Raw genomic sequence first — 144,179 nt, 5'->3', positions numbered from 1 at the left:
AACAAACCAAGCCAACAAGCATGTGCTAGCTGGCGGCCTACCTTAGCAGCCTAGGCAGCCTTGCTGACGCCTAGCGCTAGGGCTGGGCCTGCCAGCCAGCTCACATACACGCACGCACAACCAGCAGGCCACGCACGCAATGCGGGCTGCTGCTGCTGCGTTGCTTGAGCTACGCAGCGCGTAGCTGCTGTGATGCTTGTGCTAAGCTACGCCCACCTAGCTGTTGCTTGCTTGTGGGCCGTTGTGTACAAGGCATTAGCATGCTAGCGCGCCAGCGATGCTGGCCATGCCGCACCAGCCAGCACTGCTAACTAACGATGCTAGCATGCATGTGCTGCTATTGCTAGCGAGCTCGCGCACTTGCTGCGACCATGTGCGGGGCCCAGCAAGCACTTGCGTGCTGTTGGCCTTGCGATGGTGCGGCTGGTGCTGCTAGCTCGCCTAGCACATGCGGTGAGCCATGCTGGCCTTGCGATACGCGCAAGGCATGCTCGGCCATGCTAGGCATGCTGAGCTTGCGGCCGAGCCTTGCCTTGTGCCAGTGGCCTTGGCTAGCTATATTGCCCTAGCCCTCGGATTGCTTGGGGCATTCCAAGGCTAGGGGTATATTTGTAACTTGTTGTTTTCTTGATTTCTCGTCTCGTCGATTCCTAGATTCGACAAGACTTATGACGCTCGGTTACGACTCTCTAAGCTCGGAATCCGACGTCTATGTTCGTAATACTTTATTGACTCATTTGATCCTTCGGATTAATTCGTCATTTCGGTTCGGCTACTCGATTGGTTGTGACCTGAAGGGTTCAGTCAAGATTAAGCTGTAATATTAATTATACATTAATATTACTGCTCGGAAGCGACCTTGAGCTGGGAATTCCGATCACTTGACCTCACTGAATAATTAGCTTTCTAATAATTCCAAACCCTCTATCGGAATAATACACTTGTTCGAAGGACACCATCCCTTTCACTCCATTACTTCCATTAAACAATTCATCAAAGTACCCCTTTCACCTGTCCTTGATGTCCTCCTCTTGTACTAGGACCATTTGGTTCTTATTTTTGACACACTTCACCATGCCAATATCCTTCCTTGTCTCTTATCTTCTCTTTGCCATCTTATAAATGATCTTTTCTCCTTCCTTGGAGACAAGTTTTTCATAAACCTCATGATAAGACTTCTCTTTTGCTTGGCGAACAACTGCCTTTTCCTTACTCTTATCCTCTTTATACGTTGCAAAGGTTTCATCACTTCTACATTTTCCCAAGGCTAGATAGCATTCCCTTTTTTGCTTAATTACTGCTTTCACCTCTTTATTCCACCACGAAGTATCTCTCTGTATCGAAGCCCTTCTCTTTGATTCCCCTAAGACCTCTTTGGCCACTCTTAGGAAACAGTTCTTCATTCATAACCAAGTCATGTCTGGATCCACCTCTCCATCCCAATCCACTTCCTTAATTACCTTTTCTGTAAAAACCTTAGCCTTTGCATCCCTTAGAGTCCACCATCTTATCATTGGCTCCTATTATCTTCCTTTTTTCTTTGCCTTCTCTTTCAAAAGGATAGTCGTTACCAAAAGCCGATGTTGGGTGACCACACTCTCTCCTGGGATGACCTTGCAGTTTAGGCAACTTTGTCTATCCGTGCTTCTTGTGAGCAGGAAATCTATTTGTGTTGCATTTGCTCCACTCCGAAAAGTTATCAAGTGTGAATCCCTCTTCTTAAACCAAGTATTAACCAAAATTAAATCATATGATTAGGAAAAATCCATAATAGCTTCACCACCTGCGTCCCTCTGCCCATACCCAAAGCCTCCATAGACACTCTCATGGCCATCTCGGCTCGCCCCAACGTGCCCATTTAAATCACCTCCAATATATAATTTCTCTGAGTGGTGGACACCCTATACCACCTCGTCTAAATCCTCCCAAATTTGTCGTTTCTCTTCTGCATCCAAACCAACTTGGGGAGCATAAGCACTAATAACATTCACAATCTCCTTACTACATAGCAACTTCACCCTACCTATCATTCTTCCGATAGACCTCGATTACCTCTTTCGATAACCTCTCATCGAGAATCACACCAACTCCGTTCCTAGCTCCACCATTCCTAGTTCCATGGCTCGTTTCTTATCCAACGTTCCACACCTTATACCCTAAAATCAAGCCTCGAGCTCCTTCTCCTGTCCACCTTGTCTCTTTGAGGTACATGATGTTTACGCATCTTCTCTTCATCACTTCTACCACTTCTTCCTAATCATAGAAGGAACGCCTGAAATTTTAGAATCACCCTTAGAGCATTCTAAAATTTCAGACGTTCAAGGGGGGAAATGCCTGAAATTTTAGGACATTTCCGGGGAGATTATAAAATTTCAGGTTTTCCTTCCATGGTACATTCTAAAATTTCAAGCGTTCATCTGGAATGACTGGAAAAAAAATAGTAAAACAAGTACCTGATCGCCAACCCCCTTACCTTTCCAATTTCTTGACATCGTCCCTGGTAACCGGTCGCAACCCTTGGTGGCGACGAAATTGTGGTGGCTTTGCTTGGTGGTGACGGAATTGTGGTGGTTTGCTTGGTGGTGGTGGTTTGATTGGTTGTGGTTGTGGATGAAATTCTTAAGGTGAAGAGAGAGAAAAGTAAAAGTGAAAGTAAGAGAGAGAAGATTAGGGAGTTTATATAAAAATACGGGTGTTACCCGGTAAATACCGGACGTGGTTTAGTACCCCCCAAAAAAAACTTTGTAACACCCTCAAATTCCTCTCTACGAATACAGTAGAATAATACGTATAAAACACTTTAGAGAGAAGCTTGGGCGTATTACCGCCACATGACAACGTAATGCTACTTTAAAAACCACTAACTTACTAAAATTGGCAGCAGAAAAATATTCTAACTTTATTATCAATCAAAAACCAATCATTGTTATTGAGTATTAAACATAAATAACGAAAGAAAGACTTAATCTATATGAATCAATCCCATATTCCCCAATGCGCACATAGACTCCACACCTGAAAACTTACTAATATGGCAAACAAATAGGGTGAACCAAAACAAAATAGAAAGTACGGGTTAACATAACATGTTAAGTATATTAAAGTGCAAGATAAGTAAACTTAGTTAATTAATATTAATATTTAATAACAGGGAATTTTAAAGAAAATTTAGACTGCTCCGTGGCACTTCTTATTTTTAATTTTTTAATTATTTTTTTGTAATTTATGATTTATCCTTCTGTTTCTTCTGCACGACGCTTTATATAATCAGTTTCTCTGTTTATGCTTCCCAAGCGACGTTATTCCCTTTCATTATCTCTATTTTAATCTATACCCTTTCTAAAACATGGCAACATGGTTACTGTAGCTTAGCTACAGTTATTGGGCACTGTTGAAAATGAATAGTGCTTACCCAATTTTTCGCTTGCATGTGATTACTGGACTTTTGTTATGGCTTACTTTCCTGTAGGCTGCCTTTACGACCTTTTTTTGCGGAGTCTTTGTTGTATCCATAATTGTTATTGGGCTATGGTTGGTTGGTAAGCGATCTATCTGACATTTGGTTTGTGTGGTTTGATTATAGCTGAGTTATATAATTTTTTTTCCTATTTTTTGATTTATTTAATTGTAATTTTTGATTTCAAAGATCTTAAATTTTCTATTGAATTGTTAAACTAACTTAGTTATTTTGATAGCATATTAGTTATTAGTTGATAAATTTTCTATTGAATTTATCCTTGTAATTTATTTTGTCTTAAAATTGTTTAACAGATTTGCCAATATTTAGTTAGCTTTATAATTGTTTAATAGTTTAGGCTGTATTTACAAGCGTCAATTGATTTAAAAATTGGTATTGCAATTTCAAAGATTGGATATGCAGGTGATTTAGCTTATGTGTATTTGGGTTATCTGACAAATTGGTTTGCTGGTTAATTTAATTGGAAGTTTGTGAACTTATTAATAAAGTTTTACCGGGGTTTAGGAACTACATTTATGTTTAATTTAGAGTAAATATAGATGATTAGTTTGTTATGATCACTGTCCTTTTGTGGCTGTTAAGTTAATTTTTTAGAAAATTATAAAAAAAAAAAAAAGTACAAAAGGAGTGTAGTTGTACTTCTACTTAATGTGTTGTATTATTTGTAGAGCTGTGACTTGGGTCAGCTGTCCTTTTATTATTTTTTTAGTGGGGGATCTTCATATATATGCGTGTAGAGCAAGAACAAATGTCTTGTTAATTATTTTGGGAGAAAACCATTCGGTTGATTGAATTTTTTGTAAGGTTTGTTCTATGTTGCATTTCTTTTATGTGGTGCTTTGGGGTTTAGTGTAGTTATTCTTGTTCTCTTACTGCTATATTTGCTCTTGATATTGAAGGTGTTTTACATTGGCCTTTGATTCTAGAGTAAGGAGCATCTGAGTTGATTCCAGTGGTTATTTTGTGTTTGTGCAGGGAATTTGGTAAGTTTATGAGTTGCTTTAGATTGTGCTATTAGTAGTTCATTTCACTACTATATGTTTTTTGCTAATGAATTGCTGGTATTTTTCGCTTATGTACAAGGTTAGGTGGTAATAGTAAATGTGTGTGCTGTTTGTTATAGTCTGATGTATTTTGATTTCAACTGTGATGCTGAAGTGGATTTAAATGTTGGTATTAAATATGTTTACCTATTGCTTGCTGATATGAACTATTTTGTTGTAGTCAATTGGAGAGCATATCAATTCATGTACTCTAAATCTGATACTTAAAGTTTGATTAGTAGTAATAGTTTAGTGTAGTTGATATTTCGTGGAAATGGTTCTATTCAGTGAAATGAATATTAACAAGCAATAGCCTGAATTATTATCAGGTTAGCTAAACTATTATGTATACCTTTCATGTTGACTTGAAGGTAGCTTTGGATTGTTAGTTCTGTGTGGCTTTTCACAAGGTTCGTTCTTCCAAGTTGAGCAATTTGTCTTTTCCTAAAGATCAAGGTGCTTATTAGAAGGACGACTCTTGTGAAAAGCTTCATAGCTTCTAATGAGGTCTACTTCCAATCTGACTTAAGATTATCAACTTTATGTGGGTTTTCACAATATTTGTTCTTTCAAGTTGAAACATTGACCTTGCTTGAAGATAAAGATTCTTGGGATTCTGAAGTTTAGAAATGATCTCAAAAGCTGTCTCCTTTTCAAAGAAAGTTTTTTGAAGGTCCGGAGACATAGTGGCCAGCATGATGCACTTGCCATCCCGATTGACACTTTTCCATCGGTTAAGGGCAGCCTGAGTGACCTCCTCATTGGGAGTGTCAGGCATTTCCTCATCAAGGACGTATTCCTTTTGCTCTTGCATAAGAACAATACGCAAGTTCCTTTGCCAATCAAAAAAAAAATTGGCGCACTCAACTTCTCCTTGTCAAGAATTGAGCGTAATGAAAACTGGTTGTTTGAGTTATTTGCAGACATGTTTCTACAATTGAAAAAATTTGAAATGAAAAACCATTCATAAACCAATAAGTTTGCAATTTAAAGCATATATGCAAATTTTCAATCTTATTGAGCATTTTATCCACGCATTAACATTTGTCCCTTTTAGGCGAGAATAAAATGATTCTAAGATCCCAAAAATCAAAAAGTGATTAAGCATGCTTTAGCTTGTCTTAACACTTAATGTTTTAAGGTAAGAAATCTAATTGCTAATAGCTCTAAGCTACTCTTGGTTTGATAAAACGTTGCATCTAATGCTTCCTTGACATTTTATCTCCATTAACACGACATCTAAGGACTCCTTACTGATATCGTTGAGTTTAACCAAGACAACTTGTATACCTAGTATACCTTTTGTTCCTAGGGAAGCGGTGATGCCTCGCTTTAGCGTAGCCCATCACCACGCGCATTAGTTCGGTAATTGTCATTCTTGGAATGACAACTTTTTCTCAATATTATAGGGACCTAGGGTTTCTATGTTGGTTGATTTAAGTGAACTTAATTAATCATCGCAACATTTGAAATCCTAAACATGCATCTATCATACAATTCAATCATATATAAACACAATATATATAAATCATAAGTATAAGATGCATTTGGCAACTAGCAGGACCCCTTGAGTCTTCAAATCTTCAAGGGTCTTCGATGCAACTTCTTGGCTTGTCTTCTTAGAAACGCCGTATTCGAGACATCTCCGCCAATCTATGCAACTACTAGCTACTACGACTAGGAATAATCTAAAATATTAAGGTACAAAAATAAGCAACGGTATGCAAACCGTATTTAGATTTACAAAAATACATAACGGATCGTAATCCGTATTTACTATCCTAGTCGGGCCCTACTAGTTGCCAATTTCACAAAACCTGTGAAACAATATACATTCCATTCACTATATGTGAATGACCCATGCATTTTACAACGATAAACAAGTAACAATGCTTTAACACGCGCGAACTAGTAACTAACTTAGGTGGTTAATCCAATTAACACGCCTAATTAAAACTAGTCGAAGTTGTTTAACATTTTATGTGATTAAGACGCAATTAGTTCAAGTAATTAACGAAGTTCCCACTAAATTCCGCATCCAACTTAATTAATCCAATTAATTAATCCGGTAAACCCATATTTTGCCAAATTATTTTGCAAGTGCCGGAGGAACCGAGGCCTAGCCTCGTTAAAATAATTAAATTAAATAATTAAAACGGCCCAATTAAGCAAAAATGATAGCCCACAACACACCCAAGTGCCTAGCATCAAAGCCACGGGACTAGGCTTGCTAGGCACCTAGGGTTGTGGCTGCCCGTGCTGGCATGCCTGCCTAGCAGAGCACACCACGCTTGCTTGCACCAGCAGCATCGCAGCAAGCTACGCATGCTTGCGTGCATGCTGGCGCTAGCAGCGTGTGCTGGGCTTGCTGGGGCTCGCATGCCTTGCTGCCCAGCAGCACTTGCGGGCACCTTCACACAGCACACGCATCATTCTCGCACAGCCCATAGCACCAAGTGTGCATCACACTCTCACAAACACCATACACTAGTGCAGCTACGAGGCAACGCAACCCATCACGCACCTTGGCAGCCACATGTGGGCTGTTTGAGCAGCCCGGCTAGCCTAAGGGCGTGTCTTGGGCAATTTTGCCTCGATTTGCGTGCACTTGCCTCGGGATTTTAATTCCCGATTTATGTGTAATAAAAATTAATTCTAAATTTATTTTAGAACCAATTTAGAGCAAAATGAAAATAAAACAAGTCCAACTTAATTAAATTCAATTTTTATAGTGCACAAGCCTAAATTATTTAAGAACCATTCTTTAAATCAATTTAAGTCCATCTTGATGCTACAAAATTGAAGGGCTATACTCATAATTAATTTAACCGTAGATAAATTAATAATGAGATTTGACAAAATTAAAGAAGTTGGAAAATTAAACCCTTTCATCCAATGAAAAATTTCCAACACTAACTTGTGTATAATCGAAAAATTACATCTTCCAATATGAAGATTAAATAAATTTCAATCACAAGTTTTGAACTTTTAGGACTTTAATCAACCCAAAAATGATTAAATCCAAAAATTAGTTCAACATGGAATTTAGCAATCAAAGTTCCAACCAAATAAACAGTTAAAGATTGGATCTTTAACATATTAGGGACTTCAAAATTACAAGTTCACCATAAACATTCACACTTGAAGCAATTTATTTGCAAAAATGTGAAAATATCAAGTTTATGTGAAAAATGAACTCACCAAATTAAGCACCAATTATGACTTCATAAACATGCCTAATAAGGTTTATAATTGCAGTAGACTAGTGATGCAACCATACATTTAATCTACCTTTAACATGCCATAATTAATCAAGGTTTAAAGATTTAAAATTTTTCGTCAAAAACGAAAAACCCCTCGAAAAACATGTTTTTGGGTGGATTTTGGCTTCTGGACAGCCCTCTAAGAGAATAAAAAACGATTTAGAACATCGATTTCACCCAAAAATCACTATTTTTGAGTCGAAATCTGGTTTGTTAGCCAAAATTAGTAAAAATATGACAATAAAACTAATTAAAACGAGCTTCTAATCTAATTAGAAAGCAAAACCAGAAGTTTAAATCCATTTTAAATCACCTCAATTAATTATTAGTTACAATAATTAAAATGAGCGCGGCTCCGATACCACTGTTGGGTTTCGTAGCGTCCATTGCTAGCGGAAGAGAAACTCGCCCGAGACCCGCTCACTAATTAAAGCAACTAAACATGCAATCACATAATTAACAACATAAAAGAGAGAAAGAGAAAAGACATTCTTACCCTTGACGCGTGCTTCGCTCGATTCACGAGCTCCTACTTCAAAGCTCGAACCACGCAAGTGCGACGGCCTCCTACGGCTCGCACCCTCAACCCGACCCGAGCGGTCTTAATCCCGAAGGTTAGTCGGGACTTGACCAAATAAAAATAGAGTATTACGAACTTAAAGGTTTTCTCACTAATGATGAGATGCCTTATTGAGTTCAACTCAAGTGATTTTTCCCAAACCCAAAACTTGGGTATTTATAGGGAAGGGAGCCTTGATCTCCTTTCTCCCATCAATGTGGGAGATTTGCATTTTCCTCTATTTTATTTTAATCAAAAACAAAATAAAAATGCAAGGCAATCAACAAGCTCCAAGTGTCACATGGAGGGAGAGAGCAGGTGAGGACCATTCAGGGGGGAGGGGACCTAATCCCCTCGCTCACCAAGCAATCCCTCAATTTTAGTCCCCACACAAAACCGGCACACCATCTCGCCACTTGGCTGGCTGGCAGCCTGCCAGCTGGCGTCTAGCACCAAGGCTGGGCAGCCCAGCCAACCAGCACGCAACACATGCGCAGCCAGCCAGCACATGTATGCATGCGCTGCTACGAGTGGCGAGTGCTTGGTGCTGCTCGCTAGCAAGCACGCACAGCTACACACACGCACACAGAGCACGCTATTGCGATGCGTGTGCCGTGTGAGTGTGCTGCTTGGTGCGAGGCTACGAAGAGCTGGCGCTAGGCCCTAGCATGCTAGCAAGCACGCATAGCATGCATACGCAAGGCACCATGCTTGCGATGCTTGCATGCTAAGCGCCGCCTAGCTGTGGCTATACGTGTGGCTGGGTGTGATGCCCACAACGCTAGCATGCATTCGGTTAGTGCCCTCGCCTAGCCTAGCACTCGCATGGCTAGGCCAATGCGAGGCTACGGCTTGGTTCGTACTTGTCGCTTATTGAATCTACGTCTCGTTGAATTCTAAATTTGACTCGACTTGAGACGCTCGGTTTCGACGTTCTAAGCTCGACATCCGACGTCTTTGTTCGTAATACTCTAATGACTCATCTAATCCGCCGGATTGATTCGTCCTCTCGTATCGGTTATTCGATAGGGGTGCGACCCGAAGGGTTCAGTCAAGATTAAGCCGTAATAATAATTATGCATTAATATTACTGATCGGAAGCGGCCTCCACCTAGGCATTCCGATCACTTGACCTTACTGAAGAATTAGCTTTCTAATAATTCCGAACCCTCTATCGAAATAATACACTTGTTGGAAGGACACCATTCCTTTCAATAAATTCACATGCATATAACATTTTCCAATGAATCTATAACAAGCCTCAAAGATAACACCAACAGCATAAAAAAATTTCTTCACTAACACCACAACTTATAATCTATGGCACAATTATTTCTGCTATTTTACCATCTATAAAAGGCAACATAAACCCCAAAACATATGCCACAACACACACATATATATTAAACTTCCACAATTTACATCAGCTCCCAATTATTTCGATTCCATTAAGTAAACAAAATAAACACTTTTGAATCTAAAAAAAATCTCCAAACACCATCTCACCACCAATGCCATTCAAAACCATGATTACAAAAGAATGTATACAAGTCATAATAGCAAAGAATCTAAAAGTCCAAATCAAGCTTCACCAAACTAAATCAAAGACAACAAACCGGAGAAAAAAAAGGAAAAAAAAGAAAAGAAAAAGAGATCTTAGGAAAGTACCACTCAGCTAAAAAATCGATACTAGCATTAAGTATCAGCTAGAAAGTTGATACTAGCCACCCCCACTACTAGCCATAATAAATACATAAACTACAAATGGCCAGTAGTATGACATGCTGCAATTAATTTAAATAAATGAGCTCGGATAGCAATAGTATTTGCACTTATAACCATCAAAGCTGCAACCACACCGTGCTCCACTACATCAAGCACCGCAAGAACTATGCCAATATAAATGATGCCGCAAGTAAGATAGAAAATTAACCTTTAAAGGCTCTATGTTGTTAAAAAGCTTACTTCAATCCACTTACTTCAATCCAAACACTTTTACAATTGCTATAGTTATCTTTTGCCATATGTACCTTTATAGAATTATGTTTCTTTTTAGAATTATTTAGAAATATTATAATATAATTGCAAATGCTTGTACTGTTCTGGTATCCAAATTGAACTACAATTCTCTTTATGCAATTTAGTAGCAGGCCAAGATCAACAATTGATGAGTCTATTTTACATATATTTTTATTCCCCATCCCACAGTCATATCTGTGCTTATTTGAGCTCTGCAGAGCTATTTTTATTACTAGTATACGTTTTCTAGTGTTTTTATAGAGTTGGTATTATTTTGTAGGAATTTACAGAATTGTGATAATTCCCGAGCTTATTAAACCACTACGAAGATATTATAATTTGATCGTATTTTGTGACCGTATATTTGAAGCCCAAGGCTGAGCTGGATAAATTTATTTTGGTGAAAAAGGGCTCAATTAGAGAAGAGGTGACGTAGGGAAAACTAGGTCGTTGACTAATCCTCCCTAAAACCAAACAATATTTATAATCACTTAACAAACCTAAATACAAGTATAGAGGTGAGTCAAGGGTCGAACCACTAGGAACGGTTATGTTCAAGTGCATCCAATCAATGCCTAAGCTAGGTCGAAGTCAAGAGTGAAGAAAGACTAAACAACTACCAAAACAAATAAGAATCAAACATATGAAACACTAGGGAACGGGGATCAACATGTAATCATGACAATTGCAACAACTTGGGAAGGTTAAGCCAATCAATGGTTGTGAAGACTAATGATAAGAGCTATTAATTGGAAACAAAGAGCTATCACCTAATCATCAAGCTAGGTTTCCTCTATGAATGATAAACTAGGAGAATCACAATCCAAACCAATCAACAATTGCAAATCCTAAATTAAGTGGTCATGTCATTAGGATCTACAATGCAATCTAGCATAGTTGTCAAGGCCTAATTAAACTAAGCACATGTAAACTTACATTAATCAATTTAATCTCGACAATCAATCAACAGAATTCCCAAATTAATCACAATCAATCAATCATACAAGTTTTACCCAAACCCTAGCAAGCAACTACTCACTACAATCCATCATCAAATCAAAGAAGCAAGTAAATGAAATCAAGAATCAACAAATATTGAAGAACAACTATACTAATCAAGAATCAATCATCAAAACCAAATCAAACAAACATGAAATTAAAGAAAGCAATAAAATGAGATATAGTAAGAAATGCTCATTGATGATTGAGAAGATCTTCAATACAATTGTCACTCTTGCATCTTTAATCTCTCAAAATCACCATTGAAATCACTCACTTTATCTCTCTAAAACTACTCCTAAAACTAAGCCTAAAACTAGAGAGAGAAACTCTCCTAAGAACTAGCTAATAAAAACTGGAAAAAGGTTCCTCTAAAACGAGAGGCTCGGCCCCCTTTTATAATTTTCCCAAAAGAAGAGGAAAATCGAATTAAAATAAGTCAAAACCCGCAGAGCCGCGCCCGCGGAAAACTAGATCTGGGAACAGGGCAGGAGGGCCGCGCCCGCGGTGGAAGGGCCTTGCGCGCGGTGCAGGCGCAGCTACATTCTGCCTCATTTTTGGATTTTTGTTGCTTGCTTGCGCGCCCATGCTAAGTTCTGAACTGCCGTGCCACGGCAGGAACCGCCACGACACGGCAAAGGCGACGGGACATGGCAAAGTCAACTGTGACACGGCAGGAACCACCGCGCCACGGCATAATCCGCCTTGCCACGGTAATAAGCCATTGCCGAGCTGCTGCGCTTGTTGCTTTGCATATATGCTGCTGCAGCTTGTTGCTTGGTGCGAAGGCTGCTCCTTGGTGCGAGGGGCTGGTCGGACAGGTAGGGATGCTTAGGCGAGCATCATAAGCATGCCTAAACTTGCTTTGCTTGCGTTTAGTTTCACGAACTTGGTTCCGTTGACTTCCTTGGTTATGTTTGAGCTTCCGCCTCGATATTTGAATCCCAGGAAACCCGACATAACTACAAAACAAGTCAAAGAAACGGAGAAGCAAGAAAATAGCCAAGAAATGCGTAAAAAGGATAACAAATTCATTAAAAACATGCAATCCTCTAAATTCACGCACAAACACGCAAAGCAAGCATTATTACCTAAAAACACGACACAAAAGGCTAAAAACGTGCATAAAACTACGAAGAAATCTACCCTATGAGTGCCATAAATGGCACTCATCAAATTCCCCCTAGCTAAACTTTTGCTCGTCCTCGAGCAAAACAAAATCAAACCCAAGGGAAAATGATGAAATTATTCAAGCTAAGAAAGAAGAGAAGAGATGGGAATATACACTAACTCACTTTCGTAGGAATCACAATCAATTTTAGCAACTAAAGACAAGCCATTTAAACCCCTAGATCGCCTTAAAGGACGAGTGATGCTCTCGTGAGGGTTTCCCAAGAGGTTGACCCACAACTCTCACAAACCGAACAAACAAGGCAAAGCATGAAAAAGAAATCAAAAGAAAAACAAATGCTCTTGTATCGACTTTTGCAAATGAACACGCACAAATGAATGCCAAACTTTCTAAATAAGTAAAGGGATGCACGTTTCAAGATATCCAAGGTTGATAGAAACATAAAATATGCTAAGCGTAGACATTATAGGACACAATACACCTTCATCCCAAACAATCTTACCGTGTTCTCCCAACTAGTTTCAAATCCACCTCTAGTGAGCATCTCAAGATTCCTCGAAGGAACCGGAAAAGAAGAGATTTTAGGGCTACTCGACATCTTGACTATGCAAACCACTCCATAAGCTTTACTCCCATCTCCCTCCACCGACTTGTGACACAACCACAAAGGTCAAAAGGTCTTTGAAGGGTTGTAACGTATGGGAAAAGAGGGTAAAGGTAGGCTAAAATTTGAAATTTGGTGGTATACCTAATTTGTGAAGCAAAGGGTGATCAATCCACTACACCTTAACAAGTTATCACCAAACAAAAACACCAACACCCCCAAGCTTATTCAAAGTAAAATCACAAACATATATACAAAAAGCGTAGACACGCTTCCCCCAAGCTTAAATAGAGCATTGTCCTCAATGCTCTAAACTAGGGAGATAACGACTACATCAAAATATTTTTGTGATTTTCATTTTTTTTTTCCCTTTTTTTTCCTTTTCAAAGTATTTGCTTTTTTTTTTTTACTTTATTGCTTTATCCTCGCCTCTTTTGACTATGGACGACTTTTTCAACTTTACATTTGCTTTGATTCACAAACTTATACTCAATACATGCTTGTTATACAAAATGAACTTATAACTTCAAACTTTTGCACTTATAATCACCAAACAAACTCATCACCACTAGCTTCACAAAAACCAAAGATGAAAAGAATAAAACAAATGGTAAGAAGTCTAGTAATATGGCTTAGAAAAGAAGGTATAAGGCTCAAATGGCTAGCAAGAAGGGCAAATGTAAACCCAAAACCAAAATGATAAAACTAAACCTAGAAAAGGAAAAATAACCACCCCAAAAAGATGCCTTTGTCCTTCCCAAATGGTTCGGTCGCAATCTCGGGAGATAAAAGTCAAGTTCTAGATAAAGCAAGCAATAGTCAAGGATCCATGTGCCACTCATGCAAAATAGGTAGATGGCTAGAAAAATGAAACCTCACATGGTTGTAGCAAAAACTCACTATTGGTTTCAAATTCACTGTAGGAAGCAACACCTTCTTACCACAAGCAAGTAGACTAGGGCTTCATGATCCTAAAGTTCTAAACACACTACCTTAGCATACTGTATCCTAGAATCAACCAAGCATATTCTCAAACCGTGCACACCACTACCACTTAGGAAGAAAAGCATTCAAGAATACAAGTCCAAAAGTATTATGTCCAAAGCAAGAAAAAAACAAAACACAATGCAAATTTGCCTTGACAGAAACAAAAAAATCCTTTTGGAGTATTTCAAAATAAAGAACATGGAATTGCATATACAAATGTGCATGGCATATATGAATCAAAATCCCACCAAACATGATAGAATACCGTCCCCCAAGCTTGAATGAGACAACATGCTCAAACATAAACCAAAGAATCCATGGGAGGGGAAAAGAAAGGAATCAATCCAACAAGCCAATATATGTTCAACAAGTCACCAACCATTAGAGAAAGATCAAGGAAAGATATTACCGGATGAAGGTAGGTGTAAATACGCGCAAATGACCCAACTTAACCTTTCAAAGCCAATTTCCACTAGAGTTGAATCTCATTGTCCATATGCTAGCAAAAGTGGAGTCAAACTTGCTTGATTCTTGATCTAAACCAATGCACCAAAGTATATCAAGTCATGTACCTAGCAAAGGCACACAAACTTTTCCATGAGAGAAAATCTATTCTAAAAAGGAAAGAAAATGAAACCAATAAAACACGGGTTACTTCTCGAGAAAGGCTTGCTTAAGGTCCAAGCTTGACCGCTCTAGTAAATAATATTGCAACGAACGTAAGAGCTTGTCAAATGCACTACTACATATCTCATAAGATAACAAGTAGGCAAATGAGGGGAAGAGAACATGCAACAAGGATAGTGCACGCAAATGAGGAGAGAAATGCCAAGAAAAAGAAGAAGACTTAAAAGCAATTCAACAAAATAAGAAGAAGAAGAAGAAAAAGAAAAGAAAAATTAAGGCAAACTCTCCTCAAAATGTTTTTAGGTGGCAAAATCACCCTTTCCCTCAATAATCGATGAGTGGGGAGCTTGAATATCACAAATAGAAGGAGGGTCCCCAAAAGGCTCTTTGACAAAAGAAGAGAGGAACATAGGATAGTAAGGATCATGGTTAAATTTTCTTGAAAAAGGGACATGAGAAGATGTTCTCACAGATGGTCTCATCTTCACCACCATTCCTCACATCACCAATAAGAGCATGGAAATCAATCATTGAATCCTTAAAATAAAGACACTCATGATCTTCATCTCCCTCAAAAATCCAATCTCCAAGAGAAACTACATCATCCTTTCCGTCACAACGATGAACAACAACTCCCTTAATATCCTCAAAGCCCAAAGTCTCAAAACCATGCATAAATGGATGCAAATTCATTTCAAAATCATCTCTCTCCCATGAAGCATTCTCAATGAAATCACTCAAAACGCTATGAGTTTTAATTTGACACTCAAAGAACACATTGGACATAACCTCAAATGAGTCTAAATACTCATGGATAGAAGAATCACAATCATGCACTTGAGATTCATTAAGATGGGAGAAAGGGCTGGGATTTTCAAAATCGACACTCTCTTCATTCTCAACTCCTTCACCATCACTCAAATGCTCACTAATGGGATCCTCACACACCCTAGGTTGCTCAAAATCATCATCATCATCATCCTCAACCCACACATTAGATTTGGAATTTTCACAAACAAGCATCAAAGATGACAATTGATTTTTTAACTCTTCTTTTCTTTTCAATTCTTCCTTAAAAAGCTCCTCACGCTCTCTAATCATCTCCATTTGGCTCCTCAAAGTTTCCATCATTTGTCTCTCAAAGGGCCTAAGATTAGGATTCATCTCTAACTCCCTCGAAGATTCATCAATTTGGTTATATGGGACTACAGACTCATCACAAGAGTTTGGAGAATGAAAAGGTAAAGAGGGTTGAAGATCAAGAGTAAAAGAAGAGTCACAACCAAGGGTAGGATCTTCAACATTATAAACATGAGCACTTTCATCAAATTGGGGAGAGGGGGCACAATCAAGCACATGAGATTCATCATTAAGGGATAAAGAACATCACTAGAAGGCACGGTAAATAATGAAGAATATTGAAACACACCATGCTCATCAACATTGGGATGCACTTCATCATCATGAACAAAGTGGGAAATAGAGTTGAAATCATTAATTCTAGGTTCAATCATGGGATCATAAGACAATTCATGGTAATTCATGCTAATATTAGAAGAATCAAGACGTTGCACGTCAATATTAGAAACATAAGTACCCCTATTATAGACATCCCAAGCAAACCAAACATAAAAATCCCAAGCATCATCAATTGACAATGCTCTAAATTCAGCGTTATGCACAACTTCATCCCTAGTTTGCTCATTCAAACCAAAATAACAAATCTCACAAGCCTCCCAAAGACTACAACAATTATAGTCCAAAAATCCCTCAAGTCTATTGTAATATTCACAAAAAGGCTCATTCTCATATTGAGGAAATGAGAGACATGCCATTTTTTAATTTTTTTTGTTTTTTTTCAAAACAAACAAAAATCAAATAAAAGAAAAATATATACAATAACCTAGACTCAAGCAATCAAAAACACTCAAACATTGACACCGTTCCCCAGCAACGACGCCATTTTGACGTAGGGAAAACTAGGTCGTTGACTAATCCTCCCTAAAGCCAAACAATATTTTTAATCACTTAACAAACCTAAATACAAGTATAGAGGTAAGTCAAGGGTCGAACCACTAGGAACGATTATGTTCAAGTGCTTCCAATCAATGCCTAAGCTAGGTCGAAGTCAAGAGTGAAGAAAGACTAAACAACTACCAAAACAAATAAGAATCAAACAAATGAAACACTAGGGAATGGGAATCAACATGTAATCATGACAATTGCGACAACTTGGGAAGGTTAAGCAAATCAATGGTTGTGAAGACTAATGATAAGAGCTATCAATTGGAATCAAAGAACTATCACCTAATCATCAAATTAGGTTTCCTCTATGAATGATAAACTAGGAGAATCACAATCCAAACCAATCAACAATTGCAAATCCTAAATTAAGTGGTCATGTCATTAGGATCTACAATGCAACCTAGCATATCCATAATTCTCAAGGCCTAATCAAACTAAGCACATGCAAACTTACATTAATCACTTTGATATCAACAATCAATCAACATAATTCCCAAATTAATCATAATCAATCAATCATACAAGTTTTACCCAAACCCTAGCAAGCAACTACTCACTACAATCCATCATCAAATCAAAGAAGCAAGTAAATGAAATCAAGAATCAACAAATATTGAAGAACAACTATACTAATCAAGAATCAATCATCAAAACCAAATTAAACAAACATGAAATTAAAGAAAGCAATAAAATGAGATAGAGTAAGAAATGCTCATTGATAATTGAGAAGATCTTCAATACAATTGTCACTCTTGCATCTTCAACCTCTCAAATCACCATTGAATTCACTCACTTTCTCTCTCTAATACTTCTCGTAAAACTAAGCCTTAAACTAGAGAGAGAAACTCTCCTAAGAACTAGAAAATGAAATCTAGAAAAAGGTTCCTCTAAAATGGGAGGCTCGACCCCCTTTTATAGTTTTCCCTAAAAAAGAGGAAAATCAAATTAAAATAAGTCGAAACTTGTAGAGTCGCGCCCGCGGAAAACTGGGTCTTGGAACAGGGCAGCAGGGTCGTACCCGCGCTCAGGTCGTGGTGTAGGCGCGGCTGCATTCTACCTCATTTCTGGATTTTTGCTGCTTGCTTGCGCGCCCGCGCCAAGTTCTGAACTGTCGTGCCATGGCATGAACCGTCGCGACACGGCAAAGGCGATCGTGACACGGTAGAGTCAACCGTGACACGGCAGAAACCACCGTGCCACGGGAGAATCCGCTTTGCCACGGTAATAAGCCATTGCCGAGTTGCTACGCTTGTCTCTTTGCATATATGCTGCTGCAGCTTGTTGCTTGGTGCAAAGGCTGCTGCTTGGTGCGAGGGGCTGGTCGGGCAGGTAGGGATGCTTGGGCGAGCATCATAAGCGTGCCTAAACTTGCTTAGCTTGTGTTTAGCTTCATGAACTTGGTTCTGTTGACTTCCTTGGTTATTTTTGAGCTTCCTCCTTGATATTTGAATCCCAAGAAACCCGACACACCTACAAAACAAGTCAAAGAAACGGAGAAGCGAGAAAATAGCCAAGAAATGCGTAAAAAGGATAACAAATTCATTAAAAACATGCAATCCTCTAAACTCACACACAAACATGCAAAGCAAGCATTATTACCTAAAAACACAACATAAAAGGCTAAAAACGTGCATAAAACTACGAACAAATCTACCCTACGAGTGCCATAAATGAGACTCATCAAGAGGAAGGTCCAAATTATTGTTACGAATCAATGGACCAAGCTAATAAGAGAACTTGAACTCAAATGATGAAGGCCCAGGAGAAAACCCAAGGATCAACAGCCCAGCTAGCTATTCTCTGACCGGGCCCGATCGGGCGGCCTAATGCCTGATCGGGCGAGAATAAATTTGTGGGCTCCTGATTTGTTTATGTCGGCTAATAGTTGCAGGCTATTAATACTCATTGTTTTATCATGCTTTAAGAGTTAGGAGATTATACTTTGTAGTATCTAAGGAATAATTTTGGAGTTGACTTTAGTAATAGTTTTTACGGAGCTTTTCTTTATATTCCTTAGTTTTAGTCTTTTCTTTTTAGTTTTAATTAGGCTTTTGTTTGATTTATGTTTTTCCAGTTTTGAGTTTTGATATTTATGCTTTTCCATAATCATACTTTTATTATGCTTTTGTCTTTTGTTATTTTCAATACTAAGTTTTACGTTTTCCTTGTTTTCTTGTCTTTAGTTTTGTTTTATTATTATTGATTTCTTATTAGTTTTATTATTATTGTTTTTAATATGCTTATTTTAATTGCTTTGACTAGTTTAAATTTAATTATGTGTGAGTAGTTTAATTTTAGGGTTTTTGGGGATCCATGAATAATATGAGGGGATGATTTAATATTATTGATTGTTAATGTTTTGGGTTAACTTCCTATTGATTGTTATAATAATATGCAATTAGATTTGCGCAGGTTTAATTGTATGAGTTACGCAATATTGATTCGAGACTCGACATATGAGAATTTAATATTAAGGTCTAGTTTCAATAGGTAGAATTAATTTATAAATGGTTAAGATTCGAGAGGTGCGATTTAATACCGCTAGATTAATTCTGTGATTATAATACGTAGCGAAAACCCTTTATAATCTGGTTAATTTATGCATTGATAATTGATTGTTCTCTTTTATCCTGAAATATTATTTATTGGTGAACCTATGACCCTAGACCTTTGTTTATTTGATATTCTCTTAGTCTTGTTTAGTTTATTAGGTCCCTTAGATTAATTTATATAAAATCATATTTGTTACTTGATAATTTAGATATAATAGTTTATTATTATAAATAAAATATCATTGTTTTCCTGTGGATTCGACCCTACTTCCCTATCTATTTTAGTTAGTGGTTTTAGGATTTACTTTTGATTAGGTGATATGACTTTAGCCTGTAAACTATTTCAAAAATTGCATCTCTAAAATTCATTTTAACAACAATGCAATTTATACTGAAAGTTAACCATTACGACACCCCTACTCCCCTCTTACATTTAGTATTAGTAAATAATCAAATATATTTTGCTATTAATGGTTTACAGATGCCATATGAAAAGAAACAGCACAAACATAAATAAGTTCATTTGAACTTCACTCTACATGCATGTTGATAAGTCAAATAAAAAACAAAATTGAAAAAGGTTCAAATCTTAATTGGACTACTTACAACTCAAGTCCCGGTTCAATAAATAGCTACTATTGTTAAAACAACAAAGTGATCACATGACCCAATTCCAGCACATTATTCTCACAAGCTAAGTGAGCTTTTTAGTTACCAGAAATTATATCCTTAAATGCATATCCTAGTTCAAGATAATCCAAGTGAACATAATATCCTTAACTTCCATAACATTATATATCCTTAACTTCCAAAACATTATACGCACAAATGAGCTTTTCAGATATGAAAAATTATATTCTTGAACCAAGAAGCATTTTGTGACACCCGATTTTAAAACCTAAAGAGGTATCAAAGTGGTTGGTTCCCAAGCCTACAGGCTACAGTAACAGAAGAATATCAATTCCACATTGCCCATTATCAAGAGTAAACTCATATCCCTCCGTATGAACATCACACAAACTACAACCATCAATCGCCTCTCTAAAATTCTCCATTTGCCATAAAGCTCTATCCCTTCCCCCTTTCTTCTCCAAGTCAAAGTAAACTCATATCCTATCAACATAAAAGAATTTCATCTCCCCAAGTCAAAGTCAAGAGTAAACTCATATCCCTCCGCATGAACATAAAAGAATTTAATTAAAGACTCCAATACACACCCCTTCCCCATCCCTTTGAATAGCAAGTTCACCCAAGAGCTTCCATGACAAATGTCGGTTACACAATTTAAGCCACCCGTAGAACCCAGTAAGTTGTGTGTCTATTTCTTTCCTACACCTCATGTTATGGAGTTATAAGTTGCACTTGCTTAGTAAGGAACTCCTATACAGCTACAATCTATAGAAAAAAATCCACAATACTTATACACCTATTCATTCTCACGTTAAAGGATTAGTCTTTGATAATTTACTCCCTTTTTACTCCAACTAAATCTAATGTAAATAATAGCCAAGGAAATAAATCAACCAAACCACTAACAATATTCTGAACAAAATCAATTGACACTGGAAAAAATCTTCCATCACAAGCCAAATAGTACCAAAGCAAATAGAAAAAGTTGGAAATTATTTAAGATTCTTAATACAAAAAAACAAACCTTTGAATAGTACCAAAGAAAACCTACACAAAACCCATACTTGTGTAAGAATGTCTATAAAAGAAGCAACCCGAAACTCTCAAACTACAACCTTCTCTACGTCTAAATATTTTTTTTGAAAAAAAAAAAACCAAAAACAAAAACCAAATTAAAGCTCAAGAAAGAAGAATCTCATAAGCAAAAAACCAACAAAACCTTCATTATCATGACCTTCAAAATAGCCTACACCATTATAACATTCAAAATAATACCTTCAACAACTTTTAAAAAAAGCTTCTATACAAATGAACAACTATAAAGAAAGAAATTCCATGAACAAGCAATTAGTAAGCCATTTCCTAAACCATGCATCTGCAACTTCAATGATACAATTGATGCTAGAAGGCAACATCAACGATCCAGCTGATGCTACCCTAACCCCGTTACTATATATTAATAAGTAACGGGAGATTTGCCGTATAACAGTAACAAATTCCCGGCAAATGCTATACTTAATTTAACAACAAATTAAGGTACACATTCGGGAAATAATTGTTAAACGGAAAATAAACAATACTGCAAGATTTAGGATTAATCTCGAGAGTTGAATTTGTTCTCTTGGTTTACTTAAATCTCAAATAAATCTACAGTATTGTTTTCAACTGAATGAAGAGTAATATTCGAATAGAAATTTCACTAACGAAATTTCTATGTTGAACTCCATCCAATCCAACATTAAACAACCTACTTTTATAGTCAATATAATAGAAGAATTGTAGCTATTTATAATTCTTATTGTAAATTACTATAAATTAGAGAAATTGTGTCAAGCTTTTATTTCTTCCTTTAATCTAAGTAAATGTATGTATTTCATATTTTTACATGATGGCCTCATGGTTTTTAGTTTTCAACGTGGAAGACGAAGTTTTTTTCAGCTCTCTTTAGTGGCACTCTGGTTTCACTAATTTGACTTCAGTTGCCTAATTATCATTAAATGGGCTAACCAACTACAAAATGGCTCACTTTTTTACTACATTACACAAAATACTATCCTACCCCTGAATTAATTGATTTCCTCCTCTTTTCATAATGGCCACTGCAGTTCTACTGTTTGCTCGACATTGATCAAGGAAAAAATCCCAAACCCTTTCCTCTTCCTTCAACCTCCGCCAGATCATACACTGAAACAAATTGATTAAAAATTTGTAAGGATCAAACACATTTGCGTGACGATTTTTTAGCGAAATTGTTGAGCAATTGTTATCGATTAACGGCTTGGAATAGTTCGATTTTTGGTGAATTTTTTGGGACGAAATTCAGGTTTTGTTGTTGAAATTCTGACGAAATTCGCACAATCGTGGACCTTCTAGCGGTTGCTAAAGTGGTATACAGACCTTAAGTAAGGTATGTTCTTTAACCTTAAGTTTGTTCATGTTGTTCTTATACTTGCAGAAGTTACATGCTCTGTTTTTGTTTGTCTAAGTACATGTTGAACAAAGATGAAATCTTTATGCTTGCTAGTACGTGTTTGATGTTAAAATATATGCGTGTGGTTGTTATGTTGCAGAATGGATCAGTCTATGCTAAAATTTGCCTATATGGGTAATGTAATTGAAGTATTTGTTGAAGATATTGACAAGGTCATGTGGATAGATTTGATCATTGAGTGTGAGGAAGGGTTTAGGAAAAAGAATTATGACTTCCCTAAATTCCCTAGCTTTCACTACTGCTATAACATGAAAGATGTTAAGATTACTTCTGATAGTGATTTAATGTCAATGCTAGATAGATTAAGGGATAGGGAAGAGGTTACTATTTGGATCGGTTGTGTTGACAAACCTATTGACTGTGTAATTGCTGCTAGAAAGCTTGCTGAATCACTTATAAAAAATCCTAGCCCACCTAAGAAAAATGCACCAGTTGATGAACAAGGTGGGAATGAAGAGTGTCTTGATGGTGAGGAGTACTGGAATGATATTAGGATAGAGATGAAATTAGAGCACAATGCAGCAGTTGATAATATAGAGGAGTATGAACATGAGAGTCAACAAAAGAGGAAAAAAAAGAGTGCACCTAAAACTGTAAAACCTAAGAAACTACCTCTCAAGAGAAAGCTTCAACTAGCCAGTGATAAAGAAACCATGGCCCACATCAAAATTTTCTCAAATTCACCTGTATTTCATCAAAAATCAGATTCTCAGGCAATACCCTCAATGTTGAAATGTAACTCTGCTCTTGCCCTTCACAAAATCGAACTATTCCAAGCCGTTAATCGATAACAATTGCTCAACAATTTCGCCAAAAAATCGTCACGCAATGTGTTTGATCCTTACAAATTTTTAATCAATTTGTTTCAGTGTATGATTTGGTGGAGGTTGAAGGGAGAGGAAAGGGTTTGGGATTTTTTTCTTGATGAATGTCGAGCAAACAGTACAATTGCAGTGGCCATTAATAAAAAGAGGAGGGAATTAATTAATTCAGGGGTATGTTAGTCTTTTTGTGTAATGTAGTTAAAAAAATGAGCCATTTAGTAGTTGGTTAGCCCATTTAATGATAATTAGGCCACTGAAGTCAAATTAGTGAAACCAGAGTGCCACTAAAGAGAGCTGAAAAAAACTTCGTCTTCCACGTAGAAAACCGAAAACCATGGGGGATCCTGTAGAATTTCCAAAAAAATTTTGAACCTCTTTCATTATTATTTCCCATGAAATATTGAACTACAATGTGCACATGTTGAGTGGGGCAATCATCAAATCATAGAATCATCATATGATGAACTGCTACCATAGAAGTCGTATACTTGATTTTTTATGATCATTTGCCATAGTATCATCAGTGAAGTCTAATCCAACCTTTGAATTTTTTTACTTTGTTTATTTTATCTTAGCTTCCTTTAAGACTATAGTGACTATATAAGCTACACATAAACAAAATAGATAAAATTTGTGGAGTAAGTAGAATGAAATTATAAATTAATACTCACTTTCACTTAGCAAATGGCTATTGTTTTCACCTATAAGAAGTGCATGGTGCAAGAAGTTGCAAGGGTGAGTGTAACTTTAGATTTGTAAATGGCTGCCTGAAATTAATCCTTCTTCTATACATTCAAGGAAGTAAAGAGCTTTAAAGAGAACGCTAAATCAAACAATAGATACCCTTCAAAAAAATCAAAATGAAGACAAGATAAAAACATTTTTGTTCTGCTTTAGGGCATTTGAAAGGATTTAATCAATATTATTTTGAAAATCATCAACATAAAATACATTAATAAACCCTAATTAACAAGTTATGGAAACCTTGCTTAAACTAATTCACACCATAATAATAGACTTTTCTCTTATTCTTTGTTACTGTGATTACATCTAAGCTTCAACAAACTTGCAACACTTTATGTCCGATCAAACTAACACCAAGCTGATGTCAAATACTATTGGAGCTCCATCTTGATACTTAACCAAAGCAGGATCATCAAGTTGAATTTTATATTCACTAATCAATGCTCTAACATTCCTAAAAGTACATTGAGTGATTGTCTTGTTATGTGACACAAGCTTCACCTGAGCTTTGAACTATGTACAACCAATTTGAAGAATGACATCAACTCTCTTTCCAAATCTAGCAAAATGCTCTTTGGCAAAAGGTAAAGGGACATTATGCAATACAAAAAGTCAATTGGTTAGCATAGAACAAAAATGAATACCTTATAAATTATCAAATACTATCACAAAACATACAATAATTCCTTGTTGAAGATAAGCTTCAAAAAAAAAATGACTTCACCACAACTAGCCACAAGATCATTAATACGAGCATTTATTTCAAGTATCCTCCGTGAAGAACCCTGTAAAGTTGATTTACGCTTACGTTGTCTGTGAGCCACACTACATTAACTCACATACCTTACTTCTTTCACCATCTCATCTCTATTAACAGGAAGAATGCTAATAGAAAATTAGCTATCCCCTAAATATGTAAACATGAGCTGATTTCCAATATTTAAATTATTGTCTTCTACAAATCAGACCACCCAACATCAATATATATCTTCCAGCCATTATCAACTTCTTCATGCACCAAGCCATTATCTTTCAGCCACCACCACTTAAAAAAAGTTGAATATTGAAAAAACCATCCTCCAAGATTTCTTTGAAATAGTCAGGTATTCGCTGTCAATGTGCCATGAAAAAAATGTAGGTTAAAAATCAAAGAGATCTATATAAATTTCAAAAATAACCATTAACGATTATAGAAAATTCAATACCAGTTTATTCTGATGCCTGCTTTCGTACTGAACAGTAAATGATGCTTGGAAATTAGCCATGAAAAGTTCCTTCCATTTGCATTTAACTTTAAAACAATTACCTTACTTAAAAAAAAAACAAACACAAGGACTAAACTTAGCAAGAGTATACTTAGATGGCTACCTCACAGGCAAGTTGTACATAGATCTGATACACCATAATAGAACACACAACATATATCCCACTATTACAGTAGTGTAAAAACCAGCAGAAGTAATTAAGTACCTAAAACAGGATTCAGTTACACAATTTTCACAACCTCTTCATCATAAAACAGTTAAAACTCACATTAATGTTTTCACTTAGTGCTTTTGCCTTAAATAAGCAAGGTAGCTACTCCATCTGTAACAACTTTGTCACTTATCACTACACAAACTACAGTACAGGTCAATTTAACATGCTAAATAGTCAAATTTAACTAACTAATTAAAATAAAGTCTTGCAAATTAGTCAGCCATATCTATTAATTAAATTCAATATCTTCAACTTTGTTCCTTAAATACAGTTAAATTCCTCCCACTTAATATATGAAATGTCAAAATTACACAAACAATTTTGCATTAAACTCCCTAATTACACACAGTCTTCTTCTTTTCTTTACAACATTCCTAACACCTAGGTTTTCTTTAGATATAGATGAACAAAGACGAATTTTTATAAACATATACATTGTCAAACACCCATTTAAAATAAGCACTAATTCTAAGCTAAACGTCCAAGCTGTAAACAATTAATAGAGATCAAACAAAGTTTTACATAGACTCAATATTAGTATAAATCTTATCCAAATAATACTTAAAATCTTTAAATTATCCACCGATTCGTTTTCAATATAATCCTTCGAATATTCCAACACCTTTTAGTACCAATATATATACAGGAAAATAGCATTCTAATGCTACAAGTTTTGTGACCAAAGTATATGTAAGAAACAAAAGTCAATTACTTAAGAAATTATGTAACCAGAATATATGCAAGATTCTCCACCACCACTTACAAACATGTTATAGGAAAAATTCAGAATAAATATCACCAACATATTCAGCCTGCGATACTCATTTGTAACATTTGAATTGCACAAATTTGCTAATTAGAACAAGCAAGGTAAGAAATTTAGAATAACAAATTTATTATAATTACAAAGTTGGCATCTCAGCCAATCTTCTGTGCATTCCCAGCCAATGTCTTTTCTCAACTCTCCTCTCTCTCCCACACTAGCCTCTTTACTACCACATTCACTTCTTTCTTGTCAGTTACTTTAATAAACTTCATTTTCACCTCTCTTCAAGTTCTTAACCATAGTACCCATCTCATTTTTTTCCCTTGGTATTCTAATACCTTTAAAGGTCCCAATAGACTGATAATCAATTTTACGTCACCCAACATCATCATCACTGTCTCAACCAAACCTCTGACTTGTCTCAAACAACACAACAACAAAAATTCACACTTTGTATTAGTATATAACAAGTCACCATAAGTTAACCTCTCAGCATACTTCAATTTGATAAAGGCTTTCTACACCAAATATTAGAAGACTTGAATAACTAACTTACCCAACTCCTCAATAACTATTGCACTATGATTATTTGACCCTTTTCTAAGATAAATTAATGGCAAAGATCCTAGGATTCTTCCCTTATATTACATTAAACCAAAGCATATACATTATATTTAGTAGAACATTTGCTATTTAGAAGAATGTTGCCTGGAAAGGAGAATAATATTGGATGCCTTATCTTAAGGCAATGTCAAAGTTGTATAATATTGCATAATGCTATTTTCGAAACATTGAAAAACAAAATATAACATTCATTCATATACCAATAATACCATCACACAATTCGTATATTGAAATCATTCATCTTCACCAAAAATTATACTAACAATTCACTTTAATCTTTATAAGATGGCAAAGTTAATCATGCCTTACAAACTTACTAACTTCAAGCCAATTCCATAATCACACTAACAACATTCAGCCCACATTGACAAAACATATTGGCTTAGATAATACTAACTAATAATAAATTACTTACACTAATTCAGAAAATACTTCTTCTAACCCGATTTAAAACCATATACAGCAAAATCTTCATTAGAAACTTCAGGCGACCTTTAATGATACGGATACCCATTGCTAAAAGAGCTGAAATCATTTTCGCTTAGTTCAGCACCTTCAACTTCCTCCTCCTCATCATCTTCGACCTCATCCTGCTCCTAACCACCTTCACCTTTAACTTGCAAACCCTCTTGAACACGTTCAGCTTGCTCCTGCTCCTCAGCAAATTCAGCTACCTGCTCCTCAAGAACTTGAACCCTTGCTCATCATCAGCTTCACCTTCCTCCTCCTCAAACTATGTTCCATATAAACTTCACCTCCTTCACCCTCGCCAACATGACTGACAAGCTCACATTAGGGCGCGCTTTAAGGCATATAAATGGGTGATTTTGGATGTATTTAGGCCCGTTTTGGTCGTTTATTGCCTTGTTACACTCGTTTCCTTCTTATTACGTGCTTCACGGGTTTCGGTCTGTTTTTGGTGTGTTAACAGGTATAGTTGACCAAGTTATGTCGAGTCCCGAACCATTGGTGCGTAATCAGGCTATTATCGATCCTAGTCCACCAAGCTAAGGCTTTGCTGCGGTTCTCAAGGCCTTGAAAGGCAAGTTAAGTAGCAGGCAAGGCAGAACATTTCACAAATATGACACCTGTTCACTATTTTGCTCACAACTTTCGGTATACAAATGGTAATGGAGTGATTCCAATTGCATTGGAAAGTAGACTTGAAGAGCTTTCCAACGATATATTGCACGCCTCAAACGGAGCTCTGGATAAGAAGTTGTGACTGTTTTAAGAAGACCAAAGTGCTTGCAACCTTCCTGCCTATGCTGCACGGCCGTGCCAGATTCAGCACGGCCGTGCCAGGCATTAGCACGGCCGTGCCAGATTCAGCACGGCCGTGCCAGGCATTAGCACGGCCGTGCTAAGCCAATTTCCATGCCCGTGCCAGTGCCAGATTCATCACGACCGTGCCAGATTCAGCACGGCCGTGCCAGGCATTAGCACGGCCGTGCCAGATTCAGCACGGCCGTGCCAAGCATTAGCACGGCCGTGCCAAATTCAGCACGGTCGTGCCATAATTGAAGATATTGCGGATCAGCTACTGCCATGCTTGCACGGCCGTGCCACTTCCAGCACGGCCGTGCCGATTCACGAAGGGCAGCCTGCGATTTACTTTCCGATTTAAAACATATATATATAGCCCGATTGTAAGGGTTAAGAGACAGTTTTAGAGATAGTTTTGAGAGCCTTTGTAGAGAGTTATTGGAGAACGTTCTTAGTATTAGAGATTCATTAGTTTTCTTAGAGATATTTCTAGAGATTTTAGTTTTCTTGGATTGATTTGAAGCAAGATTTGCGAAGATTCTTTGTATTATTCATTGACGACGGATATCAAAGTTCTGAACTTTTCCATTGATTCGCATCAATACAATTGGTATTATTCATTCTTGTTTATTAATCAAGCTTTATTATTCCTTAATCAGAATTCATGTTTATATCTATTATGCTTTTGGAATTCATTATTGCTTTGATTATGAATATGTGTGAGTAGTCTCCTAGCTAGGGTTTCGGGATGAAACCCGGCCTAGGTAATCTATGTAATTGAGGATTGATTTTGATAAACGGATTGTGATTAAATTGATTATATGCGATTGCATGTTAATTCATTATAATAGGAGTAGCTAACCTAGAATCTTGAATTTGATTGCATGATATCCTTGATTTGAACAAGAGATTGTGAATTGAGTATTTCATTATTGAATGTGGTTTGATTATGTATCGAGTAATGTTAAGTGCATGAGAAATCCAAGCTTAGTATTGCCCATTGTCTTCCTATCACATGATATTGATCAGACATATAGTCTTTGCATATCCCGTTTGTCTCTGTGATTCCTTGTTGCGTAGTTACCGATGGTTTGGTGAATTCTCGTTCTCCCTAGTGTCTTAGTTTATTGATTTATTCCATCTTATTAGTATTATTTTAGAACACCATTTTCCATTGATTTCGAACTAGCTTAGGTTTAAGATTGATTTGCAATTACCCTCGTTCCTCGTGGACCGAACCTTTATTTTCCATTGTACTTGGTTATAGGGTGTTCGTATAAGTATTGTTTGATTGAGAGTTAGATTGTAGCGACCGATTTAACCCCTGTCAATGACCTCTAGTCACTTCACCCTCACTAACCTGACCTCTAACCACTTCACCGTGAACAACCTGAACCTCGCCTTCCACTGTAGCCACCTCATCAACAGCTATGTTCGCCAGAATTACTCCAAAATTAGGAAGCACCTCAACAACATCGTCATCATCACTGTCAACCCTAACCCTTTTACAACTTTTTGATTTTTCTTTCGCTTCCCTGCACTTAGATATCTCACCCTCAACCCCATCCAGCTCTCTACGCAACTCCTTGCACTTACGCTCCATCTCATGACAAATATTCATACTCGCAATTAGTTGACCCGCGAGAAGTGCCTTTTTGTAATCAAGGGACTCCAAATGTGTACACCTTGCCCGGCTACGTGCAGAAGATTGTTAAGATGGAGAAGAGGGATTAATTCCAGCCATTACTGAAGTTTAGAATTGAACGTTAAAAGCAAACGAGAAGCAACTAATGAAAATGGCAGAAAATAAAAAAGAAAAGGGCAATTTGAGAAAGGTACAGTGAAACTCACTTGGATTTTAAAACCAATCAATTCCACCACTTTCACTTCGATGTCTCTTCAACTACTCGACCAATGCCTAGATTGTTATACACGCATTATTACATCGTTATACACAATTTACGTAAAACAAAAAATAAACTTTATATTCTCATTATACAATGAATACAAGCTTCCAATGTATTCTGTAAGTATTACATAAAAACATAAGACATTACCCACATAAGCTCTTACATGTATTAAAATATAAAGCGCTAATCATATGCATTTAGATCTTTTGTAAACGATTCAACCTTAGTCTAATAGATAATTGCTTTATTTGTTCTCGGAATTTATTGTGTTTTTAAATATATGTACAAACAATAATAGATTGCTATATTCCTTTTTTTTACAGGACAAAAAAAAACAACGATTATCACATACATTGTTAATATCGGTAACGTCATTACAACCATTGATTGATTTTTAATAATACCATTGATTTTCATATAAGACAATAACACATCAATATAAAATAAATTCAACAACAAACATTAAAACTTCAAACTTAATAAATAGATATATATTATATATTTATATGTTAAATCATCCCCATGAGGCGATTATATAAACTTCAAAGATAATTCTTACTACTTAATCTAAACCTTCTAATTATAAATCATAGTATTAATTCTTACTGAGCTACATGATGACTAGGCTTAATAAGCCAAAATTAAAAATATATAAAAGCCTAGCCTAATTTCCTACCATCGGAAGACTCATAAAATACACTAATCAAGGCGATATTCCCCACCCCTCATAGCAGCAACATCAACCTCCTCTTCTTGTATCTTTCTACTTGTAATTTCAATCTCTCTTCCACCTGCGTGTTGCATCATAGCCTTCATACCAACTAATTCTCTCTCAGTCTCTCCAACTCATCCTGTCAAGCTTGTAAGTTCCTAAGTCGTCGACGTAACAAGGCCAATTGTTGCCAACGAGCACGGCCACGAATAGGAACATTTGTTGAAGCTCTTGATGAAGATGAAGAGGCGCAATTGTTGTTTTCCACTGTAAGTATATAGAGAAATTCAGAGAAAATTGACTTTAAAAAAAAGGAGAAGCAGAAGAATGTTTCAAGAGGAGAAAAGATATAAAGGTGAAGCTGTAAGGAACTTAAGTAATCCAAAAAAGGAACTTAAATAGATTGTTCTAGAAAACTTTTCAAAAGCCAACCTATTCCAGTTTCTAATTAAAAATAACAATTGCTATACATTAAGTGTAGACTCTTTTTATATATAACACCAAAAATAAAAAATAGAAAACATTAATAATAAAGCAGACACTTTTTATATATAACACCTAAAATAAATAATATACTAATGACAATTATAGATTACAAGTTTAGAACACAACATGTTACTTAAAATTTGTCCTAAATTTAAAAAATAATATTTTACTTACTCAAATAATATCCACCATTCGATTTTTGATCAAGTCACTTTGATTTAGGTCGGATTACTTTAAAATTTAGTAAACCATTCGTGAGCCCAAATAGCGGACAAATTAGAAATGCAATAGGAACTCATCTATTATATATGAAAAAAAAAATCAAGGGCAAAATGTCTTTTAAAAATAGACACACATGGATAAACTTAATTACTTTTTAAAAAATGTATTTGCTTTTTAAAAAAAGACCAACAAAATAAACAACAATTGTCACATACATTATTTATATCAGTTTACAAACTGTCTTAGAATTCTAACAACACCTAACAAAATTGAAATTACAAGCTACTGATTCACATTAAATATAACAAATATAAGTTACTAATTCAAAAAGAAATAGATTCTAACAAATGCAATATTTTCACACAATAAATATAACAACATAAAAACAAATATAAGTTACTAATTTCTATTAAAAACCTCAAAGATTATAATTTACATATCATTAACCTAACCACAATCATCATACCGTCTAATTTCATGAAATTGAAGGGACACTAACTTCTAAAAATTACTAACACAAGTCATGAGTAATTTGTTGAAGTTACTTTACCAATCACATGTAAAGGAATTAAACAATAAACAATAATTATCACAAATGTTTACAAGTGCTAAATCAATAGATAATCAAACAATTTACAATATAATAACAAATTAAGATCAGATTTCAACTTCGATCAACACAACCATATATTACATTAATTCCTTAAATGACTAATCTATTCCATCAGATTTCAACTTCGATCAACGCTAACAACTATACCTAACTTCGTTACCAATAAAGCATTAGAAATAATCTGCGCATATAGCATCGACTAATTACACATTAATTAATTACTGAGCATGTATCACCAAATTGAGGGACCCGCGCGCGGGCCGACAACTAGTTATTTCCAAAGAGTGATTTCATCATTTTGTCAATTATCCTTGGCTTTCAACTAGACTGATGGAATTACAAGTTTGTGCAATTTTAATTTTTTGTTTGTTCTTGTTATGGAATTTGATTTATAGTATCTGTATTGCATAATGTTAGTGGATATGACTCAGGTATATCATTTCCTCATAGTAAGAGTGCATATTTCATTTTATGATGCGTTTTTTTACAGTAATTACATAAGGATATTTTATCCAATTCCTTTGTTGGGAAAATCCAAAATATTGGAAATACTAAAACATATTTTGTTCTCAATTATCAATCATTTATCTAGGAACACAGTACAGGTTCTTGGATTGTTTTCAATACCACATTGTACATTTGTACTTGAGGGATTTGTGAAATTCTTAATAGTGCATGATTGATAGATCAACGGACTTTAGATTTTGTTGCGTGGTATAAAGTAAACCCTAATTTGCCCATTTTATATTACTACTTAACACTTTGAAGCATTTTGTTAAATTCTCATTTAACATATTACTACCCAGTCCACAGGAGGCAACAAGGCAAGTGATAGTTGAAAAAAGTGATGGATAATCTGGAAAAGAAAGTTCAAACATGAGCAAAACATTATTTATATGTATAGATGTATAGTTTTTTGGTTTACTTTTATGTTTGGATTATACGAAGAAGAATTCAAGAGATAACTAATTTTAAAATCTTTATTTTGATTATACGCATTAAGATCTTATTGCTATCAAAGCTAAAGTTTGCTTTAATTTGGTGTTTGTTTTTCATGTGGATAAAATTTTATTTTAATTTGGTGTTTGTTTTTCATGTGGATAAAATTTTATTTACAATTTGACACAACATGTAAATGTCAAAATCTTTTATTAACTGGGTGAATAAATTCCATTAGTTCCCCAAAATGTTCAACATGCTACCTTATACAAGTATGCTTACTTTCAATAAAAATTGTCTTACATGAATTTGAAGGGCTATGGACGATAAAGAAAAATACGGAGTATGCAAAATATTGAATTGACAACACGTTTCTAATGAAAAGTATTATTGGGGTTAATTTTGCTATATTTTTTCAACACTTTTTATTTCACTCTAACTATATCTTTTTTTACATATGTGATCTGTAGAGTACCATGCCCAATTGCCTCCTCAACTATATGCACAAATGTCAACAGAAATTATGCCAAGATGAAGTGATGAAATATGAAAGAAATAGAATTGACATGATATAACTTTCATTGTAAAGTCTATATTAATGGCATTATGGATAATATAATTTTTATTACTGTGATAAGAGATATTAGTGATTATTATTTCATATAAAGATGGAATATTAAAATTAGGCAGAATAGTTAAGTAGTATGATGTGTATTATAATGTGTTTCTTTACAAGGTTACCTACATTCTATAAAATAAAAAATAAAAAAATAAAAATTAAATTAAATACCATATATAGATACTGAGTGTATAATTTGGCCTAAATTTGTTCATTCTCTTTGGACTATAATGTTTCATTTACGCTTTAAATATATTAGTTGATTCTTCCAATGGAATTAAATCAATTTTAAAACGTGAAGTTAAAATTAAAGATCATTATTTGTTATTGAGCTTAATTTGCATCCCGTTTTGCTCTTTAAGAAAATTAAATATTAATTAAATCTGTGCGTTGCATGATATGTCTATTTATATAGTGATTTACCCCAATCCCTTGGTCATATTTAGGAGTATTTCTGGCTCTATGGAGCTACTTTTATTAGTAATATGCGTTTTCTAGTGTTTTCGTAACTTTGATATTGTTTTATAGGAAATTGTAGATTTGGAGCATTTTCCCGGACTTATTTGAGCCACTACGAGCATTGGAGTAGGATCGCATTTATATAACCACATTCTGTAGCCCAAGACTGCGTTGGAGTAATCAAACCGGTGATTAAGGGCTCCGAGGCAATGGACCGAGCTATAAAGACCCAAAGAGGAAATCCAAATTGGGCCAAGAAAATAGCCCAATCGAAGACTCCATTATGGCCCGGATACTCGCCCGACCGGGGATTCCCTCGCCCTGAGGCACGCCCGACCAGGCGAGGCAGAAAGGAAGAATTGTCCCTCGCCCTGAGGCGCGCCCGGCCGGGCGTGAAGAGAGGAGTTCTAGCAGCCGAAAGCGGGCCAGGCCGGGCGAGATGGCGCCTGACCGGGTGCGTGTTTCTGAGGGATGTTTTGCGACTTTAATCTTTGTTTTAGTTTAGGATTTCTTAGCTTAGTATAAATACGCTTTTGTTAAGCGAAACAATTACGTCATTCATTAGTTGATTTCCAGATTTTAATTTTAAGCTTTTGATTAATACTCTTGTTCTCTCAACTCTTTTGGTTTATGCAATTCAATATTTTCATTTATTTTGGTAACGATGTCTTTCCCCTTTATTTTCAGTAATTTAATTGCTTGTTTAATCATGTCTAGTTTTATTGATTTGCTTAGTTTATATTTCAATTTGTGAGAGTAGTTTATTTCTAGGGTTTGTGGGGATCCATAAATAATATGAAAGGGTAATTTATTATTGTTGATTGTCAATGCTTGATTGATTTCCTATTGATTGATTTAATGCTATGCAATTAGATTTGGCCAAGTTTAATTGTATGAGTTATGCAATATTGATTCGAGATTCGAAATATGAGAATTGATGTTTAGGCTTAGTTTCAATAGGCAGGTTAATTTATAAATGGTTAAGTCAAGATTCGAGAGATGTGATTTAATACCGCTAAATTAATTCTGTGATTGTAATACGTAGCAAAAGCCCTTTATGATATGATTGATTGACGCATTGATGATTGATTATCGTGTTTTACCCTGCAATATTATTTATTGGTGAACCTATACCCCAGGCTTTGATTTATTGATTTCTCCTTATTTTTATTCGCATTAGCTATTTATTTTCCCTTAGTTTAATTCTCATAAAAATATCTTGATTACTTGATAGTTTAGATCATATTGATTATTTAGGAATAGAAAGACTTTGTTTCCCTGTGGATTCGACCCTACTTCCCTATCTACTTTAGTTAGAGGACTTAGGTAATTCTTTTGATTAGGTGATACGACTGTAACCTGTCATTGCAAGGACTTAAAACTGGTTTAATTAAACCTTAGTATCTTTATAACACCACAAAATTGTCAAAAAATTGATTATAACACCACAAAATCCAAAACATATCATATAACACCACACAAAAAAAAAACCCCAAAACTTAGATTTTACCACCACTTAGCGGATTTTTGGGTGGAATTCGTTATTAAGTGGGAACCACTACGTACACGTGTCAATAATGCATTGGTTTAATAAATAAATAAATAAAAAGAAAAAGGTAAATTAATTAACAAAAAAAAAACCCTAAACTCTAACCTAGCACCACCACTGTCAACTCTAACCCCCATCGCCGACAACCCAACCCCACCCCTTACCCCACCTTGATCGTCGAAACTAGCCCAACCACCACCCCTAAAACCGGCGATTCCACCCCTTCCCCTTTTTCCCCCTCCTTGAAAACCACCCTAACCCCTTCGGCCCACCGCGAAAACCACCCCCATTTCCCTTATCCTTGACACGGCAGAATCGGCCATCGAAATTGACCATTCAGGGCCTTCCATGGGCGATTTAGACCGTTTTGAGGATGAAGGGTAAGAGAGGGGTGGATTTCGGGATGGGTCAAATGGGTTTAGGCCACCGGTTTTTAAGTGGTGGCTGGGGCTTGGTTGTTTCAAGGTTGGGCTGGGGTGGTGCGTAGTGCTAGTGGTTGGCTCGGGTGGGTTTCACTGGTGCTGGCGGTAGGCTAGGGGTACCGGTGGTGGAGGTGGGTTAGGGAGGGGGGCAGCCGGCGGTAGGGGTCAGGGTTACCAGTGATGGGTAAGGTATGTAATATTGACATATTATGAGAAAGAGTTACTTCATTTAATAAGAAATATAGAAAATGGGCAAAATAAGTGTCATCAAAACCTTGTTTGGTTCTATTTGGATGAAATAGAGTCCTAAAACTTAGTTACATGCCCCTTTAATGTGATTTCAATAATTTATCCAACTTAGACCCAACCTTACTACCGAACCCGACCCAGTCACTCCTATTGGAACCCCAAATTTCGAAGCGGTAAATCTGAAAAGAAAGAAAATCTGTGACCGCTTGACAGTTGCCGGAGCACGGGAGCAGTGTCGCCATTGAAGAGAGAGAAGATGCCGAAGAGGACGACGCACACCTACTCGAGCGAAGATGCAATACCTGACGGCCCTGACTCCGAGCTCTTCGTCTACTACTGCAAGCACTGCAGCTCTCATGTCCTTATTACTGGTTCTCTCTCTTTCTCTCTCTCTTTTTAGGGTTTCTAATTTGTGATCGAATGCTCATTTTTATTGTTGTATCATGTAATTGGTAATGATTGCATCAATTTGGCATCGTTATTTAGTGATTATCAATTGAAGCTGTAATTCATGGAGGCAGTGTTAACTGTGTGATTGCATATTTGATACCTAATTTAACATATGATATGTGGTAAGTAATCATTAAACCCAATTTAATCTATGATGTGCCATGTTGATTCTTGTTAGAGTAGTACTTTGTTATTATTGCATTTAAGATGATGCAAATTGATGGAAATTAGACTTTGGAATCACCATCATGGTCTATAGACATATAATTAATGACATCGATACGTTCACCTGGTTTTTTGTGTGCTGCTTTTGAGTAAAAATCTTGCTACTCAAACCGTTGCGGATAATCCTTTTATTCCTTTTTCTAATATTCCTTTTTTTTTTAATTTTTTTTTTCTATATATATATATATATATGTTTAGAAACTTGAATTTTATAAAGCAAAGGCAAGCTAACGAACATCCTGTGGCGTTAGATAAGATGACTAAAAGAAGAGTTATTAAATTGAAATAAACATTAATTACACCGATCAACCCGTGATTTTGGCATGTATTCTAAATTTAAAATACATGCCAAAATCAAGATCCTCGGAAATATTCTAAACAGCTAATCCAAAGCCCCAGGGCACTTGTTAGCAAGATCCTTTTATAAACTGTTTTGTTGAATGCATATGCCTTCTTCCAACTCTTCATTATAAACTCCCAAATATCCGTTAGGGTTGCTGATGCCCATTTCAATTGTGTGATCGGAAAATTTCCTTGTGACATTATAATTCGGGATTCAAAGCCCCTCAACCGCAATTCTGATTCCAAAAGTAGTAATTCAATCACTGTGATTCTAGTTCAAGATTTGAAATCACATGCAACATTCAGAATTTTTGTGTTGTTTTATAGTGGTTGATTTGTCAGCGGTCATTTCACAAATTGAAAACTTAGGATTTTATGAGTGAACAATGTCGATTTTTTTTGTACACAGGATGGTGCTTACTGCTTAGAGAGAGATAAGGAAAGTTGACAGCACCAACTGTCTTTGAGACATCCCCCACCGTCTTTGAGGCAGGGTAAAACACATGCCTTTGTGTGTTGCTTTTTTCTGCAATAGAAAAAGCTATGTCCATGATCTTAATTGAAGACCCTTCTATTTGGGTCTACTATTGTTATTGTGATCGATATGACTAAAAATATTCTTCGTATTCAGTATTTTGAACCAAGAGCCATTGTTGCTCAACTATTGAAAAGCTTGAGCCTAGACGTTAGAATCTACAATTAGTGATGTCTTGAGTGCTATTTATGTCAGGGACTCAGGGGTGCCACACAGATGTCACATTGAGGAATGAGTTATTATAGTGGACTATCATGAGTGGTTGGATGAACGGTGAATGAATAATCTCTTAGAGATTGAGGATCATGGATTGTGTATTAAAGTCATATAATTTTGTGGAAGTGGTAAAAACTTTAAATCTCTTTGTTGTGAGACAAGTTTTTATTTCCCACCTCAAATGGGTGCAGACATGTAGGTTGATGTAGCTTAAGTGAACTATTGTGCAAGGGGTCTGGGCTGAATCAATTAATGGTACTTTAAGATAATGACATTAAGACTTTATGAAGCTGGAGGCTCCATGGACACTACGTAGGAGCTAGTAGGTTCTGTAACGTCACTTGTGTTTGTCATGCACTAAACAAAGTACTCTTGATGATCATGAAGGACATGGTACTCAAATAGACTAGAACTGTGTAAAAAATATATGATAAGAAAGAAAAACTGAAGGTATTTAGCAGAATCACTGATAGTTTAGTTGTGTTAATGGACACTATTATATCATCAATTTGGGGCAATACAACTCCTGACCTTAGTGTGGCTGGTACTCTTCCAAAGAGGAAAGAGATATTACTTTTGTGGATCTCTCTAAAATCCCACCCTTATTTATATTACTTTCCTTATGTCCTACCGTAACTAATTCACTTTCATTCTGTGAATGACTCCACATTCTCACCCAAGGCAATTCTGACAAAATGCTAACAAATTTTAAGGGAATTTCCATGCTACCCTTCCCACCATGACAAGCATATGTGAAATGAATCAGATGCTTTTGAGGCCTTGGTGTATTGGGTGGGTCTATGACAGGAACTCTTCTGTTACGGGGATACAACGGGCATTGTGAAATATGAATGCTTGCTATTGTAGGGTCTCATATTGTGATAAGCAGTATACGATTTGATTCAGTAATCCACTAAAGGCAGGATGCTCTTTAGTGAATTACGTGCAGTTAGAAATAGTCTAAGTTCACAAGAAGTACCCTTTTAACCTTTTTTAACCTTAGAAATACATAAATATTATAGGTGAGGTGGGGGGGGGGGGTTTGGGGATGGGAAGGGAGAGGGGGGGGGGGGCTCCAAAAAATTCATTTGTGCCACTGGACATACTGGAAGGGTACACTATAATTTCACATGTGATTCGGCCGGTCCTAGGGTTTTGGCAGAAGACTTTTGGCACAGGCTGACATGACCGTCACCTGGTTCCTCTTTTTCTTTGCTTCTCCAGGTCTCACCCTGTTTTCTTCCTTGGGTGTGAGCTCTTTCTTTCCTTCCTTGGTCTTCCTTGTTTCCTTCTTCCTTGAGGTGAGAGGAGGTGATGATGATTGTTGGCCTTTTTCCATTCCTCCAGCTTCATTCCTTTGACCTTTCATACTCCCAGGATTGCTTCTCGTCCTTGAATTCCTCCTTGTGTTGTCTCCTTGCGTGAAAACCAGTAATGCAGGGAAACACCTCCAAAACACAATATACCAAGGAAACCACAACAAGAGGGAAAAGTTGCAATTAGGAGTCTAAGAGGGCCTAAAATACAAGAATTCTAATCCTAAATGACCCTTACTAGAATACTAGTAAGTATTAAACTCACTTATCAGTTATCACTAGTAGTATGTGAGACATTGCTACTTAGAGAAGCATGAGAGTGTTGTATTGGCTTCAAGTCTTCAACTTTCAGTTTTGATACTGTCGTTGCTCAATTTCACATTGTAGGAATAGGCTTTACAAAATTTTAAATGATTTTATTTCCATTGTTGGATTATTTAATGTATAGTTTTTAATCTGTTACTAAAATATTTTTCTTTAAGATACCCAGTTGCAGAAATTGCCAAAGAGAAAAACTGACAAGGCATATGTGTTGGACAAAAAGAAACATCTGGCAAGGCTTAACATCAATGAAGCAGGAAGGGTTCTTCTAAAGAGGTACAGTTGATGTTTTCTGCAGCTACATTGAGTTTTCTTTTTATTATTGTGTCCTTAGTTTTGGTTCTTATGAAATCCACTGTTTGGATTTTGTCTACTATTGTACTATGAGTATCAGTGTTTTGATGCATAAATCAATCAATCAAAGCCTTAATCCCATAAGTGGGGTCAGTTACATGAACGAAAAATGATTATTTTGTATAGTCATCCACAAAATTCTTCCTTTTCCAACCCTTACGATCAAATGCCTCATGCTCATGTTTTGATGCATGAAATATTCAACCAATAGTATTTGCCAAACGATGATCCATCAAGTGATTTATTGGCTCCCTGAACTGTGATTATCTGGGGTGTAGTATTGATCACTGTGTGCATGCAAGTCTCTCATAGTCAATTGTAACAGCTAACTTAAATGCCTTTAAACTGCTAGTAATGGTTGCTGCATGTATCTTGAATCTCTGAAGTCCAACTTTGTGATTAATATAAATGTGGCGCTATACAAGTATACTGATGATATGCTTTGTGGCAGTGAAAACTGTTTATCACACCCTATGCAGAAGGGCTAATGTATGGTCTTTGTCCTATATAATTTGAAGTCTCAATTATGCTCATAAAATTTGTGGTCCTTATAGCAAAGTATATGGATAAATTTTGAAAGACCCACAAAGGGAAAATGATGTAGACGGTGTTTGTTCCTAGGTCTTTGGTACCACCCCTAAGGCCCCAAAGACTTTGATCAACTAAACTAGTTGGTATCCACATCCGAAACATGAATGTGTGATTGTTCCAAAGTATTGACACTCTTGCCTTTTCAAGTAACCTTTCTCAGACTTTTTTTTTCAACGCCACTCTTGTACTTTCCTATCACTATCTGCACTTTTATTTTCTAAGTTTAGTTTATATTATCTCCATGACAAGTGCAAGCGTGCAAAAATATATGAGACAGGAAATACTATGTTTTTAAATTTGAGTGTCTCACACATACAATCGAGTCTTCTTTTGGTGTGCTCCATTAAAATAAGTGTTGGACTGACAATACAGAGAGGCACTCATATCATATGTAAAAAGTTACAACCCTCGAAATGTGATTCTTGTCACCTCTCCTTGATCTTAGCCTCCCAAAATTATGGACAAGGACATGGCTCATAGCTCAAATCAGATGTGAAGATAATTCATTAAATGAAAAACCATGGCGATTGATCATTGCCTTTCCTTTTTATACCAAGCTCACTCAGATTCACTGGAGTACAATGGAATAAATCAAAATGGCTCATTAAATGGCACACACTTCTTATATGCTAGGTAGTAGGAGATGGAATTGCGTTTTGGATCATGGGTTGAGATTTATTCAGCTGTCATTGCATCGGGATGACATTGCCCTCGAAATGGTTTTTTGATCCTTATTGCAATTGAGACCACTTCGATATCTAACACCCTTGTAGCAATTGAACAACCTCTCCGTTATTGTAGCTATAAGGCTGCATACCTCTATCCCCTTTTACAGTCTTACCTCACCTAAGTAAGAACCGTACAACCTTTTTTAGAGCCATTGAGTGATGATGTGATTATGTTACTAGGAATGAGATTTCAAGGCACAATTCCTAATTTGCCTAAAGATCAAAATCTAGGACCAACTTCTTGCTTGAATTCAGAAGTGCTCAAGACTTGTAGTTGGGTATTACACTTGATTCTCTAAAGTGGTTTCTTTTGTATTGAAGTAGAGGTGTATTCATAGAATATGCTGCATCATGCTCTTGATCTGCATTACCACATTAATGAGTGTTATTTTAAACATGTTTACTCTTTGAATTTAATCCTCCTTTTCTTTTTTTTTATATATTTATGTGTTTGTTTATTGTGTATTTTGTTCTATCCAGAGGAGAAGGGAAGCTGGAAAAGCAGCACAGAATGAATTGTTTAGGTTGTGGCCTTTTTGTTTGCTATAGAGCTGAAGAAGAGCTGGAGCATGCATCTTTCATATACATAATTGATGGCGCTCTTAGTACTATTGCCGCTGAAACAAACCCACAGGTAATAAGTGATATGAAGGCAGTTTTATATCCTTTAGAGCTACACTCCTTACCTATTGATCTATTAATTCCAGTTCCACATTTTTTTGCCCCCTTCAAGTGCTCTGATAACTGAATGACTGAGAAATAGAGCCTATATCAACATATGGCAATCATGTAACAACAATACAAGTAAATTATCCCATTCCTGAGTCCTGAGAATGACTTCTGCTGTCAGTTTGATCATTTATCTGATTGATCATAAAGCACTTAGAATACTTTTCTCAACTTGGTCGAATGTTTTATTCTTGCATATAGTGATAATGTGATGCTGGGTTTTTATTTATTTATTTATTTATTTTAAATCTTGTGGCATAGGACTTGTGCATATAGGGCACTCCTTTGCCATTATGCAATCAGAGTTTGATCTTTTATCTTATTGATCTGTAATGCACTAAGAATTCTTTTCTCAACTTAGTTGAATACTTGATTCTTGTATATAGATTATAGTGATGGCTTGATGCTGATCATTATTTTAATTATTATCTTAACTTGTGGCATAAAATTCTTGTGCATACAGGATGCTCCTGTGCCGCCATGCATATCACAGTTAGAAGGTGGGCTTGTTCAGGTTGCTATAGAAGTCGAAGACCGTGCATCACGTTCAGCAATTACAAGTAAAACATTATCTTTTACTTATTATCTTTGCCTTCACCGTCTTTGGCACAATAAACCTTCATCCTTCATGTTTCCAAGTTCTTATGCGGTTTCCAATGTATATCTTTGACTGATATTTTTATTTCATTTTTTTTCAAACTATTTTAAGCTGCAGCTTTTGAGATGCTCAAATTTACTAATATTATAAGTGTTTTATGGTAAATCTGTAACTCTGTTAGTTTCACCGGACTCAAATTTGACTGTTTAGCTGGATTGTTAGGTTTACTTGATATCTTGTTGAGGTATATTGAAGATCATAGTGATATGTATGTGCTTGACATATGGCTTGAGTTCTACATACCTTTATAGTTCTCTCTTTTTTTTTTCTTTTTTTTTTTTTTTTTTTTGACAAGACCTTTATAGTTCTCTCGAACAAAACCTATATCTAAATTATTGGGGACTGGGGTTTGATAAATTAGCAACCAAGACCTGTGACATGCTAAATATTAGAGTTTGAATACATTTTGTATTGAATAGCAAAGTAAGTATTTACAACTATATATAGAGAAAGCAAATAACCTACCAAAGGAAACTAAGGCCACGGTATAATCAAGGATTATGCCTACAATCGTGGCTAAGAATCATTAACTACCAAAAATATAATTGACCGTAAGAAAGGTCAAGAAAGGCTAAATATAAGAGCTACAAATAGGGAAGAGGATAACTACTAGCTATATACAAGGAGATTTGATTATCTCTTAACATTCCCCCGCAAGATGGACGGTCGAGAGACGAGGCCAATCTTGGAATACAAGTTGTTAAACCGGGAGATAGCAAGAGGTTTAGTAATGGCGTCCGCAAGCTGGTCATTGTCGAAAATGTGCCCCCGCAACATGGACGACCGAAGGGAAAGTCCAATATTGAAAGATGATTTGTGGTTGTAATAAGAAAATGTTGATAATGACTTCTTTTTTATTTTTATTTTTTTTTTTGAAAAAAAAGAGTAGTGGGTGGGTTTCTCCATAAGAGTTTGGAAAAATAAGTTTATGCTCGACAACACTAGGTAGATAAACTACGGGTTGTCGAAAATGGTTTTGTTTCTCCGTAAGGGGTGTGGAGAAAAAAAAAATTTGATAGTTGGCTATCTTTGGTAGAGAGACTACATGGTGCCGCATTATGGATCTGTTTCTCCGTAAGGGGTTTGGAGAAAAAAATGATAGTTGGCTATCCTTGGTTGAGAGACTACATGGTGCCAAAAGGGTTTGAGCGGAAGTTTGATTTGGGTTTGAAACTATTCGAGAGGGAAGTTGAATATAGTCACCATCATTTGTCAGTGTCAACAAAGGGTTTTGATGGTGTAGCCTTGGTAGTAGCGGATGCGGAAAAAAGTTGGATCAATAGCTCATGATACCATATTAGAGTTTGAATACATTTTGTATTATATAGCAAAGTAAGTATTTACAACTATATATAGAGAAAGCAAATAACCTACCAAAGGAAACTAAGGCCACGGTATAATCAAGGATTATGCCTACAATTGTGGCTAAGAATCATTAACTACCAAAAATATAATTGACCGTAAGAAAGGTTGAGAAAGGCTAAATATAAGAGCTACAAATAAGGGAAGAGGATAACTACTAGCTATATACAAGGAGATTTGATTATCTCTTAACACTAAACACTTGTAAACTTGTGGATTCTAGACCCTATGTATAGTTGCTATTCTAGATTTTACAAGATAAAATCAAGCCAAGCATGAATGGGCATCCACTGTTGATCCCTCTTCTCTGTGATTCAAATTTATTTCATGTTTTTTACCTTTTTATCTACAAGTTTTTCTTGATAAGGATTCTAATGTCAAATTGATTTAATTCAACTTTGATTTATATCTTATTCTATCTACTTCTTGTTATATAAGGTGAGTTGACTTTGACAAGTATATAAGATTGGAATGTGAATTTAACAGATTGGTGGCAGGCTGCATTGTGCCAAAGTCAGAAGATATCATAAAAGAGCATGAGACGTGAGGTCATGTGTCAACTCGGGTCAACTTTTTGTTAATTATATAAATACATTTAGATCCCTTATTCTAGAGCTTATGTGTTTATCATGAGCTACAATAATCAACCTGATGAGACTTTATTTAAACATGTTATGTGATCCTTACCATATAAACTAATCCTTGTCAATATCATCTTAAGTTAACTCAATGATAAGCCCCATATAAAAAAGAAAGGTAATCATACTTTGCCTTATCTTGTAAAATATGGTTTATCATAATAATTTCAAAGACTTCTTTTGTCACTTCCTATGTACTTCCTCCATTTTTTGCATAAATGCAACATGTCCCATGACACGTACTTTAAGAAAGAGATTAGAGAAGGTAAATGAACAAGTTAGTTAGTTCCTCCGTTTTTTTAATATTGCACCATAAGGGTTGGGCATAAATTTTTTGGTAGTGGGAAAAAGAAAGAGAGAGAAAGGTAAAAGTACAAAATTGTCCATGTGATTGAAACATAAACTAAAAAATCAAGGGTTTAAAGGTAAGGGTATATAAGGTATTTGTAGAGTGAATACAAATATTTTCTTTTCTAAAATGGATATGGTGCAATATTTGTGAAACTTCCTTAAAAGGCAAGTGATACAATATTTAAAAAACGGAGGAAGTATAATAATTTATGTACCGGCAACCTAACTCTTCCCCTTTTTGGTGGTGTTCAATTAATTTGTTTGTTCACCTTCGCTAATCTCTTCCTTTACAAAAAAAATAAAAGGAGAAAAAAAAAATAAAAAATAAAAAATAAAAAAAAAAAAAAGAAGAAGAAGAAAGAAATATAATATCTTTAGGTTGAATGAATGGAACGTTTTGAGAGAGAGAGAGAGAGAGAGAAGTGGGTGGTAGTATATAAATATTTTAGGTTGAATGAATGGAACAATTTGAGAGAGAGAGAGAGAGGGGTGGTTGTAGTATATGAATATCTTTAGGTTGAATGAATGGAACGATTTGAAAATCCTATTCCTAACCTGCTAGTTCATCGTAGTTATTGTTGGTTAGCTTTACTAATTACTGAGAACTTAATAAAGTGTGGCCTCTTTTTATTTTGTAGGGGTGGGGGGGGGGGGGGGGGGGGGGGAGGGGGAGAGGAGAGGCTTGAGAAAGAGAGAGATGGTGAACGCCTTTAAGGGCATGCTTGGATTAAGGGGTAATGAAAGTCAAACCAAGGAAAATGAAGGTAAGATTGGTGGTAGAGAGAATAAGGTAATGTTGTTATGAGTTATATGGAAGGATGAAAGGAATTATCACCCTCAAAATGGGAGTACGGAGTAATAGCTACCCACCATCACCCTAGGATAATTATTACCCTCAATATGTGGGTAATATTTTCCCCCTCCCTCCTTTCTCATCACACTTCCACTACTTCATCCTCCATACAATCTCCTCTTCTCACTTTCTATTGCCCATTAGTGCATCATCTTCAATCCAAGCTTGCCCTTAGAGGTTACTTAATGTCCTTTCTTGTCAACTGAACACTGATGTCCTTTTGGGCAATATATTCTTCTTTCATCATGCATCACCAACTTAATCTGAGAAGAGAAGAAGTCCCTTTTTCTTTTCCTTTTTTTTTTTTTTGGGTAGGATATTAGCTTGTGAAGTTTAAAATCTCTTATGTGACATTAATTAGTGTGGTACTGTGCAATGCTTATCTTTTTGCCTAAGAATCTCTTATGTGACATTAATTAGTGTGGTATTGTTATCTTTTTGCCTAAGAATCTGTTGAAATTAGGACTTGAACCTCTACATATTGATTATAAATGAGATGCCTGCTTTCTTTTTTAAGTGCTTATTGATGTGTACTCTTTTTTTTTTTTTTTCTTTCCTTCTCTTTAATCATTATAGCTTGTTCTGTCACAATATCAGACCGTAATTGGCTTAATCTAATGATTGCTTACAGGAGTTAATGCTGATGATGTAAGAGTAGCTGTGGCAGCACCTGCTGCACGTGGAGAAGCAAATAATGAGCTCCTGGAATTCATGGGAAAGGTATACAATATTTTGATAGTATTTTTTTTTTGCAAGTGCTTTATGATGATTATTCTCACAAACACTCTTGAACAGGTTTTGGGTCTTAGGTTGAGCCAGATGACTCTTCAGAGAGGGTGGAACAATAAATCAAAACTCCTCGTGGTAAGTCTATTTGAATTTGTTCTGTTTCTGAGTTGGGCATTCTTTTTGTTAATTTTTCATAGTTTCTAAATCTATGTAATTTGCTAAACATGAATGCTGCTCAGTACTTCAAAGAAAATGTCTGTCTATGTAAGGGGGTAGGATAACACCCGGCTATCATTTGTTCATAGATTTAGTAGCCGAATGCATCAGCCCTGCTACTACTTGTTATGTGCTAGAGTGTTTGAATATACTTCCAAAATGAAGAAAATTGCATCTCTTCAAATCATATTGATAAAGGTTTCTTCAAAATTCATCTCTGTATTCATCTTGAACTTTGAATTTGTTAGTTTATTTATGGGTTTCAGTTGGAAGGGGTTTAAAATATGCAAATTGACGATACTATTCTTTAAGGTACTAGTGTTCAAATGGGTAGAGGAAAATTAAAGAAATAGCAGATAACTAAGGACTGCAAAGCTTTACTTACACAGAATTGTTATTGGAACTTGATTTTTTGGTTCCCAAACTAATATTTTTTTAAAACAAATCCAATGCTTGAATTAGGTTGAAGATCTTACTGCAAGACAAGTGTATGAGAAGCTTTTGGAAGCTGTTCAACCATGAGCAAATTAGCATCCCGATTGATGTAAGTGTATGTTAATGGCAAATGTACAAGTTACAATCTAATTCAGTGCATTATTTTGTACGCTTCAAGTACTAGTACATACTAAGCAGAAATTTTAGTGTAGTTTTTCTTAGGAAAAATTTGTATTATTAATCCCAACTTTGGGCTATTTACTTTTTTTTAAAGGACACTAAATTTCATTAATTAAAGTCATACGACATCTACAATTGACAATTAACGATAATAAAAATGAATTTAGCAAAATCGAACAAGAATTGATTAAGGAAGTGCTAAAAATCCAAATAAATAAATATAACAATTCGGCACATTTTCAATTCGTTGTTTCATACAACTTTTTGAGTAGATCCGTCGCCGCTTCGTAATTTTGTGAGAAAGGATTTTGTAACCCGAATCCGAGCAAAAATCAATGTAACACTCTCGATTTACTAGCTAATAATAAACGAGAATTAAAGAAAAATAAACAACCTTTGCATAAAATTGCGGAAGCATACACCTAAATCGGAGGTATTACCGCCACACTCAACAATTTGTCAAGTGCTAAGGCTTACAAAATTCCAAAAAATTACAACCCAATAAACTAAGTGAGCTATTTTATACAACTTTACAAACTTGTTATAACAGACTAATCGAAACACTTGAGCTCCTTTAGCTACGATCACTTGATCAACCTGTTTAGACAAACTTAACTGCTCACCATTAAGGACAAATTCCAAAATAGATCGTCGCAGGGCCACCATAAGAAAAAGACATGGCCGCAAACACAAGTAGCACAACAAAATAACACACGTCAGCAAAAAGCTGAGTAATCACCACTGATCAAAATACAAAGAACAATAGAATAATTAATATAATTAACTCACTTAAAACAATGTAGTTCGAAACTACATTACACATATACACCTCAAGGGTAAAATAACTCCGTATTCTGAAAATAACCCCTGTCAAACTCAACCTCAAATAATAATAAGTCAAAATTAAGTTGTCACATAAAATTTATTACTTTAGTTAAGAAAGGGAAAGAGAACGCCAGTAAGCCGGGACTACTCCTTGTCACCACCTACTTCACAGAGGGTCGCGCGTAACCCCAAATGGCCATAAATTAAACAGAATGTCCCTAGTGTGCACACCTCTCACTAATACCCAGTGATTAGGAGGAAGACTAAACAACAATATACGTTAATTTAAACCAACTAGTAGCAACCATAACCACTAGTGGGCAACCTATTCTTCACCCTTTCGGGTTTCATTTCCCTTCTTGATCTAATGTACATTTTAATAGATTAAATTGTCCGATCACATTGCACACGAGTATTGCACAAAATCAACTTAATCCCAAATGTTTTAATTTCAGGATTATTCAAACATAGTCATTTTACAAGACATACTAGTTACAAACTTACAACTCGTTTCCCAATAAGCCTTGGAGACCATCAATCACATATAATCAATCATCCAAATTTCCAAGATTGTAATTATATAAAAAAAAAACCTCATACGATACCAATAATCAAATTTTCAAAAATACTATACTAGTACACAATTATAGAAAACTAGTATACAATATGATTCCATAATATCACACAATAACACATCCATCACATATAATTACGTAAGCACATAGTTGGCACACAATAATAAGTTGTACAATCAATACAAACAATAAGTTATAATCAAACAATTCCGAAAGATTGATAGTGTGATTACATATAATAATAAGAGTAAGCAAGCAACTCTAAAACAACGAGTCTGATTACCTTATTATATTGATAATGCGAGAAACAAACAAGAGATAGGCCGAAGCTCACGCCATAAGGCTACCACAAAATATGGTTGGTTGGTGTGTTACGCGAGTTACAGGAGCACATATGATGATTAACATATGATTATCAAAAGAATACAAATTATATGAAGATAGTATTTAAGATCAAGGTGCTGATGATGAGAAAACAAACATGAATGAAAAGCAACGAAGAAAAAAGAAGAGAAATTTGAGGGATTTATTAAAAGCTGCACATATTACCAAATATAATTAGGGTTATGGGGCTTTTTTAAATAAGTCTTATAAAAAGAATCCTACTAGACTTTAAATAGGTCTTATAATTTAATAAAATAATAAAATAAATTGTAACTTATATAGAAAAAATAAAATTTATAAATTCACAAAATTTACAGGTATTACAATCAATCGTAGTCCCGGACAACTGGAGATCAAATTAAACACAAATAAAACCTTGTCTTTCGAAGGAAATCGAAAAACCTTGTCTTTCGAAAGAGATCAAAAAAATCTTGTCTTTCGAATGAGATAAACCCTTTCTTTCGAGGGAGACATTATTGTAGCCTAAGAAATAAAAAGCTTAAAAGAAATATAGACTGGGGCTTTCCACCGGTGAAATCCGATGGAAGCTCCTTCAAAATTAACAAACGAGGCTAGTGTTTAGGAGAGAGAAGTGAAAGAGGAGGCTAGGGCATTTCTGATCATTGATATCTATTTTTCGGGCCATTTACTTTATTTAATCCTAACTTTCGATTATTTTTTAATAATCCCATCTTCGGGGAGCATTTTCTTCTATCAGGTCATGACCGGTCAACAAAAATCAATGACCTATTGTAACAGGTTACTTGACACGTGTCAAGCCCTGATTGGTCCAAAAAATAAAAAAAAATAAAAAAAAAATAAAAAAATAAAAAAAAAAAAAACAAAAAAATTGAAAAAAAAAACAAAAAACAAAAAATCCAGCCTCTCCCCTTCCCCTCACCGGACCACCCTAACCCCCACCCCACCCCGCCCAGTCCCAGTCCCCTTCCTCGACGGCCCTCCCCCACCCCTAGCGTTGCCCTTCCACCCACCCTAGTCACCACCCATTGCGTCGCACACAACCACCCCGATCTCTCTCCCCTACTCATGAAAACCACCAAACGCCCCACATAGGAATACCTCAACAGCTACTCTGACGCCACTGCTACACAAAACGGACCTTTACTCGTCGCCTTCTTTCTTTCTCCTCCAACAATCCCAAACTCCTCTCTGTTTCTGACGCTCTCAATATTTTCCAGATTTTTCTCTTCTTCTTCCTAGGGTTTATGCTTATAAAAGAAATTCAATTGTTAATATACAAGTAATTGAATTTTAATCTTATATTGTATTACAAATTTATGGGGGTTTTATTTTTTTGATTGATTCTTACAGGATGTGAGTAGGTTGATCAGACAATCACATGAAACTTTGGTTCCATTACTTCAATCTTTGCAGTGTTACAAGCTTGGTCAATTGGTTGATGCTTATAATTCCTATGAGAAATTTACCAAGTATAATACTTTTTTTACTAATTTGAAATTGGTTTATTTTAATTAATGAGGGAGATCGGTGGTTTTCATGAGTGGGGGAGGGAGATCGGGGTGGGAGAGAAGGAGGGCGGAGGTACATCTGGGCATCGACGAAGGGGAAAGGAGGAGGTGAGGTGAGTAGGGGATCTGAATCGGCGCAGGGAGGGAGGTGAGTTGGGGTTTTGGGCACCGGTGTGGTGGCCGGCCGGTGGGGGCATGGGATTGGTAATGGGTGGCTGTGTATGTTTTTTTTTTTTTTTAATCATCTGAATTTTTTTTGTTTTTCTTTCATACATTTTTTTGACCAATGATAATAAGACATGTGGCATTTTAAAAACAAAATTAAAAAAAAAAACCCTTCATCAGGTCACCGGTCATGTGGCCTATTAAAAGAATATGCCCCCCAAAGTTGGAATTATTCAAAAATAATCGAAAATTAAGATTAATTAATGGCCCAAAGTTGGGATTAATAATACCAAATTTTCCTTTTCCTTTTTCTTATTATTCTAAAATTTACAAATTTAAAATTTTCAACAAATCAAACAAAAGTAACTGTGTATTTTTTTTTTTATAAAAAAAGAAAACCCCAATGAGCTACTTTGAATTTTTATTTGGTTAAACAAATTCATGTCTATTTTTTTTAAATTATTTGGTGATATATTTATATGTGGGATGGGTGATATCTTTTAATCGTTGGTTCGTACACCTGGGTGTACCATGCATGGTACACCCGGTTTAAAGCGGAAAGAACATAACTGATAACTGTAAAGAACATCACTAATTTATAAAAGAACGCATCATTGATATATAAAAAAAAACATGGTAAGTTCTGATAAACTGATTTTAAAAAGATAATAGATAATTACTAATTGATTTATACCCCGTATTTAATTTCAAATCATTTCAAAATATTTAGTTTTCCAGAATTTCTCTATCTAAGATTATGTTCTACCAAAAATAATTCTTACACCATACCAAAAAAAATAAGGGATAAAACAAAAGTACACAAGGATAAAACAAATATAATACCCAAAATAATATAAGGGTTAAAGCAAACGAACATTAATATAGAAGAACATATTATCTAAGTTAAACGAACATGATTTGTTTTATTAAAACGCAAAGAACATTTTTTAATCTACATACATTAAAGTACATTGTTTGCAATGTAAAGAACATATAGTTCATATACAAAAAAATATTGATCGGACTCAAAGAACATAATCCATATCAATAAAAAAAAATGGAATATGGATCCAAGAAATGATAAAAGAACATTTATCATTATACGAAGAACATCATCTTTAACCTCAGAAAAATAACATGAAAACAGGAGAAAAAAAAATAAAAAAATACTGTCTCTCAACAATGAATTAATCAATTACATCATTAAGAGATTATTTGAAATGATAAAATCAACTTCATAATAACATTAAACCACTTCGAAATTCAAAATTGATCATGGTTTCTCTCTCTAGATAAATACAATTTCTCTCTCTTAACAAAGAAATGAAATTCTATTCAGCAAAAGTATTCTATTAATATGAAATGTAAATAATAAATCAAGTTCATAAATAAAGGAGTATAAATAACAAATCAATCCCTTAAATCAAGGAGGGAATCGTTTTGAATATTTTTTGCTCATGTACTTTATGTTTGTATGCAATGTTCTTTTCGCATTTATTTAGTAACCTTTGTATTCTGACCGGGTGTACCATGCTCATGGTACACCTGGGTGTATGATGAAATTTTCAGATATCTTTATGTTTATTTTGTATGGGATTGATACTTAGGAGTATCGACGTACAATGTACTCAGTTGCACCATCTAATTGATTATATGATTGAATTTAGTAGATGAACATTTGGGGTTGTCTTATTGGTGACATTTGGGAAATCTTTATTTCCGGCATGGTGGTTTGTAACCTCGTAAAGGCTTCAAACCGTTTTTTACGCTTAGGTTAGGTCTTGGGCGAAGCTTTGAATGTTCTCTTTGGCTAGTCCTCTTAAAGACTAGACTAGCAATTGTTGTTATTTTTTACTATATTATTTTATCTTATCTCCCTTAACGACTCATTTGGTAGGTAATGATAAATAGTAGTAATAGAAATGACTTGTATATGATTTTAAGAGGAACAATCAAGGTTCTTTGTCATGGAGATGTTAGTTCAGCCTAAATTATGAGTTTTTTTTTTCCCTAAATTGCTATTTGGCGATAAAATATTACTCGGGCTGACATTGTTAATGACTATTTTACCCTTATTTTCACTTTTATTACTTCTTCATCCATACTCACCTTCAAGCCACAAATTATAGACCACCGCACAACATCACCTAGATTACCACCACGAATTATACCCCGGCCGCCGCCACTACCAACACTATCGCCACCACACCTCCACCGCCACCGCCACCACCACATCACCACCACCCTTTATTTTTTTATTCTAATGAATGGGACGACGTAATGAATTTATCACAAAAGCATTGAGCGGTGAAGATGAAACGTCGAAGGTTAGTTGAATAGCCGTTGGAAATAGTAGAAATTAATCACCGGAAAAATTTATAGATGTTTGTTGAAGACGTCTACACCATGGTATGGACATCTGTGGGAGAAGTCCATACCACGGTTGAGACGCCTCCTGCAAATGTCCACACCATAGAATGGACATTTGTAGGAGATGTCTTTATCATGGTATGGACATCTCCCACAGATGTCCATACTGTGTCACAAACATCTTATACAGATGTCTACACATCTTTTCAGTTATTTTTTATTTTCTAAAATATTTACTTAAAATTAAACTAATTGCAATGAACACATAACTTTGCAAAATTAAACCAAATTAAGTAGACATATTAGATGTAAAACTAATAAATTCGACTAATTTCTGGCTTAAATGCTTAAAATAAGAATTAACTTTGGAATTTAAAGATTTAAAAAAAAAAACGCAGTTGACATTTGTCGGAGATATCCTACCAATGGTAGAGACGTCTGATGGAAATGTCCTATCCATGGTAGAGACGTTTGATGGAAATGTCTTACCCGTGGTAGAGACATCTGCGACAGATGTCCTACATCGTGGTAGAGACGTCTGTTGGAGATGTCTCTACCACGTATAACACCATTCCACTAGATGTCTTCACTATGGTGTTGCCGTCTCCGACAAATATTTGTAACGAAAAAAAAAATTTAAAAACTTGCCGGCGTTTTTCCCTTAGTTGCTTCAATTCCCTTGACGAGGCATGGGGATGGCGCGCGTGTTTCTTGTCCTGGTCAATGGTCCTTGGCCAATGTTGCGGTCTCGAAGGTGGTGGTGTTGTGGAGGGTTCTTGCCGTCGAGAAGCTGGTTACCAGCATTAAGGTGTTGGCGTTGCATAAGGTGGTTGCGGTGTGGAGGGTGTGAAGAAGATGGTAGGGTGAATTTGGTGGTGGTGGACTGGTGGTGGTGGTATGGAGTAAGGGGTTGATTGAATTAGGGGGAAGGGGTTGAAAAAAATTTAGGGGTATGTAGGTCATTAACAATGTCGTCCCGAGTATTTTTACTTCGTCAAATAGTATTCTATAGTGACCAAATTAATTTTGATTACCATAGGAAAAAAAGTGGGTCCGTTAAGGTGGCATCATCATGGCCACAATAAAAAAAAGTGGTTGATGGGCGTTAGAACGGTCGCACATTCCACACTCAATCAAATAAATTTATAAATCCTAAAACTAACCCCTAAACAAGTCTAGTGGTAAGTTCGGAGTCGAACCACAAGGAACGGTAATGTTGGATTGTTCTCGATCTAATGCTTAAGCTACGCCGAAGTCGGTTTATGGATAGTGGACACTACAACTACACTAACACACATATAAAGATCAAGATATTACAAAGTCTACTAGGGGCAAAGATCCACTTTGAACAATTAACAAGTTAATGGGAATCGATTTGATAATCAATCATGCAAAGAAAGAATTAAAATGGGAATTAATTACCATCAAGAGCAATCTCTCAAATTCCTAGCCTAGATCCCTCATTGACTAGGTGCATAGAAGAAATTTACCCAAAATGCAATCAAATATATAAATTCTAATTCACAATCCCTTGTCAAACTAGAACTAACATGCAATTAAGTTTGCTATCTTGGGAGATCAATCCAATCTAAAACAAACAACATGCCATCATCAATTCAATCAATTTAATCACACAATTATCATCAAATTTATCTCAAATAACTCAATTAACCATAACAAAGCTTCACTCAACACCTAGTAGAAGGAAATCTACTCAAACATGATTAACAAAGCAATCAATAAAGCATAAAGAGAGAAGAGAGTAAGAAATGCTCATTGATATAAAATGGAGATCTTCAAATCATCAAATTCCTCCTTTGATTATCCAAAATCCATGAAAACCATTGTGCTCCTCACTTTCTCTCTCCAAAATTTGAGAGTTTCTCTCTCTAAAAACCTAAAACTAACCTAAAAACTAAACTAAACTGAAAAATCCTTTTTTTTTCTTTAATGAGCAAAAAAATCTATTTATACCCCTTACAAAATTGCTTAGGAAGCTCCGCAAAAAGTCAGCTGAAACGGGAAAAGGTCCGACCGAACTCTGTATAGGTTCGGTCGGACTCAGGGTAGGTTCGGCCGAACTCAGGGTAGGTTCGGTCGAACCTCCCTGATCCTTGTTTGGTCGAACTTTCCTGGTTCGACCCCTCCTGTAAACATGCTGAAAACTTGGTTGAAACTGCCTTGGAGGTTCGGTCGAACTTTTCAAAAGTTTGACCACACCTTGGTTCGACCGAACCTCTTAAAGGTTCGGCCACACCTCCTCTTGAACTTCCTCTTCTTGCTTCCTCTTCTTCCCTTTTGCTCCTCTAGTCTTTGTCCATGCCTCCATACTTGGCCAAGGGGCCTCCTACCATGCTTAGGACCGTCATGGAACCTGCAAAAGATAGCAAAGATCACGAGAGCATGGGGATGATAAAATTATGCATAAAGATTATCAAAACAAGCGCAAATAAGCATACTTTTCATCCATAAAAGAAAAGGAAGCCATAAGAGGAGAAAAGAGGTAGAAAACCTAAGAAAAACAGGAGAAAAGAGACCAATACACTACCCATAAGGGTAACATAAATGTCACTCATCAGTGGTCCCTTTTTTTTTGCCAAAAATCATTATAATTGTTTCGGGGTTTTTTGATGTGTCCTGCGGGAGAGTTACGGTTCCAAGACTAAGCTGTCGGATGCCTGTACCTGCAAGATCACGAAGACTCCGGTTGGTAGGAGCTTCGCCTCCGACGATCAAGTTAGTATACGCACAAGAGGAAAGAATACGGAATAGGTAAAGTTCTTCTCGCTGATTGGGAGAATTTCCCAATTAATATTGCTCGGTAATAGTGTTTGTATTTATGAATACCCCATTAATGAGGTTTGCCCCACTATTTATAGTAGGGCAAACAAGTCCCCCATGGAGGATACCAAGGACACGTGTCAACAGGGGATTGGAGCCCTGTTGACTAATGGCGATGCGCCACGTGTCACCTGCCTATTGGACCACGTGTCTAGGGTAATTTTTACCCTAAACATTTTCCCCTCACAGGTGCTGACGTGGCTGTGCCACGTGGCACCTGTGAAGAACTCTCTCTTCTTTTTTTTTTTTTTTTTTTTTTAATCTCTTAAATTCTGGTTGTTTGGGTGAAAAGGCGGGAGAAGCAGAAGGTGAAGAGTCGGGACTCTTCGCCTTCTGAGGAGGGGCCTATAAATAGGCAAACCCCCCCCCCCCCCAAATCCTCATTTACAAACTTTGCGAATTTTTTGATTTTCCGAGAGCAGGCGGTATTTGAGAGATAAAACACCGCGTGATCATCCAGCTTACAACCGTCTAAGGGGTTTGATAGAAAACGAAATTTGCACCTGCACTTCAGACAACACAGTCGGCTCAAGAGACGCCTGCGTTTTTGCAAGCAATCCCACAAAATTTCCAGCGATCAAGCGGTTTTCTCCTTCTCTCTTTTAGGTACCGCCTCTATTCTTTCAAGCTATTCCATGTATTTTCGCTTGAGTCTTTTGTTTATTTTCTCGCTTATTTGTCCCATAGTTAGATGGACCCTTTATACCCCCATCCGGAACATAATAATGAGACCAGTCGGTCTATTAGTACGGCTGAGTCTAGAACTGGAAACACCGGCTGTAGCCTCTGGGATTTGCCTTGTTTATCTCCCAATCCGACCGTCTCCGTGTCTGTGCAGGACACAATGGCCAGAACCAAGAAGACGGCTGTGGACCCCAACTACAGAGGCGGTGGCTCTGACGAGTTGCCGCCTGATGAGAGGACCCCTAATGAGATAGTCATGGGATCTCCCGGAGGTATTCCCAGCACGCCTAGTGATGGCATCCTAGGCTCTGATCAGGGAGGCGGTGAGGAAGCCGCCTCCGTAGAACGAAGAAACTCATCCCAAGAGGCCTCCTCCTCCGCCTCTGCTCTTGGACCTGTAGAGAGCAGCTCTAGCTATCTAACACCATCCGTTGATAGCGAGGAGGAGGAGAGACCCTCCTGGAAAGCCAAAGGTGATCCTTTGATGATCACCGTCTCCACAAAGGATAGGGCCATGATGCAGGACAATCTGGCTGACTTCGTCCTCAAACGGCCCCTAGGAACGGGATATAGAATGGTGGTCCCACCTGCGAAGGGGACAATTGCTTGGGAGGATGACCAGCGCAATGCAGACGGATGGTTTGGCTGCTACGAGGCGGCATTCTTGGCGGGGCTCTACTTCCCCCTACACGACACAATAAAGGCCATACTAAGGGGGTATGGCCTGGGCATCTGGCAACTCACCCCAAACTCTTGGGTAAATATTCTTGGGTACATCGCCGCCTGCGAAATGCAGGATTTGAACCCCAGATGGGAGGCGTTTGCCCATATGCATTACCTGAGTAGGAGCCCAGGTGGCTGGAGAGCCTGGTACACCCTGACCACCTACCCACAATACCTCATGACGCTTGACAAGCCGTCTAAGTGGTCAGACTGGAAGAGCCATTTCTACCTAGTCAAGGCCCCAACTAATGAGGAAAACAGAGAGTTCCAGACATACAACTGGAAACCTGAACTTTTGGGGCAGAAATGCCGGCTGCCCCCAGTATTGGAGAGAGATAGGGAAGCAATCTTGGACTCCTACTTTTTTGAGCTCGTCCCTTCCACCCTCTCAACCGGAGAGGTAATAAGGGTGCCCAGAAACTGGGTGCCCAAACATGAGTTTTTGAGGGACGAGGCCTTTTTGTCCGCTTGCGGGCTCAGCAACATGTTCGAAAAACGTAGGTTAAACACCTCATCCGGCGTGTTTTATGCCGGATGTCTATTTTCTCTTGATTACAATGTCTGTTTGCTATTGTATTGACCTTGACCGGACGTATTTGATTTGTGTTTTACAGAAGAAGCAAAGAGCATGTTGCCAACAGCGAAAACGCCTGCTAGGAAGGCTTCAGATATCCGCAAGGAGAATCTGGAGAAAAAAACTTGCCGCTCAGGCGGCTAAGAAGGTTAGACCGCCTGACTTTTCCTTGACTTGTTTGCTTTACTCCCGTGTGGCTTATTTCTTCACCTGACCGTTTGTGACTTTGTTTCAGGATGGGAACAAAACTCCTCGCTCCTTGCAAAAGCAGATTCGGCAAAGGCCGACTGTAGAGGAGCCTGCATCTAAGGTGCAGAAGACCACTTCCACCGCCCGGGCCACTACCGACGGTAAAACAATAAAGACCCCAGGTGGGTCGACTGCTGAAACGACCTCGAAAGAGGTCACCCTAATAAGGACCACAACCGGTCCATCTACTAACGGAGGTCAGAGAGGTTTCCAACAAGGTACAAATCCCTTCAGCCTCGCGCTGCTTGACCTGCCCATGCGGGTTAAGTCTTATTCTCAGTCTCAGCCGGGAGATTCTCCGATCAGCCGGCAATCTGTAGGCGGCGCATATGCAGCTTTCTCACCGTCTGTTTCTGGTGCAGATAATTCCCCCCGCTGGCCGGATGCAGCTCAGTATGCCTGGGCCATGCTGAAAGTCGTCCCCCAGGACGAGAAGGAGGCGATTCCTGGAATCAACACCTTCAATGCCGACCGTGTAATGGTCGAGCTAGCTGATGTAAGCTGAAAGTACCCACCCGGCATTTTATTTGTGGTATGCACATCCGGTAAATCTACTGACACCGGTTGTGTTTTTGCAGGCACTGCTGCGCGTGGAGGGGCTCAAAAAGGCCTACATCTGCAAACAGGAGGAGGTAAGGAGAGCCAAACGTTCTGCGGATGACGCACATAACGTTGCTGAATATTCAATGATTGTCCATGACTTAGAAACTAAATCTATAATCATGCGACAGGTGGACCAGGTCAAGACCCTCCAAAAAGCCCTCTGTGAGTCCAAGGTCAAACTGGACAATCTCAAGGTGGCGCTGGACAACGCCGAGAAGGAGCTCAAGGAGCATGAGGAGCCCCTCAAACGGCTGGATCAGGCGGAGAAGACCAGCACCCGCCTGCAACAAGAGAATGACCGCCTGATCAAGGAGGCGGCTGTTGCAAAGGTCAACTTCCTGACCAACCTTGAAGCAGAACAAAGCCGGCTCATTGAGGAGAATGAGCAAGAATGCGAGAACAGGATGAAGAGAGCATTCTCCATTATCCATCCGGGTACAGACTCAACGTCTGGGAGCTTGCCTACAAATACGCAGATCTTGCCATTCTGGCTGAAGAGGAGGGTAAGCCGGGGCCTGAACCCTATGACAAGTGGGTTGAGGCGAAGTTCAAACGGATGGAGGAGGTAGCGACTGCTAACGAGGAGGCAATCGAAGATGAAGTTGCTCCTGGCTCCGTCCCCACCCGTCTAACCTGGAAGGGACTCAGGCTCCGGCGGACCGGGTGACTGTGCAGATAGAATAGCAACGACCTCCCGGCCTGCGTGCCGTGCATTATCTTGTAATCGCGCCGGATGAGTCGGCTTACTCTGCCATTGTTTTTTATTTTGAACATTAATATATATTTTTTCTTACCGGCTGTGCCGGTTTTATTTAATGATTTCTCCCTACTTGCACTTTAAATTTTGCTTAGAAATTTCTCCAAGTACTATTGCCGTGTGTAACAGAGACGGAGTGGGGTTGAGTATATTTGGGGTTGAGTATATTGCCCCCCGGATAGGTGACTGGTAGAGCTAAGCTTAGCCAGGCGGCTATCTGTATGCCCCCGGTTAGGGACCGATGAAATTTACACATACCACCCGGGTGAGAACGCGGCTTTAAATACCGTATAGGTTTTGTTCCGCAAGGTTGCCGGTTGCGTTTTTTCGTTAGGTGCTAAACGCTAGAATTGAGTTAGTATTAACATGTTTATCCTACGTCTGCCTCTTCAGAAGGGACAGGCGGCGGTTTAGATGTACTGGGAGTACCGGCTGCCTTTTTCGAGGCTAGCTTCTATCGGTACTTCTTTTCAAAGGAAAAGTCGGCTGTACTTTTGGGAGTGCTAGTCAGCTATTCTTTGATGCGATGGATCATTCAGGCGAAAATAATCGGCTTAATTTCCAAATATTAAAACCGCCTGAGTTTTGACTGCTAGAACAATTTATCACCCAAAAGGGAGATGCTCTCTTCAGTGAATTCACCCGTATGGGCGTCACCGGATGTGCCGCTTGGGTAGCGCCCAAGACATGGCACATGAAAATTTAAATGATAAAAGTCGCTTGGGTAATGCCCAAGACATGGCATATGGAAAGTTAAATGATGAAAGCCGCTTGTGTTAAGCACAAGACATGGCTGAGATATACAAAAACGTAATGAAGCAAACTGTTCTCATTAATCATACGGTAATTACAAGAGATTTACAGTTCTTAGAAGTAGTACTTTTTTAAGTTATCTACATTCCAAGTTCGGGGCAACTTCCTACCGTCTGGGGTCTCCAGGCGGTATGTGCCGTTTCTAACTTCTTCAAACATCTGGTAGGGGCCCTCCCAATTTGGGGTAAGCTTGCCCTGCTCATTTTCCCTACCAGTTGCCTCCATTTTGCGGAGTACAAAGTCCCCTACTTTCAAGGGCCGCTTGTGTACCCTCTTGTTGTAGGCTCTAGTCATTCTCAGACGGTAGACCTCTTGTCGTAAGGCGGCGTTGCCCCTTCGCTCTGGAAGAGCATCCAGGGCCAGACGCATGGCCTCCCAATTGGCCTCCTCATCATATAACATGACACGGAGAGTTGGCTCATAATGCTCAATAGGGAGAACAGCCTCAGAGCCGTATGTCATAAGAAACGGGGTTTCACCGGTTGCCCCCTTCTCAGTTGTTCTGATGGCCCAAAGAACATGAGGCAACTCATCTGCCCATAGACCACCAGCCCTTTCAACTTTCCTCTTAACACCGTCTGAGATAATCTTATTGAAGGCCTCAACTTGTCCGTTTGCCTGGGGTTTGCCTACAGACGCAAAGCAATGGGAGATGCCCTGATCCCCCAACCAGCCCTTGAGCACAGGCGCCTCAAATTGAGGACCATTGTCGAAGACCATAGACATGGGGACCCCAAACTGGGTGATGGTGTTTCTCCAAATGAAGGAAATCACATCCTTGGTCTTTATGCCTTTGACCGTCTCTGCTTCAACCCATTTGGTGAAGTAGTCTACGGATACCAGGATGTAGCGTCGACCGCCTGAAGCAGGCGTATAAGGTCCCAATATATCCATCCCCCATTTTGCAAACGAGACCGGACTGCGTATAGCTGTGAGATCCATTGCCGGACGATGAATCAACCGGTCGAACCGTTGGCACTTATCACACCTCTTTACCAGGTCCATGGCATCCGCCTCAAGAGTGGGCCAAAAATATCCTTGCCGCCTGGTTCTTTTAGCCAGGGCTCTGCCGCCTATATGCGAGGCACAAAAGCCCGCATGCAGATCTTCCAGGACTTCCTTTCCCCTTTCTGGGGTTACACACTTCAGAAACGGTTGTAGGTGTCCCTTCCGGAGAAGTTCTCCTTGGTGCATAACAAAGCTCAAAGCTCGCTTTTTGAGCGCAGTTGCTTCTGAAAGGACATCCGGCAAAGAGCCGTCTGTCAGATAAGCTCGGATGGGATCCATCCAGGTGGCGCTTCGGTCCAAAATTCCAATGGGATCATGCTCTATGCTTCTTTTATCCATGACTTCCCAAAAGACTGTCCTCGGCGCATCACAGGAGGCGGATGATGCCAATTTGAAGAGCGCATCCGCCTGATTGTTTTCAGACCGTGGCACTTGACTCAAGTGAATCATCAAGTGACGCAGCCTTTTCCCTGACCGCCTGCAGATATTTGATCATAGCCGGATGGGTGGCTTCATAGTCACCGTGGTATTGGCTAACGATCAGTTGAGAGTCTGAGCAGGCGTCAACTTTCCTTGCTCCGGCTGCCTTACACATACGCATGCCGGCTAGCAAGGCTTCATATTCTGCTTTGTTATTTGAAGCCTGGAACTTGAACCGCAGTGCATATTCAAACTTATCCCCTTCCGGAAAATGAAAAATAATGCCTGCACCACAGCCGTTTGCCGTGGAACTACCGTCTACAAACAGCTTCCAAACTTGATCAGGATTTTCCGGTTACACCGGCCTAGTCATATCAACAATGAAGTCAGCAAACGCCTGACCTTTCACTACCCGCCTGGGTTCGAAGGTTATTTCCAGGCTTTGCATTTCAACAACCCATTTGATCATTCTACCGGATGACTCTATGGTGGTCATTGGGCGCTTGAGTGGCTGATCAATGTATACAGTTACCGAATGAGCCAGGAAATAGGGCTTCAACCGCTTGACTCCTTTGTAGAGGGCCAACCTAAATTTTTCAATCATAGGGTATCGGAGCTCAGCATTTCTAAGGACATGACTGATGAAATACACCGGAAGTTGATTACCGCCTCTCTCAGCAAGGAGAACAGCACTAAGGGAGTGATCTGAGACGGCTAGGTACATATAGAGAGCCTACTGGGGCAGAGGACTCACTAGCCTTGGCAAAGAATGCAGATGCTGCTTGAGCTTCTGAAATGCCGCCTCAGCCTCTTCTCCCCATTCAAATCTTGACCTCTTCCTAATTGCTTGGAAGAAATAGAGGCATTTGTCGCCAGACCGACTGAGGAATCTCCCCAATGCCGCCAGGCAACCGGTGAGTTTTTAGACTTCTCTTACAGTGCGGGGTGACTGCATGTCGATTACCGCATGTACCTTTTCCGGATTAGCCTCAATTTCCCTTTGGTCAATCAGAAATCCGAGGAACTTCCCAGACTCAACACCAAAGACACACTTCTTAAGGTTAAGCATGACCTTGTGCCGCCTGAGTGTGGCGAACGTTTCTCGAAGGTTAGCTAGATGATTCGTCTGTAGCTTGGATTTGACTATCATGTCATTGATATACGCCTCTACATTCCTGCCTATCTAATGAAGAAAAAATTTGTTTATCATTCGCTGAAATGTAGCAGGCGCATTCTTCAACCCAAACGGCATCACAGTGTAACAAAATAACCCCTAATCGGTGACAAATGCCGTCTTTTCTAGATCTTTTTTCCAGAGGGGTATCTGATGGAAGCCTGAGTAGGCGTCCATGAAGCTCATCAAAGCATGACCGGCTGTAGAGTCGACCAGGCTGTCGATCTGTGGAAGCGGGTAACTGTCTTTTGGACATGCTCTGTTTAGATCTATGTAGTCTACACACCTCCGCCAAGTTCCGTTTGGCTTTTTGACCAGGACAATGTTTGCTATCCAACCCGGGTAGTAGCATTGCCGAATGAACCCAGAATCTAATAGCTTCTTGACCTCAGCGGCTGCCGCTTTAGATCTTTCCTCGCCATGATTTCTCTTTTTCTGCCTAACCGGCTTCTTTTTTGGATCCACGACGAGTTTGTGGACAGCTAGATCCGGGCTTACGCTTGGCATCTCTTCCACTTCAAAGGCAAAAATGTCTTTGAATTCCTTCAACAGTTGGAGCAAATCTGCCCCCAACACCTCAAAAGCAACCGTCCCAACCTTGACGATTCTGTCGGGCCGGTTGTCGTCCAGGACGACATCAACGCTTTCTCCTGCCGGTTGGGGTCGAAAGTCATCCGACCTTTCTCCAACAAGTGATTGCTATTGGTTTTCTTTTTTTACGGGAGCCAGTTGGTCCGCCTTTCTTTTCTTCCCGGCTGCCCTTGGAGCCGGGACTGCTGGATCGCAGTTATCAACATCTATGGGCTCACCTTGACCGGCTGTACCCATAGTTGGCTTGACGTCAGAGAGGTAGCACTCCCTAGCCGTCTTCTGGTCCCCGTTTAAGGAATCGACTGTACCATCATCCTTCTCAAATTTGACTAGCATGAGAGACGGGATAATGATAGCCTTAGTGTCACGGTCCGAGAGTTTGACACTGGATCGTGCGGCGCGCACTTCTCTATTGACGACAAGGACGCAAGCCTAGAGCGAAGGGGGTTCGTGGCACACAGCAGCACGGACCAAAGGTATCTCAACAAAGCACTCGTCGACAACGAGTGCTGAGTCGGGGCTTGTGACGGCCGATATTTCGAAGCGGGCACAAGCGGGACCGACAATAAGGAAGGCGTCTTTTGAGGTTCTCTTGGTTTGGTGGGGAGGCTTTAAAACAAGGCAAGCACAATATCTATAAAGGCTTAAATCAACACACAAGTCTTAAAGAAAAGGCAACCCGGATAGGAGCTTTCATTCATTCAACCATTCGCCCCATAAAGAGCTTTATATTGATTACATGGATAAATACTAGTGAACGTTGGAACTACAGTAACACAATAATTTCCCCTAGAGCCTAGAAAGCAAAAAGAAAGACGTATAAGACACTACATAAGGAAAATACAAGGAAAAAGGAAGGGGAATACATAGAGAAAGAGGCGGATTCTAACATCCTCCCCCACTTAAGCTGTCGACGACCTCGTCGACTTACAAAACAAACATATATGTAAAGAAGAAGAAATAACAGCTTCACTCTTCTGTTGCTGGTGTGGCTCTCGCACTGGTTCTGATGTTGGCGCGGTTGCTGGTGTTGCGGTTGCTGTCTTCTGGATCTGGGTGATAAGGCTTGAGGCGGCTAACGTGGAAGACAGGGTGTATCTTCATCCACGTAGGCGGTTCAACCTTGTACGCACTCTTCCCAATCCGTTTAGTGATGCGAATGGGGCCTTCATATTTTCAGATTAGCCTGCGATCTCTTCCTCTAAGGAACTTGAGCTGTTCTGGGAGGACCTTCACCATGACCATATCCCTACATCAAACTCCACCGGTCTTCTATTCTGGTCGGCCCACTTCTTCATTCTCTTCGATGCCCGCTCCAAGTATGCGCGAGCAACTTCCATGTTTTGCTGCCACTCTCGCTTAAACTATCGTGCTTCGCGGCTCCTCCCATCTTCTGATGTTGCTATGGTGTGAGGCAGGAGAGGTTGTTGGCCCATCACCAGTTCAAACGGACTTCTGTTGGATGCGGTGCTCTTTTGGGAATTGAAGCAAAGTTGGGCGACATCAAGGAGCTTAACCCAATCCTTCTGGTTGGCGCTGACGAAATGTCTCAAGTATTCCTCTAAAAGACCGTTGAATCTCTCTGTTTGGCCATCAGATTGAGGGTGTTGGCTTGAAGACATGTTTAAGTCTGACCCCATCAGCTGGAATAACTCTGTCCAAAATATGCTCGTGAATCTAGTATCTCGGTCGTTGACTATGCTTTGGGGCAACCCCCAATACTTCACGACATGCTTAAAGAACAAAGCCGTTGTCTCCTCCGCACCACAAGTCTTCTGCATGGGAACAAAGGTGGCGTATTTGGAGAATCTATCAATCACCACCATCACTGCGGAGTACTGGTCCACCTTGGGGAGACCACTGATGAAGTCCATTGATATGCTTTCCCACGGACGCGTCGGCACGGGAAGAGGATCTAGGAGGCCTCCAGGTTTCTGACGGTCTACCTTGTCTTGTTGACAAACCAAGCAGGTCCGGGTGTAACTCATGACATCTTCTTTCATTCTTAGCCAATAATACCCCAAAGAGAGTAAGCTTAACGTCCTCTGCCAACCTAGATGTCCGGCCCATAGGGTATCATGACATTCCTTCAAGAGCATCTTCCGTAGGCCTCCCACCTTTGGTATGAATAGCTTGTTACCCTTTGTGAAAATGAGCCCGTCTTCCATCCAGAAGCGTCTTGTCTTTCCTTCTTCTATCAGCCCCTTAATAGTGTTCGTCATGGGGTCTTCTGAGAGGTGTTGCTTGACTTGCTCTTTGACTGAAGTGGTGACATTGCTGGCTGACATGGGGGATAGTCTCTGGAGGGGGGCCAGATCGGCACGACGACTCAAGGCATCAGCAACCCTGTTACTGGCTCCAGTTTTATACGTGAACTCCACATCAAAATCTGCTAGGACCTCCTGCCAACGAGCTTACTTCCCCGTTAACTTAGGTTGGGTGAGGAAGTAGCTGGCCGCAGTGTTGTCGGTGCGAACAATAAACTTCCCTCCCAGCAAGTAGTGTCTCCACCCCTTCAAGCAATGAACAATGGCTAACAGCTCTTTTTCTTGGGCAGCATACCTTCTCTCGGCTCCACTCAACTTCCGGCTCTCTTAAGTAACAGGGTGACCTTCTTGGAGTAAGACCCCGCTTAATGCATAGTCGAACGCATCCGTCTCAACTTCAAACGGCTTGTTGATGTTAGGGAGGGCTAGAACCGGTTCTTTCATCACTGCTTCTTTGAGTTTGAGGAAAGCCCCTTGTTGTTTCTCCAACCAGCTCCACTTGTTATCTTTCTTCAACAAGTCCGTGAGGGGACTTGCTATCTCTGAATATCCTTGAATGAAGCGGCGATAGTAGTTAGTCAACCCCAAGAACGACCTTAACTCTAAGACGTTCCTCGGAGCTTGCCAATCACTGATGGCTTGGATTTTCTTAGGATCCATCCTTATGCGGCCTCCTCCTACAAAATGTCCAAGGAAGCTTACTTCTTCCTTCGCAAAAGCGCATTTTTCCCGCTTCACGAACAGGTGATGTTGTCTTAATTTCTCAAACACCTTCCTCAGGTGTTCTAAGTGATCCTCCAGGGTGTTGCTGAAGATCACAATGTCATCCAAGTAAACGACCACAAATTTATCAAGGTAGTCGTGGAAGACTTGATTCATCAAGGTGCAGAATGTTGCAGGCGCGTTGGTTAGCCCAAACGGCATGACCAACCACTCAAACGCGCCATATCTGGTGACGCAGGCCGTCTTTGGTTCATCTCCCTGAGTAATTCGAACTTGGTGGTAGCCAGACCTTAGATCAAGCTTTGTGAAGTACACAACGTCCCCCAGCTGATCGAACAAGTCTGCCACCAACGGTATTGGATAGTGATTTCTCACTGTCAGCTTGTTTAGGGCTCTATAGTCGATGCACAATCTCAAACTCCCATCTTGTTTCTTCTGGAAGAGGACTGGTGCCCCATAGGGAGCTCTAGAGGGTCGGATAAAGCCAGCTTCCAACAACCCGTCTAGCTGCTTACGCAGTTCCGCGAGTTCCGGAGGGGCCATCTGGTAGGGGCTTCGCGCGGGTGGTCTAGCGCCTGGCACCAGTTCGATGCTGTGATCTATGGTCCTTTGAGGAGGAAGAGATTTTTGGAGCTCCTTAGGAAGGATGTTTGCATATTCCCCAAGTAACTCTCCTATCACTTCCGGGATATCACCTTCAACCTCCTCATCTTTCATCGAGAGAGTGGCAAGGAACGTGGGTTCATTTCTCCTCATCCCCTTCTTGAGTTGCATTTCTGATAGCAGGGGGCCTTTCAACTCTTTCCCTTTTTCAGGCTGAGCGTGTGTCCGTAGGAGGCACGGTTGGTGGCTTGTCACAAGTAAGGACCCTAGGTGGGGCATCGGAACAGCCTTGCTGGTGTGCAGGAAATCCATCCCAAGGACCAGTTCAAAATCGTCCATGGTTGCCACCGTAAAGTCCAGACCCCCACTCCATTCCCCAATCCTTGTATTCACATTCTTTGTCACATCACAAGTTGGTTGTGCTTCTGAGTTCACCGCTTTCATGCGACCACCACTATGCACGGCTCTCAACCCTAACCTGTTTGCCTCGCGCTTCGTGATGAAATTATGAGTGGCCCCTGTATCAACCATCGCCCGAGCCTTCTTCCCGTTTATCCAGACATCTAAGTACATTAGGCTGGTAGCCCGACCCTTATCTTCCGACGTTTCTTTTCCCATAGCGTACATGCAATACACTGCCCCCAACTTAGAGGGTTCTTCTTCGCTTCCCACGTCCTCCTCTTTGTCATCTCCTTTATGAGGGTCAGAGGACATTGAGGAGAGTTTCTTCTGGAGGTTGACTTATGCTGGCACTCAAACCATTTGTGCGGCCCTCGACAAAGTATACAGGTGAGGGGTTTGTTCCATGATGATGATGAGCCCGAGGACCCAACTCTGTTTGTAGACGCAGTGAAGACATTCTTCCGCGAGTCTTCTCCCCCATTCCTAAACCTATTCCCCACACTGTTCGAGCTAACCTGAGAATTACCACTGGTGCTCCTTGGGGTGCTTGATGTTGACCCACTATTTCCCTTCTTCTGGATGGGTGCTTTGTCTGACGAGTAATCCATCAACCTTTCAGCTGCAGCTATAGCACCCGATAAGGTATCAATTTTCTAGCGACATATCTCCCTTTGAGCCCAATCTTTCAGACCTCGCACAAAGTTGAATAGGCGATCCTTCTCTGACATGTCATGAATCTCTAACATGCACGCCGAATATTCCTTCACATACTCCCGAATAGAGGTCTTGTGTTGCAGGGTTGCAAGCTTGGTGCGAGTGACAAACTCAATATTCTCGGGGTAAAATTAAGCCATCAGCTCTTTCTTTAGATCCTCCCAAGTGTCTACCGACGTTCTCTTAGCTTGAATATCGGCGTACTTGGTGCGCCACCAAAGCTTAGCATCGTCCACTAAGTACATCGTTGCAGTATCAACCTTCAGTTCATCCTCCAACCGACATATACGGAAGTATTGCTCCATGTCAAAGATGAAGTTGTCAACCTCCTTCGAGTCTCTCGTGCCATTAAAGGTCTGAGGTTTAGGAGGTTTTATTTTAGTATCTCCACTATCCCCGAGCCCTCTTTGGGCACGCATCAAGGTGGCACATTTGTCTTGTGCCTCATCAGCTAAGCCTTGCACAAAGTTAAGCTGCTTCGTCAACCCATCCACCGTCGACTCGAGCCTCTCCATTTGCTTGGCTTGCTTTATTACAATATCCTCGAGCTTGGGCATCCTTTCTTCCAGCATAGCCCACTGTTCTGACTTGCCTTCAAGCCAAGCAAGTCTTTCTTCCAACGTATATCCTGGCATCTCTTCGTTCGGCATATCTCGAGCAACCTGGCTCTGATACCAATTGTCACGGTCCGAGAGTTTTGACACTGGATCGTGCGGCGCGCACTTATCTATTGACGACAAGGACGCAAGCCTAGAGCGAAGGGGGTTCGTGGCACACAGCAGCACGGACCAAAGGTATCTCGACGAAGCACTCGTCGACACCTGGCCCTCATCCACTGAGTTGGCCAGCTTCCTGATGTTGTCTTTCGTTCCCCGGATGGTTGGGCCTCCACCGGAAAAACCGCCTGCTATGGTGAAGACAGTCTCTTCATCCATTTCAGAGTTAGCAGGGTCGGTTTTTGCCGTCTGCCCCTTATTTATTTTGTGGTTGCCTTTGGGTTTTGGCAGGTAAGATTTTAGGGCTCCCTCGTCAGCCAGACGGTCTAACAGCCGCCTGAGGCTATAGCAGCCATTAGTGTCATGGCCACCATCCTCATGGTATTGGCAGTACTTGCTCTTATCCCGACTACTAGTGGGACTTTTCATGGCGGCCGGTTTCTGGAGGGACAACCGGTCCTTGATTTCCATAAGGATGGAGGTGCAGTCTTTTGTGAACTCGTACTTGGGGACGTACGGTTCGGATTTTCTTCTTGCCTTCTGGGCCAGCTGACCAGACCGGTCTGCCGCCCAGATTCCTTTTCTCTTGTCTTCCTTTTTTGCCGGCTGCTGTGGCCGGTTATCTCTCTTGTCAGATTTTTTGAAATCTGACGGTTGCTTTACAGCACAAAGCTCCGTCGCCAGTATATAGGCTTCTGCTTCTATTAACGCCTCTTGGAGGGTGGCTACCCTTTTCCGGACGGGGTCGAACTTGAAGGTCGACCCGTCCTTCAGACCCTTGAAGAAGTCTGTGTAAGCAACTTCGTCAGACAGCCCTTGAATCTGAATTCTCATTAGATTGAACCGTTTGACATAGGACCGGAGTCCTTCCTTCTCACCCTGTTGTACTGCCCCAAGATCAAGGCTGGTCTTTTTGGCAGGGATGTTCATTGAGAAGTTTGACGTGAATAAATACGCCAAAGTTCTGAAGTTGTTTATGCATCCGGCTGGTAGATTACCAAACCACCGTTGGGCAATGCCCTTCAGGGTAGCCGGGAAGCATCGACACCAGGCGGCGTCATCCAACCCCTGTAGATACATGAGGTTGGAGTATGCCATTAGGTGGTCTTCCGGGTTGGAGGTGCCATCATAGGCACCTACCAACACATTCTTGACCTTAGGCGGTTGTGCCGCCTGGGTTATGTCTGGCGAGAACGCCGTTGGCTGTTCTCCCAGATTAAGCAGGCGCAGCTGCCAATCCGTGGGTTGGAACGGCTGCTGCGCCTGATTTCTTTGGAGGACCATATTGTCCCGGCTGGATTTCTTTGGGACCAGATCGCGCAGAAGGTTCGCGAGACTGACCCGCTTGGTCTGTTTCCGAGTGTCTGACGGAGACACTACGGAGGCTGTCTGGAAAGGTCAACGTTGAAGCCGACGCAGACAGTTGCTGATTTCTCTTCTCCTGGAGAAACGTCCGGGCATCAGAGAAGGTTTTCTTGGATCCGTTCGGCTGTACGTGCCGGTGGCTTTTCTGTGCTCCATTTGAGGAAAACGGGGCCTATTTAAGACGATGAAGGCTTCTTGGCCGGCTGGCCCTTTTGGGGGGTGGCCGACCGGATGAGATTCTTTATCTCGCCTTTGAAACTGTTCATGAAAGTCATGAGTTCGTTTCTCGTGACGGGAGCAGATCCCGCTGCTGCTTGGGCTTCCCCAACCGGCATACCGGTTGCGTTGTTGGGAGCAGCTTGACTCTCACCTCGTTCCTTCATTTCTTTTGAACGGGTGCGTTTGGTTCTAAAGGACCCGTCTGGGGCCACGTAGGTGTTGATCTCATAGTCATCACCATTTTCGTGGTCCGTCTGGACCTCAGGTTTGGCCAGGGGCCGTTTGTTCAGATTCGCTGGTACAGTATCAGACGTCATCTTAGAAGTACCCTCCCCACAGACGGCGCCAATGTTTCGGGGTTTTTTGATGTGTCCTGCGGGAGAGTTACGGTTCCAAGACTGAGCTGCGGGATGCCTATACCTGCAAGATCACGAAGACTCCGGTTGGTAGGAGTTTCGCCTCCGACGATCAAGTTAGTATACGCACAGGAGGAAAGAATACGGAATAGGTAAAGTTCTTCTCGCTGATTGGGAGAATTCCGCAATTAATATTGCTCGGTAATAGTGTTTGTATTTATGAATACCCCATTAATGAGGTTTGCCCCACTTTATAGTAGGGCAGACAAGTCCCCCATGGAGGGTACCAAGGACACGTGTCAACAGAGGATTGGAGCCCTATTGACTAATGGTGATGCGCCACGTGTCACTTGCCTATTAGGCCACGTGTCTAGGGTAATTTTTACCCTAAACAATAATAATTTTAGAAAATAAGCAAAATCTTTTTAAAATAAGATTTCAATAATTATGAAAATAAGATAATTTACGAATTTACCCTTATCTATAAACAAAAACTACTTTCTCCCATCACTTTCACCACCACCCATTTCACTCCATCCACTCCAAAAACTTTCACCAACACCACCACTGGTCAACCACCACCACCACCTCCCTTTACTTACAAATCACCACCACCCACACTACAAAAACATTCCAAAGTGTAGATCTATGCATCACCATCGCGCGAAAATGCCGAAGAAGGACAGAAGAAGGCCATCGTGGAGGATGTCGGCGCGTCAAAGGTAATTTTTTTTTTTTTTTGAAATCGGTGGAAACACCCAATTTTTTCGAAATCTCTAGGTAGAAACGCCCAGAAATTTCGAATCTTCGATGCAGGTTCATAATTTCTAGGCATTTCATGTGGAACCGCCCAAAAATTTCGAACCACCGTCCAAGATTCGAATTTTCTGGGCGTTTCCTACTCGGTTGTGCGAAAAAAATGGGCGTTTTGCCCGCAATGTATTTTTTTTACGCCCAAAATTTATGTTATTTTGTAGTTATTGCACTACTAGAAAAAGGTCCAATTCCGACGGATGTGTTCCGACGGACACAAAAATCCGTCGGAAAAAACGAAATTTCCGATGGATTTATATTCCGTCAGAACTTTCCAACGGATATGGGTTTCCGTCGGAAATTTCCGACGGATATGGGTTTCCGTCAGAAATTTCCGACGGAATTTAATTCCATCGGAAAATATTTAGTTTCCGAGGGAAAATCTGTAGGAAAATAAATACTTTCCGACGGATTTTAAATCCGTAGGAGATTTCCGACGGATTTTGAACCATTTCCGACGGAATTTTGATTTTATTACCCAAAAAAAAAAAACACGGAACTACCCCCTTCCTCCCTTTCATTTTGTCATTTCACTCTCCTCTCTCTCCGCCACTCTTTCCCCTCTTTCTCTCGTTTCTCTCTCCTCTCCCCTCTCCTCTTTCCTCTCCTCTTTCCTCATCTCTTTCTCTCTCCTCTCCTCTTTCCTCTTCTCTTTCTCTCTTTCCCCTTCGGTGTTCTTCTTTCCCTTCTCCTCTTTGCCTCCAGCCAGCCAACATCATCAATAACATCAACATCATCAATAACACAACCACCAACGTCATCAATAACACCACCACCGCAACAACCACCGACAACACCAAGGTCGCGCAAGAACAACATCAACAACACCGTACAACCGTCGCGTCACCTCCAGTGCCGCCGCGTCACATTCAGCCGCACCGTCAACATATCATTCTAGATCTACATTTAATTGTGGTTAGAATTAGATCTAGTTTTATTTTGTTCAAATTTTCAATGTATAACTTTTTTTTTTTTGAAATAATTGTATATTTAAGTTAAAATATTTGAGATAATTCTATAGTATAATTTGTTTTTGTTAAATTTCGAATTTTGTGTTGATTTTAGATCTGTATATTTAATTTTGAATAATTGCTTCTGTTTTTTATTTTATGTTTTGATATTTTTTTTTTGTGCTGAAGTGTCACGGGTTAGGGGTTTTGGTGGGTGGGTGAAGATGGTTGGTTAGGGTTAAGGTGGTGGGTATGGTGGGGTTAAGCGGGTTATTGGCGGTGGGTTAAGGTGGTGGATCTAGTGGGTTGAGGGTAGGGGGTGGGCTGGTAGGGGTATGGGTGGGTAGGGGGCAGGGGATGGGCTGGTGGTGGGGGTGGTAGGTGGGGCTTTTTTTTCTATTAAATTTTCCGACGGAAATTTCCGTCGGAAGATAGTAGATTCCGACGGAATTTTTCATCGGAAGTTTCCGTCGGAAGAGGTATATTCCGACGGAAAATTCCGTCGAAAGCTTGGCTTGTTGCGACGGAATTTTCAGTCGAAAACTTGCGACGGACTTCCCAATTAAGTCAAACTTGACTCCGACAGAACATAATCCGTCGGAATGGACCTTTCCGACGGAATTTCCCTCGGAATATCGCGAAATTCCTACAAAGTGTAATGCGCCGGTGCTTTCCAACGGAATTCCGTCTGAAATGGGCATTTCCGACGGAATTTCAGGGTTTTTCGACGGATTTTTTCCATCGTTGATTGGTTGTTTTCTAGTAGTGTTGTTATTACAGTATTATTATTGTTGTTAGTAACATTATTATTATTTATATTATTGTTTTTGTTAGTATTGTCATTATTATTTATTACTCCCTCCCTCCCATAATGTCATGCATGTTTTCCTTTTTAGGCGTCCTAAAATGTTGTGCCTGTTTCTAAAAATAGCACATAATTATTTCTTACTTTTTATCTTTTTCATACAAAATACACATAAATGGATATACACAAAAAATCATTACTTACTTTTTTTTTCATACAATATTCTCTACTTTTTATTATTCTCATACAATATTTTCTACTTTTTATCTTTTCAATAGAATATTCCTCTACTTCCACCATTCTCTTTAATTGCCGTGTTTTTTGAGAAGTAGGCACGAAATTATGGGACGGAGGGAGTATTAATATTATTGATTTTGTAAGATTGGAATTGTTTGGTTGATTTTGAAAGTTATGGTGGTTGACCGGTTGTTGGTGGCTGGTGACCATTAGAGAGGACGGTCAAAATATTTGAGGTAAATTTGATTAGTTTATAACAAAGGTTGGAATTTTAGGTTATACATGCAGGCGTTACTTGGAGATTCGAGGGTCACGTTTAGCGTTCTACTTAAATTATTCAAAAATTAATTAAGTAATTACAAGTGGGTAATCTTAATTACTCTCTCTCTCTCTCTCTCTCTCTCTCTCTCTCTCTCTCTCTTAGGGTTTACTTAAACCCTTTTCACTCTCTTCTCGTTCATCGGAATTTGTCGTCGCCGGTTTTTCAGAAATGACAAGGTCATGGTGAACATCATCATGGTCTTTATAGATGTCTTGTATGGAGTTCGTATTAAGATTAACTCTATGAATACAAACTCCATACAAGATGTCTATAAAGACCTGTCTTTTCCATAAAATTGGCAATGACGAAATCCGGTGACCAAGAGGAGAGAGAAAGGGGTAAAGAAAACATTAGGAGAGAGAAATTAGTGTTATCCACTTTTGATTACTTCATTAATTTTTTACAATTTTTAAGCATTTAATTTTCTGATTTGCATATATATCAAAAATTTGATTTCACAAAGATTTTAACATTTTATAAATTCATTTAAATGAAAGTGAGGGATAGCTCAAGTGGTTAGAGTTCCCCTTAAAAAATCATTTAAATAAACTCTATTTTTTTTTGGGAGGGGGGGAGACAGGATCATTTTATTATTATTATTGTGCCACACAGGATGACTTATGATGATCATTTTTTATATAATCGTCTTTAAATTTTCATTACTATCCCTTACTCTATCCCTTACTACTTTGGCTCTTCTTTGGTAAGCTATACTTGGTTATCTCCACTTGTAAAAATTGAAAATAAAACACGGATGCCTTAGTTTTGTTAGTTGTCTGAATTTCGAATCATTTGTAGTTCCAAACTTCTTGTAAATCAACTCATACCTTTATTATATTGAGATGAATCCAACAATTTTTTGCATCAAAATAGTTTATCATTCATTTATATACCAAAATATGGTAAAGCAATTAGAATAAATATCCATACAATTAAATACGTTTTAAGAAATATGAATACGATTCGACAATTTTTTTTTTTTTTTGACAACGGTTCAAAAAGGAGACTAGCTCCCAACTGGCTCAATACTACAATGAGACAACTTGACTCTCTTAAACATACTAATACAAGTGCTAAAACGGGGATTGGGGATACAAACATTGTGGATTGCTTGGAAATACACATAAAGGGGTTGAGGGGACTCATCACTAGTACTAGCCATAAGATGTTCCACACTTGATCCCTTGCGTTTCTTGATCCTGCAAAAACAAACCCTGTAATACCTTTTACCTTTCTTGTTCTTCACCCTTGACCTGATTGGCCTTTCATGCTTCCTTGACGAGGCAGAGAACTTGAAAGTAGAGAGTGGTAGAAAGGACTGCACCTGGCCTGGTTCAAAACTCATGGGGTCTTCTTCATTAGAACCTACGGATTTCACTTCATCAATGTCAGTGGTAATTAAAACTCTCGCAGGTTCCTCACTCCTCTCCTCGATATTTGAACCCTCATTGCTGCTAGAAGTTAGGCAAGTAAATATATGATAATCTAACTTCTCAACGGCAGCGGTGCTGGACTTGGGAAGCCCAACAACATCGTTAACCATGGCGGCATCCATAAATCACATAGCCTTTTCCTTTTGGCTCTTCCTGACGCGATTCCTCTTTTTCGAACCCACCATCTTAGTGAGGTTACACGAACTTTGGAGTCCTTTGCATTGTGAGCTTCCAAATGCCCATTATAAGTGGTCTTTTCTTTCACTCGTACAATCATCCATGAAAGTGCAAACCTTTGAAGAAATTCGAGGTTTTCCCTTGACTGAGATCCGAGTAAGACAAACCGGAAGTCTTAAGGGACTGATTAATTCTTAATCTGTTGGGCTCTCCCTGATCCCTTGCCCTTAGCCTGTCACGAATCCTTGATGTTAGGGGGGCTAGTGGCATCATCATCCCCCTTAAGGCTCTCTACCATCATCTCACTAGCAGCATCCATGGTGGTTAAGTTTGTAACACCACTCTCAACATCGCTACTAGGCAACCTGTTAGATTCTAGATTGACAGGAGGCTTGCTAATCTTTCCCTTTTCATTGTAAAGGGCGTGAGACAGGCCGAAATCCTCAGTACTCCTCTTGCCCTTAAGCTTGCTAGCTCTGCTTCTTAGACCCTCCACTGTTTCCATCTCACGGAGGATGTCTTTGTTGTTAGGCTCAGCCTTGGCTGCTTTGCCAAGCTCTTCATGGGCCTCTTCAAGTTGATTGAGCTTGATCTCGGCTAAAGCTCTTCTGTAAAAGGCTTTAGTGTTGTTTCCATCAAGCATAATGACAATCGAGCAGAGCTCCTTAGTTTGTTCATAATCACGAACCTTTAGGGTACAAGCTATAAGGTTTAACTCAAGGGAGATGGCAAGGTTACAAAGAAGAACACAATCATCTTCATTTTTCGGTAGTACAAAGCACAATAATTTCAACCCTCTGTCGAATTTAGCCCCAAAAAACGACTTCACCCTTCTTGAAAACGATATTGCCATCCTCCTTCAAGACCTTGGCTTGATTTAGGATATTTCGAGGGCAATTATTAGTAGCAAAGTTGACAATGCTTTCATCATAATCGTCGTTCAAGTGTGTGTGCGTAAGGGCGTTATTCAATTGTTGGCAATCCATAACAACCTTCTAAAGAGAAAAGGGATTGACTAAAACTACACTAAAAGGAACTCACGAACAACACCAAGTTGTAAAAGGACTAAAATAGAACTGATTTGAGGGAAACCCAATTAAAAGAACTTAACTAGAAGCTGAACAAAGGAGACGATGCAATGCACATGCCATCTCTTGAAATCTTGAACTTTCAAATTAAAAGTAAGAATATATTCCCTCCGTCCTTAAGTTTTTGCCCCATTTGACTTTTCGCGGTCTCCAACAAGTGTCTTAAAACGGTTATATCTCCATTTTCACAAGTGTAAAAATTATAAAATTAAATATCAATAAAATGTATAATGAGACGTATCCAATAAGATCTCACATGATTATATTATCACTTATAGATTAAGAGTATTTTATGGTCAAAGTTTATAAAATTTGACCTAAATATTTGCAATTGGGCAAAAATTTAGGAATAGAGGGAATAATCACTAAAATTGTGGTTACAATGAAGATAGCCTACGCAAATCTGATCTTGTTCACTATTTGTTGTAATAAACTTATGATTGAGCTTCATGACACCACCAAAGCCATTAAACTGGCTGCAGAACCACCTTGGATCCCCACTCAGAAGACCGTCAGGTCACAAGAAGAGGCAGCTGGGGAAAACCGCGGCGCGACGGCCGACAATCGAGTCACCGTCACAAGTACCGCGCTACCTCGAACAGCGAGGATGAAAGTTTCATGTCTATAAAAAACCGGGGTCTCCCGCGAGCTGATTGGAAAAGATAGAGGATCCCGCCGGCGAACGAGAGGTAAAGCCGCCTACTCTGATCACCGGCGGTCCGCCTGAGGACGCAAAACGAGGGACTGGTTTCGTTAAAATTAAAGGCCTTGAAAAGTCTGGTTTTGGGATTTTGGTTCTCGCGCGTGGAGCGCGTTCAGCGAGTCAAATAACAGTTTATTTTCGTTTTAACCAAAATCGTAATCAGTTTATCAGTGAGCCTCTTCGACAATTGTTCCACTACTTTTTTTAATTCAATTTCTAAGTTTGTAAAATTTTCCTCCGTACCAAATAGTATCACAATGTAATCATGTCAGATTCATTTCCAAGCGTATTTCAAACGGTTCAAGCTTATTTTTTTACCAACACTTGGAACCTCATTTGAATACTCCGTATTTTATATTGCACCTACCAGGCTACAACAGGCATGATAAATCAATATCACTTCCACAATCACAAGTGAGCTTATTCACTTACACGAAAGACAGAATCCAAAATAATCATTAGGGGTAATTGCTAAATCTCATAACACAATAAACATAGAGTTGCAAACTAATAACATCTTGTCAACAGCACAAAATTCCACAGGGAAAGAACAGTAAACAAAGAAAAAAAACATCTGGTGATCAAGAAATTGACAACAAAAAAGAATCAGTCCTCAATGATGAACTCGACCCTCGAAGTTTTTACTTCAGATAAAGCGCCCTTCTATTTGCTGGTGGCCAACTGGGACTCAGGCTGCAAGAACCCATTTTACAACAATGGTCAGTATTCTGTATAAAAAATTAGCAAATAATATAGGAGCTGATAACACATACTAGCAGAGTAACCAATGATTTAAGTAGCAATAAAGAATAAAAATACAAAGGCCTCTTGATCTGTTGCTTGATTTACAATTTGCTTGGTTGGGGAGAGAGGCTTGAGGACAGTAAAAATAAGTTTTACAGAATAATAGAGAAATTTGATATGTCTCAATTAGATTTGAATACCCAGACCCAATGCAATTATAATCTCAAAGATTTTAAAGGGGGAGGGGCGGAAAGTAATTCCATGTACATGCTATCTTCCCTAGGTCTTGCCTTAGACTGTATCTACAATGCAGTTGGCATATCACAGGTAATCATCTTCTGTTAATATTAACAGAATTTTCAACTACCATTCAATTCAAGTTCTTAGCCAAAAAAAAAAAAAAAAAAAAAAAAAAAAAAAAAAAAAAAAAAAAAACAAGCAAATATGATATTAGTAATGAATTTACCTCTTTCCTCACAGCTTCTTCCTTTTCCGACAAGGTTAGCTCAATGTGGCATGGATGCGACATGTAAGCTGCCAAAGAAAACACATCAGTTCCCTGCGATAATTTCTGCAAGTCAACACAAAAAATAACAGACAACTGAACACTCACGATTGATTCTTCCATGAGCACGGTATGTACGGCGTCTCTGCTTCTGTGCTTGGTTCACCTGAATGTGTGAGATGTATAGGGAATCGACATCCAAACCTTTCATCTATAACAATTCAAATAGCATGATGAGAATGCAGCTCCAAGAAATCAGTTGTGGAAAGACGTTAATAACTCAAGCAAATATGCACCCTAGAAACTAGGAAACCAGTCACATACTTCAGCATTGCTCTCAGCATTTTTTAGCAAGTCCAAAACGAATTTGGCAGATTTAACAGGCCAACGTCCTTGTCCGTTTGAATGACGGTTTTTTGCCTGGGCAGTACGGCCAACTCCTCTACAAAAACGACGGAATGGAATTGCTTGTTTGTGGGCAAGGACATCCTCCAAGTACCTTTTAGCCTTGCCTAGAGGCATTTTTCGGAGTGCAAAGGCAGTTTCTCTGGTATTCTGTGTACAGAAGGAAATGAACACAATAATTAAGATTTATACAACTACTAGAACACAATCTTAGCAACATAGTCAAAGAAATCACAACATCGTACAAAAATACATCACGGGCACAGGTCACCAACATCAATAAATTAAGATTCATTATACATACCAGCACAGTATCACTGCATTAAAAGAAAATTAAATAACAATTATAGTAATCCTACAAAACATTCATCAAATTGAACAGAGCTTGCCCATGCAACAGCTCTTATTTACAAGAACATATTTAACATAGGTAGGAATTGCTATCTGAAAATGGTGCTTTGCAATTTAGAGAGTCATAGTCACTATGTTGCACTTAATCTATCTTACAGATATCACTCATTCTGGAAATTACAGCATCTCTTGCACCCCTACCCACTGGCTAAAGCTATTCTCGTACCCATCTCAACCAAAATCATACATTTTTTATTTTCCATATATGCTTCCCGAGTAAATACGTTATCCAATGGATGTTCATTATAACATCAACAAAACATATAAAATGGACACACAAGACAATAAACAATTGGATAATGAAAGAAAAACATATACAGGCACTCGTCAAAGAGGGATAACATAATGTAATCCAAGGCTACAAGGAAAACATGCAAAGTTCAACTTTCACGGAAACTTAACACCAAGGTAGGCACTTCACTAAAAAATTTATGGCCTCATTTGAGTGTACTACATTTAAACACAAAAATTCACACTGTTGTAGAAGACAGCTCACTAAAAGAAAGGTATAATTATAACTTAAAAAAAAAAAAAAAGAAACAGCTCGATTCCCCTACCCCTCAATGCCCGGCATCAAAGATTCAATCTTATTAATCAAAGCAATTCCATTGAAGCGGTTGTATCAGATATGAAAAAGGCCATTCATCAATGGAAAGTAGGAAACTACAACTAGATCACACAATCTCTCATACAATCCTCTAATTGCTACATGCGAAGTACAACAAAATCTCCTAATTCAGAAACACCCCATCCAAATTATTTCTAGCAAATATAATTCAATTTATACACCAATAAGCAAAAGAATATATGCAACAAAGTAAACATAAAATCAGATTAAACCAATGCTATAATACCAAAAATTTAACACCCCATTACAAAAACCAAAAATCCTAGAAAAATAAATATGAAGATAAACCCAAATTACCTTGAAATGACATCGGAGATCCGACCCTCTAGCCTTGCAAGCTGAAAATTTGATACAAATTAACACCCAAAAATCAAAACCCACAAAAATCAATAAAAAATGGATCAAAAGATGAAGAGAAATGATGTAGGAAAAGCTGACACTTGGTGGGGTTTTCGGGTTCTTTTGAATACTTCACCTGAAAATTAAAAAAAAAAATATTCAGAATAAATCAACCATTATAAACGGATAATAAGGTGGAAAGGGAAGAAAGAGAAAGAAAAAGAGAGATATACAGACCATTGTTGCTCCTTGATTTGATATGGCGTCAATGGCAGAACTGTCCCAAAATCTTGGTGAGGTTTTGTGATTGAGGGGAGTGAAGGAGGTAACTCAGATTTTATGAAAACCCTAATTTGTTTCAGGGTTTTTTTTGGGCTGGGCCTTTTTTGGGTATTGGGCCTTACCACGGCTATTTTACTACGCAATTTTTTTTTTCTGCAAAATCTCTAAATAAACTATTTATACATCCCTTTCAAAAAAAAAAAAAAATAAACTATTTATACTTTATGATATTTTCTTTCCAATTTGACAATCATATTCCATATATACCCAAATGAAATATTTCTGAATATCTTTTATTTACTTTATGTAGTATTTTGTAAAATTAAAAAAAAAAATATGTAGTATTTAGTAATATTATTGTCAAAAATATTTAACAACCGTGCATTGCACGGGATTTTAAACTAGTATTTACTATAAACTATTCATTGAGACGTTTTCAACAAGTATCTATAGGGTCATAGGTTGTACTCCGTATTTCCTCCTTTTTTATCGTAGCGTTTGACTTTTACACAATTTACAAACACTCCTTTTATCATCTTTTGTGATTTATGCGTTGGAAAATATATATTCATATAGAATTTTGTTAGATTCGTCTCGAAATACACTTTCGTAATGTGCATTGACAAGCGTAAAATTGCCAACTTGTAATTAAAAAAACGGAGGAAGTATATAGGTATACCTGGGTACAAGAAATGCCATATTGCCATAGTTCTTTTACTTGTTTATCACGTGTGGAATAAAATAAATCCAAGTTTATTATCTTGAACAAAAAATTGTAAAAATTACTTATTTGTTTCTTTTTATTTGCAATATTTTCCCATAAAATAAAAATTTCACAAAATTTGCAAAGCACTTAAATGGAATCTCTTTTAGCTTAACGTATACTTCTCTTATATTTACTCATTTTAATTACTCATCCACTACCCTTAAAATTAATGATACTCCCAAGCACACCAACTATTGTGAAAAAACTTGCATAACAACACATTTCTTGTCTCTCTCCTTCTTCTCCCTTGTTTCCCATGGTAGTCATTACTACTCCCTCTGTCCCTTATATTTTGCCCCATAGTGTAATGTTACTTTTTTAAGTTTTGGTTGAAAAAAAGTGAGGAGAGAAAAAAGTGGTGGGGTTAATGGGTTGTTGTGAGAGTAGAAATGTGGACTCATATGTCCAAAAATAGAATAGGGCAAAATTAAAGGGACAGACTATAAAGAAAATTGGGGCAAAAATTAAGGGACAGAGGGAGTACCTCGTTCCCTTATCCACTTTCCTTATAGTCAGTGGCGGACCCACATTGGGCCCAGGGTAGCATGCATGTGCCCCCCTCCAAAAAAATTCGTTAAAACAAGCCCTGCAACAGTATTTGTGTAACTATTTTAATTTGTGTAAATAATGAACAGTGTTGCTTTGTTGGTGCGAGATGCGATGATGGCAGTTGTTTTTTTGTATGGGTTAGGGGTTCGAAGCTGCTAGCATACAATATTTGGTATTTATGATACTGGGAAAATAAACATTTTTTAATTGTATGGTTAAAACACCTATATTAGTCAAAGTAGAATATTTTAATAATACTTTTTTGTAAAATAAGTTAAAGTGGTTATGTAAATTTGTGAATAGTAAATAGTTAAAATAGGACGCTAAAAAAGATACAAAGGGAATATACGACAAGACAATGCATCATATAAAAAGTTAACTCAGTTTGTTCAGTTGTTTGTTGTATGTGACGACATTCTAAATAGTGTATAACGAGTACGAGTTTATACGTTAAAGTTATTTATGATTTTTTTCGTATCTAGTACGTAATTCTACCCCTACTTACAAATCCTGGATTTGCCACTTCTTATAGTCCCCCCTCTCTTGTCTACCACCTTCTCCATATATTTTTTAACCCATTATACCTCAAAATCCGTCGAGAAAACATTTGTGTAAAACCGTCTTAGCATTGCTATCAATAAAAAAACAATTTGTAATTAAACAAAAATTTGGATACCTTGGGTCCTTAGCAAAATTTGATCTTTTGGAGTTGGATGGCTAAAATCAAAATCATTGTACCTCATGGATATAAGAGCACTCCCAGCAGTGAGTGAAAAACCCCTCACGAGTGAAAGTTAAGGTGTAAAAAAAAAAACCAAGCACTACATCAATGAGTGGAAAAGCTCTCACGGTTGAGGGAAATGAAAAATGCACAAGAGTTGAGAGCAAATCAGGATGAATAGTATTAATGTGGGACCTAGGAGAAAGTGACGCCACCCCCCTTTTTTTTGCTGAGAAAGCAGTCAAAACGATCCGTTTTGTGCTTGCTGTGGCCAAAATGACGCCGTTTGATAGCTTTCTTAGCAAAAAATTGAAATAGCTAGCAACTGGCGCGCGTCAGGTCAGCCAATGGGATTGCGACACACGTTAGTGCCAGTTTATTCAGCCAATCACAAATTTTCTCTTTTTCCCAACGGTAATATATTTTAAAACGGTAATAATTCCGTTATAAATTAAAAAAAAAAAAAAAAAAAATTCACCAACGACCATAAAATTTTATTCTCTATAAATAGACATGCATTTTGATATATTTTGATATACTTTCAAAAACCCAAAAAATCTCCTATATTCACTAATTTCCCAATCCTCACTTCTTCTTATTATTATAATTATTAATTACGGTTTTCTTAAAAATTATTATTATTATTATTATTTATTAATATTATTGTTGTTATTGTTGTTGTTTTACTTTGTGAAAATATAATTTAATTATTATTTTTTTAGTAATTGTTAAATTTTTTACTAATTATTGTTTAAAGCTTTATTATTTTACTACTTTATCAGCTTATGGATCCTAACAACCCTGATTTTTCTAATCATTTCTCTGATTTGGGTGATGATTTTATCGCTAATCCTCGATTTCAACTTTTCCTACAAAGACTTGGAAACACTTCTTTGCAAAATTCACCACAACAAACACCTCATCAAACTCCTTTCGAAAACACTACCTATGAACCACATTCACCTCTTGTTAATCAAGGGAGCAATTCTCATTTTGATGATGAAATGGAAGAAACTGTTTCAGACACTCCTCAATACCCTCCACCTCCTCCAAGAGTGTCTGTCAATCAAAACCAGTCACTTACAAAATCAAGTCGAATGTGGTCTATTGCGGAGGATGAAGCTCTAATTGGTCTGTATCTTCAATTCAGTGAAGATGCAATTGTTGGTACAAACCAAAAAGCAGTTGTGCTATGGTGAAAAATATCTGCGGCATATGATCAAGCGCAGGCTGAGAAACCCCACATCCTACCGCCAAGACCTTTAAGGAGTTTGGAAAGCTGTTGGAGAAGGATGACAACTGATTTAATACAATGGAGTAGTTGCTATGACGAAGCTGGAAGGGCAACTGGAAGTGGTTACAACGAAGCAGACCGAATTAATAATGCAAGTAACTTATTCTATATTTCCTCCAAGCCTACTCAACATAATTTTAATTGTCACCATGGTTGGGAAATGGTTAAAAATGACCCGAAGTGGAGGACAAAACTGAGATGGGCGTTGTCAAGAGAGGAAAGATTTGCTTGCGGTGATGTTGTCGAAGATGACAATAGTGGAAGTGAAAAGCGGTGTAGAACTGAAGATGAAGGTGTTGTTCCCGTTATCGGTTTCTCTTCTGGAGGTCTTCCTCGACCTGATGGCGTTAAAAAGGCAAAGTTCAGGCGTAATAAGGGAAAAGGAGTGGCTTTTGAAGTTTCAAACATTAGTGAGAAAATGCAGCAAAATAATGCAAGTAGGGAAATTGAGGCACAAATGCGGTTGAAGAAGTTGGATTTCGACATGGAAAGGGAAAGGAGGAAGCAAAACAAGTCGAGCTTCACCAAAAACAAGTCGAAATTCAAGAGAGAAGGCTCAACTATGAAATGCTGCAAGTTCTAATTGCAAAAGCACCGGACCTAACTCCTGATGAAGAGGCATACAAGGAAGAATTACGTGCACTACTCTATGGTAGAAGGAACATGTAATTATGATCAGCTTAATGTGTTTGCTTCTGTTTTATTTAATTAATGTTCAATGTAGTCCTTTTTATTTTAATTAATGTTAGATGTACTCCTTTTTATTTACAGTAATGTTAAATGAATTATGTTTTATATAACATTAATTATGCAGTAATTTATTTACTTTATTAAATTTGTTTTAAATAATAATCACATGTATTGGTTAATCAGAAATATACAACTCCCAATAAAATCTTCACAGCTTTATGTTGAAGAGTCATATCAACTGATCACAAGTATTGATAATGATATAGAATATTGAAGAGTCATACCAACTGTTGAAGTGTCACAGATCACATGCATCAATAATTCAATTGCAATTCAGAGTGCAATGACAAATCAATTTCATTGCAGAGATAGCATTGAAGTGTCGTATGTCACATGCAATGATACATGAATTTCAATTCAGAGTTACTCACATGCAACTTCAGAGCAACTCACATGCATTGATAGTCACTTGTACTATATATACATGCATGTGTTATTCTGAACGGAAAGAATCCCAAACAAACCAACTATCAAACCATAACCAAAAGATGTCTTTCATTTCCTCCACCTCAAGCTCTAGTTCTTCTGATTTCTCAAATAACGTTGTATTTGATCGGTTAGTTGATGATTATGCTGCTAACCACCTACCTCATATTTTAATTCCCCAAGACTCATCACAAGAATCCCAACTTAATAATGATATAGAAAGTGTCCCGGAGCCTAAAAGGGATAGGGAAAGAGAAAAAGGGCATGTGCAACTATATAACGATTATTTTGCGAGTAATGCAGTGTATAACGACAACCAATTCCGCCGTAGATTTCGTATGCAAAGATCTTTGTTCTGTAGCATTATGAACAAGGTGGTTGAAGGGGATCGATTCTTTCAACAACGTCGGAATGCAGCTGGAAAGCTTGGTTTATCACCGTTGCAGAAATGCACCGCTGCAATAAGAATGTTAGCGTATGGTGTAGCCCCAGATGTCGTGGATGAATATCTACGTATAGGCCAAACAACCTCTAGGAATGCATTGCAACATTTTTGTCAAGGGGTTATTTCACAATTTGAAAGTGAATATCTACGTAAACCTACAGATGAAGATTTAAGGAGAATCCTTCATCAAAATGATTTGCGTGGATTTCCAGGCATGATTGGTAGTATAGACTGCATGCATTTGGAGTGGAAGAATTGTCCTACGAGCACAATATGCTGGTCATAGCAAGACTGCAACCCTCATTCTTGAAGCCGTTGCTGATCAGGATTTATGGATTTGGCATGCGTTCTTTGGAATGCCTGGCTCATGTAATGATCTTAATGTCCTTTACCGTTCACCGGTGTTTGATGATGTTTTACAAGGTCGTGCACCACCAATAAATTTTTCGGTAAACAGACATCAATATGAGTTGGCCTACTACTTGGCAGATGGGATTTACCCGAGATGGCCAACTTTTATACAAGGTATAACACATCCTCAAGTTCAAAAAGACAAGTTGTTTGCTGATCGACAAGCAGCAGTTCGGAAAGACGTTGAACGGGCTTTCGAAATTTTACAAGCTAGGTTTGCTATACTACGACAACCAGCACTTGCATTCGACAAAGATATTCCTTGTGACATTATGAAAGCCTGTATAATAATACACAACATGATCGTCGAGGATGAACGACACAACTACACACGTGCAGATGTTTTGAGACGATACTACGAAGAAGATCGACCACAACGTACAGCAGCGCGAGCGGGACCGAGCACAAGTGCCACGGTGACTAACAACGAGCCATTTGAATTCAACGTCGGGCGGCCACCCAACATTGATTTCAACGCGTATTTTCAGAGGAGGATTGCCCTTCGTGATAGAGAAATTCATTCATCTCTCAAACAAGATTTAGTAGAGCACATATGGCAGAACTTTCATCATAATACGACCGAATAAATAAATTTGTAGTTTGTAATCGTATCGTTTATAAGTTTTAATACTCGTGTTCGTGTATTATTTTAGGTCAAACCGCTTTTATTAAGTTTGTAATCGCACTGTTATTTAATATTCGTTGTATTTGTATTGCCGTTTTCTAAGTGACTCATTTATGTGTTCATTTCAAAAATGCGCTTCTAATTAATCGTTTAAGTTAAAAAAAACATCTTTCGTAGAATCTATAATTGCTGTTATTTTTTTAAATTATTATATTCTAATTAAAACGTTAAATAAAAAATTATATTGAAAATGTTATATTCATTAATTTTAACCGTAATTAAATAAATACATAAAAAAATATAAAAAAAATAAAAAATTACAAAAATAAATAAAAAATTATTAAAAATTATTACATTGTAATTAAAACGTAATTATAAAAATAAAATATTACATATTTTTAATTGTATTGGAAAGTTAAATATGTAGTATAAACATTATTAAAAAAAAAAAGAGAAAAAAAAAGATGATGTGTATTATGATGGGGTATAGTAAATAGTGGAGGATAAAGTGATGAGGAGTTTTTTTTTTTTGGAGCATTGGTGTAGTAAAAAAAAACCTCTCATGAGAGGAATTGGATGGGAAGAGTGAGAAAGTGGGTAGAGAGAGATTGAGAGGTTTGTTTTCTCCTCACTGCTGATAATGGTCTAAGATCACACTTCTTATCATCTTAGCCAATAGTAATTTATGTTCTCTATATACACATAAATAAATCTATGTCTAAGTAAGCACAAAAAAGGATAAAAAAAATTATATCGTAGCCTTAAAAAAATGAATTAAGAGGAATAGCCTCAACAATTCCAAGACAATGAAGAGTTATTATTTTTAAATCCTTTTTTTTTTTACTAACATCATGTTTTAAAATAACAACCCGATACAACGCCCGAGTCACACACAAGTTGATAACTGTTTAAAGTAATTTATATATAAAGTGGTTTAACTTTGTAGTTGTACACACAAATAGAATTACCTTTCGTAAAGGAACAATCTCATTTCAAACAGGTCAGCCCAAAAAAAGAACCCTCCCCCCTCTATAAATTGGTTATTTATTTAAATTTATCAAAAATAATACAACTTTTGCTTAACCCGCTTAATATATACAACCTTTGAGTTATTATTTTATAATAAAACTTTTACCTTCGTTTAACTTAAAATAGGAAAGTTTACCGATAACTTGTAGTCCAACACAACTAAAGTCAACAGGTAACAATTAACCACCTTTCCCTCCCAAAAGTTAGCTAAGCTAATTGTGACTCATTATTATCTAGAGTTAAATAAAAAAAAATGCTTTTCTTCTAAGCCATTCACACACACCTTTACACTCCATAATTCAACTCTTAAAACAACAACTTGTAGCAACTATAGTTGATGATAAGTTAAAGGAGCAACTACTACCTTTTAATGATGCAAGAATTTGAAACTATGAGTACAATCCTATAGATAATTTCAGGTACAAATTCGAAAGCCTAGTTTCAATACATGAATTCAATGGGTTTTTTTTATTATGCAAATTTTAGGGGTTTTACGAGAATTCTAAATTATAGGGTGTGTAGAGTAAATTTGGGTATGATATGCAAATTATTTTTGGTTTTTGGGGGTAGGTCAAGGAAGCAGGTGGATCGACCCCTTTTAAGTGCAACACAATCAAGTCAAACTTCTACATTGCATCAAGCAACTCAGTGACATTACTACTGTTATTTTTAGGACAAATAATGTTGTTTGCAATATATTTGGTACATTTTGGCATTACGAATGAAACTAGTACTTCGTAACTTTTGCACAATGCTATTAGGGGGCGTATGGTTAGACTATTGGAAATGGAGTGGAAAGGAAACAAATAAGAGGGAGGAAAGGATTCATTTAACTCTTACCTTTTCATTTGTTTGGTTTAAATATGGAAAGAAATTACTTACACCTAACTCCCTTTCTTTTTGTTTAAGGAGGGTAAAGGTAATTGTTATCTTAAGTTTTAGAGAGGTAACAAATAGGTGGAAACCATTACCTATAGGGAATGGTAATTGTTATTTAAACCTTCTAACCAAACACTTGATAACAATAATAGTTCAATTGATTCCGTTTCCAAAAAAAAAAAAAACTCTTACAAACATGCTCTTAGTGTATTAAGTTTGGTATATTACTGGTAAGAATGAAAATCCCTTAAAAACGTTAGAGAAAATTAAACAGATTAAAAATCATCTTACAGGGAAGCACATAATATAAGTAATTTAAGATGACTTCTTGCAAAATTTTCTCCACTAACAAACAAACTAATCTAATTTAATTTTTGGAAAAAAAATGAAGGGAAGAAATGGGGAATGTGAGGTGTTGATGAGGAGGAGTAAGATTAGATGAAAGAGGAAGGAGTGTAATAGGATGAAAGAGGAAAGAAAAGGTGAGAAATAAGAGTGGGGTAGTTATTCACCTACAACATCCCACGCCACGTCAGCAGGTAACCTGTTGTTATAGGTGGAATATTTTGGTTATTTTAAGTTAAATGAGAGCAATGCAAAGGTTGTATTATAAAACAATAATCCAAAGGTTCTGTTATTTTGAGCGGGTAGAGCAAAGGTTGTATTAACTTTTTATAAGTGTTCAAATTATTTTTTGACAAAAATGTTGAGCTAGGCCATATTAACTAATGGACAAAAAGTCGAGAGCACATATGGAGAAATCTCGGTACAACAATGATCGATCCAAACTTGTTCAATTCCAAACGGCACTAACTTAGCAAGATGATGGGTAACACCATTACCCCTTTTTTAACATGAGATCAAGCAAAATACATAAAACTACTACTTAAGGACAGATATCTTCCAAAACACTATCAAAATCTAAGAAGAAAACGACCGACTATTTTTTAAAAACAAATCGGTCAAAGTTGAGATTATTAATACCAAATTTTCCTAATATAAAAATATTCACTTGTGTTGCTCCCAAAATTAAAAATCTTGATTTCCTTTGACTTTGACCTGTTGACTAAAGGAAAATGGATCTGACAGTTTTACTAAGGGCTTTAGTCTAACGATGGAAACAAAGTTGAATAGATTAGGCCCAATTAAAAGGCCCAGAAAGAGGAACATAACCGGCTATGAAGAAAATAGAGCATTTTAATTTGGAAAGGAGAACCGGCGCCAAACACTACTACATTTTTTATCTAATGCACCGGTACAAAAATAGCTAATACAACGGCTAATTTCATACCGTTGTAGTAGACTAGGCTAATCCATTGTATTACACTAAAACAAGGCTAATACAATGGTTTATACTAACCGTTGTATTAGATATACTATTCTGTTGTATTAGATGAGCTAATCCAACGGATTATTCTTCTAACACAACGGATAGTGTTCCCTATTTTTTTATTTTTTTTTTAATTTTTCAGTTGGAGCTAATCCAATGGATCAGCCCCAAAAAATAAAAAAAGAAAAAAATAATAAGACCTAATACAACGGATGACTAAAAAAAATCGGGAAATGCTGAAATATTAGAGCCAAAAATGAAATTGAAACCCCATTTCCCAAACTTCTCAATCTTCCTTCGTTTTCCTCCCTCACCGCTGCTCCTTCCTTCGTTCTCCTTCCTCGCCGTTTCGTTCTGCAGTGCTCGAATCTCTATCTAAGGTATGTATACCTTGAATTTTCGTCTACCAATTATGGATTTGTTGATTTTGTTTTGTATTTAGTTTTAGTTTGAACCTTGCATGTGGCTGATTGCTCGAATCTTTGGCTTTAGATTTGTTGATTTGTTCGAATGTTGCATGTGGCCGATTGCTTGTTTGAGGGTGGTTGTTGGGGTGGTTTTTCGATTTATGAACCCTAATTTTTTTGGGAGGTTTATTTGGGAATACTTGACATACCTGTTGAAGTTAGCTGATTTTTGTTGTGAAATTTTAGTTGAAGTTATCTCCCATTGAATGTCACCGAATGTCTTTAGTTGCTTCGCCAGAAGACAAGCATTCAGTAGCACAGATTTGCTCTTTTCACACTTATTAGTTGTCATTAGGTAGAACCTCTGCTTGCATCTTAAGGACTTTATTACAAAACTCCTGAAATATTAACTCATCTTTTTTTAGACATGTATTTTGACCTTCTACTGATGAAATCTGACACATCAATTTCTTGGTTACAAACTGCTTAGCCCCTGCACATATTCTTGTAAACCAACCACTGTCTTTGTTCTGGTTCATAACCTTCTTAGCCTCTTCACACGTATCCTCGAATCGAATCTCAGACATTCCCACCACCAGTGATACCAATGACTTCTGCCTAAGCAAAAGATATGTCATGTAATCTGAAACTTGCTTACAGAAATTAGGATAGTTTGTACCTCAAACACTGTCATCAGCAGTCCAATAGCATATATCAGTGGCAAGATGCCAAATCAGTACACTCTCATCATATTCAACATCCAAAGTCCAAGGATTTAAGTACTTTGATACAAGAAAATAATCATTTTCCAAGACTAATGTTGGGGTTGGGTCCCAAATCGCCTCCAAATTAAGACATCAATTACCTTCTCCTTTCTTCTCTTAATACCCACCAAACTAACAATACAGTTCGATATTTTTTTACAGAAGACGCTGCTTAATTTCATTTCACAACCGCTGAATTCTCCAGGTTTTCTTCTCGAATTCCTCCTCTTTTTCTTAATTTCATCTTTAATGTTTGATTTTTGCATTTTGTTGTGAAATTTTAGTTGATTTTTTTTGTAGAATTTTGTAGTGCTTTTGAATTTTTGTGTGTTAATTAATCTGAAGAATCATGCTATGAAGAATTAGTTGAATGTAATAATCAAGGATTGACTTAGCTTGCTCCTTTGGCACCTAATATTTTCATGCTGAGAATTATGGAGTCTTTGAGATGAAGTTTCAGAGCTGTCAAATTATTTATGTTTAGAACCTATTCTTGACCCTTGATTTAATGAAAGAAGCTTAAGGTCACCCTTTGGATCAGTTAAGTCGATGGTTATTATTCTTATTTATTATGTTCCTTGTCTTCCTTTCTTAGTATATTTTTCACAATGATTTTTGTTTTATTTGAGCCCAAAAACAGGCTAATTCAAAATGTAATTCACCAAACATGTGAACTAACATATCGAATTGTGAAATAACTGAAAAGGCTCTTAGGAAAATAGAAGATATTGGAACATTGAGTGAGTAACATAGACTTGTAAATTTTTTCTTGTATATCGTTGTTGGCTCTATTTGCTAATCAGCAAAGAAAGTCATTTGTATGAAGCTGTTATTTACTGGCCTAATTTGGCAAACTAAAATATTATTGTTTTGGTTAATTAGTAAATAAACTTTAACTTTTAGTGTACTATTTATGATTAGTTTGTGTAGAACAGCTACTGGTGCAGAACCCATTTTGATAGTCTGAAATAGGTGCTTCATAAAAGAAGTGTTAAAGAAACAGAACTTTTTAGCAATCAAGATTCCTCACAACTCTCTTGAATTCGCCTGGTAAGTGTTCACTCTTTCATTTCAACCTTTTCAAATTTGTAATCATGATCAAGATAATAGGCATTTCTTGGAAAAGGGGGTACAATGCTATAAAATTGATCAAAATATGATTTTTAACCATTTATATTTCATTCTCATGTCTTTATCCAGGGATATTGGTTATGTTCTATTGCTTCATTTCTTTGGAATTAGCTGAGTAGTATGGACTTTAAAAATTGAATTAATTGGGTTGAATATAAATCTATAGAATTCTATTGTTTTCATTAGTAGAAGATTGGAACATGGTTCTTTATTTCTATCTTGGATAGTAAATAACACATTGAACTCTTTTTATTGCTTTATTATGATAGAAAGGAGATAGCTCTGAATCAAGCAGTAATCCTGTATTAAGAAACTGGTTTCATATGTAGTGCATATCCTTTGGAACCTATTTACTCTGTTAATTTCTATTTTTACCCTAAGGAATGAAGGTGGAACTAAGAATTGGTGGATGTTTGCCAAATGGAGCGATGAATATGAACAAGGAGTCGACGAATATGTCAAAAGGGCTTTTGCTATTAAGTCTCAAGGAAATCAAATTTGTTGTCCCTATCAAATTTGTCATTATCGTTTTTGGCGGTGTGAAGGTGTGGTGAGAGACCATCTAATTTGTAATGGTTTGTTCCAAGATCGGATAACTTATCAGACTTAGGGTTCAATATCCAAAGAGAAGAAACTATTTTGGATAATGAGGAAGGGTCAATCCCAAATGACTCTAGCGATGACGTAGTGAGGTTGTTGCATGATGCACGTGATGCTTTTAGAGAGGGGCCAAATGATGAAGCAAAAAAGTTTTTGAGGTTAGTTGAAGAAGGGCAAGAAGAATTGTATCCTGGTTCCAAAAATCACTCAAAACTTTCCTTCATGATTCGACTTTTTATTTTGAAGTGTGATCATAATCTAACCAATGCCGCATTTGGAGATATATTGGAGCTTATAAGGGAGGTGTTGCCTGATGCAAAGTTGCCAACTTCTTTCAATGAAGCGAAAAGTGTGTTGAAAGTGTTGGGGTTGGATTATACAAAGATTGATGCATGTCCAAACGATTGCATGATATATTGGGAAGAGCATGAAAATGCAACAAGCTGCCATGTTTGTAAAACACCAAGATGGAAATCAAAGGACAAAGAGGATGACATAGAAAATGGTAAAGGAAAGACCTATAGGATTCCTCAAAAGATTCTTAGGTACTTTCTGATAAAGAAAAGGCTTCAACGACTATTTATGTGTCAAGAGACGGCGAGGTACATGACTTGGCATGCGGATGGGCGTGAAAATGATCATCTTTTACATCATCCAGCTGACGGTCAAGCTTGGAGGGAATTTGATTCCTTGTACAAAGAGTTTTCTGGTGACCCGCGCAATGTGAGGCTAGGACTAGCCACAGATGGCTTCAGCCCATTCAACTCAATGAGTATTGTACATAGTACTTAGCCAGTTATGTTGATCAATTACAACTTGCCTCCTTAGATGATTATGAAGCCTGAGTATTTGATGTTAGCACTACTAATTCCGGGTCCTTCTTCCCCAGGCAATGACCTTGACATATATTTACAACCACTAATGAAGGACTTTAAGGATTTGTGGGAGTTCAGACTGGCAACTTATGATGCTTTGAGTAACCAGAGGTTTCACATGCATGTAGCATTGATGACTACCGTGAGTGATTTTCCTGCTTACGCGATGTTATCTGGCTGGAGCACAAAAGGATACTTGGCATGCCCTGAGTGTCATTATGAATTAGATTCTGAGTGGTTGCCTTATAGTGCTAAGAATGTGTATAGGGAAAATCGTAAATTTCTACCTCCATTTCACCCTTAGCGTCGTGATAAGAGGAATTTTGATGGGAAAGTTGAGGAAAGACATCAACCTACTCCATTGAATGGAATTGATGTAGCTAATCTGTTGCGTGATTTTCCAAATGAATTTGGAAAGAAGCAAAAGAAACCAAGGCGTGTTGTTGATGATCCGAATCCGTGGAAAAAGAGGGTCATTTTCTTCTGAGTTACCATATTGGAAGCATTGTCTTAATCGTCACAACCTCGATGTAATGCATATTGAGAAAAATGTCTTTGATAGTGTCATTGGGACATTGTTAGACATTTCTCAAAAGACCAAGGATCATGTGAGTGCTTGTCGAGATTTGGTAGAGCTTAATTTGATGCCGGAGCTTCAACCAAGAGAATTGGAAGATGGTGGCGAAGAATTTCCAAGATCCCGCTTTTGGATGTCATTGGAGCAAAAACGTAAGTTCTGCCAAGTCTTCAAAAATGCCAAACTTCCTCGAGGCTATGCTTCTAACATTGGTCGATGTGTACAAGTTGGGGAAAGGAAAATTGCAGGCTACAAAAGCCACGATGCACATTTTATGATGAATTATTTGCTCCCAATTGCAGTGAAGACAACATTATCCAAAGATGTCGATACTCCTTTGATTAGACTTTGTGCTTTTTTTAAAAGTATATGGAGTAAAATTGTTGATCCTCAACATCTTGGAAAATTGCAATCTGAGATAGTTGAAACATTATGCCTACTTGAGAGGATTTTCCTACCTGCCTTTTTTGATATAATGGTACATCTACCTCTACACTTGGTGGGCCAAATTAAGTTGGGTGGACCTGTAGGTTCAAGGTTTATGTATGGGATTGAGAGGTATCTTCATGGACTGAAGCAAGATGTTCGAAATAAAGCTCGTCCAGAAGGCTCAATGGCAGAAGGATATCTAGCCAAAGAATGTGTTGCCTTTGTAGCTAGATTTTTGAAAGGATCAAACTCGGCCACACCTCAGGTTAATGCTTGTAGTACATCACAATCATTTCTTCCTAAGGTAGGACGTCCAATAAAAGGGAAAGGAAGGACATCAAAGAAAAAAGACCGTGAACACATACTTGATCACAATCAATGGGTACAAGCGCATCGTTATGTCTTGTTCAATTGTGACTGCGAGGAAGTTGAGAAATATATAAGGTTAGATTACCAACCAAAATGTAGTTTCATTTCTTTTTCTCTTGGATTTCAATGTGTTTTATTTGTAGTGTTAATAAAGTAATCTTTTTATATTTTATAGTGAGCACAAGGAATTTGTAAGCGCTAGAGGAAAAAGGAAATGGAATAGCGTTCAAGATCACAGCAAGGATTTTGTGGATTGGTTTAGGGAGAAAGTTGATTTCATTGTTGAAGAGGGTCAAGACAACATCCCTAACAATATCATATGTTAATCAAAAGGGCCTTCTTACATTGCTAAAAAGTATACAGGGTATTCAGTCAATGGTTATAGATTCCATACCATGAAGCGCGATGCTAATTGTGTAACTCAAAATAGTGGAGTCACTCTAACGGCCATGACACATAGCTTTGCGAGTTCCAAAGATCAAAATCCTATTGAGGCTAATGTCAATTATTATGGTTCAATAACAGACATCATTTCAATATCTTACCATGGCTACTTCTGTGTCGTCTTATTTAAGTGTGTGGTTTCACTCTGAAAAAGATGATGATGAGCTTGTAATGATTAATATGTGTAAGACGATTTCTAAAGAAGAACCATTTATCTTGGCATCTCAAGCACATCAAGTGTTTTATGTTGAAGATCTTAATAGAGATGGTTGGCATTATGCTGTTCAAATCCCTCCTAGAGAGCTTTCTGATGGTTTTTTCCCTAACAATTTATATTACATTATATTGCATTGCTTTCCATATTATATTATATTATATTCTATTGCATTGTTTTTCATATTATTATCTTTTATGGTTTATATACATGTTCTCATTGAATGGCTTTGCAGATGAAGGGGAGTAAAGCAAAAGCTTCTGATTCCCAAAGTCAGCTTCCAGACTATGAGTTACAAAGGCTTCGAAAATTGAAGCATAATGCTGAAAGAATGTCAGCCCAAGGATCGGGATCCTTGGCGAATAAGATACTGCAACAAAAAACACGCGACATACTTTGTTCGAGTATGAGGCAGACAGAAGATCCATATGATGGCTCCTCAGAAGACTCTGATATGGAACATGATACTCTTGGTACTCGAAAAAGACAAGTATGTGAAAAGGTATCTTCAGTAACGAATTTGTTGCTTTGTATATATATGTATTACTTATATATATTACTTGTTTGATTTATGCATTACTTGTTTCGCTTTTTTTTTATAGGTCTCTTCTCAACAACATCCAGTTCCCACACGGGAAATTCAAAGGAAGCGGCAAGAACAGCAATTGGGGTCAACAAAGGCATCTGTGAAGAAAAGAGCGTTCTGTTCTCCTGGCTCAATGTCAGCGTACCTCGAGTTTCGGAAACGACAAAATGATGAAGCGCTGATGATGAGCAGTGAGGTGCCTGAACAAGGCAAAAATTATGATGATGAGCAGCTGAATGAGACCGCTGATGCTCTTTAGGAAGATTGTGAGGGCAATGAAGCAGCGGACCGAGCAGTTGTAGCACAGTTTGGAATGGAAGGTATATTCTGATCATGATATTCTTGATATATACATACATACATATATGTACTTCATGTACAAGAACAAAGATAGGAGCTAACAAAGCAAAGAAGAGGATTTTGCTTCTCAAATTGGTGTAGCATGAGACTAATTAACTTTCAGGTATTTGTAGGGCAGAGTGGTAGGAAGGGAGTTTTGATGCTTCTTACTTGGTTGGACAGGTATTTGTGTTTGTTGATAGCTATTCAAAACCTGTCATGACTAGCTAAAATGGATTTGGATTTTATTAGCTAGTTTATTGTTGGATGCTAACATCGAAGAGTTAATAAGAATGTTATCTAATTGCCGAATCTTCTTGAAAACTAAAAGTTGTTTATTAGGACCTTTAGACGGAAACATCATTTGACTAACTATTTTGTGTTGGGAATCCTAAGTCCTGACTCGTAACTGAATAGTACATTATTCTGTGACTTTCGGTAAATTCTGAAAGTGGAAGGCCAGGCATATTTCTGTGTGAAATTCCAATCAAAATTAAAGATAAATTCACCCTCACTATTGATACCTGATAGGGTGACCATTTCTTACTGTGTCAGATTTCTATAAAAGCTCTGTGTGAGTTGGTCAACATTCATTGAGGGTGCAGGGATGTCTCGTAGCACCTCTAAAGCTAAAGAGACTCTTCCATCCCTTCTCCCAGCCGGAACATCATATACTGGCCCTCTTGTCTGTGAATCAGATCACAGGAATTATGTGAATGAAACTCTTCCATCCCTTCTATCCCTTTCTAAATATTATGTGTACACTTTTCCATTCAAGTTTTCTAACTTTCTTTCAACTGATTTTTCTTATTTTAAAATAGTACTCAGGTATAAATTTTCTCAGGTGATTTAGATATGCTATCCAAACCCATAATATTATGGAATTTTCATTTATGGAATTATGTATATGTGCAAGTGAAAGGTTTGAATTTGTATGAGTTTACTCTGTTAATGCAAATATGTTTTCTAGACTGTGTTGATTGCATAAATATGTTGACTACATTTTGGAAACCGTGTGGGCCATAGTGGTAGTATTATCTGGATCAGGAATTTGTTGTGTTACTTGGTAAGTAAATATTTGCTTACGAGTTTAGAATGGTCATGATCTGTATTTACCATCAAACAAGGGGATAAATTAGAAACCAGTTGAATTTTTTTCTAACCCTTTGTTTAGTCAGGAAGATTTATTTATTTATTTTTTTCCTGTGGATTTGAATACGATGAGTTCATAATATAATCATTTTTGTAGATTAGTTGGGTTAAGGAGCAGTGTATAAAATCTATATGCTTAAATCTTGATGGCTGCCTTTTAAGGATTTCGGGATTTGATCCTACGAACTTTTTTAGGAAGATTGAATTCTAACTACTAAGCTAACCTCAACATGTTTCTATGTTTACATAAGTTTAATTCATGGTGTGCTTAATTCAATGTGTGATTGATTTGGTCTGATTTTCATGTTGAAATGCTGATTAATTGTGAGTAATGTTGTTAAGAACAAATTCAAGGAACAGGAAAACAAATCCATCCAATTGACTAGTGTTTATTACCACAGAAACATCAAGTGAATTGTCCTCGAAAAGGAAAAAACAACGAGGTCGAACAATGCTCCAAAGAGTTTACGCACGTTCAAGAGAGGAGCGTCCTGTGATTGTTCTGAACTCATTAGGTCAGCTAGTTGGACCTACTAAGGAGATTGTGTAAGAGTTTTAAGTTTTTTCCGGGAACGGTGGCAAGGGATTCCGAACTTGCACCGCTTAACTACAGAAATTTTCCAAGCCTACCAACACTTGATAAGATATTGGATTATGTCCAGGGTTAAATTGGGTGATGGATGCTGTAAATAGTTGTTGGAAATATTATAAATACCAAATCAAGAAGAAACACTTCTATGCATATGATACGGATGATTTAAGGTGGAAACATAAACCAGATACAATCTCCGATCAGATGTTCCAAGATCTTCTACAATATTGGCATACCGATGAGGCGAAGGTACTGTACGTATATTGATTCTAATCTAATTTCCTCAAATAATTTTATCTAATATGTGTTTAATTTTGAATTAAATGGTGGTTTCCGATTTTCCCTAGGCAATTAGCCACAGCAACAAAGGCAATCGTCTAATGTTAGATGATATGCACACTTTGGGACGCAAATCATATGCTATTTACGCCATGAGTTGGTAAGTACATTTTTTAAAATCTAAATTATAGGCATGTTGCATATATTTTTATTCTAATTTCATATATTATGATTTACATATATATAGCAACAACAAGATCCAGAGAAGAAAGAACCTTCTCAAGCAAAGGTTTACAAGGAATCAAGAAAAAGAAGTGCTGAAAGGACATACATTAGCAGCTCTGAAAAAGCAAAAGAGAATATTGTGAGTTATTCGATATTAGTAACATTGTACGCCTAAATATGTTAGTTATTCGATAATTAGTAACATATTACTATGTTTGGCTAAACAGGCCAAAATTGATGCTTTGGAGTCAGCAGAATCACAAGAAGATGGTAATGTATGCAATGAACCTTACAATGAAGTGATTCCACGTCCTAGACGCAGAAGTCGTGTGCATCTATATGGCTCGGGTGTGAAGAAGAGTGATTTGAAGAAAAAAGATACAAAGTCAAGTTTCATACTCCCGGAGGAATTCCTGGTAGGCATAAAAGCACAATTAGTCCAAGAAATTTCACCTACCATCACCACTGCAGTTTTGGATTCGATTCGCGAGGCGAACCCCGGGATTAATCTTGTGGTTCCTAGTACTCTGCAACAATTGACTCCGCATGATGCATCTAGTGCACCAAATCGAAATACTCCCCAAAGTGGACAATCTTCAAAATCATTTAATCAGGTACAATCTGCACTTCTCTGCTCTAAACTTTCTTTTCTAAACTTCTCTACTCATCTGCATAATTTCTCTCTCCTATACTTCTGGCTTCTTCGCTTTACTCTTCTCCAATTTCTCAATTCCTCCTCCTATTTCTGTTCTTTCTCAATGCAAGATCGTTTCCACCAGTAAGTTCAAACTCCCCCCCTTTCCTTTTTCTCTAATTTTGGTCTTTCATGATGTTTGTTTATGTGATTTTAGCTTTAATTTGTGTATGAATTTGTGCAATTCTTAATTTCTGTGATATAGGTTAAGTTAGGTTAGTGTATATCTTTGGATTGCTAGTGATTTGCTGAAATCTGAAGTTTCAGTGATTTTAGCTTGAATTAGTATGTTAATTATGTGTATAATTAATCCTCATGTTTGAAATTTCTATAATATAGATGTATACTACTAGTTAGAATTTGGATTGATGGTGAAATTTCTGAATTTAGGCTTGACTATGTTTTTAGAAATTATGAGTTGCTGGATTCTAGTTATTGTGGTGTTTCGAATTGGCAGGATTTTTTTGATTGTGGTGGTGTTGGTGTTTATTGGAAGTTAAGGCCATATTCTATTCACATTGTAATGGAGTTTCAGGCTTAAATAAGTGGACGGAGTTCATTTCTAGGCCGATAAGTCCGGATAAGATATATATGAGTAAATAAGTTAATTATTGGACAAGTTTGTTCGAAAAAAGTCCAATTTAGGTGAACTGGCTGAGTCCAAAATTCAGGGCTAACTAGTCAATATAAGCTCAAGAGTTTTCTGTTTAAAAAATTCTAATTTGAGTAAATTTTGCATTACTGAAAATCTGAAGATTATGTGTGTGAAATTAAAGGTTGATGAGGTGGAATCGGGATCATACTGGATTTTGCTCTCTGTGATTGTTCCTTGTTGGTTGTTGTATGATGATATGTTAGAGGGTGAGTTGATTCGGGGGTGTTTACATGCTTAAATATTGGCAAAATAACTCACATCCATTGCTACTGTGAAGTATTGCGTTGCTTGGTCTGGTGCCATTGTCCTGGTTGTAGTGTGTGCTTTACACTTGCCAAGAATTTGGGATGTAATTGATAAATGTCTTGAGGTATCTCTCATAATAATTGATTAGCTATTGTAAAATTTTATACTTAATAGTAGAGTCAGTCTAGTTTGAACTTATGTCGTACCAGTAGTAAGAGTAACTTTTATGTTTGATATGAACTGTAAGTATTATGAAGTGCATTGCTTTTTAGAGAGAAAGAGAGAGATACCAAAGCTCAAAGTGCATTGCTAATTGGCCATTCTACAACAGGTCAATAAACCTCTTTAGCAAATCTTCAGGGCCGCTCAAGGGAACCCATCTTTCATAATATTTATGCCTGCCTGCTGCTGCTGTGTGCTGCGTTGTGTGGTGTTGTGTCGTGTTGTTGTGCGTTGTGTGTTGTTGTGTGTTCGTGTTTGTTGTGCGTTATTTAATTTCCCCAATTAGTGTTGTTATGTTGTTGGTGTTGTGGCTTATGCATTACTTGTTTTAGCTTTTGTTTGGCTTATATGCATTATATTATTTGTTACTTGTCCCTAATGTTGATTTATATACATTACTTGTCCTAATATATTATTATTATTATTATTATTTTTACATGTAGGTGTTTGATGACGATGAGCTACCCCGGGATGAATGAAGTACGGACTAATGTTGATTTTATGTATCTATTGCAAGTACTAATTTTATTTCAAACGATTGTTAATTAATTAGTGAACTTTCATTTATTATTAGTTAGTATCGGCACTTCGTTTATTTTGTAAATATACTAATATAATTTATATACTAATGCAATGAATATATTATATGCACTTCGTTTATTTTTAATTATAAATATACTAATATAATTTATATTTATTATATATTATACCTTTTAGATTTAAACTAACTAATTATATATAATATATAGGTATAATATATAATTATATATTCCAAAAAAAAATTAAAAAAATTACGTAATACAACGGTTTTTAAAAAAAAAAGAAAAAAAGGGTCTAATACAACGGTATCAAAAGGAAAAAAAAAGGGGGCTAATACAACGGATTAAAAAAACAAAGGACCTAATCCAACGGATTGGGCGAGCAATCCGTTGGATTAGGAAGATACCTAATCAAACGGATTCCTCAATCCGTTGGATTAGATCCAATTATTCTCAAAAACAAAAAAGGGAACCTAATCCAACGAATTGTTCAATTTGTTGGATTAGGTCACTTTTTCCGTTGTATTAGACCTAATCCAACCCCAACAAATGCGACGGTTGCTAGCCGTTGTATTAGGTCTAATACGACGGTTTTTGACACCTAATACAACGGAAAAAGCTGTTGTATTAGCTCTTAAATGTAGTAGTGAAAAGTGATAACCACTCAACAATTATGGGAGTTAGTGGGTAACACCGCCCTAAGTTTGCCTATAAATAAAAGTGAAGGAACAAGAGAATGACATCAGCAAATCAATCAACAAAAGCATTTCATTTTCTTTAAGCTTTCTTCTTAGCTTCCTTAGATTTCCTTTGGCTAAGTAGCCAAGCGATAGTATAGTTTTTAGCATGTATTGAAGATCAATTGTTCCTTCCAATTATATGAATATGGAGGTAACTTCTCCTACAAATAGTACAATTATTGTAGACCTGACTTTATCTTTCAATTAATGGAGAACATTTACATCTTTTGTCATATATTTATCTACTCGTTTCTTTAGCAATCTAATTTGTTTAACTTCTTTGAGGAAAACTTCTTTACTGTTTTGTTTTATTACGTTAGCGAGGTTATTAATATTTTGAAATCAGTAACAAGAAGGGTATCCCCTTAATACTCTAGAACAAGATAGGATATTTAATTTGACTTGTTGGTAAAGAACAATACTTATCTCAAAAACTTGTTAGTCACCTAATCCATCCGTTTATCCGCAAATGAGCAAATGACCAATGGATGTGGATGATGTTTTAATACGGAGTAACATACATGACACAATATAATTAAGTGTGGTTCTCTTCACCTTAAAAAAAAATTCAATAAAAATAACTTCATATCAGTTAAAATAAGTTTAGTTAAGCAAAAATAGTTTAAGTCCAGTAAAATTGATTTTAAATCCGTACCTTTAAAGAAAATTATAATTAATATTAATAAAAATAATTAAAATATTTTGAATTAGTAAAAATAATTTCAATTCAATAAAATTAATTTTAGTTCAGCAAAAATAAAGTGAGGAAACGAAACTGTTTTACAAAAAAAAAAAAAAAAAAAAACATATCCGTTCAAAAATAAAAAATTGTTGTAATATACATCGTATGCATAATATGAACGGATTAAGAATACCGCCACATATCACCGCTAAGCTTCCCATGCAAGAATAAATATTTCCGCTCAGAAACCTCATGCTCGATTAGACATTTCACGACATGTTTAATATATCGAGCAAATACTGTTCATGCAAGGGTACTAAATCCCCGCATAATCTGACAAAAATATACACAACAATTATCTAAGCACCTAAAAGCTTTCTTTTGATCTCTTTGAAATCCTTTGTCGTAAAACACGTATCAACACCAATTTGCTCAATTCACTTAAAAGGTAGTTTTGCTTTTTCAGATTTTAAATTTAAATTCAACTATCAAATTATTCATTAGTGGCGTCAATACATTTTTGAATAAAGTATCATTCTCAAATATATATTTCATAGTAGAGCATAATGCCATACCTTGTGGTACAATACAATCAGCCCGAGGGAGTACAAATCAAGCCTGAAACACTAACCCCGCCGAAGCCGTTGAATTTCCACAAGTTGTTCCTAACCTCAATGACAATCCCCTAGTACCACCAACTGAAATCGAAGCCCCTCCTCCGGATACTAATAAGAGAGGAATAAATGATAAAGATACTGCCACCACCGCTACTAGTAAATGTCATCACGGCGACTAAATATCATCAAAGCAAATCAGCCACCTTTATAGAGGGCAATGCAAAGATTGTATTTTAAGCTGCCTATATAGACGGGCGGCATTCTTAAAAATGTCACCTCGATGGTCGGCCTACGTTTTATTTTTTGAGAATAAGGCCACCTAAAATGGTAGGAAATTCATGGCCGGAAGTATGAAAATAAATTTTTCATCACATAAATTTAATTTGCCTCTTATTTTATAAAGTTATTTTTTCTTTTTTCCTTGACTATATGCAATTTTCTACTCCTAATTAAATTTTAAGGAATATAAAGTAAAATTAATAAAAAACAAAAAAATACAAAAAAAATAATAAAAAAAAGTGAAGCAGACGAATTGCAACAAGGGGAAATCGAAAGAAAGTGAGAAAAGCTCCACTACTCTCCAATACCCCATGTAATTACTAACCAATATGAAAAGTTGACAGCTTTTCATCATCTTTGAAGGAGTGAATTGAAGTAAGGAATCTTGCTTAAATAAAATTGTAGGACATAGGGGGGTTAAAATAAGACCTTCTGGAACACGGAGGGTTAATTTCTAACGACTCCCACTGCCAGCAGTTGGTGGCGTTACGGCTTGCCGACCGGTTGCTGGTGGTGGCTTGGATGCTGCCAGTAGCCTGCTAATGGTCGTGGTGATGAGGACCTGTAGCCTCAAGTTGTTGAGCTTTTTGGAAGTTTTGGTATAAATTTTTTGGAGTATTGAGCTCCATTTTAGGGAGTTTTTTAAGAAGGAAGAGAGAGGATGAGCATGTTTGTAGATGAATATGAATTTTCTGAAATCTCTAGTTTGTTTATAACGACAGTGTTTGATTTCTTGCTCCCATTTTATTTTTCCTCTTGGCACATGCAGTGGCGGGCCCACCCTTGTACACGAAGGGTCACGTGACCAAGCAAAAAAAAAAAAAAAAAAAGCTCCTCTCTCTTCACGTGAAAAAGATTAAACATTCAATGATTCAATATACAAATTGACAAATTAAATTAAAGCACGCTCCTCCTCCCTTCCTCTCTCTCTCTCTTCGAAAATCAAGTGGTGTCGTCTCCCTTTTTTGTTCGAGCGTTTTGACCCTCCGCCTCGCCAACTGCCACAGACCTTTTGTTCGATCATTCCCACCACTTGACCAACCGCACTTGAGCACCTCTCAGTCTCTCAATTCAAATAACTTTAAGTCATTTTCATATTTAAATTTGAATTTGAAGTTTTCAATTTCATTCTCCATAAGTTGGTGGGTTGATTTTGTGCTTAAATTAGTTGATTATGTTAATTAATTTATCAAATTAGTGTGGATGTTGCTTGAAATTGATGATTTGTTATTTATTCTACACAATTAGTGAGTTAGGGCTTCTGATTTATATTTTTGGAATTGATAACTTGACATTTCTGATTTTTTTTTTTTTTTTTTTTAAAAATGATATTATAATGGGCATTGTAATTGTTTGCCAAATTGAAAATTGTTGAATTTTAACTAAAAATAGTGAATGTTAACCTTCTTGAGCCCATATTTTAATTTCTTTCTAGCTTTGCTGTCAAAACTACAACCTTCCCTTCTGCAATGATCGGCTTCTAGTAGCCACGGACCCTCCTTGTAGCAGCAAAAAGAACAACCCCTGTAGCGTTCCTAGCCACCACCCCAACTCCAACCCAACCATTCTCATTAATAGAAGCATCACAATCTATTTTTATAGTGTCAAGAGGTGGGTCCATCCATGTCTTTGAGCTGCTGCAAGTCTGCTTGCCACGAGTACCCCCATAAATTTTCTTAGAGTAGAGCTTCAAATCTATAGTCAGTCTCAGTAGGGAATTTCACCTCCACCCTACATGTGTGTAGACATCTACTTTTGGTCCCCTGTCCCGACCGGAAGTGCTATGACGATAAATAATTCAATCTTTGTGCTAGATTAGAGTAAGGAATGCTTATGGACTACTTTTTAAGGCCTAAACACATAAAACCAACTAGCTTGACCCAAACGAAATGAACCAAAGCTTGTTAATAATAAGCCCAATCAGAAATTAGGCCTAATCCCGAGATTAAACCTAATTTTGACGAATTTAGAAGCGCCTAGGTTAAAATCTAGGGCTGCCGTAGGAAAAATCGTGCGTAACTCACAAAGATGCGTGTGACTCCCAGCGCAACCTCCAGAGGTACGCTTGCGGAAGATTTAGAATTTCATAAATATACCGAATCGAATTTTACCATAAAGCCACGCGCAAGACCATAGGTTGCGCTACCTAGAGTAGTGCGACTAAATCACTTGCGGTTGCGCGTGCCACCTGTTGCAGCAGAATATCCAAAACCCTAAACTCACCCATTCCCTATAAATAGAGATTCAATACAAGCTTTTAACACACAGAAATTAGCCTAAAAAGTCAGCAATAACTTTGTGAACTTATGCAATAATCATCCCTCTTGTCCTAAACACTCACCCTTTAATTGTTTTGTTCTTACGGTGGAGGTTCCCGAACAAGAAGGGGTCCATAAGTGTTCTAAATGAAGATCTAGAAAGGAAAAGTGGTAAATTCACGAACACTTAGATAAATCACTTTTTCTTTTTCTTGTTTAAATAACTTTAGTAAATTAATTAGTGTTGTTTGATCACTTTAAACAAACTTTTAATTAAATAATTTCACATAGTATCTTGCGTTAATTAAAGACTAGAATTGCAACAATTAATTGTTGTTTTATCACTTAAGTCAAGGCAAATATTGTTTATATCTTGTTCTTTTCACGAATTTGAATAACAAAGAATAACGACATTCGTTGCAATGTAATGTTTATGTGATTAATGCTTGTAAATAAAATCAATTAACTTAGTTTTAGGTATCTCGTTGCATATATTATTTGGTGATGAAATTGTAAAAAAGGAAGAGCTAGTAGAGGCCGCACTTGGGCTAGAATAGCGATTCCTCCCTAAAAGGAACGTTATTTTAGTACCCTCGCTCTCGAACTCATTTCTGTTATAAGTAGACCAATTTGGGCATAGGTAAACCTATGATTCATGCTAAATATCCCTTGAACTCTATTTGGAGAAAGACATGAACGAGGTTTATGAGTTTTCCTAAAACTCATTGGCGACTCCCTATTAGTTTCTTACAAAAAAGCGTAATGATAGAATCAATTCTATTCAAGGTCCCCCAAACAGTCAGGAATCCAAATCCTAACACACCTTAAAAAGAGTGTAAAGTCTTAGGCTTTAAAGGGCCATGGGCATAGAGGAAATGGATTCCCAACGACGGGCTACCCTCCTCACCGTGGCGACTCCATTGGGGACTTAGAGGTTACAAGATTAGCTTTTGGTTATGGTTCAAGGTTTCCAACTTAGGTTACCTATGAGTTGTAACGAAGGCTAACTTGGATAATCTCTAGTTAGAGAGCGAGGCTTGAACGCGTAATATCTTCCTTTTTCACAAAAGTAAAAACCAAATAAGCAACATTGCATCATGCATAATCATAGCACACTTTAACCATTGGGGATTGGCTCATTGACTAGGGGTCGCCAACACTAGGCTTCCATCCCGAAATCAATAACAATCATCCCACCCATATCGCCAACAAAATGTTGGGAGAATCATGACATGGGTCAACACGTTGAGTGATTGATTCATGCATCGTTCTTAAGATATGTTAACTTTGGACACCCAAGCCTTGACAATAGAGTGACGTTGTATGCTTTGACGGTTCCTTTTATGTGCTTATGTGACTACATTAATATGTGCTTATAAGCTTCATGTCTAATCTAATTAATTCCAACTTGTTACCTAGAGATATTTAAAAATTCGAAAAAAAATGTGGTTCGACAGAAAAAAAAAAATCATTTTTTTTTAAAAAAAGGTCGTTTCGATTGAAAAAAAAAAAAATTCAAAATGTTGAACCAGTCAGGTGGCGCGCGCCCTCAAGTGCAAGTCCAGAAGTTGCGCGCAGCTCCTTCGCGCAACTCTGGTTCTTGTGCGCGCCCACTGTTTAATGTTAATTTTGACTCATTACGAGCAATGTTATACGGAGAGAACGATATTACCGCTTTAAGGTTAATCGTTAAGTAGGTACTAATAATATCTCTGTGGCTAAAAAGGCTGTCTAACTTAGTTGCTTTTACTTTGTTCGTCTTTTCTTAAAAAAAAAAAAAATCTAAAAACATGTCTTTTATCGTTCTTTTATTTTTGCGTTTTCGAAAAAAAAAACCGCATGTGGCAGGCGCTACTCTCGAAATTGCACTCTCCACCTTAGTGTAAGACGAAAAATTGCGCGCGATACTATTTTGGATTATGATGATTCCTTTACGTACTTTTTAATCGAACTAATGACACTACCTCTTATAAGGTTCGTCATTAGAAGTTCGCATCCCTTAATAGGACGTCATTAATATTCCCATTCTTAAACGTGCTTATTTTCATGGTTGTCATCTTTTAGTTCTAATTAATCAACCTTGATTTAAGAGTATAATTTATATACCTCTTCTATGGTTTAAAAAGAAAATCCCGAGAACCTTACTTGGGATGATTGCCTCACAAAAAAAAGAGAAATAGAGCGAAAAAAAAATCAAGAAATTGTTCTTAAAAAAAAAAAAAAAAAAAGAGTATGATACAAAAAGAGAAACTCAAAAAATAAAATTATTATTCTCAACAAAAAAAGAAGAAGAGAGAATAATGAATGAAGAATATGAGAAAATGATTTAATTATTTCTTGGGTTTTACGTTCGGAGGCAACCATTCTATTTAAACTTATAGTAATTATCCTTTAAAGATGAGCAATATGAGAATATAAAAAATAAAGATCTATATTGTAATCTAAATGATCAACAAATACCACATTCTAGTATATTGATCATTTTGAGGAGTGTATTAAGGTTGATTAATATTTCTAAAAATTTGATGAGCATTTTCAATCCAATTTTCCTTTTCTTTCTCTCCTACCTTTTTCGAAGACAGTCCACTTAAAGTAAAATCTTTAGATGATTACCTTGTTGAAGTCAACACAAATCATGACATTCCATTAATGATTGTTTGTGAATTTTTTGACATTCTTCATCAACAAACTTGCTTAAAGTGAATTTGTATTAAAAGGATTAAAAAAACAATCAAATTTGACTTTTGTTCGTTGTTTAAATGCTTGGCAGAAAAGGTTTAAGTGAACGCACTCAATTTCTAGTGAACGCACTCAATTTCTTGTGATACACATTACTAGGTCATATTCCACGTTCGCATCCTAGTCCAATCATGGGTGACAAAGCAGCATTGGAGAAATTTAGAGAGGAACTCCAAAACCTAAAGGCCCTACGAGAAGAAGAAGTCCAAATGAAGGCTTATAGAAAAGCAGAAAAGGCTAAAATAAGAGCAGAGAAAGAAAAAGAAAACATTCTACAAGAAAAAGCAAGAGCCGAAAGACTAGAGGGCTTGGAGAAACTTGTCCTTCGAGCTAGCTCAGGGACTAAGTTCTTTAGTTATGAGCTTGCACCACAACCTAGTGGCAAAACTCTCCTTGAAAAGTTCTTAACTACGGATTTACCAACCTTTAAGGTTACGGACCCAACTGTTAGATCATGGTTTTATAACCTCGATGGAAAACAAACTTCCACTTGGGAGGATGTTGTAAAAGCGTTTCTAGCCCAATATGGAGATAACATCGAGCTCACAACTACCTTGCGCGATCTTGAATTACTCAAGCAAGGGGATGAAGAAGGCTTCATTGACTTCTTTTCCAGGTGGCGATCAAAGGTTTCTCTTCTTTCACAAAGACCCCCGGATCATGAACTTGTTCCAAAGTTCATAGACAATATGTCTCCACCATACAAGTGCCATTTACAATACCTTGGTTTAGACACATTTCGTAAAGTCTACACTGTGGGAACATTAATTGAAAAGGACTTGATAGATGAAACCATGATCATATAGATGGACTAGATTTTTAGAGAGGATCTCACCTACGTTGGAATCGGACAAAGCTCGAAGACGCAATCTCAAGAAGTTGTCAACAATTCAAGATGTAGCACCCTAGGTCTTGTTTTGTTTCTTTCCTTTTTGTTTTCTCTATGATAGACTAAGAGATTCATGCTGTCGAATCTATTTATTATGTACTCTCATTAATTAATGAATAAAAAATTATATTTTCAAGTGCGCCTATCTATTTCTCTTTTCAATCACTTTGTTGTTATTAGCTCGAATTAAATGAAATACACATACAAACAGACAATATCAAAAAAGGCATATGTGCTCAACACTTTAAGAAAAGTGTTGATGAGCTTTGGCTAACAAGATTTATCGAATGAAAAGAGGCCTATCTTTTGGCCCACTAAGAAGGGATATGATGATTACACCAACTCAGGAGGCAACTTGAAACTCCAGGAAGATGATCCCATGTTTTTAACCTTAGAACAAATCCATCTTTTTGGCAGCCTTTTTGAGCCTCTTCAATTGAGCCTTACTTATTCAACCTACATTATTCCAAACCTTGGAATGGGAATGGTGCAAAGAGATACAAATTAAAAATTGGGGAAACGAAACATAAGAGGGGGACACAAAGTTAGTCTAAACCCAAAAAGGGAAGATCTAATGCAAAAGAAAAAAAAATCGTTCTAAACCCAAAACTAAACTTGTCAAAAAGAAAGAAGAAAGAAAAAAAAAGAGAGAGGACAAGGAAGAAGGCACCTAATGTAGAAATTGTTTTACAAAGTAGGAAGGTTTAATTTGAGTAGCACCAAAAGTAAGGGATTATGGGAATATACTTGAGCCTGTTCATTCTTCATAACCCCAAGCCTAGCCATGTTACAACCTTGGAAAGGCCCTCCTTGAGGTAGGGCATAACCATGTACCACGAAAGTCATCATTTTATAGAAATATGGCCCACCTTAGGACTTTGCACATATGGACCTACTATTGAGTAGTTATGCCCATACATAAAGTGCATAAAGTGTTGAGCAATGATTATAAAATCGAAAAGAAAGAATTGGATGATTTGATAGCCATTTGCTTGATTACATCATTTTTGTAGAGAAATCGAATCAAATTGAATTCGATGTTTTCCATATCTTTTGCCAAGAAAATAAGGTGACTACTGTTTCGGGGTTTTTTGATGTGTCTTGCGGGAGAGTTACAACACCGAGATTGACCTTTGGCTGCCTGTACCTGCAAAAGAACGGAGACTCCCAAGGGTGGGAGTTCCGCCTCCGACGATCAAGTTAGAACATGTTTGAGGAGTATAGTGCGGAAAATAGTAATTACCCCTCCTGAGTCAGGAGGGTTCTGCAATGAAGATTGCTCGGTTTGGAGTGTATTGAATATGTATTCAATGAATATTGTGTCTTTTATAAATGAGGATGGTTCCTCTATTTATAGAGAAGGAGATCAATCCCCTTCTAGGGTTTTGGTGACACGTGTCAGTAGAGGGTTGGTTCCCTTTGGGCCCCTCTAAGGCTGACACGTGTCAGCAAGCTATTGGGACACATGTTGCGTTAACAGTGGTCCGCTTGTTAGGGGTATTTTACCCCCAAACATTAGCCCCTCGGAAGGAGTAATCTCTTTTTAAAGAGGGATTGCTCCTTTCGAATACGAGACCGCTTGTGCTTCTTTGGTCGGCATCTGTCTAGTTCAATTGGGGAGAAATTTGATTGACTTGAAAAATTTGATACCTTAAATGGTATGACATTTTCCGAGTTAATCAAATCATAATAATGATTTCCGCTGAACTGGACGGATGTCGACGATTATCGCTTTTAGCCCCACTATGCTGATAGCCCCAGCCTAGGCGGACTGTCGACCATCAAGTGAGGGTTTGCGCAATATTATCTGGCCATTGGCCTTTATTTGATCATCAGGCCATTGGCCGTTGCTTGATCATTTGAGTGCATAACCGTTTGGGGTGCTTTGAGAAATGATGGTTATGACCAAGATTTCATGTGCCGCTTGTACCATCTGGAAATACAGGCGGTTGTAATTTTCTACGGGGAGTACTGGCTGTATTACCTTAAGGTAAAGCCTGGGGGTACCGCATTGCAGAAATTACCGTTTGTACTGTTTTACAGTGAAAACCGGTTGTATCTTGGTTACAATGGATCATTCAAACAGCCGTGAGGTATCTTTAACCTTAGCCGGTTAAAGACGTATGAGTTATGACCGCTAGAACAATGTACCACCCGGAAGGGAGATGTTCTCTGCGACGAATTCACCCGTATGGGCGTCGCCGGACGCCTGCTGGGGCAGACGAATTGTTTTATTTTAATAAGATCATCTGGCCTTTGGCTTTCGCTTGATCATTCCGGCCAATGGCCTCAATAGGATCATCCGACCATTGGCCTTCGCTTGATCGCTAGAATAATGTTCCATCTGGAAGGGAGGTGTTCTCTGCGACGAATTCACCCGAATGGGCGTCGCCGGACGCCTGCTGGAGCAGACGGATTGTTTTAAATTTTGCCGCCTACACATTGCACAGGCGGTGGTTCTACTTAATCCTGCTCAACATACTTTTTAGACCTCTCCCGGTCGGTATGCTGCCTTTAAGGGAGACTTGAACCAATATCAAATGTTTTTGAAAAACCAAGTAAAATGCAGTATTGAAAACTAAGTAAGGATGTACACAATACTCGTACAGAGTTTGTAAGAATGGTACCTTCCGGTGGAGGATGCCAACATGCTGGACAGCATTGAAATGCCTCCTGCTAACTCATGATACCAAGCTCTTCAAATGGTGACAGGCGACCATGAAATGCCTCCTGGGTTAGCTTCGAATTCAAATGCCAGGAGCGCTATCAACCCATATACATGCAGCAAGGCTCAAGGCAACATACTCGGGGAAAAGAACAATAATTTGCTGAGGTACCCAGGCATTCTTCTGAAGCTCTACTTGATGATACCCCAGACGGTTGGATTTGAGTAGCTTAACTTCGACCCATATATACAAACGGTTTTATTGAAGTATGATTATGCCGCTGTAGTGTGCGACCACAGGCGGTTGGAATGGTGAGACTCAAGCGACCTTCATCCAACCTTGGGTCGGTTTGATGAATACTTGTGCGAGCAACCCATACAAGCAACACTTATACAGGAGGCAAGATGTATACAGGAGGCAATGCTTCACAGGAGGCAGGGCTTCACAGGAGGCAATACTTCAAACCCTACCAACGCAGGAAAGCGTCCAACCCCACACTCGGCCATTTCCCATGGCATCTCATGAGGTTATATTGACCTTTATACATGCGGCCAATCTATTTGCTTCGAAGCGATGCTTGTACATATACTAGGAGGCCGGCTTATGATAAGGCCGACTGCTTTAAGTGCTCAGCTTCAAAGACTTGTGATATCACCATGAGGGGTCGGCTGCTCATTAATCATTGTGCCCTTAGCCGGCTTCCATGGCGTGACAGGAGCATCACCCAACCGGTGAGCTCATTGCTCAGGCTTCATACATACATGATGCTTAGCAAGGATGTACCAATTACCGGCGTCAATAGCGTAATGCATTCATGCACCATTCATCCGGGAATCTCAAGGCTCATCTCGCATACATACAGCCGATTTTAGCAGGGATATACCCACATCCGGCCTTTTCTTTTTTCCGTTTTTTTTTGAATGATTAAAATAATCATGATAATGACCAACCATTTGATCAATACTAAAATAATCATAATTGTTTCGGGGTTTTCTGATGTCCTGCGGGAGAGTTACAATTCCGAGACTGGAACCGGACGCCTGTACCTGCAAAATAACGGAGACTCCTGGGAGCTCCGCCTCCAACGGTTAAGTTAGTACTTGATTAAGGAGTAATTAATGCGGAAATTAAAGTGATTAGGTCTCTCTAGGTGAGAGTGATTAACGTAGGTAATCTGCTTTGTTAGCGAGATCAGCCGGTTATTACTGTGTGTAATTAATGTGTTTTTTCCGTAATGTTTCTGTTCTCTTTTTTGTGTTCCCCTTAATGAGGATTAAGGGAGGTATTTATAACCTTGGGAAACGTGCCCATCCTAGGTTTAGGTAAACCTAGGGCCGATTGGGCTTCCCTCGGAAGTTGGGCCTGGGTGGCCGGTTTCTCCATTAGGCATGGAGTATGCCACATGTCTTGACATAACAGGTCCAAGGTGGACGAATAAGCGCGTGCCACGTGGGAAGCCCTGACTGTTCCAACTGGGGGACACTTGGCAGGACCTGATTGGTCCACGTGGCGCATTCCGATTGGTGGGAGCAAAATCCCCTAATCATTTGCCCCTCACAGGTGGCACGTGATTGGTCACGTGTTACCTGTGACAGGTGTCGCACTGTAACAGGCGACGGCCTGCTACAGGTGTCAGTCGGCGAAAGGACGAGAGATTTTCCCGCCCAAATTTTGAATTCTGAAAGTGACCCTTCGCCTTCTCACTTCGCCTATATAAGGGAGAGTTGTCTTCAGTCATTTTCACACTTTGAGAACTTTTTGAGAACATTCGGACCCCTGAACTTGCTCTGACATTTTGGACCTTTTCTGCCTACCGCCTGTTCTGACAAGCCGACTGCACCGGATTTCCAGAACTTCATCAACCGTCACTCGTTCAGGTAACTCAGTTCTCTTACTCTTAATTTTCTTTTTATTTTCTGAAATGGCACCACGGAAGCACACGACACGACCTAGGTTAGTGATCAACCGGTCACCGGGGACGGCTGAATCTAGGACTAGGAGTGCCGCCTGCCCTTTTCCGGACCCATCTTTGCCCTTTATACAAAGTCCGACTGTATCTGTGTCTATGCAGAGCAGGATGGCCAGAACGAAAAAGACAGCTAGGATCTCAAATTCAGACGGCTCCTCCCACAGGGTGCCGCTTAGTGAAACATGTGACCAGGCGCCAGATGTGGAAGTGAAACAAGGCGGCCTGGATGCCGGCAATTCTGTGGGGGGAGTCATAGTGACCCCTTCCCATTTAACAGTTAAAAAATCTGCTCCTTTTCAAAGAGAGGAGGCGGGCCCCTCCGGGAGAGGGGATGAGTCGTCCTCTTCAGACTCGTCGGAGGACGATTCCGAGTCAAGCTCTTCTGGCCATGCTTCTTTGGGTACAGAAGAGAAAAACAGCCGCCTGCAAGAGGCGAGACTTTCTCACGCAGTTGAGAAGGGGGACAATTGGGCGGAACCATCCGCCTCTTACCGAGAGCTAAATACCCCATACTACTGCACGGTACCTCGGGGCCGAATCACAACCATGCAAGAGAAAGTGGAGAGCTTTATTGCAAACCACACCATGGGCCCCGATTTTCTAGTGTTTGTGCCGGATCCAGAAGATACAGTCGTCTGGCCGGCTGGTTCCAGTTATGATAGCGCCTGCTTTGGCTGCTACGAGGCGACCATCAAGGCAGGGCTTCGCTTCCCATTACATCCGGCTGTTCAGCGGATTTTGGATGGGTATGAGTTGGGGTTATGGCAGTTAGTCCCAAACTCCTAGGTCAACGTACTCGGCTATGTGGCCGGGTGCGAACTGCACGGGGTGGAGCCGAGCTTCGAGGCTTTCGCCCATATGAACTATCTCAGCCGGACCCCTAAATCAGGCGGTACCGGCTGGTATCAATTGACAAGCCACAGGGGCTACCTCATGACAAGAGGTAAAGCAAACAAGTGGAAGGACTGGCGGAGCACCTTCCTCATCATTGAGAGTTCAGACATTGAGCTGAACAAGCGCTTCAATAGGTGGAACAGGAATCCGCCCCTTCTCGCAGGCGGCCGTAGCATGCCGCCTGTTCCCCCAAGGCTAAGAAAGAGATCCTTGATAAAGGACTTTTTAAAGTAGAGTCGAGGGTCGACTCTACTTCAGGGGTACGAGAGCAAGTACCCCTGCACTGCGTCCCGAGCTTCAAGTGGCTCTATGACGAGTACATTTTGGCCGCCTGCGGCCTCAGCAGTCGGTGCTCAAGAGGTAGTCGGCCTGTCGAATACTCTATTGTTCCATACATTTGTTGTTTATCTTTTATTAACTTTGCTGTTTGTTTTTGCAGCTGACGCCATGAGCAAAATCACCGCCTCCAAAACTGCGGCGGCCATGTTGCGGGCCTCTATTATGCAACAAGCTTCAACCGACTCCCCCAAGAAGGGGGCACCCTTGGTGAGCTCCGAACCTTTCACCCTCTTTTTGGAATGTTTATGCATATACTGACTTTTTTCTTCTTTTTTAGACGGGTGCTCCAAGAGCTTCATCTTCCCAACAGCCGGACCCCAAGGCCCGGAAGACGACTGTTGGGAGCTCTCCTGGTTCTGCCAGGAAACAGGTTGCGGCTGAGAAACAGCCGACCACTTCTTCTAAAACTCCAACTAGGCCGCCTAGAGGTATGAAGTTGTCCTTGTAAATTTGACTTGCTCCCTTTGTTACTAAGTCTAATCCGTTTGTTTATGCTTGATGCAGCCGGCCCCCAGGAGCCTGACTTGGTAGAGATGGCCAAGTCTATGATCAGGGCAGTTCCTCCAGCTGAAAGGGAGGCGGTCAGGGGTGTCGGCACCCTTGACCTTGACGGGATTGCAGGGGTCCTTGCTGAGGTATACTTAGCATATTTTTGAGTATTTGAATTTCTGGACGCCTGTTTTCTTTTTTGTTTGGAAACTGACGCTTGTTTTTTTGTACTTAGGCCCTGCTCCGAGTTAACGGCCTTCGCAAGCCGCTTGATCGAAAGAACAAAGAGGTAAAGGCTGCAAAAGCTATGGCCGCCTCTGACTGTGATAAGGCAATGTTTCAAATTGCCCAAAATGAAGTACTGACCATTGATATTCTTTATTATCAGGCGCAGGCTACCGCCGCTGTTCGGGCTCAGTTAGAGGCGGCCCAGAAGAAGAATGACGAGCTGGAGGCGACCATCACAAATCTCAAGGCCGAGCTGAAACCTCTTCGCCTGAAAATGTACTCTTACGAAGCCATGGAGAAATCCTTGGCCAGCGTAAAGGAACGCCTGGTGACCCAGGAGAAGAGTCTTACCCAAGAGCTCTCGGAAAAGGCCGAGCAAGAGAAGAAAGAGCTGGTCCGGGAGATGATGGAAGACTCCGCTCAAATCCAGCGCATGACCCGGGGCCGCCTCTTCCCCAGTGCCGACTTTGCCTCTTGGGAAAGAACGTACCGCCAGTGTTCGGATACATATAATCAAGAGATCCTGGCGGCTGCTGAAGAAGAGGCGTTGGAGGAGGAGGAGCCGGTAGTGGCGCTTGTGCCGCTTGGGGGTAAGGCATCAAAAAAGGATGCCGCTGAAGCCGAGTCAAGCAAGAAAAGTGCTGACTAGGCGGCAGCTGCTAATACTGAACTGCCCCCTTCTTAAGCTTTATGTATTCTTTCCACGGCCTGCGTGCCGTTTGCTTTGTATATACCCGGCCAGGGGGCCGGGGCTTTGAATATTTTGCTGGTCTTTAATGACCGGCTTATTTTTAATGAATTTTTGTTTTGCTTCAAATTTGTCTAAGTATTCCATATCTAATATCCAATTGTTCACTAGACCGACTGTTTTACATGGCCGAACGTTGCAGACAGGTACAGATAGTTAGTACGCCGCCTATGCCCCTGGACGACTGGTTGTCTGTTTCCAGGATAGACGATCAGTCGGCCATTTATCCAATCAGTATTCGAACTATTTTGTCTGGATCCTTTTTAGGCAGGCGGTCCTGTCATTTGTAAATTTAACCAAGTAGGAAAGTGGTCTGACCAAGTAAATAGAGTATTACCTAGTCGCCAAGGAACTGAGTAGTAGAGATAACAAGCGGCGGGTACCGGTTGTTTCCCTTTAATGCCAATGTTTGTTGGCTTTTAACTCATAATTTGTTAACCTAGCAAGAGTAGTGGTTGAGAGCCCCTGTTTGTTAAAAACAGGCGGACGACTCATACTTTTTAGGCTCCATACTAAGTTGAGTGAATATTAAGTTAACATAGGAGTTACTTAGTCTTCGACTCATACCCTTGATTTGCCAATGTTTGTGGGCTATTAACTCAATAGGTTACCTAGTAGGAATAGGGGTTTGAGTGCCCCTGTTAGCCAAAAAACAGGTGGTCTACTCAAACCTTTTAGGTTCCATACCAAATTTGAGGGAGTGACTATGAGTTAACGTTGGAGTTACTCAGTCGCCGTCACTTTTGCTTGAGAAGTAGAGGTACCAGGCGGCGTAGGCCGGCTAGACCCCTTGATTCGCCAATGTTTGTTGGCTATTAACTCAAGAGGTACCCCCTGCATTTATCCCAAGTAATACAGGCGGTCATCTGACTCAGATGTCAACTGCTACCACTGGTTTGGTTAGTGATAGAGTTATCCTTGTCTCAAAAACGGCTACGTGGTTGCCCTTGGGGACAGTCGTATAGGTGCCGTGTAATTAGTTTATAGAACAATGTTCCACCCAAAAGGGAGCTGCTCTCTGCGACGAATTTCATCCGGAGGGATGCCGTCGGACGCCTGCTATGATGTTGGGACAGGTCGTATTAGTTTTGTAGATTTGATCAGTTGGCTTGGCGCCTGGTCTGATCATTCGGCCTGTGGCCTTGGTAAGTTCTTGGTGAACGTAGGTGCTAAGTAAAAGGAGGGTAGCCGCCTGTTAGGCACAGGGTCGGCCAGGTCCTAATCTTTTTAGCTAAGTATTAGGGGGGTGGCTATGTGTTTGGATCCAGTCGGCCATCTTCTTATGGAGAGTAGCCGACTATATGCCCAGACGACATGCCCCTATTGTGAGTAAAATACTCAATGGAGAGTAGCCGACTGTAAAGTTACAGACGGCATGCCCCTCTGAAGATAGAGTGAAAAACTCAATGGAGAGTAGCCGACTGTAAAGGTACAGACGGCATGCCCCTCTGAAGATAGAGTGAAAAATTCAATGGAGAGTAGCCGACTGTAAAGGTACAGACGGCATGCCCCTCGTAAGTAAAATTAAAAACGGAGAGTAGCCGACTATTTGTTAGTAAGCGTGCCCCTCTTAGTACAAATTTGAATAGTAAGTGCACTTTTATTAAGTAGCTCTTGACTATTTACATCATTCAAAAGAAATATTTCTTAAGATTATCTACATTCCAAGTTCGAGGCAACGGTTGTCCGTCTGGTGTTTCCAGACGGTAGGTACCGTCCCTGACTTCCTCATAGATTCGGTAGGGTCCTTCCCAGTTGGGAGTTAGTTTGCCAGACTCATTAGCCCTACCAACTGCTTCCATTTTTCTAAGTACAAAGTCCCCTACTTTGAGTGGACGCCTGTGTACTTTTTTGTTGTATGATCTAGTCATTCTCAGGCGATAGATATCATGGCGCAAGACATCATTGCCCCTCTTTTCAGGAAGTGAGTCTAATGCCAGGCGCATGGCTTCCCAGTTTGCCTCTTCGTCATATAGCATTACTCGAAGAGTCGGCTCGTAGTGTTCTATTGGAAGAACAGCTTCCGCACCGTAAGTTAGGAGGAATGGAGTTTCTCCAGTCGCCCCTTTTTCAGTCGTCCTAATGGCCCAGAGAACATGTGGTAGTTCATCCGCCCATAGGCCGCCTGCTCGTTCAATCTTTTTCTTGAGACCGTCTGAGATGATTTTATTAAAGGCTTCTACCTGGCCGTTTGCTTGTGGACGGCCGACAGATGCAAAGTAGTTTGCAATTCCTTGGTCACCCAACCAGCTTTTGAGAACAGGCGTCTCAAATTGGGGACCATTATCAAAAACCATAGACATGGGAACCCCGAACCGAGTGATGACATTTCTCCAAATGAATGAAATTACATCTTTCGTCTTGATTCCCTTTACAGCCTCCGCCTCTACCCATTTAGTGAAGTAGTCGACGGCAACAAGTATGTACCTTCTTCCGCCTGTAGCAGGCGTATATGGACCCAGAATGTCCATGCCCCACTTAGCAAACGGTAGTGGGCTGTGAATGGTAGTGAGGTCAGTAGCCGGACGGTGAATTAGTTTGCCAAACCTTTGGCACTTGTCACATTTTTTCACCATCTCCATTGCATCTGCTTCCAAAGTAGGCCAAAAGTAGCCCTGCCGCCTTGCCCTTTGAGCAAGCATCCTGCCACCTATATGAGAAGCACAGTAACCAGAGTGAAGATCGTCTAGTATCTCTCGTCCCTTTTCTGGAGTAACACACTTTAAGAAGGGTTGAAGGTACCCCTTTTTGTGAAGTTCTCCCTTTATCATTTCAAAACAGGTGGCTCGTTTTTTCACTGCTGCCGCCTGTTGAGTATCATCCGGCAGTGTACCGGTTGTCAGATATGCCCTGATTGAATCCATCCAGGTTGAGCTTCTGTCTAGGATTCCAATAGGGTTTTCCTCGATGCTTCTCTTCTCCATTACTTCCCAAAAAACAGTTCGAGGAGTATCAGAGGAGGCGGATGATGCTAATTTTGACAGTGCATCAGCCTGGTTGTTTTCTTATCGCGACACTTGGATCAGATGGAAATCCTCAAGGGAGCCGACTGCTTGTCGGACCGCCTGTAAATACATGATCATGGCCGGATGGGTTGCTTCATATTCTGCCTCATTGTTTGAAGCCTGAAAACTAAAGCGTAGAGCATACTCGTACATGTCGCCCTCTGGCGACTGACATATGACGCCTGCTCCACAACCATTTGAAGTAGAGCTTCCGTCCACATATACCTTCCATACTTGGTCTGGAACTTGAGAGTCAGGAGGACGAGTCATCTCTACAATAAAATCAGCAAAGGCTTGCCCCTTCACTGCTTTTCTAGGCTCGAAAGTAACTTCGAGGCTCTGTATTTCTATGGCCCATTTGATCATTCGGCCTGACGACTCCATGATGGTCAGTGGCCGCTTGATAGGTTGGTCTGTATACACGACGACTGCATGTGCCAAAAAGTAGGGCTTCAATTTTTTAACAGCCATGAAGTGTGCAAGACCAAATTTCTCCACTAGGGGATACCTCAACTCGGCATTTTTCAGTACGTGACTGACAAAGTAGACCGGGAGCTGACAGCCGTCCCTTTCAGCAAGGAGAACAGCGCTTAACGCATGATCAGAGACGGCCAGGTACATGTAGAGAACCTCTTTGGGAAAAGGGCTGACCAGCCTCGGCAAGGAATGCAAGTGAACTTTTAATTTCTGGAAGGCCGCCTCAGCATCCGGCCCCCATTCAAACCTTGCCTTTTTCTTAATTGCCTGGAAAAAGTATAGGCATTTGTCGCCTGATCGGCTTAGAAATCTTCCCAAGGCCGCCAGACAACCTGTTAACTTCTGAACCTCTCGGATGGTACGAGGCGACTGCATGTCAATGACCGCCTGCACCTTCTCAGGGTTCGCCTCTATTCCTCTCTGATTGATAAGGAATCCGAGAAATTTCCCAGACTCAACTCCAAATACACATTTCTTGGGATTGAGCATGACATGGTGCCGCCTGAGTGTGGCGAAAGTTTCTCAGAGGTCCGACAGATGATCTTTCTGAAGTTTAGTCTTGACAATCATATCATCAATGTATGCCTCGACGTTTCTCCCAATCTGATCAAAGAACACAGTGTTTATCATTCGTTGGAAGGTAGCCGGGGCATTCTTAAGACCAAACGGCATGACCGTGTAACAGTATAACCCCTGATCAGTGACGAAGGCCGTCTTCTCCTGATCTTTCTTCCATAAAGGAATTTGATGGAAACCAGAATAGGCGTCCATAAAACTCATCAAGGCATGGCCGGCTGTTGAGTCGACCAGGTTATCAATTTTAGGCAGAGGGTAACTGTCTTTGAGGCACGCCTTGTTTAAGTCTGTGTAGTCTACACACATTCGCCAGGTGCCATTCGGATTTTTAACAAGCACCACATTTGCAACCCAGTCTGGGAAGTAACATTGCCGAATGAACCCTGCATCAAGTAATTTTTTAACTTCGGCGGCTGCCGCCTGACTTCTTTCTTCGCCATGGTTCCGCTTCTTTTGCCGTACCGGCTTCTTTTTCGGATCCACGACGAGTTTATGTACCGCCAGATCAGGACTAATGCCTGGCATTTCATGGACTTCGAATGCAAAGATGTCCTTGTATTCTTTCAATAGGTTGTGAAAGTCGTCACCAAGGTTTCTCAGAGCAGTCGTCCCAACTTTGACTGTTCGGTCAGGACGTGAGTCGTCTAAGATCAGGTCCGCATGCTCACCAGCCGGCTGAGGGCGGAACTCATCCGGCCGCTCCTCCGCCAATGATTGCTATTTTCTTGCTTTTCTTGCGGCCCCTGTCTGGGATGCCTTTCTCTTTTTGCCGCCTGCTTCTTGAACAGGCACACTCTCCTTGTCAAGGTCTGTTTTTTCACCGCTTGACCCAGTAGCCATAACAGTGGGCTTGACATCCGAGAGATAGCACTCTCGGGCCATCCTCTGATCTCCCCTTAGGGAGCCGACTGTTCCATTATCCCTCTCAAACTTGAGCAACATAAGAGATGGGATTATAACAGCCTTGGAATTATTCAGGGTAGGTCGACCCAGAATCATGTTGTAGGCCGAGAGTTCCTCTACTACCAGGAAACGGACTACCATGTGTCGTCCTTCCCCTTTTTCACCCAGGCGGATGGGTAAATCTACTCGTCCCAGTGGGTGGACGACTCCTCCTCCAAACCCTACTAAAGGGTGGGAGGCCGGATGTATGCAATCAGTCTGATATTTTAATTTCGACAGACATTTGCTACTGATGAGATCTGAGGAGCTTCCGGTATCTATGAGGATTCGGCCAACTCTCTGGTTGGCCACTTTACATTCAATAACGAGAGGGTCGTCATGCGGCCCCCTTATCCCTCCTAGATCTTCTTCAGTGATGACAATCTCAGGAAATGAATATTTGGACGACCGTTCTTGGTGAACGGAATTTATATCTAACCGCCTGATATTGTCTTTGTTGCCCCTAATAGTGGGGCCGCCTCCTGAGAAGCCGCCTGCAATGGTGTAGACGACTGCATCATCTGTATCAGAGCTGTCGGCCTGCTGATTCTTTTTGGCCGACTGCTTTTTTGAGGAAGTGTTCCCCGTAGATTTGTTGACATAAGTGTCAAGATCACCTTGCTCAGCTAGGCGGTCTAGGTACCGCATGAGACTGATGCAGTCATTGGTGTGATGACCAACATCATCATGATAAGCACAGAATTTATCTTGGTTCCGGTTGTTTGCAGAACCCTTCATGGGGAGTATGGTTTGAATTCTTTTTTCTTTTTCTGGGCCGGCTGTTTAGAGGAATCAGCCGCCCAGACCTCTTTTCTTTTCTCATCTTTGTTTGACGACTGTTTCTGTCGTCCTTCTCTTTTGTCGAACCTTTTCCCGTCCGACTGTTTTATCGTACAAAGATCAGTCGCCTGTATATAGGCTTCTGCTTCAATCAAGGCCTCTTGAAGAGTCGCCACCCTTTTTCGAACCAAATCAAATTTGAAGGTAGACCCGTCTTTGAGACCTCTGAAAAAGTCAGTATAAGCTACCTCATCCGGTAACCCTTGAATCTGTATTCTCATCAGGTTAAACCGCCTTATGTAAGAACGAAGCCCCTCCTTCTCGCCCTGCTGAATTGTTCCCAAATCAAGGGTCGTTTTCTTCGCAGGGATGTTCATGGCGAAGTTGGAGGCAAATAAGTAAGCAAGCGTCCTGAAGCTATTTACACAACCAGTCGGCAGGTTGCCGAACCATTGCTGTGCGATTCCTTTGAGAGTCGCTGGGAAACACTTGCACCAAGTGGGATCATCCAACCCTTGAAGGTACATCAGGTTGGTGAATGCCATCAGATGGTCTTCTGGGTTAGTAGTGCCGTCATAGGCGCCTACTAGTACATTTTTCACTTTGGCCGGCTGAGCGGCTTCAGTAATTTCCTTGGAGAAGGCCGACGGCTGTTCACCAAGTCTAAGCAACCGTAGCTGCCAGTCCATAGGTTGGACGTTTTTTGCTGCAGGTCCACCAAACGGAGGTGGCTGCAAAAAATACTGTTGTTGCGGCACAAATGGTAAGTTTGGTACCGCCTGGTCGCTATGAAAGCCGGACTGACGGGAGGTGCCGCCTGACTGACTCTCATGATACGACTGAGTATGCCTCATCGAGGCATTTCGCAAACTGTCTTGAAAGTTTGAAGTAGAGGCCGACTCTGACAATCGGTCACTCTTCTTCTGCTCTAGCAGTAGCCGAGCATCTGTGAATGTTTGCTTCGACCCGTCCGCCTGAATATGACGAACAGGTTTCCTATTTCCTGTAGGATAACGGAATTTTGTGAAATCAAGGGCAGGTGGCTCCCGCTTCCTAGATTTAGGATGAGGAGTCGCCTCTCGCCCTTGAACTGGCTTCCTCTTCAGTGAAGTGGAGGGTTTCTTGGCCGACTGCTCCTTGACTGGAGCAGGCGGCTTCTTGTTGATCAACTCTTGAATCTCTCCCTTGAAGTCCCTCATGAAGATCATGAGTTCGTTCCTTGTGATGGGAGCAGACCCATCAGTCGGCTGTTGCCGAACAGGCGGTGCGCCTGCTGGCTCGCTTCCTGTTTGAAGATGCTCCCGTTCCCTCCTTTCGGTATGACGGGTACGTCGGGCCCTTAGGGTCCTGTCTGAAGCTGTATGAGCTTCAACTTTGAATTCACTTTCGGTATCATGGTCCGACTGAACTTGAGGGTCGTCTAAGGGACGCCTCTCTTCAGGAGTCGGTACAGACTTGGATGCCATCTCAGAAGTACTCTCCCCACAGACGGCGCCAAATGTTTCGGGGTTTTCTGATGTCCTGTGGGAGAGTTACAATTCCGAGACTGGAACCGGACGCCTGTACCTGCAAAATAACGGAGACTCCTGGGAGCTCCGCCTCCAACGGTCAAGTTAGTACTTGATTAAGGAGTAATTAATGCGGAAATTAAAGTGATTAGGTCTCTCTAGGTGAGAGTGATTAACGTAGGTAATCTGCTTTGTTAGCGAGATCAGCCGGTTATTACTGTGTGTAATTAATGTGTTTTTTCCGTAATGTTTCTGTTCTCTTTTTTGTGTTCCCCTTAATGAGGATTAAGGGAGGTATTTATAACCTTAGGAAACGTGCCCATCCTAGGTTTAGGTAAACCTAGGGCCGATTGGGCTTCCCTCGGAAGTTGGGCCTGGGTGGCCGGTTTCTCCATTAGGCATGGAGTATGCCACATGTCTTGACATAACAGGTCCAAGGTGGACGAATAAGCGCGTGCCACGTGGGAAGCCCTGACTGTTCCAACTGGGGGACACTTGGCAGGACCTGATTGGTCCACGTGGCGCATTCCGATTGGTGGGAGCAAAATCCCCTAATCAATAATAATGATCAATCATTTATATAATGATTTGATAACCCATTATTCTAATCAAAATAATGATTACCAAACTACAATTGTAGCTTGCAACCATGCTTTCATTCGCATACACACAACCGGTTTTAATATTGCAGCCGGAATAGAGGGGCACCACCTTGCTCTTCGCAAGCTTGCAGTAACCATTTATTTGGCAAAGCTCAAGCCATACACACTCGGCATACCTACAGCCGTATTTTTCATGCCGACTGATCAATCTCCCAACCTTCATCATAACAGCCGGCTTTCCTTGATTAAAAGCCTGGCTAGGTGCTGCTTGCATATAATGTGCCGGATGACTCCATTGAAATCGCATAGCAGTAGCGTCGCGCGATCAAGAGCTGCACACACAGCTGGTTTTATACGTGCTGAGTGCATGGTGAGCTTAGCGCTTGGCTAGAGCTGAACGTGGCATTGCAATGCTACCATAGCCGGTTTTGAAGATGCAGCCTTTATTGTGCTTTGCCACACATACGGAGACCGCTTCTCTTTAATGTGTTTTGCCGCATGAGTTGTGCTCATGCAAGGGGAGATGTCATACAAAGCCATACATTCGTACTACCCATGGCCTAGCTTGCATATAGACAGCCGGTGTCAAACCGGTTGTATTTCATAGAGCATGGGCCTCTATATGAAGCATACACGGCCAGGTGCGATGCTCATGCTTGAGGATGCCAACTGCAAGCTGCTTATTCAAGGCGTACACAGCCGGATGCGATGTCTAGAGCCGGCTGTATGCTTAGCTTGTTAGGTGCATTGCCTTGCTTACACTTATAGCCGTCTGTCTTCTTTGTTCCGGCTGGGATATTGCCGGTTGACCCCCTTGATGATCACAAGGACCCATCACTCATGGATGGTAAAGCCGACTTAAGTGACACAACTCTATCGTGCTAATGACAGGTGACCCCTTTGCTATTAAGAGCCCAAAAAAACCGACACTCATGGTCGATATACACAGCCGGCTTGGTGTCTCCGTTGTTATGGTGAGTGAAATATTGCCGGCTGACTTCTTTGGTTGAGTTATAGAGATTTCCGGCTGCATGCTTTTGGTGCAACAAGGCATTCAGCATTCAAAGCTCGGCATTTAGACTTTTATTATCACAAGATAATAATGTTTTATTATTATAAAAGTAAGACTTCTATAATGATAAAATTATAATGGTGGAGCATTAGCTTCTTATGGTTTTGAGCACACCGCCTCTTTTTATTATTTTATTTATATATATTTTTATTTAAAAAATCATAATAATGATTAATCATTTTTCCTAAACAATGATTTGATCAATGGTTTAAATGTGGTCACTCAACCGGTGCCCACTAGGTGCCATCCACTAAGTATTATCAAAATGTATAATAATACTCATGATAATCAGGCTAAGATGCAGCTCGCAATCATATCTTCCTTGCTTTAAACCGGTTGGTAACTGAACACATTCGGCCAGCCGAGTTGATTGCCATGAACTATCTTCCAACCTTCAACATTACAGCCGTATGCTTGATGATGCATATTTGCATGATGCACAGCCGGTGGAGATGGCTAGCCGCCTGGCTAGAAATGAGCAAATTGCCGCCTGACCCTATTGATAAGAACCGAGTAGCAGCAGCTCTAGCACTCCCAGCCGGGTTATACGTGCCGAGTGCGTGTTTAGAACTGGTGCTTGGTTATAGCTGGCTTCGCTTCACAACATTCGGCTTCTTGTAAGTGTCGGCTGACCTATGGCTCACTCAAGGTGCTTGACCGGCTGCTTTAATCATGAGGCTGGGAGCTCTATGACATCACTTTAGGCATAGCGTGTGATGCTGCTTGTATTTGAATCAATAAGTTGGGGTTCTCAAGGCTTACGACTGTTTTTTGGGTAAAATATGATAGTAGCGCCATGCTCAATCACAAGCGGTCAACTAAGAAAGCAACACATTCCGGCTGCATGGTTAGCGAACAAGGTATTGCATAGTGAGCAGTCACAGCAACCTTAAATGACGCAACATATACAATCGGCTAAGGTAATTGACCGGCTGTATGTTATCGACTCGAGCCTCTTGTCTTATGCTTACAAAGAGCTCTTGGGCGCCTAAGGGTACCAAGCATCGCTTCTCCTTACACATGAGTTGGTGGCACGCAGGCGTGCTACCATGCTGGCTCACCCTTGTTTATAATGACACGTCTTGTGCTTATGAAAGGAGGGAGTTCCCATAGCCTAGCTCGCATATACACAGCCGGTGTTAGAGCCGGTTGTATTTCATAGAGCCTAGGCTTTTTATACGAAGCACACACGGCCAAGTGCGATGCCCATGCTTGATTGCAAGCTGCTTATTCAAAGCGTACATATGCGATGCCTAGAGCCAGCTTATGGAGACGGATGGTGGACTTGCTAGGAGCTTCAAATTACTCATATAGCTTGAGGATGCCACTCAGGCGCCCCAATGTCGCCTGTGAGTGCTCAAAGCGTTCAACAGGTGGATACCCATTCGAATAGTTCATGGCTTGGTTAGCATATACCCAGCCGGTTTAAGCATCAAAGCTAACTCGCATTTGAACACCCGGTATAGGGCCTTAGTCAGGCGCATTCTCTTTATGTATAGAACGCTGGTTAGCTGAAATTTGACCAAACTGCCGCCTGGCCAGCTGCAGAGCTTGCTAAGTGTATCACCTTACTCATACACACAGCTCGTAGTTGGAGACTTGCGATAGTGCCATTGAGTGCCACTAAGTGCCGTTTGTGTATGAGGGGTTGTTCATGCATGGGCACCATGCACTACTCATGTAATGTATATCAATATGTACGTGGAGGCTCCAACATTGTATAATTATATACATAGTGGGAGTTAGGCAGCCTGACCCTTGTAAATAAAAAATATAATATATATATATATATATATATATATATATATATATATATATATATATATATTATTTTTTTAAAAAACAATCATAATAATGATATGATAGTAGGAATAGCTTATAAGCATGCCGGCTGACCCTTGACAGTTGGTCATTTGACGCTTGTAGCACTTGACACTCGGTCTTATGACGCCTCCTGTACTGGACAGTTGACCTTACGACGCCTGAGACATTTGTCAGTCGGCCTTATGGCGCCTCCTATACTGGACAGTCGGCCTCACGACGCCTGAGGTACTTGACCGCCTGTATGGTATGCTTACAACGGAGCCTGAGGACGACTCTGAATTTAGCAGCCCTTGCTCACACGCACGGGAGCTCATTGTGGCCGCCTGCATATAGCCTGGTATGTCAACATGCCGACTGATTGAAAGGCTTGCCGGCTGACTGAGAGGCTGCTTGGGGGCATGATGCCGCCTGTATAAGCATGGGGCAAGTACGACCTCATGAAGCTTGTGGCACTGGACCTTAGGCCTCATAGTGCCTGCTGTGCTTGACCATTGGCCGCACGACACCTGTAGTACTTGGCATTCGGCCTCATGATTCCTCCTTTGCTTGACAGTTGGTCTCACAACGCCTGCAGTACTTGGTATTCTAGTGCTTTTGCATTCGAGAACACACAAGGTTGTTTTGCCGCCTGACCCCTAAAAAGGGGTCGGCTGTATGCATGACTTCTCCACACGGCATGTAGGGCTTGCTGAAGCACATATTGTGCCGAGTGAATTTTGAGGGCCAGAAGGGACGGCCAAGCCGCCTAACTAACCCCCTTGGTTTGATTGTGAATACCTCATTTGAGGTATTCTAGAAGCTGTCTGGGTAGGGCGGCGTTTAAGCCGGCTCAAACATTTAGGACAGGGAGGAGGCACTCGGTTTTTGAACTCAACCGTAGGCCGCCTCCTGTCAAGAGGTGGTACAGACTGCTACGAAGCCATCTCAGTGGTACTCTCCCCACAAACGACACCAAATATTTCGGGGTTTTTTGATGTGTCCTACGGGAGAGTTACAACACCGAGACTGACCTCTGGCTGGCTGTACCTGCAAAACAACGGAGACTCCTAAGGGTGGGAGTTCCGCCTCCGACGATCAAGTTAGAACGTGTTTGAGGAGTATAGTGCGGAAAATAGTAATTACCCCTCCTGAGTCAGGAGGGTTCTGCAATGAAGATTGCTCGGTTTAGAGTGTATTGAATATGTATTCAATGTATATTGTGTCTTTTATAAATGAGGATGGTTCCTCTATTTATAGAGAAGGAGATCAATCCCCTTCTAGGGTTTTGGTGACACGTGTCAGTAGAGGGTTGGTTCCCTTTGGGCCCCTCTAAGGCTGACACGTGTCAGCAAGCTATTGGGACACATGTTGCGTTAACAGTGGTCCACTTGTTAGGGGTATTTTACCCCCAAACAACTACCACTTCCAAAACACAATCATCTTATTTTCTTTTAATAATAGGGATATTTATTACCTAGGTGATTCAAGTTCTATATACGTTGCCTAGAAAAAAGACGAGTGAATACAGTTAATTGATTTGATATATTGACAGCCTCGACGTCAACTTTAGATATCTCTTACACTTCTTGAGCATTAGCCATCTCATTTAGAGCAATTTATATGGCCGCTAGCGTGGGATATCTTCATCCTCTCTAAGCAAGGAACATTGATTGAACATGATCGCTACATGAAAAAATGATTGTTATCGCTGTTACACGTATACCTCACTGCCAAGTCATCACGATGAATCAACTATTAAGTTAATAATCCTTGCCTTTTGAAAACATGTCTAATTCTCTTTCTTTTTTCTTCTATGGGAAAGTTGGATTCCCTTTCCATTTTTATGCAAATCCGTCTTTTTTGTTCATTCCTTTTTTGGGGGAAAAGTCGTGATGATCCTTCCCATTGGCAACTAAAAACTCCAAAAAAAAAATTTCTTTTTGCCTCAATGGGGGCTCAATAAAGCCAGGACATCCCCATTCTTCTCTATTTACAGATTTGAACACGCTAATTATGTTACAAAATCAATGTCATGCCAAGCTTATTATGAACCATCTTAATAACTTTTAATAACAAAGGGAAGAACATTACTTCCTACTTATCAAACAATTCATGATAAACATATGCAAAATCCCACGTATTAGAAATACAAATCCTGGGGCTTCGAACATGAGAAACATCCCCTAGTATATGTAAACATGAATTCCAAAAGCCACCAAAGTCTACACTTGGGGGCTACAAAAAATATATGTCTATTCTAACTTTTGTTTTGTATTAAGACCATATTTTGGAAAGTGATTCAAATTATTTTACAAATTATTCTAACACTCCATCAAACCTAAGTTTGATAAGTATTCATTTCAAACCATGGTGCCTGTTTAATTGGAAGAACTTCACTTTCAATTAACAAAATATGACAATGATGACAAACACTAAAAAAGGAGAGGTAACAAGATTAGATATACAAAAGTTTTCTCAAATTTTCATATCATTTTTTAAATAAGTTGCAAATTACAACTTACTTTCATCAATTTTGGACAAAAAAAGTCACACTCAATTACGAGCTAGACTTTTCTTTCCATTTCAGGTCCAGTTTTGAAAATAACATGATTATGTATTTTACGTTCTAGAAATAATAGCTTTACTTTATTTTCAAAACAAACTTTCATTAAACCTCTCCAAATTTTGAATTCTAGTTCGAAATGACGTATTTCCTACTCTAAGAAAATAGTCTTCAAAACTCCTTTTCTGAATTTTGTTTCATTTTCTCAAAATAAATAAATTTTCAGATTTTCCATAACATTTTGGACAATACATGCGTATACATAAATTTTTCCAAAAGGAATGAACTAAGATTCAACTTCTTCTTAACTCGAACTTGTTCTCGCCTAGTCATCGTGTGAATATTGGCTTAAGGATGGTTAACGCACCACCTACAAGATCATAATTAAAGATTGATAAGAACAAAGAAAATATATAGGAAAAATTAACATGAGTGGACAAACCTTTTGCCGGTTCTCCAATAATAGACTAACCTTTAAATCTTCCAATTTTGGACAGAAGTTTACATAATTTCGCCCATATTAGACTGAACAGGTAACATGACCTGTTATAACCGGTTTGATTGGTGACGCGGCACTTACCGTTGGTTTTTTTTTTTGTTTCTTCAACATAAATTCTCAGGTTTTGAAATTTTTTTGTTTATTTCTTCAACCAAAAATCTTAGAAATTTCGTTCTTCAACCAAAAATGGATAAGGCAAGGCATCAAATTGAAACTTCAAGGTCTTCTTCTTCATCAAGGGGACGGGGGGTTTCATATGGGAGGATTAAATGTAGTTGCGGAAGAGATGCGGTTGTTAGGTCGGTGAAAAATGGTCCAAATGTGGGGTTAAAATTCCATGGCTGTCCATTATGGCCTGTAAGTATTAAATTGGTTCATTAATCATCTCAATTATCCAATGTAATTAGGGTTTATATAACTAATTGTTGTTTGATATACAAGATACAGGTTGTGGTTTTTTTAAGTGGATAGGTGTGAGAGATGAGGTTGATGATTTACGGTTTCAATTGTTTGAAAAAGAAACCACCATTTCTGAGTTAGAGTTGCACAAGTAGATGCTGGAAGATAAGGTGAAGAGAGTGCAGCTGAAAAAAGAGAACTTTGAAGAAGATGTTCAAGAACTTAAGGGTGAAGTCAGTCAAATGCGAATTGAGTTGATGAAGAGTTCAAGGAATGAGAGAAATTTTTCTTTGGCTTTGGTCTTGTCATGGGTTTTGTTTGGGATAGTGATCATGGCCTTCAAGTAATAGGATGTTGTTAGTTGTATTTTGGTTGTGTTGTAGTTGAAAGGTGTCCTTCAGGACTGATAATTGAATAAAAAAGGCTTCCCTTTCTTTTGGTAATTGTTATCTATTATCTAGTTTGTTCTGTAATTGTTAACAGGGAAATAATAACAAACAAAACAACAAGTTTTTGACAAAAGTTGACAAATTGTTCTGTAATTATAAGCAACAAACATATTGTTCTGTAATTAAAAGCAACAAAAACACAAATTGTTCACTAATTAAAGAAAAACACCAAATTGTTCAACATAAACACAAATTGTTCAGAAATTAAAAAAAAACACCAAATTGTTCAACAAAAACCAACCCAAGTTGATTACAGCAACACATTTTTTGGACCATTTGAAGGCTTCATGAGATGTGGCTAGTCTGAGTGGGAAGCAGATTTTGGGTGACTTGTGAAGGACCTTGGTGTACATCAGAATGAGATGCACCCTGGTTTATTGCAGGAGTACCATCAGCTTCAAACAGCACTCCAACACCAACTGGAAGCCTAGTCCTGCCACCTCTAGAGCCCCTTCCAACTCTTGAGCCCCTGCCACCCCTTGAGCCCCTGCCACCTCTTGATCCCCTGGAACCTGTTAATCCCTTGCCACCCCTTCCCTGTCCTGTTGTAGATGCAGTGCTTCTTTCTCCACTAGAAGCTGAGCTAGTCCTTCCCCCTCTTGAGCCCCTGCCACCTCTAATCATTCTACCACCCCTACCAAGTTTGCTTGGCTGTGCTGTAGCCTGATGATGTAAGTGAGCCTCTCCATCAGGAGGTGGGTGTTGTGGTTGAGGTTGAGCTTCAGTTGCTTGCTTCTTGGTGGGAGGCTCAGATGGATTAGGACACCTCCTTTTATTGTGGCCCTTCAGTTTGCAATTACTGCATGTCATCTCCTTGCCAACCCTAGTGAGGTGACCAGGCTTTGAAGGATTTTCATGGGGATCTTTGATCCTGTTTTTCCTGGGTCTGTCAGGCCCTATTTTAATTGGAGGAGGATCTAAAGCCCACTGAACTCTTGGCCAGTGTCTCTCCCCTTCACAAATTGTAATTGACCCTGCAAGACAAAACAAGTAAGATGAATATAATAGTCAATCATTGAACATTATGTGCAATAACAAAGAAGTTCATACCTCCATATGCTTTGAAATACATGTCTTTCCAGTAAGACCTGTCCACATAATCCTCAGCTTCCTTGTGCAAGAAAAAAATGCATGCCACTGCATGACAGCATGGTATGCCAACCATGTCCCACTTTCTACAAGTACATGTTTTTGCATCTAAATTGACCACTAAGGAATCCAACTGATAGCTGACATTGAACAAGATCTCTGATGAAGGCATAACATCACAATAAACATCCTTGTTCTTCTCTATTTCTAACCTCTTCTGAATGTTTGGACACAAAAAACAGAGCTGCAGTTATGAATTTCCATCCTTTTCAACACAAGCCTCTACATCAGGCTTGCCCTTATCTTTTCAAGCATATAAATTAAATGTTTTGTTCTTGCATTGATGATATATCCATTAAAAGTTTCTGCCATGTTGTGATTGCATCTGATTTGACAGAAGTGTCCAGAAAAGCCCTACAGAAAAGTTTTGGATTGTATGCTCTGAATGCATTTGCTGCATCAGGATCTAGTTGCTCTAAAGCCTCAAGATTTTTTGTGTAATCTGCCATCTTGTATGACTTAGCTATTTTCCAGAACATCAGCTTCAGTTCATCCCCTTTGTAGGTCTTATGCCACAAAGCATATATGTGCCTAGCACAATGCCCGTGTTCAGCCTTAGGGAGAATAGTTTTCACACCATTCAAAATGGCCTAGTTCACATAAAAAATAACATTCACATTAAAATTAAATTACCAATACATCATACACAAAGAAAAAAAAAAAGCTAACAAATACTCACCATATGTTCATCAGATATGATGCACACACCCTCACCATCTCCTAGACCAAGATTGTTCTTCAACTGCTAAAAAAACCATTCCCATGAAGAGTTGTTCTCCCCTTCTGCTACTGCCCAAGCTATAGGGTACATCTGCTCATTCCCATCCCTTCCAACAGCTGAGAGTAATTGCCCACCTAAAAAGGTCTTCAAGAAACACCCATCCACACAAATGACCTTCCTATAACCATCTACCCATCCCTTTTTCAGACCTTCAAAACAAGTGAACAACCTTTGAAATACAGGTGGTGGTGCAGGCTGTTTGTTCAGTTTTGTTACTATCACCAACTCAACACAGCTACCAGGACTGCTAGCCTTCAAAGCTGCTATGTAACCTCCCAGCTTTGCATAATGTTCATGCATTGACCCATGTAACATTCTATGAGCTGCATACTTAACCTTGTATGCAAATCCTCTCTGAACAACTACCTTAAAGGCCCTCCTGATAGTTTCAACTATCTCTTTTGCTGGCCAATGTGGTCTATTCTTAAAAACCTCTAAAAATTGTTTAGCTACCCACTTTGACTTCAACTGCCTGTTCCTTTTCATGTTCCTGTGACAAGTGTGCTCCAACTGCACAGTCTTCACAACAAAAGTTGCCTTCCTACTCTCCCAAGCACCATACAAATAGAAAGCACAACCCTCCACACACTTCACTCCTAACCTCTGATTTACCTTAGTGTTGCTTATGTCACAAGTGAGATTCCTTCCTTGTAAAATGGCTTACTTAGAAGCTGCATCCCTGAAATCTTCCCTAGATGAAAACCTTTGCCCCACCTTCCAACTGAACACACTGAAATCAGTGTCTGCACTCACTAAATTCCCTGCCCTCTTCCTCCTTTCCTCTCTAGTTTCTTCCTCATCTTCACTGTTTGGTGGGGTTATTTAATTATCCTCACTCTCATCATACTCACTTGCATATCCCTCTGCAACAACTTCAGGTTCTTTCCAACCCCCCCTATAAGCCTCACCACCTAGCTTACCCTCAGTAGCCTCCTTTTGTAGTTGATTTGCTATCTGTAGCAACTTGGCAATATAAGTTCTCATTCTCTCCCTTGCTGTCAAAGCCTCCTCATCAACCTCAGAGTCATAACCATCATTTAACACCTCATTCTCTTGCTCATCCTCATCATCCATATCATAACTACCTTCAGATTCATTCCCTGCTCCTTTTTTTCCACTAACAACACTTTTCCCTCTATCAACAACTAGGTCATACAGTGGATCTTCTTCATCTCCACTTAAATCATCATAGAACCCCAAAAGCTCTCCCCAATCTAAAGGACTTTCTGGCCTATTGTCAACCCAAGCATCTTCATCAGTAACAAGGTGTGTACTGTTTGAGGTCAGATCTAGAATGTATGTGTTATCAATAACAACAGGGGAAGGCTGGAAGAAGTTTGCTGAAGGAAGAGTAAATTGTTTAGATTTGCCTTTGTCTTTTGGGAAAATAGAAGTAGGTGGGGAGGTTGTATCTGTATTTGTGGAGGGGCACAATATTGTTGATGTGGGAGTATCTTTTATCATTAAAGGTAATTGTGGGCCCCTCTTTATTGGTAGTTTATGTCTTGCAAGGTCATGGGTCAAAGGTTGCCAGGGTGTTGTTTGTACTTGGGGTGCAGTGGGATCTAACTTAGGTTTTTCAACCCCTTTATGTACATATATCTCCACACACCTAACCTTCAACAAAATCTCCCTCATCCCATTCACTTCATTGTCAGAATAAACCTTCCTTAACCCACTCTCTAATGGCAACCCTAGTACCAAATACCACAAAACATCCACATTTTCAACACCACACTGTTTTGCAAAGTCCTCTAACCACCACCAACATAACTCATCAGGATCAATACTAAAAGTCATATCTTGTCCACCCTGATACACTAATGTCCTATTATGCGTTTTAAAAGTCCCCCCATACCAGTACGTAAGAGTTACAGCAGCAAAAGGATCACCCATATCTAGCATTTACCAACATCAAAATACCAAATTTCAGACACAACATTAACAACAACAATCCAATTAACAACAATTCAATTAACTACAATTCAATTAAAAACTTAACATGCATAAACACAAATCGCAATTTATACGGCGCAATGTCATTCAACAAAATCCACAAATTCAGACAATTTCGCACACAATTTTGCAATTAACATCGAAAAAATTAAGCTTTAGGGTTCTAGAAAGAACATACCTCTTTTGTGGCAATTTCAGACCCCAATGGCTTTCCCAGTTGCTATGATTTCACTTCAACGCTTCCAACAACCCAGTACAATCGCAGAACCAATTTTGGGAAAAAAAAAATTTGGGACCAGCAATTTGCAGAGAAGGGACATGTACGGAGTGTAAGTGAAAGAGGAAGCAGTGAATTTTGGGTAATAGGGGAGGAGAAGGGCGCATCATTAATGGCTGAGAAGACATTGTTAGTTGAAGGTTAATGCTTCTGTTGGAGGGAAACTAACTTCCAAGAGGTCAACATGTCTACTGCTGACTTTGTTTACCAGTTGCAGGTAAACTCAGTCTAATATGGGCGAAATTATGTAAACTTCTGTCCAAAATTGGAATATTTAAAGGTTAGTCTATTATTGGAGAACCGGTAAAAGGTTTGTCTACTCATGTTAATTTTTCCAAATATATATTTGAAACAATGTTCTAAGTCAACTCTGAGAATAATCTTACCTCAATGATCTCTACAACGTTTGGACATTAGGAAAAGTTTACTAAACCTTAACAACAATTGTTTTTGGTTTATAAACAAGCAAAGAACTAATTTGCTTTCTTAAAACATGACTTTAGCTGAAATGCGTAAGTCATGTTACAATCTTAAATGTTCCCAAGACACAAAACATGGGATACATAGGCCTATTTTAACATCGTGATTATATATATAGCAAGTCTTTGGAATTACCCCAATTTCAGGGCTCTAAGACCTGAGATATAGCAAGAATGTGCATAACCCAACACATGGGGGCTCCAATGTCCACAATAAACAAAATGATATATTCATGCCATTCGAGCTACTTTCGAGAATCGCCTAAACTATAAATAGTTTATGTAGATCTCGAGCCCCACAATTTTCAAATGCATCACAATGATTTAATAATCATTATGTTCATTTGAAAACTAAGTTTGCAACTGAACTTGGCCATAGAACAAACTACAAACATATCACATATTCAAGCCATTTTCAAGTTCAACTTCAATAACTAATCTTAGTGCATAATTGTTGTTTCATGATAGGCGTGTCGCGTACCTAACAAAAATAACCTAACTATTCCTCCTAACTATGTAGTCGGGCAAGTAAGGGTCGAATCCCAGAGACTATGGTTCACCTAAATTATATAGACTCAAATAATTACTAAGCAAGAATCAAATCAATGGTGGAATAAACTAAGAGCTAATGTATAGAAAACTAGAATAAATCAAAAGAATATAATGAATCAATAAGCTAAAACATCTAAGATCAAGTATCACCACAATTACGATCGATGCAATTATATATCTACCCCTAACATACAATTCCAATTAACATGGGGAAAAGTAAACCCTAATCAATACCAAGGACCTCTCTCGAGTATCAATGGCTTCTCTAACCACAATCAAGCCTATTCTCATGGAATCATGCAAATTAGAGACATTAAACACTTTACTTCACTTCCCAATTATCAATTCAACTACTCTCGTGATGAACTTCAAACCCTAAATTAATTTACTCAATTCCGTTAAAACCCAACTCTCGTTGTGATTGAAACTATGGAATAATAACAATACTAATTATCTCTAATATAGTATTGGCATAATCACAATCAATTTAGCATAAACAATTGCAATAGTTATTAGAGAATTTAAAGAATTAATTCATGCATCAATCATAATTGGGCTACCCTAGATCTTGGAATATGAAAACTACTCACACATAGTGAAAGAAGCAATAACAATAATAATCAAGGAAAACATATTTGAAAACAAAAATAATTGAAAGAGAAAGGAGTAGAGATGAATACCAATTATGCTTCAATTGAAATTACTCAAATTGTTAATCAACAATACCTAAATCTAACCTAGGAATTAAATTGCTAAAAAGTATTAAACTAGGGTTCTAGAGAGAGAAATAAAACTTAAGGAGATAATAAAGTATGTTCTCGTGATGATTACAATGGGTATTTATACCCTTAATGAAGTAAAAATAAGAAAATAACAAAACAACAATGCGCATAACAAGCGCTAACAAGCGCATAACCCTGCCCGGTCTGACCGGGCTTGACTTGCTCGATCGGGCAGGTGGGAACAAAACAAGCGCTGCTTCTTCTTTACTGCTCTCCTCGGCACCCGATCCAACCGGGCAGGTGGCGCCTGATCGGGCGCGAGGCACATCTTTGCTGGCTGCCTTGCATCTGATCTTCGTAGCTTTGAGCATCTCAGCCACCACGCGCCCGGTCCAACCGGGCATGGGCTGCCCGATCGGGTGCGTGGGATTAATTGCCCAAACAACTTCTTTCTTTCTAATTAACATCAACCAATAAGTCCTTTTGTGCCCGGTCTGACCGGGCCTGCATAGCCCGATCGGGCACAATGAAGAAAATTGTTTGCTTGCAAATTCTTCTCGTCCTTAGCTCATGTTTAGCTCAGTTCTTCATCCTTGCTCAGTAACATCTTCGTAAATGCTCAAAACGTGTCCAAATCATCCGAGAAACTCCAAGTTCTTGTAAAGCTTATAAAAACACACCGAACACACTAGAGAAGAGAATGTTAGCGGAACATGGCTCTAAAGAGCCTAAAACCATGCAAGAATCTAATGAAAAGTCGGGATAAATCTATGTATAAAACGTGTATATCAAATTTCCCCAAACTAAACTCTTGCAAGAAAATAAAAAAAATAATCAACAACCAAACAACATACTTCACCCCATAATGCAAATTCAAAACACGGATTCAAAATCGAAATCAAACAAGCATGCATCTTAGCCAACCAATCAAATCACTCAAACCGTCGATCCACCTAATTAATCTCAAACGACACCAACCATGTATAAATCAAGAATCGATGACTAGAAATCTCACATTGGTGGTCACTCAACACACTTTTTATGTGGCGAGCTAAAAATAAGCTCGATCTCTCACCATCCCCACTAATAATGCAATTCCCCCATCTCACAACACTCGCGTGTTTAGAGGGTTATAATATCGCTCAACCTAGTCAATGTCGACTCGAAATGCAACATATACTCCAGCATTTTGACAAAAGATTCGTTTCACATGAACACAATGCTATGCATGAAGATCGGAAGGACTTTTTTTTTAAGCTTGTAATGTAGGCCGGGAATAAGAGTGGGTAGGAAATAATTTGGGAAATGTGGGCTATATTAGTCTAATCGGGGAGCTATCCAATGCAATGAGTCACACCTCGATTTACCATTTTTCAATCAACAAAACACAAACCCAACTACAATAAAAGCACCCATTACTTCTTCATATTTCTTTCTAACTTCAAGCTTCCTTTTATTCAATTTTTTCTCTTTTTCTTTCTTTTTTTTCTTCTTTTTTTCTCTTTTCTCGAGAACAAAGACATTTTCTTTCATTTTAAGTACAAGATTTTCTTTCTTTGTTCTTCGATTTATTCTCTCTCTTTTTTTTCAACAAACCTCCATGCTAGTCTTCCTTCTTTTCTCTTTTTTTTTTCTCATATGTCTCTCATCAATTGCAACTTGAAATTAAAATCACACAAAATTGTAGGGTTTCGTCGTGACCCGACACTACGCGGAAGGAAACCCACCAAGACCCGCCCCTTAATTAAAACAATTAACAAGCATATTAAACTTAATCAAACAAGATTAAGAACAAGAATTATACCTTTGTCGCGTGCTTCGCTCCCAAAGAGATCTTACTTGAAAATCCCGAAAACACGAGATCTCTGACAGATCGTACCCTCGACCCGACCCGAGCGTCCTAAGTCTTGAAGGTTAGTCAAGACCCGGACAAAGAAAACTATGAGTTTTACGAATCAAAGGTTTACTCTTAATTAGAGTTGCCTTTTTAATTCCACTCAAGGTTGTATTCTCAAAATCCCAACCAAGTGGGTATTTATAGAGAATAGGGACTTGAAACCCCTTTTCATGATCAATGTGGGATCATGTGCAGTTGCAATAATTTATTTAATTCCAAAATAAATAATTAGGCAAAAGCAATCACAAGGCAACAAGTGGCAAGAGGAGAGAATGGGTTAGGTGAGGACCATATCCCATGGGGGGGACCATTGCCTTGATCCCCAAGGGAAGCCTAGAGGCTTTGGTCCCCACCTCTCCTAAACCGCCACTCACAAGGCAGCTGAGCTGGCTGCGACCTGGTACTGCCAGCACACCCAGCCAGCTAGCACCATGCTGCCTAGCAGCTCCCTAGCATGCATGGTGCTGGTGCGTGCTGGCGCTGGTGCTGGTGCGTGCCAGTGCTAGGGGATGGTGTGTGCTGGCGCTGGTGCTGGCCCTCGCATCCCAAGAACAACACGCATCATCACTGCACCCTTCGCACATGCTCGCACACCCAGCCAGCTAGCACCACTCGCCCATGCTCGCACAGCTACGCGCGTCCAGGCCAGCACGCACTAGTGTTGTGCTTGGTGCGTGGTCTGCGATGGTGCGTAGCACACACGCAAGGCCAGTGCTGCCTGCCAGCTAGCTGTGCTTGGTGCGTGGCCTGCGATGGTGCCTAGCACACACGCAAGGCCAGTGCTGCCTGCCAGCTTGCTGTGCTATGGTGCACACGCACACGCACACACGCATGTGCCTAGCACTGCGATGGTGCTGTGCGTGGTGCTAGGGGGTTGCGATAGTGCCCACACTTATGCACACACACATAGGTGCTGTGCTTGGTGCAATAGGGCTGCGATGGTGCCTAGCATCATGCTAGGGCTGCGATAGTGCCTAGCACACCATGGTGCGCCTAGCACACACATGGTGCGCCTAGGCTTGCGATGAGCTAGCCTAGCCTAGCTACGGCTACGCTCATACTTGTTGCTTGTGATTTTGCGACGCTCGGTCTCGACGCCCTAGGCTCGATATCCAACGTCTGTATTCGTAAAACTATGCTGACTCATTAAATCCTTTCGGATTAATTCGCCATCTCGGATCGGTGATTCGATTGGGTTCGACCCGAAGGGTTCAGTGAAGATTAAGTTGTAACATGAATTGTACATTGATATTACTGATCGGAAGCGGCCTCCACCTAGGCATTTCGATCACTTGACCTTACTGAAGAATTAGCTCCGTAATAATTCTGAACCCTCTATCGGAAGAATACACTTGTTGGAAGGACACCATTCCTTTCAATCTCCCACTTGTCCTTCCGGACAAGTGTGCATACACTGTATAGCCCATTTCCTATGTCACTTAATGTTTCTTCGTGAACTATAAGGTAAGATTCTTTGTCATCCTTATTACGTTCAGAAGTGTTTCTCGATCTCCGAGTTCGACTGTCAATAAGCAGATGATTTTTAAAATCCATCTGAGCATGACCATGCATTTTCACAGTCTCGCTCTTCGAGCGGCCTTGTAAACAACAAAACATTTTTCCCTATTGTTAGTAGGGGGACAATCCTAGTCTTGTATTGTAAGTTCTTCTTACTAAGAGGACATAGTCTCCTGAGTGTTCCCGTTATAATCCCCAGTTACGGCAGACGTTTGGAAACATCAAAGAGTCTAGTACTCAAATAAGAAAACTTCACAGTACTCATGGTCGGAGGAAACAAGTTCCGATAGTCATAATGAGAAATGTACTTATGACAAAATTTAAATTTTCTTAAAGTACTCTCATAGGTCTTATCCAGTACAGTTCCAAACTGTGCCTATGCAAATGATTTATGACCGTCACGTCCTGGCAGCACAAGAAACGGTGCTGTAAATCATACTACACACTAATCTATGGCGGTCATCAATTGTCCATATGTTAGATGACCTCGATTAGGGATAATTTTCGATTTAAATATTCAATGTTCACTTAACAGGTGTTTCTTTATCCAAGACATGGTCTTGATACCCTGTTTTGAATATTTCCGTAAATCGAATGGACTCATTATTTAATTCTAAACCACAATTAAATAGTAATGGAGTGAATGATAATTTTGCATAAAATTAACTACTCCATTAATGAATGGTTTTAATACAGTGTCTTACATTAAATATCCTATTAATTAAAACACATGTACAGGGAATTTCAAAGCCAGTCTCCAACATGCTTGATTCCCATCGCCTCAATGTGCTTGTTGTGTTTCACTTGAGGCAGCGTTTAGTCAAAGGATCGGCTACATTATCATCCGTGCCAATCTTACAAATTCTGATTTCACCTTCGGATTTCCATTCCCTTATCATGTGAAATCGCCTTTGCACGTGTTTGACCTTCTAGTGCTCTCTCAGCTCCCTGGACTGAGCGATAGCTCCATTGTTATCACAATATAGGTCTATCGGCCCCTTGATTGAGGGTACAACACCAAGTTCTCTAATGAACTTGCGAATCCAAACAGCTTCCTTGGCAGCTTTTGAAGCGGCCAAGTACTCGGCTTCAGTTGTAGAGTCTGCAGTGGTGCTCTGCTTGGCACTCTTCCAGCTAAACGCTCCTCCATTCAGACAGAATATGTACCCCGATTGTGACTTGAAGTCGTCTCTGTCAGTCTGGAAGCTAGCGTCGGTGTAACCTTCAACAACCAGTTCTTTGTGGCCTCCATACACCAGGATTTTATCCTTGTTCCTTTTAAGGTACTTAAGGTTGTTCTTGGCCGCAGTCCAATGTGCCTCTCCTGGGTTCGATTGGTATCGACTCGTTGCACTCAGGGCATACGATACATCTAGCCTTGTACATATCATGGCATACATGATCGATCCGATTAGCGAAGCATATGGGATCTAATTCATTCTTTCTCGCTCAACAGGTGTCTGTGGACACTGTTTCTTGCTTAGAGTTACGCCATGGGACATGGGTAAATGCCCTCTTTTGGCATTCTCCGTGTGGAATCGAGCCAGTATCTTATCAATGTAAGTACTTTGGCTTAATCCAATCATCCTCTTAGATCTATCCCTGTAGATCTCGATGCCCAATATGTATTGTGCCTCTCCTAAGTCCTTCATTGAAAAGCACTTTCCCAATTAGCCCTTTACGGACTCCAACAATTTTGTGCTGTTTCCAATGAGAAGTATGTCATCGACATACAGGACTAGGAATGCAATATCACTCCCACTGACCTTCTTGTATACACAAGATTCATCTGGATTCTTGATAAAACCGAACTTGCTAATGGCTTCATCAAATCGCAAATTCCAACTTCTGCTGGCTTGCTTTAGTCCATAAATGGACTTCTTCAGCCTGCAAACCTTTCCAGCGTTGCCTGGATCGACAAAACTTTCTGGCTGTGTCATATACACAGTTTCTTCCAAAATTCCATTAAGGAAGGCGGTTTTGACATCCATTTGTCATATATCATAATCGTAATATTCAGCAATCGCTAGGATGATCCGGACGGATTTTAGCATTGCAACTCGTGAAAAAGTTTCATCATAGTTAATCCCGTGGACTTGTCTATAACCTTTTGCCACCAGTCTAGCTTTGTATATTGATACATTTCCATCCTTGTCTGTCTTCACTTTGAAGATCCATTTGCAACCAATGGGTGTATAACCCTCGGGCAAATTCACCAAGTCCCAGACTTGATTTTCAGACATGGAGTCCATCTCGGATTTCATGGCCTCTTGCCATTTTGCAGAGTCGGGGCTCGTCATAGCTTGCTTGTATGTCGCCGGCTCATCACCATCCATGACTAGGATGTCCTGATCATCGGTTAAGACGATACCGAGGTATATGTCTGGTTGAGATCTTTGCCGTTGCGACTTACGAAGGGTAATCGGTTGAGCATTTTCATTGTCTGTTTGATTCTGACCAATCTTCTTAGATGCTTCCAAAGTATCTATATTGTCAGTTTTATCAGGCTGACATTGTTGCTCGTCCTCTCGAACTTCGTTGAGTCCGATTTTCCTCCCACTTGTCATTTTTGAAAGGTGATCCTTCTCCAAAAAGACACCATCACGAGCAACAAAAACTTTGTTCTCGGATTTATTGTAGAAGTCATACCCTTTGGTTTCTTTTGGATATCCCACAAAGAAACACTTATCCGATTTGGGGTGAAGTTTGTCCGAAATTAATCGCTTGACATATGCTTCGCATCCCCAAATCTTGAGAAAAGACAACCTAGGAGGTTTCTTAGTCCATAATTCATATGGAGTCTTTTCAACAGCTTTTGACGGAGCTCTATTCAGTGTTAGTGCTGCAGTTTGTAGCGCATGTCCCCATAAAGAGATAGGGAGTTCACTAAGACCCATCATTGATCGAACCATGTCTAACAAGGTTCGATTCCTCCATTCCATTGAGGAGTTCCGGGAGGTTTCAACTCTGAAAGAATGCCATTTTCTTTCAAGTGATCGTCGAATTCATGGCTCAAATATTCGCCACCTCGATCCGATCGAAGTGCTTTAATTTTCTTGCCAAGTTGATTTTCAACTTCTTTCTGAAATTCTTTGAAC

At 39.1% G+C, this 144,179-nt stretch overlaps 5 protein-coding genes across 14 annotated transcripts; 4 read left to right on the top strand and 1 right to left on the bottom strand.

Annotated features, from left to right (window-relative positions):
- The first annotated feature begins 36,180 nt into the window (after window positions 1-36,180).
- On the top strand, window positions 36,181-47,654 carry LOC110739750 (UPF0235 protein At5g63440). Of its 2 annotated transcripts, none has more exons than XM_021920222.1 (7): window positions 36,181-36,663; window positions 39,867-39,973; window positions 41,851-42,004; window positions 42,563-42,659; window positions 46,593-46,681; window positions 46,757-46,825; window positions 47,369-47,654. In XM_021920222.1, the coding sequence occupies exons 1-7, from the start codon at window positions 36,586-36,588 to the stop codon at window positions 47,426-47,428; spliced, it is 654 nt and encodes a 217-aa protein (XP_021775914.1). In that variant the 5' UTR covers window positions 36,181-36,585; the 3' UTR covers window positions 47,429-47,654. The 2 variants fall into 2 exon arrangements, with proteins under 2 accessions (XP_021775914.1, XP_021775913.1); XM_021920221.1 differs by having other exon boundaries at window positions 36,189-36,663; window positions 39,859-39,973; window positions 47,369-47,653.
- A 30,406-nt stretch (window positions 47,655-78,060) lies between these two features.
- LOC110739748 (60S ribosomal protein L17-2) lies at window positions 78,061-81,078 on the bottom strand. Its single transcript, XM_021920220.1, has 7 exons — window positions 80,930-81,078; window positions 80,792-80,828; window positions 80,651-80,691; window positions 79,234-79,464; window positions 79,018-79,120; window positions 78,871-78,938; window positions 78,061-78,353 (listed from the first exon to the last, which is right to left on the bottom strand). The coding sequence occupies exons 1-7, from the start codon at window positions 80,930-80,932 to the stop codon at window positions 78,324-78,326; spliced, it is 513 nt and encodes a 170-aa protein (XP_021775912.1). The 5' UTR covers window positions 80,933-81,078; the 3' UTR covers window positions 78,061-78,323.
- A 2,717-nt stretch (window positions 81,079-83,795) lies between these two features.
- On the top strand, window positions 83,796-84,887 carry LOC110739814. The gene is made up of 2 exons (XM_021920297.1): window positions 83,796-84,205; window positions 84,332-84,887. Exons 1-2 carry the CDS (start codon window positions 83,796-83,798, stop codon window positions 84,885-84,887), a joined length of 966 nt encoding a protein of 321 aa, XP_021775989.1.
- A 655-nt stretch (window positions 84,888-85,542) lies between these two features.
- On the top strand, window positions 85,543-86,923 carry LOC110739813. Its single transcript, XM_021920296.1, has 2 exons — window positions 85,543-86,146; window positions 86,238-86,923. Exons 1-2 carry the CDS (start codon window positions 85,543-85,545, stop codon window positions 86,921-86,923), a joined length of 1,290 nt encoding a protein of 429 aa, XP_021775988.1.
- Window positions 86,924-90,170: 3,247 nt separating this feature from the next.
- On the top strand, window positions 90,171-101,654 carry LOC110739747. Of its 9 annotated transcripts, none has more exons than XM_021920217.1 (12): window positions 90,171-90,579; window positions 91,533-91,575; window positions 92,292-95,426; window positions 95,527-96,108; window positions 96,245-96,511; window positions 96,612-96,915; window positions 97,074-97,117; window positions 98,488-98,927; window positions 99,026-99,117; window positions 99,205-99,321; window positions 99,410-99,796; window positions 101,443-101,654. In XM_021920217.1, the coding sequence occupies exons 3-4, from the start codon at window positions 94,381-94,383 to the stop codon at window positions 95,675-95,677; spliced, it is 1,197 nt and encodes a 398-aa protein (XP_021775909.1). In that variant the 5' UTR covers window positions 90,171-90,579; window positions 91,533-91,575; window positions 92,292-94,380; the 3' UTR covers window positions 95,678-96,108; window positions 96,245-96,511; window positions 96,612-96,915; window positions 97,074-97,117; window positions 98,488-98,927; window positions 99,026-99,117; window positions 99,205-99,321; window positions 99,410-99,796; window positions 101,443-101,654. The 9 variants fall into 9 exon arrangements, 7 of the variants coding, with proteins under 7 accessions (XP_021775909.1, XP_021775907.1, XP_021775906.1 ...); XM_021920215.1 differs by having other exon boundaries at window positions 97,069-97,117; XM_021920214.1 differs by having other exon boundaries at window positions 97,059-97,117.
- The last annotated feature ends 42,525 nt before the right edge of the window (window positions 101,655-144,179 follow it).

This window comes from Chenopodium quinoa, unplaced genomic scaffold, assembly GCF_001683475.1.
Source record: "Chenopodium quinoa cultivar QQ74 unplaced genomic scaffold, ASM168347v1, whole genome shotgun sequence".
Taxonomy (NCBI): domain Eukaryota; kingdom Viridiplantae; phylum Streptophyta; class Magnoliopsida; order Caryophyllales; family Amaranthaceae; genus Chenopodium; species Chenopodium quinoa.
This window is presented reverse-complemented; position numbering and strand designations above follow the sequence as displayed.

Coding starts and splice junctions, on each gene's coding strand:
- LOC110739750 (XM_021920221.1), top strand. CDS start 36,549: ATGCCGAAGAGGACGACGCACACCTACTCGAGCGAAGATGCAATACCT. Junction 42,005..42,562: donor CCGCTGAAACAAACCCACAG/GTAATAAGTGAT, acceptor TTGTGCATACAG/GATGCTCCTGTGCCGCCATG. Junction 42,660..46,592: donor ATCACGTTCAGCAATTACAA/GTAAAACATTAT, acceptor GATTGCTTACAG/GAGTTAATGCTGATGATGTA.
- LOC110739748 (XM_021920220.1), bottom strand. Junction 80,692..80,791: donor ACCCGAAAACCCCACCAAGT/GTCAGCTTTTCC, acceptor TCAAATTTTCAG/CTTGCAAGGCTAGAGGGTCG. Junction 79,121..79,233: donor ATGCTGAGAGCAATGCTGAA/GTATGTGACTGG, acceptor GAATTGTTATAG/ATGAAAGGTTTGGATGTCGA.
- LOC110739814 (XM_021920297.1), top strand. CDS start 83,796: ATGGATCCTAACAACCCTGATTTTTCTAATCATTTCTCTGATTTGGGT. Junction 84,206..84,331: donor CAAAAAGCAGTTGTGCTATG/GTGAAAAATATC, acceptor ACAATGGAGTAG/TTGCTATGACGAAGCTGGAA.
- LOC110739813 (XM_021920296.1), top strand. CDS start 85,543: ATGTCTTTCATTTCCTCCACCTCAAGCTCTAGTTCTTCTGATTTCTCA. Junction 86,147..86,237: donor TGGATTTCCAGGCATGATTG/GTAGTATAGACT, acceptor TCATTCTTGAAG/CCGTTGCTGATCAGGATTTA.
- LOC110739747 (XM_021920218.1), top strand. CDS start 94,381: ATGAATTTGGAAAGAAGCAAAAGAAACCAAGGCGTGTTGTTGATGATC. Junction 95,427..95,526: donor GAAGTTGAGAAATATATAAG/GTTAGATTACCA, acceptor TATATTTTATAG/TGAGCACAAGGAATTTGTAA.